Source organism: Crotalus tigris, unplaced genomic scaffold (genome assembly GCF_016545835.1).
Source record: "Crotalus tigris isolate CLP2741 ecotype Arizona unplaced genomic scaffold, ASM1654583v1 scf7180000017903.3850313, whole genome shotgun sequence".
NCBI classification, from domain to species: domain Eukaryota; kingdom Metazoa; phylum Chordata; class Lepidosauria; order Squamata; family Viperidae; genus Crotalus; species Crotalus tigris.
In genome coordinates this window covers 3,003,950-3,148,128 of record NW_024096713.1, presented here as the reverse complement: position 1 = coordinate 3,148,128, position 144,179 = coordinate 3,003,950, and the positions used below count along the sequence as shown (strand labels likewise).

Genomic DNA, 144,179 nt, shown 5'->3' with positions numbered 1-144,179 from the left:
ATTGGGATCTAAAAATGTGAAGAGATATCTTACACCTTGTCAGGTGACTGTAAACCTGAATTCTATGAGGGGATAGAATAAAATTCTATCTGTCTGCACTTGATCAAGTTGCCATGAACCTTTTCCTGTCAAATTTGTTATAACTTTTCAAAATTACTTTTTTAATATCATTTCCACATAAGCTTTCTTTAGGGTAATATAAATTAGTGATCTTATAATTTTGTTTAGAGTAGTCAACCCTATGTGCTGCTGGGTCATTTTTTGAAAGAAAAGTAGTATAAACTGATGTGATGAACATAAATTTTAGGCTGCCCACATTTATTTTACTCTAATGCTGGATGATCCGGTGATTATCTATAAAGAGTAAATAGCATAAATAGAAAAATGATAGTAATAACAAACTTTAATAATAAAGTCAATATTTATTTAAACAGATAAACAGAATAATCATAAAGCAGAGGAGGAAGAGCAACTTCTAACTTCCAGCAGGCTTTTCCATTTTACTTGTGGAAAGCTGGCAGGGAATGATGAAAATCATGATCACATGATCCTAGGGATACTGCAATGGACCCAAGTTTGCAAATAAAACTGGTCTGAACATCATAGAAATTTCAATCCTAGAGGAGTAATGGATCCTGGATTTTTTATACATTCTTTAAGTTAGTGGGTTTTAGGTACCTCAGTTCAAAAATTATCGTGATATAATGCATTGATGGTACAAAGAGAAAAACAAATGAACACAATGAGAATTTTAGTAGTATATAGATAATAAGATAAGCACAAAGCCTTATTTACTTATATGATTACACTCTTTAAAAAAAACTTTTTTTAAATTACATACTGAACCTCCACAGAAAATACTAGGAGACCATGGCTAAAATTTTAATCCCTGCTCACAAATCAGGTTTCATGAGGGTCTAGCCTGCAGAGTTGCTCATGACTCTATATTAGTGGTGGTGAACCTATGCCACGCGTGCCAGAGGTGCCACTCAGAGCCCTCTCTGTTGGCACGTGCACCACCAGCAGCAGGTCCATCAGTCTGCCACCGCCACCCAGAGCAGGAGCACAAAGGAGACGAAGCAAGCTCAAGTAGATGTGGTAGAGCAGAGGTCACCAACCATTGTTGATTGGTGGACTGGAAGAAAAGGGAGGGGGAAGCATTTTACATGCGTGCATGCACACATGGGGCTGCAAGCACACATGCACTGCAAATGGGGCGGGGCTAGTTCCTGCGTGATACTCACTAGCCCTGCCCCATTCTTCCATGGTACAGCGCCTTGTATCTGTACCCCGCAGCGTGGCAGCAGCTGTTTTTGCACCTTGCAACATGGTGGCCCATTTTTGCACCCCCGGTTTTTGCATCCCACAGGCAGCACTCAGAGGCACCTCCCTGCCCCCCCCCCAAGAGCACAACAATGCTGATGCGGCCCTGGTGATAAATAAGTTGGTTTTGGGTTGCGGTTTGGGCACTCGGTCTCTAAAAGGTTCGCCATCACTGCTCTATATAAAGAAAATAACTATGCTTCTAGCAATGGAGTTTGAATCATTCCATTTAATGCAGCAGGATCCAATCTGAGTCAGTCACTGGGACCAAAGGTTTTGTCTTCTGAGTTTTTAGACTCATGCTGGATTCTATTTCATCTTTGGCATCCACGATTTAAAAATTTATCTCCATGAAATATTTGTACGTGATACTGTGAAACACTAGTTTAATATTTAATCAATTTTCTATGTCTTTTATAACATGAAAATATATGTCTGTAGTCACTCTGTAAATAACCCTTGTTCAACTTCATTTTTCCTGGCCTAGTTTCTATTCATATATTGTACTTGACTATTTTTTCTTGTTGCATTATTAACAGCTAGTGTTAGCATTGACATGATGTTATCCTGTGTGTAACCTTCATTCCCTGAGCTTTGCCTTGTTAGTCAGTCATGATTTTGACCTCTTGCTCTGGTTCTCCAGAAAGAAAATGTCAATGGACAAACTTATAATCTGTTTCAGTGAACCTTAAAAATGTTGTTGATTATTTCTCCCCTCCTGATAATTTATAGCTACTGTCACTTGACAAAGTATGGAATGCACAAAGTTGGTATAATTATGCCTAGAGGCAGGTCCTCCAGTTATTGAGCAGAGTTGGAACTTTGGCTTAAACTAGAATTTCAAATAAGGAAAATCCAGTAGTACATGGAACATTTATAAAATGTGTGTAGGCATGTGTGCTTAGAAGATACTTATAAATAAAAGAGTACCATATGGACTTTTCTTTTCTTCAGGAAACAGTTCTGATTTGATAACTGCTAGGTATGTGCTTCATAACATTTTTGTTATTAATGTATTTTTAAAAGCCTGATTATTGTTAAGGATTTTTTTTAGAGATTTGTCAGTTTGCTTGGAAACAGCATCAGAATAATAACCTCAGAATTCTGATTGACTTGTTTTTCTCAGTGTTTCCCCTGAGTCTACTCTGAAATCTTTTGTGAGTTTTTCGTAGCTGGAAAAAATGAGATACATGCTTATATCTTAGTATAAGTAATCCTTCAACCAAATGTGACACTTTACTTACACATTTCCACATGTCAGGATCTGAAAATATCCTATCCTCAAGAAGTTCTGCTATCAACTCCCCTTTCCCCAAAGTCATAAATGTTGAATATTATGTTTCATAATGGATGAAAGGAAGTACAAATGAATCAGTGTTACTAATGGAGCTAGAATCCCGAAGCCCTTATTTTAAGAATAATTTTGAACATATTTAAGTTTGGATCACAGCTGTTTCCATGCATTAACCAGGTCACTATATTATAAAAGTCATTCCTACTGCACATGATTACCCTCATATGCTTTTAGATATAACACTTATATGCTACCTAGGCTTCCTTGTTGACAGGTATACAAAAGCATTACAGATCTTGGGTAAAATATAGCCACTCAACTCCATTGGAGTTGGGTGACTAATAAATCTAAACAAATAAATAATATTTACTCGATTTTTCAGTGGAAAATGGCTATGAAATAGCGGATATCATAGATTTCTCTATTGTTAAGAAGCCTGTCAAATTGCAGAGTGGCATATGGTTTGGAAATATGCAGTTTTAAATTATGACTGTAAAAAGAAACAGTTGGGAAGTGCTGGTAAGAATTGGGTAGAATTGGATTGAGAAGTAAATTATATTAATTGTAGGCAGAATATGGGGATTGGAGAACAACTAATGAACCTTTTAGACCTGTCAAATTGCTCTTTCTCCATTCAAGTGTTTCATGGAGGAGTAAAATTTAAATATAGATCTACATTTATCCACACTGCTTCATTACCAGAAGAAGCAAGCACCATTTCTAAAAGGCAGAAAGAAATGACTGTTGTTGCCCTCTATTAATCTTCTGCTCACTATGAAAGTGACTTCCAAGTGAGCTTTTCTGCTCCACTTTTGAAGTACAATTGAGTATTTCTCTGGTGAGATGGACTGCAGATTAACACCAACAACTCACTTAATATTTTGCAGAAAAAAGATCACTCTTCAAAGGAGTCATTGCTTAGTATGCACTTTAATCACTTCTGTATCTCCCTTTACCAGCAGTGCTGAAGAAACACAGTGGCTATGATCTTTTCATAGCATATTGAAAGCTCACATAGCATATTATTCAATACTGTCTGAAATATGGTTTTAATGGCTATTTTCTTTTCCTGAAGTAGCTAGTTTTCCCACTGAACTTTTATTTAAAAATATAGTTTATTAGCACTTTTTTTGCCAAGCAAGATAAGAGTGTAAGAGTGGATTTTTATTTTAGTGCAGTACTTGCACCTGTATATGTTTGTATTGTGATCAGTGGTGGGATTCAAATATGTGAACAACCAGTTCTCTGGGTGGATGCTGCTTCCGGAAGTCTGTTCTGGGCCTGAGCAACAAAAAATTACATACCGATTCTGCGGAACTGGTGCAAATCGGCTGAATCCCACCACTGATTGTGGTGATTTAATTTTTGTAGGAGCTGTGGTGGCACAGTGGTTAGAATGGTTAGTATAGTCAGGAGTTTGATCTTGACTGGCTCAAGGTTGACTCAGCCGTCCATCCTTTCAAGGTCATTAAAATGAGAACCCAGATTGTTGGGGGCAATATACTGACACTGTAAACTGCTCAGAAAGTACTGTAAACCACTATGGAGTGGTATATAATTCTAAGTGCCATTGCTATTGTATATATGTTTTATTTTTTATTGGCTTTACTGCTTTATAAGTAATTCATGGCAGAGAACATTTGAAATATTCCTGTCTTCTTCAGTTTTGCTCGCAACTATGATCCTGTGAGGTGATTTGAACTGAGAGAGAGTGACTGGTCCAAGATCAACCAATCAGCTTTTGTGCCTAAGGTGGGATTAGAACTCATAATGTTCTGATTTCTAGGCTAGCACCTTAATCATTACACCAAATTGGGTCTCTAATATCATTTTTATAAATGTTAATTAACATTTTATATTAAAGAATGAAGAAATTTGTTGATAATACCTTGGATCACAAAATAATAAATAATTCAATATTAGATAAAGTAAAACCAAACTATTCAATTAAAACAGTAATAATGAAGCTAAAATTTAAATATTTGGGTCATATAATATGAATGCAAACAACACTGTGTGATATCCAGATTTCTGAAAAAACCAAAGGTAATTGAAAAAGAGGCCAACTGAAATCAAAGTGCCTAGATAATTGTCACTGAAGACAGAAGCAGGGGCTTGTAAGAAATCAAAGAAGCAGATATTGATATTCCTAATATAAATGCCCTTCAGGTCACAAAAATAAAAAATAATTGAGTACATGAAAAATAGCAATTAAAATTGATCAGCTGGCATGAGTTTAATTTGAACAATAGAATGTTATGACTGCCTAATTTAAAGGTATGTTTTTAGAATGGAACTATATATTTCATATAATGGGAAACAATTAAAAATAACATTGCTTTTTCTAGATTTTTTTTCATGTTACATAGCAAATAGAAAAGGCCTTTTATGTTGTCATGCATTTTTCTATTCCCAGTACATATCAGTAGTTAACTTGTCTAGGCCCAATAGAAAGTTCACTGCTAATTCTGGAAGATTCTGATTAAGTTACTTCTCTTTGGTAAATCTACTTTTTGGGGATATGCACTGTCCAGCGCTCTCTAAATTCTGGGTTAACTACAATTATGGCTAATGGGACGTGTGCATGTGGGATTTGGCAGGTAGCTATTTATTTATTTGCCACTCATATTTCAAGGTTCCAGATAGTTTGTAAACTTAAACAAGGTTTCTAGATTACTATATTAAAAAAGTAAAAATGGTCATACCAAATTTTATTGGCAAAACAATTTGTTTGTTGGGATTTTAAGAAACACTTATCTATAAAACCAACATTTCCCAAACTTTACAGAGTACAAAAATAAAAACTGTTCTTTTCAGTTTGATTTTATTAATCAAATAGTAGTGAAGCTTTCAATTTTTCTACCCTAAAAAATACGTAGTTTTAAAAATATGTCAGTGGTGTGACTTTCATACTTTTTTTTCATGTTTTGGGCTTGCCAAGCTGAATTAATGTTAAAGCATACAAAATAGATCAGCAACCTCCCAAAGTTTGCTTAAGGAAAGCTTTAAAGTAGGTCAATAAAGCATGTTGGGGCAATTATATTATAATCTAAATCCTTAAATTCCTGGAAGCAAACCACCAACAGGCATTTACAACACACTCATAGTCTTTTAAGTTTTGTTGGTTAAAATTATGCCCTCACTCTGTGTTTGGTCATTCATTCTCCAGACACATGGTTATTTGCTGATGCCTGGAGTAGTAAGCTTATGTGAAAATGTTTCCCAGACATTTTCTTTCTAAAATTAGTTTGAAAACCTTAACATGATTTTCTCCTTGATTTATTTAGATTTCTAAGACGTTTCACCCAGTAAAATTTAAAACAAAATTCATTAATGATAAATAATAAAACCCTTCAAACATTAAGATTAGAGTCTTACTGATATTTACATTTACTTAATAATAATTAATACAGTAGGAAAAAGGTATCAAAACAGTTCTGCCACAGATTTTGTTGAAGTTAAATTTGAGGGGTCCAGTCCCAAATGAATAAGATGAATACTATGAGGAACTAAGAGCTCATCAACATGTGTGGTATGAAAATTGCCAATAACTGGGGGTTTTTTTTGGTCACATCTTTATTATGTTTTTTTGTTTTATCCAAAGATGATATTGTGGCAGCCTAAAATGTTTGTCATCAGTTCAAGTTTTAACACAATGTTTTCCATTTTCTTCCAAAAGTTTTTGCTGTACTTAAACTCTGTCAGGTCTCATTAAAGATATGGTTGCTGATATAGCCAGGATAAGATCTGCTCATCTCCTATTGGATAGTTGTCCTTCTCTTTGGTTAGTTGTATTGGATTGCCTCAAAGACCAGTTTGTGAGGCCTGTAATAGGCCTGATTTTTCTTTTAAAAAGATCAAATAACAAAACAGATCTAACACATGCTTCCTCTCAAGAATGAGAAAGATAATAGAGTTAAGAGTGGAAAATAGAGGGTAGAGAGACTGTGATGTGGAGGAGCAGAAACTGGGCTTTCACGAGCATTCAGTCCCAGGGCTTCAAAGGCTTTTAAAATAATATATAATTGTATTTATTTTCCAAAAAAACATTCCCAAAGCCCCAAATGGAATGATAATTATTTTATTTTAAAAATGGCCACTTTTGCCTCTGGATTACAGGAATAAACATTTTGGATGTTCCAGAGATGGAATTGAGGCTGATTTTTGACTTGTAGTGATCATACCACCTGTTAAATAATAGTTGGTAAAACTATTTGCTAGACTGGAATATGACCCAGCACCAGTTAAATAAATAAAGTGGATCTACCATGATTTACTGATTCCTATATGTATTAATTTTCTACTCTAATTGCTTCCTCAGACAATTTCAATTTCAATAGCTGACAGACGCTTCTGTCTCAATAAGGAGAATGGTGTCAGCGACATGGCATGAGTGTCTCATTTGGTTAAAACCAATCTATTAACACCTATGCAAATTAGGTAAAGTCTAATTTAGAATCCGACAGAGAATGAGATGGCTGGATGGAATCACTGAAGCAGTAGGTGTGAACTTAAATCGACTCCAGATAATGGTAGAGGACAGGAAAATCTGGAGGAACGTTGTCCATGGGGTCACGATGGGTCGGACATGACTTCACAATTAACAACAACAAATTTATAATCGTGTCATAAATTAGTTCAAATTTATGCCAAAAATTATAATATAAAGAAATATTTTATAAATAAATAGGGAATAACAAGGAGTGTGTGAGCCTGTTGATTCCGGAGACAGCAAAGCATTAGTGTCCCAAAAGCATAATTTCTGTAGAGCTGAGGTTTTTTTTAACTGGATATGAACTTAAATATACTATAGATGTAACTGGTCTTGTTCTTAATTTTAATATTTTGACATAAGAGATGAATTATGGATTTTTATATGTAGAATCTCCTCCATAAAACACATTACTGAAAGGTTTTAATTACTGATAAATTCAGAACTATAGTTAAAAATGTTATAACATAAAGAAATCAAATTACTCTGATATTAACACCAAGGAGTTAAAATAAGATAATGAGCTTCAGTCCTCACTACTTTTTCAAGCTTCAATACAATCTGAATTCAGAAACTGTGGCAGAATGACATATAATTTGCATATAATTGTTATCTAAGGTCAGATATTTGCTCTGATTCAGCTAATGTCCTTCAAGTAAATATTCAAAGCAACAAAGAATTATTGCTAAAATAAATTAAAATTGAAAAAGTCACTAGATCATTTTTTACTTCTTTTAGAATTTATTATGGCTTTATTGGAGGTTAGGTTTAATCTGAACTTCTATATGTTTGGTTAAAGTTTGATATGACTTCTTAAACAAAATAGTTTGGGCTGGAAAGGTTAAAAATAATTTTTCTTAGCTGTTTTCTGTTTCGATACCATATTGGAACTTTTTATTTTTATTTTGTTCAATTTTATGACCATAAAACAAACATGAAACTAGATACTCTTAAACTATTGATATAATTAGCTGAAATGTGTCTACTTGTACACTAGTTATAGATTTTGAATGCATTTTTGTATTCTAGGGCTTAGTTCATGGTTTTGCAAAACATGCATTGAATTTAGATAGGTAGGTATAATTATTTAGCTTTGATGAAAATGCTGCTGGGATCAGTTGTCTATGTTACATCTGCATTCCATATTCAGGCACAATGGAGCTTTTTAGAGCTATGAAATATACTTCTGAGATCAGAAGCTAGTAAGAAAAGGATGCCTGAAGAAAGCAAAGTGCTTTTTAGTCAAAAAGATGGCATGCCAACATTTGCTGCAGGAACTGTCTGCTCAAGAAAAAAATGATTGACTGGAGGATCACACTGGATTTCTCTGAATTGTTACTGAGAGGTAACTGTCACTGGTTTATTTTTCAATAAATGCCAATAGAATTGCAGGTGGAGTGTGGAATAATTATACATCTTTTCTTGTTTATTTTATGTCCTGATGGCAACTGATGTGAGAACAGTGATTTTCTGTTCACATTGATATACTTGCAATTCTTAAATTATATATGGATAATGAAAAATGGAACAATTCATATGATTGTGTGTATTTGGAGATCCAGTTAAAAGATCCTTAAAAATGGATATGGAGACTAAGAAAAGTACTATTCAGATTCCCAATAGTACTCATCCTGAGATAATGAGTCATTAATTAAAAAAAAAAAAACCATAGCCAAAACTAGTATACTGGAAGAATTCAACTATAAGGAATCTACTGAAAAAAAAAAGCTGCACATAACCATAAAACTACAACTTTTGTTTTTGGGAAACTGAAGTATGAGACAATTTGGTAGCTCTCCTGTGAAAGGATCTTAAAAAAATGTCTCAGTAAGTGAAAAGTCCCAACATAACACTCACCAATTCCAGGCTGGACCAAATAAATGGGAGTGGAAGGAGCTGCTTTTGATACAAACAATAGAACTAGTTGCCCCATGAAGAGCTCATTTTTGTGCTGCCTGCCTCTGCTCTCTAGTCCTACTATTTACCTGTCCGAACATGGTGTGTAATTTAATTGTGTGAGGTTGTGCTGAGTCCTTGTATCATCAGTTCTTGATACTACTATCCAGATTCTGGACAGTTGCTATTTTTAATCTCTGCTTTTCCATTTTGCTTCTACTCAGATAGGAATTTTCCTCTCAAGTAGAAAATTAGCCCTAAATTATAGATCTTTCTTACCTATACTCCCATATTTTAAGTCACTGCTTTATCATTTTGAAATATATAAATATTTGATTGTCAACTGAAAGTTTATTTTTACTTATTAAATTTATATGCCACCCATCTCTCCAATAAGGCAAATCTTTATTGAATAAGCTTGTTGCCTTTCACTGTCACTATATGCCACACCTAATAAATTAAAAACTGGAATTAAATATTACCTCAGCAGCCTTTTAAAAAACTTTTAAAATTTTTGCACAGACACACATTCAGCCTGTGTCACGCATATCCATAACATTGGTTTTCTCTCATATGGTAATGAGGGTTATAAGAGTTATTACATCGCCACAGACTTGTCTTCTTAGAGAGGCCACATCTCATTGCTATAATGGGATCTGCCAGAATTGCAATTTGGGCTGCATCTAGTGAGAATTAGAAGAAAGACCCTGGCTGTCCTGGTTCAAAAATTCAATTTATACATGTGATATATTTTTGCCCCATCACAATTTATAGTATATATTGAGGAAGGATCATGACAAATTACTTGTGTAGTTTATAACTGCTGCTTGTTCCCACTTAATTTTGTGTATATAGACTTTTATTGCCCCTATTTTTTCTCCTTTTTTATGGGTTCATAGATCCATGGGGATCTTTTCTTATAATCCACACTGGTTTTGAGAAACAAGCAAATTATGCTAGTGGAATTTGAATAAGAAGGCCCCTTTTAAAATCATTATTAAAGTGTGTGAACAATGTTGCTCATGTTATGTCCCCCTCGGGAAGAATTACTGCTTAGTATTGTCTTTGCTTCAAATTGGCCTCTTGTTTTAAACCTGCAATAGGACTTCATCTCTTTCCACCAGATTCCCAAGGCTCTTTAAATGGCTGACATACAGTGGTTTATATAAGGGCATGAAAATTTAAATTAACCTTATACAGTAGTGTTCATTCCCCCTGGGAAGCATTAATTTAATACCAGGAAATGCTAGGGAGAAGTATTGCCTTTACATAGCATCCATTTTCTAATACTTAGAACTATAAATTGGTAGATGTATTTTGAAGATCATATACTTAATATTTTGTATTAATTAATATTAATAGTATTAACTACAATAAACTTTGAAAAATCTTCCATTCTTTTAGCTGGATGCATTTCTTTTTTTCACTGATGAGCAAGGTCACTCCCTGTCCTATTTGACCTTCCAAACCTTTTGTTTCAATTTGGAAATAAAAAATTATTTAGGCAATGCCTTATTAACAATCCACAGTGGCATTATTATATCCTCTCTTTGTATAACTATAAAGGAAAAGCTCTTCTGGAAAACAAAACCTGAATTTCCTCTTTTGACGGACCTCAATATTGAATCAATTTATCAGATCCTTTAGATCAGTGGTTCTCAACCTGTGGGTCAGGACCCCATTTGGGGTCGAACGACCATTTCACGGGGGTCGCCAAACAATACAGTCCGCCATTTTTCCCCCTTTTCCTTAGCTGTGCTATTCCCTTTTATTCTATTGGCTTTTGAAAGCTGCCAAAAAAGCCAATACTGTCCTACACTGCGTTAACAGAGGGTTAGAATCAAGAGTTAGTATCACTTCATAATGCCTTGGTAAGACCATACCTGGAATATTGCACCCAGTTCCGGCACCTTCTGGGTAGGCAAGGCCGGTTGTATGACATGTGTGAGTTCCGGCACCTTTTTTATTTTTTACAAAAAAAGCACTCTATCTATCTATCTGTCTGTCTGTCTGTCTGCCTGCCTGCCTGCCTGCCTGCCTGCCTGCCTGCCTGCCTGCCTGCCTGCCTGCCTGCCTGCCTGCCTGCCTATCTATCTATCTATCTATCTATCTATCTATCTATCTATCTATCTATCTATCTATCTATCCATCATTATTACATTATTTGTTAATTTTAAATACATTCCTTTAAAATGAACTTGTGGATATTCCAGTATTTTATATGTACAATATATGCATAAGTTATTTTGGCAGGAGAGTGTAGGTACTGTTTGGATATGGTAGAAGATGCAAGAAACAAATAAAAAATCTGATTATTTCTCATTTTGGAGATAATGCTGTTTAAGAGAGGTTTTAAATATTAATATTTAAATGGAAAAATGCATTTTTCTAAGAGCTGTCCAACTGGTTTCTTTTGCATTTACTAAGCAATTACTTAGAATATTTTATAAAAAAAAGAAGTTGCAACAAGTCAGTTAATTAGACCTGGCAGAATCTATCCTGCCATTTGAACTGTGCTAGAAAGATTTGCTAAAAAATAATCAATAACTTACAATGGCCTTTTGACTCTCTATCTGCCTGTGACCTATGGTTGTGTGAATCTTGCTAAGTAAAGGAACTCCTTACTTTTTTCTTGTTAAAGTGTTTTAGAGCCCAGAAGGAATATGGAGAGAAACTCTTAAAAATTGTGAACAAAAAGATCAGAAGGCCACACAAGACAAGAAATAGTTGATGATAGATTTATTTATTATTATGTCAATATGTCTTAAATAAATTCCTATTATCAGATTTCTAAGGCAAACTTTTTGATTTTTTTTTCACTCACTAGCTTTGAATGTAAATATGAGAAAAGTATTGAGACTCAAGTACACAGGTGGTTATTTAAAAGTGTTATTACCTGTTCATTTTTTGTTCTGTTTACTTGTTTTTACAGTCTGCTTTCATGTGATTCTGATGTTGTTAGTCAACCAATAACTTCCTGATCCTAATATTCATATGTCTTAAAAATGCAAAAAAATCATTCATTTCTTTTGATTCAGTTATTTTATTTAGAGGCATATATTATGTATCCCTTAATATTAATACTGCCATTTTAAATCTTTGTGTTTTTATTTATTTTTTTACTATTCAAGACCAAATCACAAATTTTAAAAAATGTAGCAATATTATTACATGCATAAGTAACCACACATAATACATATATTAAAGAAATCCACAAAATTAACATTTCTAAAAGGGACTAAATGGTTTTTATAAATTAAGGCTACGAATAAAAAAAATCACTACTGCTTTTGAAACACCTGGGTACTGGCCATTTAATAAGAATGCCTCAAACTCCTTGATGAGTGGAATTTATCAAACTAAAGAGTGGGTATATTAGTTCTGATCACCTATGTGCATACAATGAGGAAGGATATGTGAAACAAACTCTATATTCAAACAGATACATTATCTTTATATGGAAATTTGGCTTAACAACGAGCTGTCACATTACTAGGGAAAGCATCTATACAGGCTAGGGTGTATAGGCAAGCAAAATGTGAGACAAGCAAAATCTTATAGAATATGGCATGTGCAGAGGGAGAGACAAATTACAATATATGACAAATGTGAAAGTTTTGATCTGTCAGCCTGATTATCTAAGTCCCATAATTTCTGCTTAAGTTCTACCATAATTTTTCGCAGGCCTAAAGCAAATCGTATTGATATTGATGATCCACACTCTCTCAGATTTTGGTTAAATTGTTTTTTTTTTCAGAGTAGATTGGTATATGTTATATAGAATGAGATGTATCAATGAAGTATCTCAAATGATACATTTTGTCAAGAATCTTCATAAGACAATCCTATTCATTTTAAGTAATTACAAGGAAACTTTCAAAGTTTTACTAATGTTACCCCAAATTATATCCAGCTTATAGCTCCATTGTCTATGATACAACCAATTAGGAATTCTGAACCATGATTTAATAAAGACTGTGCTTTGGTTAAAATTCAGTTAATACAGGCATACAAGTGGAGACAATTTAGCTAATGATCTCAATTCCTACAACTTTGTTTATGAATATAAAAGGAGATATAAGCAAGATGTGAACCTTATATGTCCTATAGAACTATAGTGTCATTCAGCTGAATGATATGTAAATACAACGTTCAAGATTGAAAGATAGTTTATCAAATAATTTACAGATGTTATACGCACAGTTTGTTATACTATGTCCTGTTATAGAATGTATTTTAAGTTTCTGTTTTTCTTTCTGTAACATAAGGTAATACTAATAGCACAGTTGAAGCCAGGGAAGTTGAATCATGTCTACTTTTGTTTTTAAAATGTACATTTAATAAAATTTGTAAAAAAAAAAAAGAACTATAGTGTCATTACATTTCTTAAATATATCTTAAATAAAGAAATACATCTACTTTTAGTGTAGTTATTTGCCTTCAACTCCTTCCCCCCCAAATAATCATGTAATTTAACCTGGGGAGAAGAAGAAATCACTAAACTTGTTCTACACTACAACTCTCTTGATTCGATTGACAACTTCATCTCACAGTTAATCCAATCTCTTGTTATTAGTAAAACAAGCTTCAGTTGTTAATATTGCAAGTTTATCAGTTGGATTTGATGATATGATTACCTAGTTCATGGGTGTGAAACTCGCCACGTCATGTGATGTGTCACGACGCATCGTGACTTTTTTTGCATTGCTGGAGCTGGGGTGGGAGTAGCCTCCATATGATGCAACTGGCCCATGGGCTGGCAGTTTGACACCCCTTACCTAGTTGGTACCCTTGGTGGTGCAATAATGTGGCTACTACCACATTGATGGCCCACTTAGATGTCTATGTTTTGTATAACTGGTAGTGTTGCCCAAGACAATTAAATAGTTTTATTATGATATAAGGCTTGATGGATCATTAAACATATGAATAGAATAAGCTTGAATGTAGAGAACCAGTTTTGTCTAATGTTAAGGACTTGTCTAGAAACTGGGAGACTGTGAGTTCTGGTCCTGCCTTAGACACAAAACCAATCACTCTCTTTCAGCCATAAGAAGCAGGAAATTAAAATTCTGAAAATCTTGCCAAGAAAATGGCAAGGACTAGTACAAGCAGTCACCAGAAGTCAAAAAGTGATTCAAAGGCTCATGCCACCCCACATCTCTTACCCAGAAAGAAAACCAACCAACTCTTGAATTAAGAAAAATTAATAGGAGAAATAGGTACCATATCAGGGTTGAAAAATAATGTGAATGGCAAGCCCAAAAAATTATGTATCTGGAATATTGAAGCTTGGATTTAAGTAACTCTAGAAAAGGGATGATGAGAATAGGTATGAATGCTTAGGGAGCAGGAAAATCTTATTTTTTTTTTAAATAAAGCAATAGTGTTGAAAAAGTTAATGTTGCCATCTTTTTGGGAACATAAAATATGTTTCTACTAAGTCACAAGAAACATGGGATCAGGAAAAAAAATACATGTTTTCTCAACACTAAAGTGCAAAACATATCAAAAATAAATGTCTAGCTTCCATTCTGTCAAATGAATGTATATTTCACTTAAATTAATAGGATTTATACCAGAGTACTTCTCTACAATATTAAATTTAAAATTTTTAAGTAAGAAAAGAGTAAATCCAAATTTATAGATTATGTAGTCATATTTTAACAAGTTCTTTCCATCTAACATTCACATATTTTCTCAGCATTATGGATGCTGATTTCTTATGATGCATTGCTAAGCTTGAATGGAATTTATATAAATAATGCAGCTATCAGGTTAGGACTATTCAGTTAACTTTATGTTGGGTCTTTGTCACAATCGAATTACAAGGGTGCAAATACTTAACCCTTTCAATATTTTTTATATGTATTTATTGATTAATATTTTCTATAGGTATTTGTAGCTAATATATTTTACCCACAGGGAAAAGATTCAGAGGTTTTTCTCAAATTTCCACACTATTTTTTTGTGACAATAACCTTATGTCTTTTTCATTTAAGCAAATTGAGAGAAAAAGAAGCCAACATTACAATATTTTATTTCTTGTTTTTGTCCTTCTGTTTTTTATTATATTATTTTTTAATTTATCTACCTATCTACAAATTTATATGGTCACCCATTTCACTGGAAGTAATGGGCAATTTCCTAAAACAACAGTTTCTTGTTGTTTTAAGAAGTTGCTTGAATTTATTTCTATTTTCCTTTATTTATCCAATTCTTACAATAGTTCTTAAGAAAACAGACAGAAACATGTGACAATGGCATATAATTCTTCTTGAATTCTTTTATCATGAATATGTTTTAATAAGCCCATAAAATTAGATATTTAAATTACTATACTATTATACTAAAATTTCTTACTTAAATTCCAAACACTTATAATGGCAATGATAGCAGCCTGATTTTCTACTTTATTATTTGCAATTAGTTATATGTAATTTAACAGTTACATTCCCATAGGCAAAACCTATTTTATTTATCAATATAGAATTAAGCAGCTAAAGACATCTATGAAGGAAATTATCACAAACTAATGTTTACAAATAAGTTGGATTTTAATGTTCAGAATTTCCAGCCATGTTAGCTGGATGTTACGGAAATTGAAATCCAAAGTCATAATAGAAGTATTACATTGGGAAAAGATAACTTATATAATACCTTTTGCCTACATATTTCCAAATATTTTCTGGATGTAATTGGTCAATACTATTCTTACATTCACCACTTAATGATTAATGCCCTAATATTTTAAAGACTATGGTTGTTATTTGAATTGCTATTATTAATCTCTGTGTAATTAATTGTGCCTATATTGAATTACGTTATATCTCATTTTAAGGAATTGACATTTCCAAAATCACATAATAGTAAGTCATTGGTTTATTTTTCTGTTCGTTAATTATAAGTATTTATAAAATCCAGTGCTACCATGTAGCCTGTTTTGAATTGTCCTGACATATAAATGTGCCTGTCAATGTTGCTATTTATATGTCACTGAGCTGGTTTGAAAAGTTCAGTATTATTGATTTGCTGATCTTGCATTTCCTTCATAGGCTGACAGATGCATTTTCTAGCAAAGGGTTTAATTTCCTTGGAAATTGGAATTCCATCTGGATTACTCATTAATTTTAGAAACATATGACTCAATGAATGACTGCAAGGGAATTAGTCAAGCTTTTGTCCTATAATTAAATTTGAATAGCTAGGCTAACAAGATTGTGTGTAGTTGAAAGCAAACAGTAGAGTAAAATTACATGATCCTTTGCGCTGGAGGCACTCATGACTAAATATTAGTTTTAGTTTAAACTAATATTTAAACTAGTTTAAATATTAAATTACTATTTTATTCTGAAAATATATTTTAGGAAAGTTATGTTTATTATTAATACTTTTACTAATCCTTACATTGTAGAGTTTAATAACAAAAGATCTTGCTTAATATTGCAAGGTGAATAAAAATATAGCTAAATAGGGCAAGGAGAAAAATAATAAAGTGGGCAAGGAGAGAAATAATAAATAAATAGCTAGATTATATTCTTAACATCAAAATCAATAGCTAGATAATATTCTTAACATCAAAAAGTATGCCTATTTTGCCATCTCTAGATTCCTCATACAGCAAAGTGCTACAAAAAAGCAGAAAATGTGGAAGAAGCAGATAATGTTTAAAATGAGGTTAGCTATTGTTGCAATGTTTAAAATGAGGTTAGCTATTGTTGCAACCTAAGGTCATCAAATTAGTGACAATCTCAAGATTATTGTTGATTGAATGTTTTAGGCACTGGTAATTTTTGCAAGCAACAGAAATCTGCATCTTTTTGAAAGAGAGCAAGGATGACTTTGTGACTGGCGTGCTACCTCGCAATTCTGAAAAATAAAAATTGACCAAGTCTCGTATCTGCTTTCTGCTATCATTATCAGGAAACTCTGTTTTTATGGTCAGGAAGATATACTTCTTGATAAGGAGTAACGTTGTGCTATATTGGGAAAACTTTGGATTCTTCAGTTAAGATCTGTTTTTTTCCCCAGTTCCATCCCATTGAAATGAAATACCCTGGAGCTTGAGCAATACACTTTGATGCTTCCAAAATATAGCAATTTGAATGAAGAGTTCATTTTGTGGGCTTTACAGTTGAATCAGAACTTTGGTGTTTTGTTAGTGATTAAACTAAACCTTGTGTGTTTGTTATTTGACAGGATAGAACAGGGGTGTCAAACTGCTGGCCTGAGGGCCAGATGCATCATGCCAAAACTGCACCCATCCCATTGCCATCAATGGAGAAAAAAATCACAGTACGTCACAACATGTCACATGATGTTGCGAGTTTGATACCCCTGGGATAGAAAATTTATAGATTCGTGGAGACATATAAAGTGATGCATAAAAATACATTTCTTTTTAAGAAAGACACATTTTACAATTTGGCTACTGCCAAAGATTTTTTTTTTTCATTGATCAATTCAATGTTAAAAGGAAAACCAGCTCTTCCAGATGAAGATTAAATGAAGCATAGATGCAGAAAAAAGCAGTGATGGAAGATTGTGGAAAAAAGTTAGAAGAAATTTTTGATAACAATCTTAATAAGGGTACCGATATAACAATGGCTTGGGATGCAACTATGCTGTGTGTTAAAAATAGATGGCAGTACTGGCAATATGCCCAGACTTTCTATCTTAAATGAACCATAATACAAACAAAAAAAAAATTCAGGAAAAATGCAAGCATAGAGGCTTTTAAAATAATGCTTTTACAGAGTAGCTGTAAGCAAACTCAAACTTTCCTGCAACAGATCCCATGGAATGAAACATAATCAGGCTTCTTTATCAGCAGATTTTAAATGTAAGATAAAGGTCTCTTCATTCAAAGGACAATTGAACTTGTGAAACTGGTAGTTGGGAAACACAGGAAGTTGTATTGATCTGGTAAGACTTCATGCTTTTGTAAACAGCTTTCACTCTTGGAAACTTCTTTAGTAAAAATCAGGAAAAATTGATATCTTACTTTGGCTAGAACGTCTCTCTCTCTCTCTCTCTCTCTCTCTCTCTCTCTCTCTCTCTCTTATCTTCTTGTGATAATAGGAAGGAATGTTCAATCTTGACAGGAAAATCTGTTCTAAAAAGAAGGAGTTTTCTGAAAAAGTGCTCCATGAATTCAGCTAGGCTTGATTGACTTGGAAGGTTTTTAATGCCCATTATATTTAGATTCCTATACAATTATGACTTTTCATATACAATTGTGTATAATTTGTTTATCAAAATATTACTATTAGATTGAATAACTGACCCAAGTCAAAATGGGCCATTTTTTCTTGAATCAGTTTTAAATCACAGATTGGTTTTAAATCAGTATTAAATCACAGATCAGCCAGATCTTGTTGGATTACTTTAATATTTGTACTCAAGCCAGGATCTATTTTAACAAATTAGTAGAAGAATCTTTCTCTGCTTTCCTTTCATGCAGCTAAAATTAAAGTAGTTATTGAATGCTTGGATATAGTCCAATATTTTAGAAGTTTGAAAGCACTTTATGAGAGAGAGAGAGAGAGAGAGAGAGAGAGAGAGAGAGAGAGAGAGAGAGAGAGAGAGAGAGAGGGGTGAAAGATGTGTATTCACAGTGCCATCCTAAACTGGAAACCATTTTTTATTTTTTTAAAATTAATTATCTTTAATAAATGTAATTGGTTTTGTTTGTATTTTGTTAAGCTCCTTGCTGGCTTTTTTCTTTTTGTTTTATTCACTCTTTCTCTTTTTGTTTTCTTATTCTTTTGTACTTCTTTAAGTAAAACTTAAAATAAATTCTAATAAAAGGGAGTAGCACAGCTAAGGAAAAGGGGAAAAAAATGGCGGCCTGCGTTGTTTGGCGACCCTGGTGAAATGGTCGTTTGACCCCAAATGGGGTCCCGACCCACAGGTTGAGAACCACTGCATTAGAAGAATATTGAGTATCTGAATAGACTTATATCCCTTGGTCTAAATGGGATAGAGGTATCACTAAAATGGCATAGATGTATTGTCCTACCAAGTTGCAAATCATATTTATGCATTGCTTTCATAAATACAACAAAGAAGAATCTGAGGGTGAAATGAGTGCATAGATTAGAAACAGATTTTCTGTTAGAAACAACTTTGTAAAATATAACGCAAGTTCAAAGCCCAACTAGACCATAATGCTCATTCACTGGTTCACTGAATGCTCCGTTACAATTTCTCAATGAAATTTGCTTCATGAGTTTGTTGTTAGAGTAAAATAGGGGTTCTCAAAATGACTATTTTTTATCCAATTGTTTGGAAAAAAAGCAAAATTTAAAGTTTTAGAGACCAGCAGTGCCCTATTTGTTTGCCACAAATTGTTTAGCCACTCTTCTGGCTAACATTTCTGGCTTACTATGCTACTGTTTAAACAATACTGTCATGAAAAGTATTGTTAAACAACTTTCCTTAAATCTTAATTCTCCCCTGAAAATAAAAAAAATATTTTCCCTAAAACCTACAGTTCAGCTTCTCTGCATTTTAATTTGTTTTAATTTGAGTTTCTTTGCATAATATAATATAAATCACTAAAATAACGATTATATTCTAACGCTGGCACACCAATTAATTATGAACTTTTAAATTACCACATTTATAAAATTTGTTTCATTGAACCAAGCCTACCTATTTACTGTATCTGATTCATACTATTCTGCCACTTATCAACCTAGGAAACCCCTTATAGTTTTTAATGAGATAGTTTCTCCAAGGGATTGGAAGTTAGCAAAGTCGCGTTCAGGGTGGAGCCAAGATGGTGGACAGGCAGCAAAGGCTGTAAAGAGCTCCTCCAAAAGCAAAAGCTTTATTATTATTATTATTATTATTATTATTATTATTATTATTATTATTATCTTTTTATTTTAACTTTTTAATCCCTTTTAACATTGCATTTTTAACCTACCTATTTTTATCCTATTTTAATCTATTTTTAACCCCTTTTAACCTATTTTAAACCCTTTTTAAACCTTGTTTGACTTTTTTATAATAGTCAAAGACTTTTTATAAAGTATATATACTAGAGAGGCCAGTATATATTGGAAACAGAAGCCACTGGAAGAGGACGGAGTCATGGGTAAAGGAAGGAAACGTCATGGCACCAGCCCGGGATCTCTCCTACCAGCGAAGAATGCAAAACAACCAAAAATTGAGGAGCACTTTGTTGGCAAGAGACTTGTAAGTAAAACTAGTTCCCTCCCCCTTCCGTTTCCAACAAGCCAGAGAGACTAGAACGGGACCTGCAAAGACATCTGACTAAACAGCAGTTACTGGACTTTCCCAATCTGGGGGGAGGGGAGCAAAATGACAGCCAGCTATTTTCACAAATAACGAGTCTAGATACAGCCGGCATGGAGACCAAAATAAAGACTAAGAAGGTTGACAACAACAATCTAATTCAGAGTGGGGAGTGCTTATTGTAGGAGAATATAACAGAGTTTATGGCGAAGCAATGTCTTCCTCACAGCACAAACAGTAGTTTCAATATTTGAACAGCTAATAACCATTCAACATGATATAGAGACACTGAAAAAAGATATAGCTGTTCTGCTCCAGGCGCAGCATTGGACTACAGGCACTTCCACTGAAGTCTTTGCAGCAGACATAGGTAGATCCAGTAATCAGGAGAATTAGGAAGAAAGAGGGGAGGAAAATGAGCACAGACTCTGGGGGACAGATAAAGAGCCTGCTAGAAGGTGGCAGCCCACTTGGAAAAACAGTCCTTCTCCAGCTAAGGCAACAAGAGGAGGAGGTATCAATAGAAAAATTTCATGGGAAGACAATAAAGAATCCCATTTACAATTACACCAATCACATCAACCACATTGTTCTTTACAAACATATCAGGTTGTGCTGAGAATCCACATGAACAGGGTTAATCATGGTCGCTGGAACTCCAAGAATGCTATACTAAATTCCCTAAGCCAGCTTCTGCACTGTCACTGGGGGCAGATTGATCTACATACTGCGGAGTGGCTCCCTGAGCCCCCAAATTGGAAGCAGATATTTTTCTCCTTTAAACAGCCCACCATACCACTGATGCTATTTAAGATGAAGGCTTATTTAGCCTCCTTTCAAATCTCTCCCATCAGAGTTTTCTGCAAGGAAAGAGTTAAACCCTTAATTGTTAACATGTGAGCTCCCAAGGTTGCTGTCTCTTCCATATCCTCAACCCAGAGAAAGGGAGAGGGAGAAAGTGGGAGTAAGCCAGCACTTACAGAAGATGTAGTTAATAGCACAGAAACTGGGCTCATTAATGCTTTTGGTGCCCTCCCAAGAAGTGAACAAGATAATATACTATTCAAATTAGAAATCTAAAGAAATCCTTATTGGTCACAATTGATACAGCTGAACCGCTTATTGATTTGGTTTCCCCTATAATTGAGCCTCTTACTCCCCCCCCCCCCACGGGGCAACAGTTTGCAAGAATATGAGTTCATGGAAAACAGAAGCCAAGATACACAGGGGCCAGTAGAGGCCTCCAAAGAGAAGGAGATGCTAGCATCCTTATGTGACTTTCCGATGATACCTTCTGCAACATATCAATCTCGAGAGAGAGGACCCGTCAGTACCATCATTGCAAAGCTGAATGGAGCCCGACCTAATAACCCCCTGCTCTACACCTAGTAAAGAGGTTCGGGAATGGCAAGCCTTGTTAGCCGGTGCTAAATCTTCATACCTCAAACAAATTTCCCTGGAGTCTACACAGAATTTTGATAGGGTTCCCCTCCATTTAGAGAAGGCCAGTTTCATGTAGGATCACACCTCAAGCCATTGCAACAACTCTACAACTTCCCTTTGTATAAAGCAAATCTCCTGACGAGCTGCAAAAGATGACCCCCTCTCCATTATAACCTGGAATATAGCAGGTCGGTCTGTGCCATCAAAAGACCAACATTTTTTGGACTATATATCACAATTTGACATTCTCTTTTTACAGGAAACCTGGGCCCCTACAGAGATACAGTTAGATGGTTACTGGGGTAACTATATCCCAGCATTCCAAGTAAGGTGGGTGGGAGAGCTAAAGGGGGCATTGTGACATTAGTGAATACATCTTTGCATTTTAAATGTATACCGTTGCCACTTCTTTAGCCATGGGTTGTGACTACCCTACTTTTATTTAAACAACTGGAGATCTTGCTTTTCAATATCTATATTCCCCCATTCAATAAAAATAATCTGATCAATAAGATCTGGGAGGGTATAGAAGGTTTTATCCTGGGCTGCTTAGATAAATATCCCACAGCAGCAATAATTATTGGGGGGGGGGACTTAAACGCCCAAACGATCAAGCATTATTTAATCAATTTAAGACCCATTATGATGAGAATGTACCAGGAGAACCCCTGCTTGCCAGACAATTTAAAGACACCAAGGCAAATCGGGCAGGTCTGTGTGTAAGACAGATGACTGTACGCTTGGACCTTTGTATCCTTAATGGCTCCACATGGGATGATTACCCAGCAGATTATACTTATCGGGGAGCAGGAAGAACATCCACAGTTGATTATTGGATAACATCATACGGCCTCCTGAAGTTCCTGCAGAAGATGAAGGTAGACTCGCGACTGGAAAGCGATCACGATCCACTAATCCTTACTTTTACATTATACCAGAAACTGCTAAGGGCTGGCTCAGGTTAAAGAACCAAAATTCTCTACCTAGGTTAGAAACCAAAATACCCAGATAAAAATTAAATGGTCAGAGAAAAATGCAAAGGAAGTTACTGAATGGATGTTAGCCCCAGAAACCATAGAATTATATACATCTCTAATAAGAAATAAGTTTGAAGGATCATACTTAGAGGGGTTTGAAACTTTAATTTTAAATTTGAAATCGGTTCTCATTAATAGAATATTAGTTCACCCCAAAAAGCCGGTTTTAAAGAATAAAAGATGGTTTGACAGGAATTGTGTGCAACTAAAAAAAATATATAACAAGGAATACAGAAAAAGTAAAAATGCCCCTTCTGAGGATCACACTCACTGCTTAAAGCAGTTGAAGGCACAATATAAGACTCTTCTAAAAGAAAAGAAAAGGGTGGCTCTGAAGGAGTCTTGGCATAGACTAATTGCATCAGTCAGGACAAAAAATACATCCCTTTTTTTGGCACATTACCAGAGGATTGGGGAAATCCCCCCTACTGCCAACTAATCAGGTACCGATTTATGCCTGGGAAGAATATTTTAGAGAGCTATATGCAGACCCTGACTATGTAACTAATGAGAGCCAAATTAATTTGGACCAAACCCCTTATTGGCCCCCTGTTACACCAGGTGAGATATCCCGATTGATTGGAGCCCTCAAGGCTAATAAGGCACCCGGTGCTGACAATGTCCTGCCAGAAATAATAAAAAATAATTCCAGTTGGTGGACTCCACTTTTAGCATTTCTGTTTACATTTATAGATAGAACGGGCCATATGCCAAGAGATTAAGGATTAGCAATTATCATACCAATCTATAAAAAAGGTAGTAGAAATGACCCAGGAAATTATAGATCCATTAGTCTTCTGAGTGTTATTAGTAAAATGTATGCCAAACATCTAAACTATAAATTTCAGGATTGGCTAATTTCGGGGGGGGGGGAATAATTAAAGATGAACAAGCCGGTTTTAGAGAAGGAAGATCAACAGTGGATCATATCTTGGTACTTCACCATCTAGTACAAAAATACACATAAAATCCTCTCTGTTTGTGGCCTTCCTTGATTTTAAACAGGCCTTTGACTCAATATCTAGGAACACCCTATGGGAGAAATTAGAAGGCACTACTAGTGATAAACGCCTCCTTTTCCTCATACAAAAATTGTATGCAAATTCCACCTTGAAAGTGAGATGTAATCCCCAAGGGACTTTAACCAGCTTAGTAAGGGTACAAAAAGGGGTACGGCAGGGTTGCATCCTGTCTCCTGCCCTTTTTAACTTCTATATCAACCCCCTGATCGATCTCTTACAGAACCCTGATCTGCGTCCGCCCAACCTAGCACATCGCAAAATCCCGATTCTTCTATATGCCAACGATGTAGTCATTATTTCGCAAACTCCGGTAGGACTGAAGAGAGCAATTAGGGCAACACTTGGCTGCTGCAGACAGAACAAATTGGTCTTTAACTTTGATAAATCAAAAATTTTAGTTTTTGCTAAAAGACCCAGCCAATACTCCTGGAAAATAGAAGGACATAGTTTGGAATAGGTTAGAACATTTAGAGACCTTGGGGTGGTTTTCCACTCGCAAGGAAAATGGAAGGCACACCTGGATCACAAATTGCAAACAGCCAATAGGTCCTTAAATGCAATCAAACATTACTTTTACACAGGCAGAGGTCAATTAGTACCTGCTACCTTGAAACTTTTTGAGGCCAAAACATTGGCGCAAATTCTATATGGGGCACAAGCAGGAATCCTTGCAAAGAAAAACTTGCTGGAAACCATACAAACCAAATTCCTGTGAGCCATCTTAGCTGCACCCAAAGGAACCCCAAATGCTCAATTAAGAATTGAGACAGGCATGCCCCAAATCCAGGTAAGAGCCTGGAAGATGATGATCATTCACTGGCTTAAAATGCATTTCTTTCCAGAGGGATTGTCCCGTTAGTGCTGACTGACAACTTTCCTTCCCCCTGGAAGCAGGTGATAGATCATAAACTGGGCTCTTATGGGCTCTCTTCGATATTCTTAATGTCCCTAGGCTTTGACCAAGCAAAGCAAGTAATATCCAATAGAATAAAGGACATGGAGTTCCAAGAATAACCAAATAGGTTGCTTTGCCACAGTAGGGATAGAATCAAACAGGGTGTGTGGGAATCGGCAAGATATTTGAATAATCTGACCTTCCCAAAACAAAGAATAGTTTTTTTCAGAGCCAGATTTAACATTCTTCCCTCAGCACTCCTACAGGGCAGGTATAAGAGAACACCAATAGCAGAACGGGTATGTATATGTGGTAAAGGAGAAGTCGAAGATATCTCACATGTTTTATTGTACTGTGAGTTATACCAAGTTTATAGGACAGCGTATATTCTTCCTTTATTAGAGAGATTGCCAGGGAGGGCAGACAATTTTTATGTAGGCTTTCTCCTCCAAGACTCAAATCCTTCTATCACGCATGCAATGGCAAAATACTGTGTTGCGGCAATGTCCACAAGAAAAAAATTGGTTACAGATTTATAGTCGTCAACTTGTGCCAATTTTTTGGAGATATCTCTAATAATGTTTGGAACATTATATTTACTCACACATTAATCAGCTATCCACTCATGTAAATTAGGAAGTGACCCTAACATTTTGAGAACATGTATTTTTTTTAACAGGGATGTTATTATTTACTATTAATGTTGTTATTATATTATTATTATTATTATTTAATATATTGTAAAAAGTGATGGCTATTGCTGGTGTATGACCATAATAAAGTTTATTATTATTATTATTATTATTTATGGATTATCGCACAGTCAGCCAGATGTTCAGACTGGATTTGGCATTTAGTCTACCTATCGAGTCCTTACCAAGGACCTGGGATAGGCAGATGTGGATGTTTGATGGTATTACAGATATCGTCGCAGGATGGAAGCAGTTCCTAGTAAGGCCGCCTTTTGCAATTGACTAATAGCGAATTTGTCAGTGCCAATGGTGTTATTATTATTAGTTTCTCCAATAGTTTCAAAGGCCAATATGAAATAAATCTGTTGATCCAAACATGTTAAAATTACACAGTCACATATTGTGTGCCAGTTAGATGGCTGATACTATATTTCAGGATACATTATTTTACAAGAAACTCTGCCTGTTTTCACTATCAGTTATCAGAAAGTTCTATCTCCAGTTTTGGACAATAATGAATATTCTCACAAATTCGTATTGAAAAATTAACATTCCCCTGCATAGTTTAGTAAAATGCTTTTAAACTAAAATATAAGGAAAATATATTAATTTTCTTAAATATGAATCTATAAGAATGTTTAATATTTGGCATTCATCAGGAGTTGAACCTTACTGGAATGATTTTTATAAGTAACATCATATTTGCATCATTTATTCTCAAGGGGTTTTTATGCTTCATTTATAAGTAGGTACATTAAACTCTATTTTCCTTTTTGTTTTTAATACAACTGTTTGAATTTTCATTGACTGTATTTAAATTGTGGTGGTTTTTCTGAGCTGCTTAAACTTTACTTTTTTATTTGTAAAAATAATTTTACACTTAAAGAAAAAAAAACTGACAAAGAAAAGGCAAAAAGTGAATATAATTCTGAATCCTTTAAAGAAATCCACTGGGTCTATGGATAGTGGGGCTTATTTGAAAAAATTCTGAAATATAGTTGATTTATACTTTTTCTATTGTGGTTTACTGCTTGTATTTTTTTTTCAAAGTTACTTCATAACAGGTATAACAACTTGAAATCATTTTTCCCATATCACTGCATTTGGATAAAGCTTTTACTTTCCATTGCTTTTTCTCATGCATGAAATACAGTTTTTTTTTTGCTTTCATTTATATCTCTTGATATTTCCTTTGTGGAAAAAAAAATCTATTACAAATTTTCTTAAACGAACCTACTCCTTATATTGGATTTACTGTTCTGCCAATTCCTATTTGACCTTGCTCAAATGAGTGGTACCTAGCCAAATTTTATAGTGGCAATCATTTTATTTTGCATGGAAATACATATGTAAGACAGCATGGACATAGTCATGATAGTTTTTCAGATAGTGATTTTGACATAGGTTAGCTAAATTAAGATTCTTACAAAGAAACCCTAGAACTACTTCTGGTAAGAACAGTTATGGAAGATAGGTGATGAAATCTGACTTCAGTTATATAAGTAGTATTTTGCCAATAACAATAATCACATAATCCCAGAATAAGCATCAAATCCAGGCACATCCGGTTGGCAAATTGCAGAAAAGTAAGTTTAACTTTTGATGCAAAAACATTTATCCACTAACTTTATCACAGTTCCCTCTGCATAAAATGCTCATTCTTTCCATCCAGTTTTTTCTCTCTCAGTGGTATAGTCTATCAAAGTAAAGATACATTTCTTTACAGCTGATTACTAAGGCTAATTAAACAATTTGCTTAATTAATAGTCATAATAATCATTTCAAGTCTGTCATTTTTTTTCCTAGTATTAAGATAGTTTCATAAAAGGAGAAGTACTAAGAAATAACTTTTGTCAACACTCAGTAGGAAAAGCATTTGCTTTTTCTTTAATGATTAATAGATAGTGTGCCACGTTGATCCTGACAGGCAAGTTAAGTACTGTACTTATGAGGAAGACTCAGTGCATGCTCCTAAACAGGATTAGCATGGGCAGCACCACCTCAAAGCACTGAATATCTGCAAAATCTGATTTCATTCCACAGGTGTCTGATTTAGGATTACATTGCAAAAGAAATTCTAATTCTTTTGCTCCTCAAAGAGACCCACCATACTCTTTTATGCTCTAGATGAATATATTATGGGAATGATTGTTTTCAATACAATATCTGTTAAAGGGTTCATTTACATAATGTTTATCTGTTTGTTTATTCTAGGCTAGAGATAGATTACTGGAAATTTGTGTGGTGGGAAAGGAAACTGGAATCTCTAAACTTGGAAGCTGTAAAAGAACATACCTAATAACACCAATGAAAACTTCAGTGCTAATTTAAAGCATTCATTTCATTGCTTCATATTGAACTGCGTTAACAGTCTTGCCCAGTTTGGTACTTTCCAATGTGTGGAAACAATTTCCAGACTCTTCCAACAGAATTCGTCTTACATTACCTGGGAATTTAGTGTTAGTCCAAACATTGCATTCTGTTGTTGAAGACTGCACTGCACTATTCAAAATTAAGTGGTGTGAAATCTATGGCATTTTTGATGTCAGTGAGTTGCAACTCTCAGTATGGTTGATGGTGGGAATTTATACACTATACACTAATTTATACACTATACTATGGCCTCTAGTTGATGAAAACTAGAGGCCATAGTATGCTACCTCTAAAATACTGAATTGGGTAACAGATTTTTTCATTTGACCAGAACTCAAACAAATTATACAGAATTCCGGATCATGTAGAAAAACTTGTAACACTTTTTTTTATAATATCTACTACAGTCATAGATATCAGATTCAGGATGATCCACCATGATCTTATCACCTTTCAATGTACTTAGGATTTATGAGGTGCATGAAAAACATACAAGGCAGGAAACAAAAGCAAATTTAAATTTAAAAGAAGATGACAACAACATGACAATGACCTTTGTTGAGCATTCTGTAATATGTATCTTTGGAAATCAAGGCTTTAGCTTCCAATAAATCTATTGCTCTGGTTGAATGTTTTCACTGTGGAGTAATCAAGTAAACAGCAACATTCAAACAGTATGGATTGTCTGAGTTGATAGGCAACCCAAGGAAGAAAAGAGGTGGATGTAGATTTTTTTTTCTATAAATGTATAAAATGTTTAAGGAAAACTCTCACAGTCTATATAAACCATATAAAAACCTAAAATCTTTTTTTATAATGTAGGAAAAGCTAGTTATAGTAGTAATAAGACATTACACCTTATATTTGATTTGCTTTTTCCTACTTGTTAGCTTCAGGATTTTGTTCTTTGAAACAGATGTGTTTCACATTAGGAGTCCATTTAAATATTTGGAAATATGCCAGCAATACAATCTTTTAACTAAGATTTGGTTGGCCCTGGAGATTGTGTGTTTGTATATGTGGGTATTTTCTGCAAGAGTTTGAGTTAGTTGTGCAACATCCTGCTACTCTGAAAAAAAAGCAGAAAAAGTGCTGAGTAATGCTGGAACTAGTTCATATGGCTGATGCAAACCTGTGGAATTTGCATCATCATTCAGGAAAGCTAACTTGGTATGACAAGGAAGCTTAAACACAATACCATACTGAAGTGGAGCTGGCTTCCAATGACAGAACAGCACCAAAGCTGAGGCAAAAGGCAGGTGTTTTTCAGTAGCATTTTGATATCACTGAAAAGTTAAAAGACGCCTGAGGAGCTTTGTACCTGTTGGCACAAGCAGTTTTAAAGGTTAGAGGCAGAAAGGGAGTGTGTGCAATAGCTATTAGCTAGGAAAAGACGAAGAGAAGAAAAAAGAAGAGAGAAGGTTTTTGTTTTAATCTTTGTTAATTGTGTGAGCTGCTCTAAAGCATGTTTAGGAAATCTCCAGTGTCATCATTTTCCAATGGAAGCTACCCTCAAGGACAACCTAACTTGCCTTCAACATATGACATCAAGGTAGAACCAAGAGACAAAGTGGTGCTGAAGAAGAAAATAACTTTCCTGAGAGGAGTATCCATTATCATTGGTACTATAATTGGAGCAGGAATCTTCATCTCTCCAAAAGGAATTCTGAAACACACTGGCACTGTGGGAATGTCCTTGATTGTCTGGACTGTCTGTGGCATTCTTTCACTCTTTGGTAAGTTTTGAAAGTTTTTAATTGATCCTTGGCGTGGTTAGCTATACTGGTGATGCTGTCTATCTGTCTCTCTGTCCATCTATCTACCCACACAGACATACACAAAGCCTGAAGATCAAAAGTTTGGTTAATGTGTCTTCTGTACTGAATGAATTTCAGTTTTTGTTTTTTTAAATAGATGAGGCTCCCCGAAATAGACAAAGAAAGGAGTTTCCTCAATCATAAAAATCTGTTATTTGTGATGTTTCTGTACACACTCTAAAAACAAGTTGCAGCAGGCTTGCAGTGTTCCAACTGGGAGAGGATCTTCTCAGTCTTAAAAACCTGCAAGAAATAAAATATACCTAGCTCAATGTTGTATGAAGATAATTATTAATGGAGTAAATTTTAACTGATGTATTTGCTGGTTTCCAATATATAGTAATACAGACTTAAATTACTTTTTTTTTAAAAAATGAGACAAAAGTCTTGTTTAATTGTAGATGGAATTGTAGATGCTGAACTGGAGTTACTTCTAATTGTTAGTGAAGATTATTTGGCAAAAGTAAAAAACCTAGTAAATGTTCAGAAGCATTACAGCAATTTAAGTCACAGCAGTTGGCAGCTGCTGTGACTTAAAGTTCTAGATATTTTAAATTTAAACTTTAGTAGCAATTCTATGCATTTTCATTATTGAGCAATATAAATTTCTTTTCAGCATTTCTATATCTGAATACAATTTTGAGGAGCAGCATTAATAATCTGCCTGACAGTTTTGCAATGTACAAAAAGACATTGCTTAAAGATTTTGAGTTTCTCTAAATGTTAATAATTATATTGGGAGTAAAATGTATCATTGATATTAGACTTATTTCTTGTTCTTAAACTGTCCAAACAATGAATTCATTGGTTGCCTTAATCAGCTAAGAAGGGGCATAATCCATATGACTAGAATAATTATTATAGTCCGTAGTACTTTTTTCTAGCATTAGAAACAGTGGATAAACTAGACTGAGTATCAAATATCCACTCAAGAAGTGGAATGAATGTTGTTCTCTGTCAATATATTCTGCATGTTAAAGAGCAGAGGTTAATCCACCTTGATAAACAACTTGTTTTACATAAACAAACTGAATCAGAAGTAGGATGTAGAATTGACACACCAAGAATAATTTATGGTTGCTTCCTTCAATATAGTGCTTCCTGGATATATGGATTTCAGATTTCCAGAATTCTTAGATACATTTATCAAACATTCTAGGAATTGAAAATATGGAAAACAGCTAAGATGAGGATGATGTTATTCCCCCTGCAGTTCTTATAAATTCCAGGTGTCTTATTTTATAATACTCAGGTAGTGTGACTGGTTCAGGAAGGAACAATACAAATGATCAAGATGATAAGTTGATCAAAGGCTTGGAGATTAAAACATACGTTTGGCTAAAGAAAAGAAGAAATAGGGGAGATATAATAGCAGTATTTCAGTATTTGAGGGGCTGCTACAAAGAAGAGGGGGTCACTTTATTCACCAAAGCACCAGACGGAAGGATGAGAAACAATGATTGGAAACTGATCAAAGACAGAAGCATCCTAGAATTGAGGAAAAACTTCCTGACAGTGAGGACAATTAACCAGTGGAACAACTTGCTCCAGAAATCATTGGCACTCCATCACTGGAGATTTTTAAAGAAGCTAGATAGTCACTTGTCTGAAATGGTATAGGTTCTCCTGATTAAGCGGGAGGCTGGACTAGAAGACCTCCAAGGTCCCTTCCAGCTCTATACTATTATAAATAGTACAGTCCATTATTTTTGCAGTGCCCATATTGGTTAACCAACACAGACAATGCAAGGATTATCCATAAAGTACATCTGAGCCAAGGTGGCGCAGCAGTTAGAGTGCAGTACTGCAGGCCACTTTAGCTAACTGTGTTCAGCAGGTCAGCGGTTCAAATCTCACCGGCTCAAGGTTGACTCAGCCTTCCATCCTTCCGGGGTAGGTAAAATGAGGACCCAGATTGTCGGGGGCATTGTAAATATATATATACATTGCTTACTGGTGTACACCGCTTAGAGAGTGCTTGCACTTAAAGCGGTATATAAGTCTCATAAATAAATAAATCTATATTCTGAACTTCTTACAATGATATTATTTCACTTATGCTGCTTATTTTTATTATGGAATAACTAAAGGAACAGAAATAATTTTTATTCTTCTGAAATTTGTAACGCACAAATGTTTTCTGATAAATTCACTGAGAATGAGTATAGCAGTAAGTCCTTCCTGTTACTATTCAATATAATTAACACTGCCTCCAAACTATTCCACTTTCCATTTTTGTTCCTTGGAATTTTAAGAATTGAAATTTTAAATTAAACCAAATTAATCCATTAATCCAATCAGGCCTGTTGAAAGGTAATACAAAGATACTTCTGAAAATGCTTATTTTAGAGAATTGAACATTTTCTTAGGAATCAGGCTAATGTTTATTTCAAATTATTGATATATTTCTCTAGGTTTATCTTGTAATTTCTATTGAGAATGGTTTAGAGAAGAGGCCAAGAGATGTAGTGAGTTGATTAAATGTAAAAAACCCCATGTAATTTAGATTTTACTCATTCATTTCTTACCTTTGTCGTTGAGCACAAGCTGAGGCAGATGCAGGATCCTCCCCTCTATTTCCATAACAAAACTTCTGAGAGAGAAAATTACTGTCCCAAAATGAACTATGATGGAATGATGTTTGAATAGAAAAATACAAGAGGGAGAAGGCTAAAACACTAAAATATGTCCATATAAATAGCCAGCGAATACTGCAAAGTTTTTAGAATGGTTGTTGGTTATTAATAACCTTCCAATGTAAAATGACAAATATTTATCAGAAAAGTGTTTTTACATTGTTCCTTCAATGGATATATTTTGTATTCTCTATTAAAAGTAATGAAGAACAATTAAATTGTTAAGATAATTTTAAAGTAGAGTTTGAAATGTGCAGAGTTTAATAGTTTAGGACATGCATAACTGGTTGTATGAACAATGTGACTCTTTGCCTCAGGTAGCAATGATGTTTTTACACTAAGGATCAATAGACAGGACTAATTTTATACAGTCTAGAGATAGGTTTCTAATACATCAAATGGGCATGTAAATGTTTGACTACAATTCTGCTGGAAAACTCACAACATTTTATGGTGGTATCGAAAAGTATATATCTTTGCATTGAGAAAATTGACATTTGTCAGTTGCAAAAATTACATAATATATGGCATGGATTGGCACATATTCTATGCAAATATATTATGACATCCTAGGTTCTTGGGAAGAACTTGATGTGTATGAAGGGCGGCACAGCTAAGGAACTAGTAGCTATGACTTCACATTGTGAATATATAACAATAATTTGTTATTTGCAATGATTGATATACATATTGAAAAAAGAAAAGTCTGGTTAATTGATATTGCTATACAGGTGATGCTAGGTTTGAAGAAAAGTAATACAAAATTGTGAAATACTGAGATTTGCAGACTGAAGTTCATGACTTATGGAAAAAGAACTCCACTGTTATACAGGTAGTCCTTGACTTATAATCTTTTGTTTAGTGACCATTCAAAGTTACAAAACCACTGAAAAAATGACCTATGACTAGTTTTCAAATTTACCACTGTTGTAGCATCTCTATGATCACATGATCAAAATTTGGCCACTTGGCAACTGGCATGCATTTATGGCAGTTGCACTGTCCTGGTGTCATGTGATGACCAACTGACAAAGGTTGGTAACCTGTGACTTAGAGGAGAGGGAAAATCATAAAATAGAAATAGAATGAAAATGGCAAAAAAAAAAAAAAAATCAAAGATAGTACCAATAGTAATAGGTCCTTTGAGTGAAATTCCAAGATATCTGCATTCTATTTGAATGCCATCAGCATTGACCAAATAATCATCAGTCAATTGCAAAAGACAGCTGTGCTTGGAACAGCTTACATTCCATGACAATATCTTTAGTATTATTAAAAAAAAGTCTCCCTATCCCAGTCCTTGGGAAGGACTTGATAGGTGGACAATGATGTGAAATCCAGTCTAAATATCTGGGTTACTCTGAAGCCAACCATAATAATTTTAAAAATCATAAATCTATCTTAAGGCTTTCCAACTCTGAAATTTTTGGAAAGGAAGTTCAGTTGCAACCCCATGTACTATTGTATATCTCATGTCTGTTCTTCTGTTGTAGAAAAGCAAAATCAGTGCTTTTTTTCTAAAAAAAAAAAAGTGCCAGAACTCACACATGTCATACAACCCGCCTTTTAGGTTCCATCCTAAAAAGGTGCCGGAACTCCTATCTGGGCATTCTATGAGAAAAAAAGCCCTGAGCAAAACAATAGCTCAACTTCATGCTGACTTGCATTTGTATCACTATGGAACAATCTGCTACAATCATATCCATAAATTGGCTCCCGATATGATAAGAGTCTATTTTAGTCCTTATTTTCCAGACTTTCATTTGTGACACTATGATTTTTCGCATTGGCAGAAGTTTAGTTTACTTTTTTAAAAAATATTTTCCTGTAGGCTCACCTGAACTGAACTTGGGTTAATGATTGATAATTTTCTGGGGGAGAAAGAAATGTAAATAAATGATATTTTAGTACATGAGTATTCCAGATACCAGTGAGATATAAATCTGCTTATTGATAACAAATGATAATTGTCTTCTGATTATGAAAATTTTTGATAAATCTTGCCAAAACAGTTAAGTTTGCTTTGTTATAGGTGCTCTCTGCTATGCAGAACTAGGCACAAGTATTAAGAAATCTGGTGGTCATTACACATATATTCTTGAAGCCTTCGGCCCACTACCTGCCTTTGTAAGAGTCTGGGTAGAACTACTCATCATACGGTAAGTAAACATACCTTTTTTGCTGTCATTTTACTCCTTGTGTGCTTTGAAAATCAAAGAACAATTATAAATATGATAATAATTGACACAGTCTATTGGTTTTTCTTTCTTAAGTTTTCCTTTGTTTGCTTTCTTTCCAAGATTTTATATATCTGAGTATCTGATGTACTTTTATAAACAGATATAAGTTATAGAAAATTTAATTTATTATGATCAGTTATCAGAATGTATACACACACATGTGATAAATATTCACATAAAATAAACTCCCACCCTAAACTCACAAACTTAGTATACTTAAAAGAAATTAGAAAAGCTGCTTTGTATCAAGAGACAGCAATATATTTCTCCTATGTGGGCTTATAAGCTATTATACAAAATTTGGTAATATGTAGATATAGATATAAATGATATAGATATAAATGATGTAGTTTTTCCTGTAACATGCAAAAAGAAAAAGGATTATATATTGATGACATTGTGAGTGGGGTAATAAAATATTTGCAATTATAAAATATACAATAATAGAATAGTATTGTAAAGATTCAGTCTGCCATTCTAAAACAGCACATGCAGTATGGACTTTCATTTACATTATATCCCAAACAGAACTTATGAAGACAAAGCAGAGCTAAAGTAAAAGCCTATCAATATTTTGGCACTGGTGTATTAAATAATATGCTGACTTCCAAGAACAGTCAGTTCTATTCACAACCAAATGATTTGGAACCAGTAACATATCCAATGAATGATCAGTTCATGTTCTTAATTTGTTGCTTAATTATTGGCTGTGCTATTCTCCAAACCAAAAGTCAACAGTATTCCAAGAACAATTCCATATGCTTAGAACTTAGTTTTCAAAAGGAGGCTCCAAAAAAACTGATATGAAGTTGGCAATACAATGGGCCCCAAGTTTAATGGTAGCAATCCAGAATGTTACCTTTACCTTCGGAAGACTTACTTAGACTCACAAAATAACATTGGTAACACAATTAGAAATATTAAAGATTGTCTTAGACATTTTGGATTGGATTAATTTCAAGTGCTGTACATTTGGATATGACTCAAGTTAAGCTACATATGTAATTTGTGGTTATTTATTTATTTAGCATATGGCCTCTACAGAGTTTTTTATTTTTATATATTTTACATTAATGTTCTGATTTTTCTGATAAAAATAAATTGGAAAGGTAAGCTATAGACTTCTGGAGATTAAATGCAGGTAGTCCTCAACCTAGAACCAGTCAAAATTATAGTGAAAAAAGGGACTTATGACTGGTTCTCACACTGTCACATGATCAAAATTCGAGTGCCTGGTAACTGGCATTTAGGAAGGTTTCAGCATTCTCGTGTGAAGTGTCCACCATTTGCAAGCAAAGTCAATGGGGAAAACTGAATTCACTTAACAATCATATGATTCACTTCACAATGGCAGTGATTCACTTAACAACCATGGCAAAAAAAATCAAGCAAGACTCACTCAACAACTGCCTTGCTTAACAACAGAATTTCCGCATCTAATTATGATAGTAAGTCGAGGGCTACCATACACCAAGTGATAGGATCTTGTAGCTGGTCAAATCATGCACCAGCATTGGATCTTATCATTCAGAAGAATTATATTGTGCAGAATGAACAGATCATTTTGAGCTGCAGATATGTAAAAACAACAACAACAACTTCTTGTTCTTTAGGAATTACCTATAGTAGGTTTTTCTTTTGTGTATTGGCACGCAATTTGTCATTCCTGCTGTCTTAGATGTGGTGGAGACACTAATTTACTACCATTGCGGAAGTAATAAAGTTTCATCTGACATTGAAGATGGCTTTGTTTATGGAATAGGAAAAGGAATTGTTATGTTTTTGAGGCATAAGCAGAAGATGACTTGACATGTTACCTGAAGAAGAGATGTTTGTCTGGATCCTTTCTGAACATATTAAAAAAAATTAGCCGTAAAGACTTTTTAATACCATAGTAAAATTCTCAATGTTTACTATGTTCTTTTTTTTTTTGAAATGAGCATACAAATGGTGCTAAATTGCTAATCAGTTTAGGAATAGAAAGTTCAGTCTTTTGATTCATTTACTTAGTGTACATGTGACAGGTTCATAGTCTGAAAGGATTTCATTTCTATGAAACAAAAATGCTTTCTTACTTCCTTTTTCAGGTCTCACTCTTTTCTATTTATCTTATTGCTACATATACCCAGAATATACATATTCAGAAAGCAACAAAGAATTTGATCAGTCACCATGAATGACATGTACTGCATATATTAGCACTTGCTGACCCAAATCTGGGACTTAAATAATGGAAAATCATTTTTAAATTATTACAGTTACTATGATTGAAGAAAAATGGTTGTTCAAACCAATAACTGTCACAAGAGAATTTTATCCCCTGCCAAAAGCACAGTACACATGAAACATATTTCTAACTTCTGTTGTAAATTAATTAGTACTGTTCATGTACATTAAGGCTAAAATTTAATAAAAAGTCTCAACTTTCTAAAGATCCAACTGAAATATCTGCTAATGAGTAGTAAGATCCAGAGATTGTAAAATCAAAAACATTATATACTAACTACTAACAGTAGTAATAATTCTCAATGATACCAGATCAGATCAGTGCGAGTTAACTTTTAATTGGTCTAACCAGACTTACTGTTTTGATATTTCACTTAAAAAAAAAAAACTAAAAAGAAGTACTGTACAAGATTTAATTCTTCTATTTTTAAGGCTGCAATTTTACTTGTGGTATTGGTTGAGCTATCAAGTTATCATTTAGGATCTATTATGGATCTAAATGCATACTGGAAATTTGATATCCATATAATTTATTTGATACATATATTTAATATAGAAACAAAATTAGTGGTATCGGCATTCCTTAGAAAAATAATCTCTTTCTTTATCTTCCAGCCCTGCTGCCACAGCAGTAATCTCTCTGGCATTTGGACGCTACATATTGGAACCATTTTTTATACAGTGTGAAATCCCTGAGCTTGCTGTTAAACTCATTACAGCTGTAGGAATCAGTAAGTACTGAATTTTGATAGAAAAGGGATTAGGCAGGTTGAATCAGGTTGAAAAATTGTTTTGATTTGGGGTAGCCAAATTAATTTGAAAAAAGTGTTTCTGTACCTGCTCAGAAACATTCAAATCATTTGATTGAAAAGTTTTCAGTATAATTATTTGTTCTGATTTTCCAACTTGATTCATAGAGTTAATTCAATCAAATCACTTTGGAATCAAATATCTGAAGTAAAGCTTTATTCAGCACTAGTTAATAGACTTAATGTTTCATATTGTGAAACTTACTATGATTGTATTTTATAAGAGGCAAATTAAAGTATAAACTAATAGAATATAATGATATCTGTAACTTCTATTGGATTTTTATAGATTATATTGAATGGGGGTTTGTTTTAAAAATAGAAGATAAGACATAACTATAAAAGGAAGGAATTCAAGTAGGATTATTAGATCAAGTTTATAGTAGAAATGTTGTTATTTTGGATAACCCTTAAGGGATTTTTGCTGATGGAGAAAATTTTTAAAAATTGCTTATAGAGGATGAAGTGAGATATGGGATGAAGAGATAGTTGTATTTAAAGATATAATACAACATTAAAATTGTTTATACTTGCTAGGACAAAGGAAAAAGTTCTCTTTTCTTTTTACCTGTACCTTTTCTTTTTACTGTTACTCATTATAGCTTCTATCAGTTTTATATCTACATGTAGTTTTCAATAAAAAGAATATTAATAATATCAGAATAAATCATTGGAAATTATTTGGAAGAACATTTCTAAAGTTAAGCAATATATGAGTAACTTTATGTGGGTTTAAAGGGAAAGAAGGCTAGACTCTGGGTTAAGGAAAAATGGGAAAGTCATTTTCTTTTTGCAGAACTTTAAATGCAATTTGCAGATGTAAGACACCACTACCCATTGGATTAAGTATTTCAGTGAGATATATAATTAGATAACATATTACAAATTAAAGAAGGCAAAACATAACAAATTGAAGTTATAATATAAGGAAAAAGCTGGAACCCAAAATAGACTTCTCAAAATTTTAAGATGTTGAAAGTTGCAAAGTTGCAAAATATGAAAGTTAAATTTTAGGTGTTAAGCACTGGAATGTAATTTTTAATCTTGTAGTGTTTTAGGACTTGGTTATTAGATAGACCATCTCTGCCATTCTGGATACTGAGGTATGTCTCCTTTAGAGGCTCATATATTGGGCATTTGGGAGACAGACTTTTCTTGCTTTGCTCCAGGCAATGGAATGTATTCCTTCAGAGGCTGTATTTCCACCTTAGAAGACAGATAACGTGCATCATTTTGGTAGACCATTAAATGTTAATGATTGAAAAGAGAAATATTAATGTTTCCAGGTCCTGTATAATTGGCATAATATGCCAATAATGAAACAATAGATGTTGCCAATGGAATTTTTGCTATTAAAATGCAAAAATATTTGTGGCTGGTATTAAAAAATTAATGTATCAAAAATTATGACATCATGCAAGATGATTCTAATTAGCCATGAAAATTAGTTCAGCTTGCATTTTATTATCCTTGAATTACAGCTTCCCCAAAATATGGTTAACTACTGGATGATAGCAAATGAATATAAAAGATACTAATTCTTTGTGGTCCTGTAGAGGTTTGTTTTATAGACCAGATATACTATAAAGGCTCTAGAGCAGATGCAAGTAAAGTTTTCATCTCAATTCACTTAGGAAATAGACATAAAAGCTACTGGTCTCTGTTCTATTGCAACTTCCACTTCTTTGTTCTAAGAACAATACAATGAGAGTTATTTGGAGACTTGCTCTGATTAAGACAAGAAGAAATAGTGGTTTGACTGTCATTAAATGATCTCAATGGAGAAGAGAAATGCAACTAAGAGCCTTTGCTATTGTGAAACATTTAGGTTGTTTTGGGGAAAGCATTACTGCCTCTATTAATTAATAAAGCATTTAGCACTCTCTTTTATAAGGGTCCTGCAAAATGTTATTAGGGAAAAGGTGGCCTTTTCACTTGCAGAAAGAGATGTAGTCATGAAGCTTTAATAATGGGGTATGCAACCCTAGGCATACATCATGTGGTTTGTGAGCACAGTTGAGATTAATTAAGCACTCTAGAACTGCTGCAAGGCAAACATGTGTAGGAAGATGCCATAATATATTAACGTGTCTGTATCTGTTTTGTAAATTTTACAACTTATTGAATAACAATAACAACAAAATCTCTGGCCATATACCATCTAAATGTTCTGATTATAACAATTCTAAGAAAGAAAAATATGCAAGATATGTTGTATATCTCAGATTAGTTTATTTGGGATATAATTTATATAGGATCCATATGAGCGTCCATTGGTCTCTGTCTGATTTTTTTACTCTTAGAGGGCTGAGTACTATGAGAATTATGAATATGATGCAGCAAGAAAACAACAAATGTGTTTTATTTATTTAATTTAATACTTAATTTTCTTTATATGCTAGCCAGTGAAACACTAGTAGGATTAAGAAAAGTTCCATGCCTTTCATGGTTCCTACTGGACTTGAATATAGAAACTGAAGATAAAAACTGTTTGCAGAAGACTATGAATGCTGATATTTGTCCATTTGTATTTTGTGCAAGCAAAAATGTATAAACTGCTGAAAATGATGTATCCAAACTCAGTTTATTTATTAGATGTGTATTCCACCTTTTGTTCAGGAATTTGAGTCAGTAAACATAGTGCTCTCTCAACCCACTATATTTTATCTATATTGTATATTAAAATTAATATATATACATTAAAATGTATATGCATTAAAATTAATATATATGCAGAGGATGCAACTGCTTAACATCCTCTGCTGCCTCTCTTCTTCAAGCAGGACTTTGTGAGTCATGGAAATTTCCAAATTATGAAATTTCCAATTTAGAGTAGGGAAGTGGAACACTGTTCAGAATGAAAGATGAAAAGAGTACAAAGAAGAGCAACAAAGATGATCAGGGCACTGGAGGCTAAAACATATAAGGAACGGTTGCTGGAATTGGTTATATCTAGTCTAATGAAGAGAAAGATGAGGGGTGACATGATAGCAGTGTTCCAATATCTCAGGGGCTGCCACAAAGAAGAGGGAGTCAAGCTATTTGCCAAAGTACCTGAAGGTAGGACAAGAAGCAACGGATGGAAACTAACCAAAGAGAGAAGCAACCTAGAACTAAGGAGAAATCTTCTGACAGTTAGAACAATTAATCAGTGGAACAACCTGCCTCCAGAAGCTATGAATGCTCCTACATTGGAAGTTTTTAAGAAGAGATTGAAATGGGATAGGGTTCCTACCTGAGCAGAGGTTGGACTAGATGACCTCCAATGTCCCTTCCAACTTTATTGTTGTTGTTGTTGTTGTTGTTATTATTATTATTATTCTCTGGAATCATTCCAACCACAAATCTAAAACCATTCTTCCTTGGAGGGATTCATTTGAAATTTATTCTTCATCATTACGTATTTGCTCCAAAAGGCAAGATGCATAATTGGGTATCATTATCATTAATGATAATAACCCTGTTGCCAGCAATGACCTCCTTCAGCAGCTTCATGACAATGTTAAACAGGAATAAATGGAGAAAAGATCACTGATGCATTCCATATATTATAGGTGAAGTAGCCTGCAGTACTGTATTCTAACCACTGCGCCATCAGGGCTTAGTGGTTGTAAAATGGGGCAAAACTCATTTAACAAATGTCTCACTTAACAACATAAATTTGGGGCTCAATTGTGGTCATAGGTTGAGGACTACCTCAACTTGTATAGACCATCTTGAATCCTTCTTCCAAAGACCCAATCTGTTTCTTCTAGAGTTCTTACAAAGTTGCCACTTTCTATGCAACCTTTCCAAAATAATTATCCAAGGCTGTTGGATCAAGGAAAACCTTCTTGAGCTGGACCATAGCTTTCTGAGGAAATACTCTGGACTCAAATCAGAGTCAATTTATTGCTTGGATCCATTTCCTTCCACACTTAATCAGGGAGGAGGAGCCGGGATCCATTTCAGAAGTGACAGCACATCACTTTTGCAGAGAGTTTTATCCACTTCTTCAAGACTCACAAATGATACTATTTAACAGCATAAGGCTTCAGTCACTGTATTGCCATTGTTCAGCTGAACTTCAGTTCATGGCACACTAATCACCACCGTGTAAACTTGAGCTTAGGCCCATTCCAGTATCTGGTCAGACTCAAGACAGTTTTGGTAATGAGCAATTAAATGAAACTCAGCATGGAAGATGTAGCATCCAAAGAATGTTTATGCTAACATTTTGATACTTGATACTAGACAATGAAGATAATCTTGTAACCAAATTGTTACTATTTAGAAATTTCCTTGCTTTTAAAACATGACCTAAGGCAGTGGTTCTCAACCTGTGGGTCGGGACCCCATTTGGGGTCGAACGACCATTTCACGGGGGTCGCCAAACAACGCAGTCCGCCATTTTTATCCGCTTTTCCTTAGCTGTGCTACTCCCTTTTATTCTATTGGCTTTTGAAAGCCAATAGAATAGATTCTCTTGAATAGAGTCTAATTCTATTGGCTTTCAAAAGCCAATAGGAATTGTCCAGGCTGTCTCTGCCCTGCTGACCCGCCAAAAGTCCCATTCTGCAAACGGTGCTGCACCAGTTGAGTAGTCCTCGACTTATGACCGGTTGAGTAGTCCTTGACTTACAACTGGTTGGGGGTTGCAGCATTAAAAAGGTTGAGAACCACTGACCTAAGGGGTGCTGAAAATCCTAACAAGACTAATGATCATAGGAAAGAGATGTTTCTATGTCTCCTCTGGTCTTATAAGAAATATATTCAATCCTTGTTATTCAGTTGTTAAGTTAATGTAGAGCAGACATGTCAAACTCGCGACGTCATGTGACGTTGCGCAATGTATCGGGACGGTTTTGCCATTGCCGGCAATGGGATGGGCACGGCTTCTGGATGACGTGTCCAGCCCGTGGGCCAGCAGTTTGAAATTCCTGATGTAGAGGGGAGACCTATAAGTGTTCCATAGCTGTGTTTATTTTGCTGCTGACTTAAAGTTTAGAGAAGTACCGTACTTTCCGGTGTATAAGACGACTTTTGAAAGCGTTGAAATCAGCGCCGAAGTCGGGGGTCATCTTATATGCCAAGTTGTCTTATACGCCAGAAATAACACTAGTTTCTGGCGTATAAGACGACTTTCTAGGTATGTGACTCGGCGCCGAAGACGACTTGGGTCGTCTTATACACCGGGTCACCTTATACGGTGGAATATATGGTAGATACCTAATATGTTCTCACTTGCATCAATAATATTAATGTTTCAGAGAGGTCAGTCAAATATTTCTCTCCCATGAGTTTGTTATTTTCTTCTGTTAAAAAAGTTTTAAAAACTTTGATATTATAATGTGCAGTTTTATATATAAATTGCAACATACATTACACACATATCTGTCACTTCAAAATTATATGATGTAATGATATTACTGTCATAATCATGTCAATAATGCCAGCATTTGCTGTCATAGTATGATCTTATAGAGTTATATTTTAAATATCTTGCTATTATGAGCTAGACTAAGATTCCACTTTTTTTTTTTTTCATTTTCAATCCAGTTAGTCACAAGTAGAAGAATGTAAGGCACAATAAGGTGAAATAAATGGGTTGAGACAGAGGAATAGAGGAGCGGACACAGAGAGTCCATAGCTTAGAAAAGCATTTTGCTTGTCATCAATAATTGATAAAGACACCAAGTAATGAAGTAGCAAATATAAGACCTATTTACTACTTATTAAGCTCCTTGAAATCTTTATAATGATAATAAAAGACAAACTGCAATCATTTTTTCATTTGGTGAATTAGGAATTATTTTGAGGAACTTTTTTCTCATTGATTTCAGCAAATTTGATAATATCATAACACCTTAAAGTTATTCAAAGAAATAGCTTTGTATAATACTCAATAAAGTTGTATTCTTCTAATTATATTTTAAGTGCCCATTGAATTCCACAACATGATATGGTAATTAAAAGTGAGCATTCCTCAAAAAAAAGGTTACTGCATAAAATGTGTGCACATGTCAATAAATAATATTTGATTATATGTTCAAGGACTAGGACATTGTCTATTGTTATTTATATTTATTACTGGTTTAATTTGTTTTTTTATTGAATACCAGTCTCTGAGGAATTTTTAATAAGGAATCTTGGTATACTCAGCATTCTTGTTGGTTTTGTTTTTGAGAAATTGGTGAAATTGGTATAAAACTTTGTAGCACTGATAGGCCTCTTTCATATGTTTGCTTACAGAGAGTCCAGACATGCTACTGTGTACTATTACAATAGTATAATCCAAATAACTGGTCTTTCTTAAAAGAATTAGGAGAATTCTTACATCTATCCACTTCTTCACAGAAAACTGCAGACAGTTTTTAGGAGTGTGCAGAGATGTAGCATAAATTTATAATTTTGTAGAGTCCACAACTATTGTATATACTAATCCTGAACATTAGTATTTTTAACTTTTGTGTAATTTTATTCTCTTGGTGTTCAACCATTTTATTGATTTTAATATATATATGTGTGTTTTCTGAGGTTTTCGCAGGTATTTGTATGTAGGTCTTTGGTTATTGGGTTTTCTCCCATGTAAAATTGGAAGTGTCTTGGCGACACGTTGAAACGTCACCAAGACACTTCCAATTTTACATGGGAGAAAACCTGAATAACCAAAGACCTACATATTAAACCAAATAGGAAATGAATGTGAGCAGAGAAGTAAAATTGGGGAGGGAGGGGTCCTTGGTGCTCTGTGAATTTGTTTGTTTTCTTGCAGAGATTTCATTATCCAAATTAGATAACATCATCATTGCTAGTCATTATCTAGTTTGGGTAATGAAATGTCTGCAAGAAAATAAGCAAACTCAGAGGGCACCTAGGATTCCTCATTTGAGCAACAAATACTCTCCTTTATAAGTAAAATTAAGTCTGGTTTAAAATTTGAGTTATAGCAGTCCATCTATTATCAAATCTAGTTCTACAGTGAGGGACAAGCTTAATTATGTTTACTGGAAGGCTAACAGAACGCTATGACTGCTACTTCGGAAGGTATAGGAGATTTTTATTTGATGATACTTTGTAAAAAGTTTTTTAATAATAAGCTGTAAGAAAACTTTTCAGTAAAGGTTAGTAAGGATAATGTGAGTTGTTTTGCTAATGCCTGGGATGCATGGTGGGAGAGGTTCTGCCTAACAGAGCTTTTATGGCGCTTTTGAATGAATGAGAAACACTTGTTTTTAACTTTTCTTTTTCCTTTTCTCCAGCAGTTGTAATGGTCCTGAATAGTATGAGTGTCAGCTGGAGTGCCCGCCTTCAGATTTTCCTAACCTTTTGCAAGCTTGTAGCAATTCTGATAATTATAGTCCCCGGAGTTATGCAGCTAATTAGAGGTATGAACTGAAAAGTAAATGCTATTTTATGTGCTTTCATCTCCCTCCTTCCCATTCTTGCCCCTACCAAAGAGTGCTTATGCCAGCAAAAATAGTAATAATTAGTCTCTGCTTGTTCAATTTAAGTTCCATATTGTCAGGTAAATAATTGGAAGTAAAACTTACATTGCATTATCTGGCTATCAGATCATATTGATGCTACATCTATAATTTTTAAATGTTGGACCAAAAATTGCTTCTTGCAGCAAAATCAAAAACAAGCAAACAGGATCTTAAAGATTCTTGTAATGATGGAAAACTCAAGTTTCTATACTGTATATTTTATATAGAACAGCATAGTGTATATGTAATACAACTTTATAGCCTTTCTCTTTATTGGAAACATTCCTGTATAAAGCACCACTCCCACTAATTGGTGCTCACTCTTAACATGTTTCTTAAGTAGAATCTTTAAAGTTATTTAAGTGGATAAGTGAGTTCTATTCCTTTAGACTGCCGTTGGCTACAGTAATATTGTGCTTGCACCAGATGCTAATCATAATCAAAGTCTCTAATGGGGTGGATTTACTACAAGAATAACATTTTATTAGCCATTATTCCAACACTGTTTCTTCATCCTGAAAACATTTTTTCATCAAGATCTAATTCAGCTATATGAGAATCTAGTAACCAAGATTTTGGTTCATGGCTTCCTTTTTCTCGTTCTGTATGTGTGAAGGGAAAAAAAAGTACAGTTTGGATTAAGTCACATTTTCTGTTAGATTCCAACATAAGAACTATGATTTGTCTAAGCCCTGGCCAATTAAAGAGACAGGATCTGAAATCACGTGATGACTAACTGTTCAAACCATATTTTCTCCTAGTCAGATATTTACTAATGAAAGCCAATTATGAATAAAATATTTGAATTTATTTGCTCCAGATTTAAAAAAAACCACAGAAAAGCAAAGAAATAAGTGCCAAAATATTGTAGCATAGTATGTACATTGTGTGTGTGTGTGTGTGTGTGTGCACATCTACACTTTATAATAGGCAATGACACTTTCATGTGGTGTCTGTTTGGGCTTTTATGTTCTTGAGTTTTAAAAAAATGTATTTTCAAGAGTAAAATAAGGGAACCCTAAGGGAATGCAATTAAAAGAAACTTTTTAACTAGTAAACCTGTCAGAAGTAAATAAGTTAATGTTTTATTCTTAGCAGCATTCTTGCATCATTCAAAAACCTTTTGTTGAAACAAAAATTGGGCTGCAATTCTTGAATGACACATTGCAGTAAGTTCTCCAGAATGTTAGAAAATGGCACGGAGAATTAAAAAATATTTAAAAATGTAGGCTATTGTTTCAGTTTTTTTCTGAAATTTAAATCAGTCTAAAAATGCAGATTGTGCTCTGAATGCATTCATAATGGAAGATTATATCAGTCATATTACACCTGGCATCCAGGAACAAAGAAACTATTTCTGATTTATCTAAAGAATTGGGGTTGATAAAACTGAAGTGGGACAAAATATTGTATAATGATTTATCTCTGGGTTGTTTATGTTGGTAATATTTTAACCTTAATAAAATTGAAATCAACCTTGGTATGTTTTTTTTTTCTTCCCAGGAAAAACGGAGCACTTTCAAAATGCATTTTTGGGAAATGTAGCCAGTGTCAAAGGATTGCCTCTAGCTTTTTATTCTGGAATGTACGCTTACTCTGGTTGGTAAGTTATGCTGCTGATTTACTGAATGGCTTTTGATTAAGAACCCTCTTGTGAAATAAATTCTAACCCACAGAGACATTGCCTGCAGTTTTCCTTTAGTGCCTCTTTGAGGCTAAACATGGGGTGGAAAGAGTTCCTATCCTAGTGAAAGTTTTGATATGTGAATTCCAACACTGGGAGTTTCAGAGACAGATTCCAGAGTTATCTGCAATTTCAGGGCACAAGGAAAGTTCTAGGAAAACTGTCACTATCTGTGACAGTGTTTAATTTCCTTGGTTGCATAGGAGGAATCAAGGGAAAAAGTGCTATCAGACTTTGAGTACAATAGATAAGATTATACTGATTTCATTTGAATTAGTTTTGCTCCTCTGGATTCCCAATTATACTGTAAGGTTGTAAGGTGTCTTCTTTGGTTTGCGTTTATAGAATGCTATGAAAATCTTGCCACTAATAAATGGCTTTGTTTATTTATAAATCATGTTCTTTTGATTTAGACAAGAAATCATAGCTAAATCTATATAGCTTAGTTTGAAGTATAAGTCCATCCAAACTTCAAAATGGCATGCAGTAGAACTCTTGTGATATAACAGATTAGAGTTTAGTAATTCCTGCTATCTCAAGATTAGTGGTAGCTAATCTTGAGATAGCAGTGAGCTTCCATGGTGAAGCCCCCAGTGAGCTTCCATGGTGAAAGTGGGATATAATCTAAATCATATCAGTGTCCATCCAAGACACGAACTGCTATATAGTTTAGTTCTTTCAAAGACAGGATTTTAGAAACTATGGATAGCACTGCTAATCACTTTTATTAACACTCATATTGTGCGATGATATTTTGATGTAATATAAAACAGGCTTCAGATTGGAGCCTTAATTCCAATTTTGTAGCTGGTTATATACCATAAACCTGACTAAGCCTCACATCCTATATCACATTTATTCCAAACACTTATTAAGAAAAACTATTCAAATAATATTTAGAAATGTTAAAATGATGGTGTTAATGGCAACTTTGTTTTTATAGGTTTTATCTCAACTTTGTTACTGAAGAAGTGGAAAACCCTGAAAGGCATGTACCCACCCTATTTCAACTCAATTCTTAAACTTTTTAAATTTATATTGCTGTTTAAAAAGTGGGAAAAGGCTTATATACAAATCCTTTAATTTATTTAAGATTACCTTGCATGATGTTCAGCTTGTTTTTGCTTTGCAGGTTCGAAACATGTTGTTGCTTCAGACTTTGCTATTTTTGATTTGACTTGTCCTGAGTTAATAAGCAAGTAGATCTGTAATCTTCTTTTCGGTAATATGAGATCATTTCAATGGCAAGGCCCTAAGGGAGAGTTAACATTCTTAATGAAGATTTTGTACCAGATGTTATATCTTGGATATAAGTCAGCCAAATTGTTTTGTGATTTCATCCTACTAAGACCCAATTTAAATAAGGAAGGACCCTGTAGACAACATTAATGTAAACCATTGATGCTTTAAATGGCAGGATACAATTAAACCATTTATGTGCAGACTTAGTATGTTAACAATCTGAATCCTATGATGATGTTTTGCTAGACTTTTAACATTGTTTATAAATTATCCAGTGGATAACAAGAATTTTTCAATAAGATGACTCCCATTTTATGACTCTATAATCCCTTAATTTGGGATAGAGTTGGGGCTATATGCAATGCTTATATGCCTCCCTCTACCATGGACATCTGACATTTAAATCCAATTTGGGAACCATCTAAGAATTTTGGAATTGTGATGGAACTTTACTACCAGTGCACTGTAGTAATGTTGTTATGTATTCTAGTATGGATATAAATTCAAGTTTGGCAACTTGCAATCCCAGAGCTACAGGCTGTCCTTTCCCTCTTTTGGCAACCCCTGAAGTTCTATCCAAAACTCATTGGTGTGATGGTTGAAAATTAGCAAAATGATTTCATATATCTTTGAGGTGGGCCAACACAAACAATTAGGATCACTAAAATGTATTTTACCTGGTTAAAAACTAAAGTAAAATCCTTCTCCATTACCACTGGAAAAGAAATAGAAAAAAACAATCCTACCCACATACCAATTTTAATTACTGGCTCATCCTTCAGAAATTTTAATTGTGTGCTGATTCCAGAAAGTTGAAGTTTTGTGATGTAGGTTTAAGTATTATATAGCTGCTTGAATATCGAAGTGCAGCAGGGGATACTTTTGTCAGGAAATTTTAAGATTTACAAAAGACTATAAAATAATACACAGTATAGCTTCCAAAACTAAGTGATAAAAAGTTCTAAAACTCTTCATTTTGCAAGATATTGAAAAAAGCCTAAAACAAGGAGAAAGATAGAAAATGTGACCAGTATGTTTAAGTGAGATCCATATAAACAAGCACACTGAAATGGACCGTGAAGGAAGTCTGTACACAGGCAAAAATGTCCTATCAGACACAGAAATTATAGCAGATTGCATCGAGCTTATTTTTTGGGGGAATGTTGTTGCCATCTGTTTTGCAGACATCTGTAATTTTCAAGTTCATTTCAATTGGTTCCAAAGAATGTTTCAAAATTTGGTTATTCAGGCCTAAACAGTAGGTTATTTGCATATTGTCCACTATCAATTCCAGATTTTATTTATTCTGTCATAGGTGCAGGGTGACTCAATACAGATATAGAAAGTAAGGAAGCCCCATCTTTCTCTGTAATCCTTTCATTTGGAAAAATGAGTACTTGCAAAAATCTGAGAAAAGAAGATTTAATGAAAACATATCATCAGTTTTAAGTTTTTACTTGCTACAGAAAGTGAGACCAAAATTAACATATAAAAGTTGCAGCTAATTTTATTTCATTTAAATACAAATAAAGATCTTACAGCAGTAGAATAGTTTACATACAGAATTTATGGTTGTTCCATCTCTAGAGGCTTTGAAACCAAACAATAGTTTTTGAGAGTGGTTGAACTGATTTTCTTATACAATACAGAGAATTGGACTGGATGATGCTTTGTCAGTCTATGTTTTACCAAAATGAATGCTTGCTCCAAAATTAGTCACAGTTATGTTTCCAGGTGAACTTCATGATGCAGAAGAAAGACAGTTCATATTCATTGGATCATGCCCAAACAGTTGTAATTACCTTTAATATTACAATGACTGTATGCTGGAAAATAATTATGTGGCCTGAAGAAATAAATCTCTGTAATGCAAGGCATAAATTGAATTAGAGTTAAGTCATTCAGCTAAGTTGAATCCTTTAACGATTGATTTATGTAACATCTTTTCAAACCTCCCATCCCATCCCAGACTACAATATTCTTTTTTCCCCTCCTTTGGTTTGGAGCAAACACTATTTCATTTTGTTACACTGACATTATTGTTCATATGGTAAAGGATAATTAAGCAACCATTTTATAAGAAGCAAGATGATGGAAAAGAATAATGTAGTATAAGAACAATTTAATTAAATAAATTGTAGAACAATAATTAATAGCCAGTTTAATCTAGCAGTTAAAGGCATCAGGCTAGAGACTTTGAGACTGTGGGTTCTAGTCCAGCCTTAGGAAAGAAGACAGCTGGGTGACTTTGAGTCAGTCATGCTCTCTTAACCCTCAGAAGAAAGAACTGGCAAGCCACTTCTGAAAACTGCATGGACTTTTCCAGGCATAACAACAACAACCTTAATCCAATAAGAATGAAGTACATTCTTGATTTACAATCATTTATTTAGTGACCATTCGAAGTTACAATGGCATTAAAAAAGTGACTTATGACAACTTTTGTCACTTATGACCATTGTAGCCTCCCCATGGTCATGAGATCATGTATTTATGACAGTTGGAATATCCTGGGATCTCACTTAACAACTGGCTTGTCTAGCAACGGAAATTTTGGACTCAATTGTGATCATAAGTAGAGGACTATGTTTATATAAACTATCAAGTTATATATTTAGGATATTAAATCCCAACCCAGTAAAAACATCCATCTTCTATATATTTTAAAGCATTTTTTTAAAGATCTAGATAAATTAAAATGTGATGTTAGGCTATAAATATGAACATCCTAACAAATTGGTCTAGAGTTTTGGTATCAGGAACTGCTTCTAAAGTTTTTGGCTTCACATGAAAAACATGTAAATAAATGAAAACAATAATATTTGAGGGCAACATTCCTTAACAGTCAGAATGGCCAGAAACATAGATATTGCTGTGCTAGGGGTTCTGTTAAAGAAATGTAGAGCAGAATTCTTTATTTACATATAAAATGGACCTTTCAAAAGTTTGCAAATGGTCTGTTTCTGCTTGTTAAATAAGTTTAAGGCTGTTCTATCAATTTATCATTGTTTAAAAAGTTACACTGTGAAAGTAATGTATTATTGAGATGTATAGTATTTGTAAGCCTAGTCTTGGGTTGATAAATCATGTCTAGTGCCTCTAGAAATCCAAAGAATGAATTGCTTTATTATAACCTTGAGGGGTCTTAGATTAGTCAGTTTGTCTATTAGACTTACTGCAGTGTACTTCTCACTTCATTTATTCCTTCTGTTCTTGAAAGCCAGGATGCTGCAAATTTGTTGCCAGGGTTTCATATCATTAGTCATTTTGGAAAAGCAAACTATCAGACTAGCCTCCATATTCTTTTGTGTTTTTTTAAAAATCAGGTTTAAATAATCTGACTGTTATATGTAATTAACATATTATCTGCTTCCTATTTATATTAATTAATGCCTGAAAGTCTCAGCACCCAGAGTCAATGAGAAATGAAAAGACAAAGCAAAATAGTGAATCTATTTCCACTTTTAAGAATATATTATTTAAGATATATTAATTTAATTTATAGATTAATTTAACACATAATAAATTCCAACTTTTGAAATTTTTGAATGCCATATTCTAATGTAACTCCTAGTTAAATCACTAGCTCTCTCATGATGCTTTAAAGAACAATCTGGATATACCTAATTTTATTAATTAATTAGTTGTCAAATTTATATGGCTGTGCATATCACACAAGGTGATTCTAGGCGGAATACAATAAATCAACAATTAAAACAATATAAAAAAACAGTTAAATCAGTTAAACAACACCAGTAAAAACAAGATTGCAAAAGGGTTAATTTAGGATATTAGGCTTGTCACAGTCTCAGTAGGACCTGGACCAAGCATGTAATTTGGACTGAATTTCAGCAACTTTTTTTAATAGATGCTCTGAAAATTCCTTTGTGCAGTCTTGTATATGAATCTTCAAGTCTTCCATGCCCAAAAATGCATGGGTCACTTGGAACAAGGTCATGGGGTGGTAATCCATGGTTGCAGTACAGATCAAAATGTATTGATGCTTTTGTCCTAATTTTGTTCATTGTATTTAATAGTCTTATTATATATTTGTACTTACAAAATAGAAAGTGTTGGGGTATTCAGTGCTTTATGTAACAACATTTACTTTGCAGTATAAATTATAACAATTGGCCTTGAGAAAGTTGGTTCACTTTTATGATTGATATTTTTTTTATTTATTTGTTTTGGAATATGAATTGTGGGATTGTAGCTTCTTTGGAAGATAATGCCTGCTGTGAAGAGATATTCCTTCACAGAGATAGAGTGTCAACCTTGCTTATGACAAGATAAAATGGTTTGCTTTTGGCAACATTATGAGCAGAAATAAGTGATGTTTTTAATAGTTCAATAAGGTTTTTGAAAAATCAGGGCTATGGGTTGATGGTAGTGAGTATGAAAATATTTCAGATTGCAAAATATATAGTATTAACAGTTTTGTAAATAAATCCTGCTTAAGAGTGCATAACTTTAATACATGATTAGTCAAGACAATGCTTAACACACACATTTGAGATACGAACTGATCTATGATATGTTTTTAGTAATGAAAGTTTTGAGGCTTGGTGTTAAATAAATGTACAAGAAACATTTTGCTTCTTTGTCATAGTCCAAGGACATTTATTAAAGCTAATTGCTTCTTCAACCTAAAGATTGTTAACCTATTTTTAAAAATTATAAAATCCAAAAAGAAGGGGGGAAAAACAGCAACAATACTAACATACAAGCACACAAAAGAAGCAGGAAAAAGAAACTCATTCAGCATAAATTTTAAACACGTCTTTCATTCTATGTCTTGATCACATAGAATTACTACTTAGGAAACAGGATTAGGTATTATTTTCAAACACGTAATTGTTTTACTAAAAGGACAAGTTTAATAAAAGGCCATTTCCTTCCTTGGTATCATATACATTAATGCTATCCATGAATTACTGGTATAGGCTTTCAAAGCCGGTATCTGATGAGCCAGTGTTAAGCTTCAGGGTGTGATGACTATGGTCTAGGAAACAGATTTTCTGTTTTTTTGCAATAACTGTGCCTGGCAGTTTTAGAGGCATTTTGAAAATGCAAGACTTAGTTGGTGAAACATCAGGAAATGTGCTATCCAAACCATAGCCACTAAACCCTGAAGCTCAACATTGCCCAGCTATCCGTGAATTGTCATAAAACTATATTTTTTGACATTTTACTCCTTAGCAAGATGGAAGTGTCCTACATTAAGAAACACTTTGACTACCTTGGATTTTCTTTTTGTATTATACAAAAAAAAAATGCATTAAGCCACTGTACAAAATAAGTGGTGCAGATATAATAGGCTTTTATTGTGATTTTTTATCTTGATGTAATTAACAGTGGCATATCTTAATCTTGGAAATGCTCTCTAAAGCTCTCATGTTCACATGAATTTAAAAGGTGCCTATTTACCTTATCATCACTTTGAAAGGCATGACTTTCACTTTTTCCTTTCACTTCTATTCCATATAAAGTATAATTTTGAAATAATGAGTTCAAGTTCCATATGACTAGATTTTTTTAATGAGAGAGAGGGGGGGGAGCATCACCACCAACCCTATTTTTGGCATTCATTTCTTAGTTTGACATTCCTGACAGTACATCCAGGCAATATTAAACATCTTGGTTTGTGTATTATAATCCAGTATAAATCACAGTAGCCTTATAGCAGACATGTCAAACTGCCGGCCCACAGGCTGGATGCATCACATCGAAACTGCACCCACCCCATTGCCAGAAATGAGGAAAAAGTCCCGATATGTCGCGAGTTTGACATGCCTGCCTTGTAGGAAGTAGATGGCATAGTATCATTTTCATGCTAGAATGGAAATTTAATTGAAAAGTTAGTATACTAAACACAATGGTTCTGGTGACATGAAATACAAAGGTTTGGCTCCAGTTTAAGCTGTCTTTTATTTCCAATAAAATAATTATGTTGCAATTTCAGTACAATATAAGTGTGACTAAACATCAGGGAAATGTTTGTGAAATTTCATCATTAGTTTCTTCATGTACCTATATTATTTTACAAAAATTTTCCTTGTTCCATTTAATAGCCAAAGCAGATTATAATAATCGATATTAATTACCTGCTTCAGTATTAGTTAGAAACCTTTATCTTTAGAATAGTATCATCTATTATACAATTTCATCTGCAGGTTAGCATCTTAGTTTTAATCTCTTAGAATCTGAGTTAATCATTTTTAAATTGATTATAGTATTATTTTAAGAACTATATTTTTCAGCATCATTTAACATAACATTTAGAATAGGCAATCCTATCTCAAACATAGATCTGTTTAGGATTAACTGATCATTTTTTTAGTTAAAGAAAACCCTTGTATAATTTTTGTTCATTCTTCGTTCATGTAATTAGTAATCAGCCATATATAATTTGTGGGATAGGCTTAAGTATGATCCAGACAGATTTATTTGAATCAAGGAATTGTTTTATAAAAGGCATAAGCTAGTAGTTCTAAGGATGAATCTGTCAATTGAAAAACTCTTGGGAATAAAACAAAGTTAGATGGTCAGGCAATCTATCTAGGCAGTATGGAGAAGACTTTGGGAATAAACAGGAAAGAAATTTCGCAGATATTATCTTTATTTTCTTTGGAGAAACTAAAGATAAGAGAAAGCAGGAAATGTCAGGCAAAATGTCAGAGTTGTATAGCTTTGGGGCAATAGGAGCTAATCATTAGTGCTGGCCTTACTATTAAACAAATTGAGGTGCTTATTTCAGGCAACAAATCTGAGACTGGCTGCTAAGTGCTGAAGGGCAAATTGAGAGCCATGGGTGCTCCTTATGTTAGTATACAGTTTCCTTAGTTGACACAACATTACTGTTGTACAATACATCGCTGTTGTAATTAATACCATATTACTGTTGAAGAAAGATTCAGATGCCACACCAGAAGGAAATATAACCTTGTTCTTCCCTGCAGGTATCAAAATATCTTGAGGCAGCCTTGTTAACCACAAGTCTCAGAGAGACTCTCTCTCAGAATATAGTTCTGTAAAAAGCACAAGATGTGTGAGACAGCACAGCAGTTGAATGTCGCAATGCTTTTATGCAACCGCTCTGGAAACTATCATTGCACTTGTTTAGGGTTCTGGTATGTTGTGATGTTGAAATTATATTGGACATTGCTAGTTATGGCTGTGTATGCCGCAGGTTTTCAGGATTACTGATTTTTGAGACAGAAATATAGACTACAAATGAGATTCTAAAGTTAATTTAATCATGCTGGTTAAGTTATAAAAGGATAAACATGTGATTTGGGAAAGAATTTTTTTCACAACTTTGACCATGGGACCCATTATTTAGGACTGTGATATGGTAATCTCATAGAGATGGTTGAGCAATGTCTTGCTTGTAAACTGTTACAGGTGTTCTAGTTAGGGATTTTCTAGGGTTAGGGTTAATTACTTGCAATAGCTTTTCCAAATGTATTTGTCTGATTCCATCCCTGCCTTAGCACAGTGCAAGCTGTGCAGTTATGCTTGTACATGATGGCAGTTTGCACTAGAGTGCAAATTGGTATGGAACAAATTGATGTTAATGGCAGAAAGTAGATAAGGTAGACAGAGCAATTAATAAGGGATTGACATTGACATGAGAAAACAGTGCACACTTGTATGTTTTTATTTTGTTCAATTAACTAGAAAATATACGTTGAAGTGTTCCCATTTGGAAAAAATTCTGGTTTGGGAAATAACTATCCATCCAAATCACATTGGACTCCTGCAGAATAAGTGACATTGTGTCATGCAGGTCATTTATTGAAGATTTAATAGCTTTCATAAATGTCCAGAGCTGGATATTGGATGTAATCTCATGGTAGTGTCTCCAGTGTCTCCTATAATGTCACCAGCTCATTCACAACTGGCATAAGGTTTGGAAGATGAGTGTATTCTAAAAGAAAAGTTACCTTAGAATTGTACTTTCACTGTTTCATTGTATCAAACCTGATTTGACTCCATAATTGCCTGTACCTGCTTTCATTCAGCTTTGCCAAACAGTAATGGGAGGTGGATGGTGAATTCCTAAGGGTGGGGAGGTTATGGAATGCAAGCAAGTGAAACGTTATCTACCAAGGCCAAGTCATGAAAAATGTTTGACTTGAGCAAAGCAAAACAGAAGAATTGAACACAAGTGGTGAACTATGAACTGTTGGTGGCCCAGAGGGGAGTTACCTATGTGGGCTTTTGTGGGAAAATCCCACAGTTGACTTTGCTTCTACTGTGCCTGGATGGATTTTACAATAAAGCTACAGTCTTGGTCAATCTAAAGAGCCAGGAGTTTCTTTTGTCTAAGGTTCCAAATGGGATGGTTGACACATTGTTCGTATTACAGTTCACCTACTAAGAAATGTTGCCAATATGGTTTAGCAACCATCTGCTAATAAAAAGGAAATATGCACAAAATACCTGACATAAAAATGCAATATAGGCTTTATGGGTATGCACTGGGCCTTGTGGCAATAATTGTCAGCCTGAATTGCAAAATATTTATGGCATTAATAAATGCCTGTTTGGGTTAGATTTTTTGTTCGTCTACGTGATCTCTGAATTTCTTTTTGGACTTGTTAGGCACCATGCCTTTGCTGACCATCATTGTTCTAATATCACCATGAAATTATGCATAGCCAAAGCTTTAAAATGTTTGTAATCTCAAGCACTAGAGGGATTTGCCAAAGAAGGCATGCTTTCTTTTCCAAATCATTTTTTAATCCAGTTAAAGCCCAGAGAATATTGCTTCACAAATGGCAACATATTGCTGGCTTCTAAGGGTTATCTGTACTCTTGCCATTACACAGCAAGAATTAACCAAATTATTCTGCCTTGGAATGACTGCAGAACTGCTGGCATGCTAGGGTTACAAGATGAAGGGTTGAGGAAGGTAAGGGAGCTTTGCTGCCAAGATGACTCAATTTCAATGTACATATTAATTATTTAAAGAATTTCCCTCTTCTTACATCTCTTCAAACTGAAAACAACAGTGTTTAAAAAACACTGGGCAAACTTTCACTATTTAAAAATATATTTAAAATGTAAGGCCATGTGGGTTGAGAAGGGAAAGGAATAGAAGGAAAGCAAAAAGAAAGAATTTTAAAAAATCATGGTGAAACCCTAAGTAGACATGCAAGATACTAATGAAATTTAACCAGCTTGAGGGCAGAGCAAGGAAACACTGATTGGCTGTCATTTCCCTGTGGTTATCTGTAAGACAAAAAGAACAATAGTGCTGGTGGATAATTTTCTGAGCCATAAATGTGTAGATAATATCTTGATGGCATAACATATCTGCAACTAATCCACACAGTGTAAACTAATCCTGGGTCAAAGCAAAGAGCTTGGTCATCTGGAACACCTCTATGCTTATGCTAAAATGATTCTGTTCAGACTGAAATATTCTAAGGCATTTAAATTCCATAATTTTGAAATGAAGAATCACATTTTTTTCCAACAATCCATAATCTGGTCATTACAGTGATTATATGAATACAACTGTGTTGAAATAAAGAACTTTTACTGGGTTTGCAAAGCATCAAGAGCACATGCAGCTGTTGGCAACTCTTTCAGTCTGCTTCTAAGTGACTATTTATTTACACAGCTACAGTATTTATATGCTGCTATAATTTGAACCCAAGTCAATTTATGATGGTAAAAATGCAATAATAATCAGTTAAACAGAGAAAATATTTCAGAAAGCTATTATACTGCTGTCTATATAATTGTGCTCTCTTCATCAAAGATTCTGTCGAAAGAGCACAGACCCTTCCTTAATATTAACTTGAGGACATAAGCTGTTCCAGACTGAGAGGCTTGCAACAAAAGAGGCCATCTTCTTAGTTATGGGTGTCAAACTCGATTGTGTCATGTGATGTTTTTTGCCTTTGCGGAGCCAGGGTGGGTGTAGCATGTGCGTGACTCATCTGGCATGTGGGCTGCCAGTTTGACACCCCTGTTCTAAGCCTATCTGTCAGGGAGTGGAAATCTGCATAGTTCCATCCTGTTTAGTATACAATGGATGGGTAGATTCTGTCTGGAATGGATTGTTTCAAATGTAGCAAAGACTCAAGATATAAATGCACTTTAAAGGTAATAACAAGCCTCTTTTCTGTCACCTTAGCTTCCTGGTCATCTTCAAGGCTAGTCCCATATGCAGTGTAATGCAACTAAAGATGACAAGAACATGAGCCACTATTTACATCAAAAATGTTATCTGCAAGATGTAGATCTCAAGGACTTTCAAAAATTACTGACAGGCTAGTTTGTCCTATGATACCAGAGTTTCTTATGCTGTGAGATTCGGTCTATATTTCCTGTTTCCTATATATATCTCCACAAGAATGATTGTAAGTTCTAATTTAGTTCTAATTATAAAAGACTTGCAGTATGATATTAAACTTCATGTTTTGATTTCTGCAGTTGCTAATAACATCAGAACATTGTTAATTCTTGCTACTAAATCAGATGCATTATAATTTAATCATTTAAATTCACATGGCAATTTAAACCCTTTTTAGTATTCTCTCCATTTTTTTTGACAGTCCCAGTTCAGGTTTATTTATCTTTAGGGCTTGGAATATGGTTGCTTGAAAACATATCTTGGAATATTCATTGTATAAAAACTAGAACTGATAATTACAGTTTGATTAATTTTATTATTTTTCATGTATCTTTAACAAATCTCCAAAGTTGCCATGTGATTCCCAAAATATGAATTTATTTTAGTTTCCTGTCATAATGCAGCCACCAAAGCCAAAATCGTGATTTTGTAAGTGTCTGCTATGTTCATTTTATTCTAATGTCATTTATTTTAATTTTCTTTTATCTTACTATCATTATGCAAAGTACTATAATTCAAATAAATTCAGGATACTGGACCATGTATTCATACTGTACATCATTAAACTAAGTGTCACCATATTTAAAGATCAGGAATTTGAGGATCATTTTAAATTGGTATTTGCTTCCAACTGATAGGATTAAAAAACAGTTCTGGCTGCATAACGCAGGCATAGCATTATAATTGGCCTTTGTTAAGCATATATTACCTTAAAAACTGATACCAAAATATTTGCTTTGATGGTGCATATTTTATATTGTAAAACTGAAACTGAAAGATGTGCTTTTGTTTTTGTCTGTGAATTATTCTTGCAGTGATCTTGATTTAAAATCAGAATATAATTATAGTCAATGAGAAATATTCATTGTAGAAACATTTTCTCATGAAAGTCGGCCCATGTGCTGCCTGCTCACTCACACATGTAACCATGATTTAGTGGGTTTATTATTATACCCCAGCAATTCCCTTCACCAAACACTCAGGACTGTCCCAATTAATGCAACCACAAGCAGATCAATGCTAGTCCACAGAGCAATGGCCAAGAGAGTTCACAAGGCATAGTCTAAGTCAAGGCACAGTGTCAATCCAAAGCAAGGCAGGAATCACACCAACCAGAAAACACACAGCTAGGAAATGAATCACAGCCCAGAATAATCTTAAAGATCCTAAATAACTTAAGAGCAGAGATGCCAAACTGCCGGCCCGCAGGCTGGATGCATCACCTACCCCAGCTCTGGCAATGGGAAAAAAGTCACAATATTAGTCTACTAATGCAGAATTGCATGATATTTATTGGAACATTGGCAATAGAATTAGTATTAGGTAAAAATATTTTGGATGAAATTTTATAATTTTATCCTGATTTGGCCATCTATTTTTATTTTTTTTCTCTTTTTGTTTTGTGGAGGTTCTTAGACTGAAGAATGGAGCCAAGAGGAAAATGACTGATTTCTCTAGAATGCAGAACTAATAATTAAAAGTTAATAACATTGGATTTCAGTCATTATGAATCTTAAGTCTTGTTTGGTAACTAGAAGAGATGGAATTAAACTTTTCCTTTTGGTTCCATATTTAATGAAGAAACGCCAATATTGCAATATTTTTGGCTGTCATCCTCCAATGTTAAAACAATCTTGTTAAACATTTTCAACAAAGAGCTCAAATAATATTGCAAAATTTAACCAGGAATCATTATTTCCAAAAGAAAGAAAAGGAATTAAGAGTATTTGGTGGTTAGAATGCAGTACTGCAGGCTACTTTTGCTGATTGCTGGCTTCCAGCAGTTGGGCAGTTCAAACCTTACCAGGCTCAAAGTTGACTCAGTCTTCCATCCTTCCAAGGTGTTGGGGGCAATATGCTCACTCTGTAAACCATTTAGAAAGGGCTGTAAAGCACTGTGGAACGGTATAAAAGTCTAAGTGCTATTGCTAAGTGCTATTATATTTTCCTACTTCACACTATTTTAAAGTATGCATGAGGTTTGTGAAAAGAGACTGTCTCTTGAAATGAATGAAATAATAGTGTGACAAGACCATAAACATCTATTGTAGTTAAAAAACCATTAATGTGAAAGATGAAAAATATTATTTCTTTTCAAAAAGCTGTTTTATAAAATATAATAATAACTCACTACTTAACATTTCTAAAATGAAAACTACAGGATTTTCTATTCTATTCATTAGAATTTCAAATATGCACAGAAAAGGACAGATGCTTCAGAAAAAGTGCACCATAAATGGAGCGTGGCAGCATGCATAGTTTCTATACAAAAGATGGGATATAAATCTAATAAATAGATACATGTTCATATTCCATTTAATTTTGTTTGGAAAAGGTGAAAGGAGAATGACACTAACGCTAAATATAATCTGTAATTATATGAATGGTTCCAGACTAAAATAATTTTTTGTAGGCAAAATAACAAGCGTTGACAAAGTTTTCCTTATACCTATATTCATTTCATAAATATATTCTTAACTACAGTGGTATAACAGCAGTTTAAGAGTTCCTTCTATCCCTCAAAAAGTACATTACACAATCATTTAACTGAATAATCAAGTGACAGCTATAATCTAAAAATTGCAGATAGCAGCTACTGAAGATGCATTCCTTGAATGTAAGTCCAAAAATGGAATGCCTCTTTTAATATTATGCTTATAATAGAGTATCTGCATATCAAAACTGAATCAGAGAGATTTTAATCAAATGCAAATTTAACTGATTGAATAATCAATCAGCTAAATTACTGTGGCCATCTGACTTGGCAGCTCTAATAAAAGTATAATTTGAAAGCAATTAGATAATATCCAAACAGGAACACACTGCTGTCTCTGAAACAAGCTTCACATTAGACAGATTTTATTTTATTTCTCTATTAAAGGAGATTATTTGAAATGAGGGGTCCACTGATGCTAACACTGATGATGATATCTAATTTGGGTAACAAAATGTCTATAAGAAGACAACCAAGCTCAGAGAGCACCAACAACCCCTCATACATATACTTAAGGGAAAATTCCTTTTCATACTTTGTGCAATAAAGATGGATTTTTAAAAATAATTTAGAGGTCCTGTTTAAATTATAACAAAAAAAGAGACATGCATTGCTTTGTCTTAGTTGTTTTTATGAAAATTATTGCTTGATTCTTTAAAAGGATTATAAAAGTTCTATGTAATTTCTTGGAACAAAATATAGAAATGCAACTTGAATTTCCTCTGGTACTAGTTTTTTTGCTATGTGGAAGCAAAGAACAATCAAAATGTGATTTGCCTTTTTGTCATTGTACTGTAATTGTATGATGAGAGCACTAGAAATTTACCAGCTGATAAAATTTGATCAGCTATGATATTAACTTCTGCCCATTTCTGGAAAATTTAAATGATGTTGTTTCAGTTTTTTTGGATTTGTTTTATTTAGAGTTGAGATATTGTTTTAATTATTTTTAATGGATAATCAGATCAAACTTGTTTAATTTAAAATTAGGAAATAAAAGCATTGCATTTAATTGTTAAAAAGCTAGTAGTTTTTTGTTAGCCTTCAGAGGCAAGAATATGTAGTAAGAACAGTTAAATACTGTGATAATTAGCAATATGTGTGGTTCTCAGTGGGTTGGCTATGGGTTGGTTTCCTCAAATTCTCATCCTATTTGTGGATAGAGAATTTGGAGGAGAGAAACACTGAATTTTGTCATTTGTTTCCCTGAAAGAACATCTTCCTGAATGTTGAATATTAGCTTTTGCTGTAGAAGCCAATAAAGGCACATTGGCAGCTCCGGCCATCTATTTGTATCCTATGCAATATCTGAGATTGCATATCATTCAGGGACTTTATACAGCAGCTGCTACACAGTAAGACAAACACATAACTGGAAGCTAATGAGATTTCACTTAATGAACGGCCACATTGAGGAATTGTTTGATCCTCTTTATTACGAAGTGTTCCAGAACATATTTAAAATATGTTAATCTCTTCTTAAAATAACATTAACATTTATTAGCATGTTCATTTTTCCTAAACAAACAAAAAAGATTTTCAACACCAATTGAAAGTTATCCTGCTTATCTATTAATAACCAAATGTGCCTTGCAACTTTCAAAGCTGGAAATGAAACTCTCTTATTAGTACACCTGGACTTTCACATTTGTCAAGACTCACCATGTTACACACTTGTTCTCCAAATGGGCCCAAAAGGAAGAATAATAGTAATAAGGAATCTAATTAAAAACGTTAAAATAAAAGTCTAGTGATATAGCTGAAAATTTGTAAACTGCAGTTATCATCATTGTAAAGTAATCTCAGTTTGGCCAAAGTTATTCTAGAGACTTTAGCCAACTATATAAATGTTCTCATTAACTTACCTATCTGTCTAAAGCATCTAACTGGAATTTACAATGGATTTCCTATGATAATATGGCATTAATCTTGGGGAAATGTTCATTTTGATAATTTTAATTGTGCCCCAAATATTTAATGGAAGGTATGGATATTGAATTATATCTACTAAAATGTCACCTATTTGTTTAAACATTTAATTCAACATACTTGGTATATTCTAGAAAGGGATAAACCTGGGTACTTTATAAAGTTTGTGCAATCCTAATATCTTAAAGTTACTATAGATATAATAGATCCCCAAAGTAATAGATTAGCTCATTAATATTAATATAAACCATCTAACCTAGATTTTAATAATGACATTGCATAATTATCAATATTAGACACAATATCATCAGCATATAAAATATTTATAGTCAATATTAAGTGCCTTTAATATCTTGACATACTCTAAGAAAGAAGCCAATGACAGAAAAAACAAAATGAAAATTAACAGAGACAAAGAGTACCTTTATTACCAGGCTTTTGAGTTAGATCCACACTGGGAAATTAAGATTATGAATCCTAGTATAATTTTTTTTATTATAAGGTTACAGTAACAAGTAATCTTGCAGGTTTGAATGTGCCTCCCTCTTCCTTCCTTTACCTTGAAGAAAACTAGAGAAGGTCAGGTATGAGATATTTTCTAACATTACATTTCTGCCTTGGATGCAAATGTTTTTTTTATGACCATTATCTTGGTTTCAGCTCTTCCTCTTCAAGATGATTCTTCTATTCCATTTTACTTACTGGTTATATTTTGATGGGCTGAGAGACAAATCCATTTCCTATAACTGTAGTTACTGATGAAGATACTATGTTAGTCTATGACCACAATAAATATTTAATTTGATTTGAGTAAAGATACCAAGTTGTAATCCAATGAAAAATACAGCGGAAACCTGCATTTTCTTTGAACAAACTTCCTAAATATAATTTGCATTAAAGATCTGTTCAGCATCCAACAAAATCAGAACAGCTGATTTATATTTATCTGCAGTGATATCCATCATACCATTTTCTAGCTAGATATTAACTGGGATTATGAATGTACAGTACATCTAAAATAAGTGTTACTGTGATTCAAGTTAATATTTGTTTTACATAGGTGTTGCATGGGATAATGGCTTGGAAATGGGCTATTCAGCAACTATATTTTTTTATTTTATTTTTACACTTACTTAGACTCCCTCAGATACGTTACATTTCAAATAGTCTACAGAACTACATCACATATAAACATAGGTATATGACATATAATAAAAATAGTAGTAAACAACCCTTAGAAACACAGTTTAACAAGTATAGATGGTCTTTATATTTTTAATAGATTGGAACTAAGATACGTGAAGGACCACTTGTTCATTTAAACCGGGCATGTCAAGCTTGCGACATCATGTGATGTCGCACAATGTATTGTGACTTTTTCCCCATTGCCAGCAATGGGGTGGGTGCAGTTTCAGTATGATGCATCTGGCCCGCAGGCCGGCAGTTTGACATGCCTGATTTAAACCTTAAGTGCTCATTTTACTGACATCTCATCTTACTAACATTTTCCAGTGTCAGTAGTTGGCACTACTGTCATGTAAACAATATGATTCTAGTTTATACAATGAAATAATGCTTTTTGCCTTGTGATACATGCCTTGTTATTTCTTGAATTAAAAATCCTATAATAATATCAGTATTTCTTTTTTCAACTTCTCTGCTGTAATACCAGTATTGGGTTATTATCTGCAACAACTTGTGATTGTTTATGGAGGCAACAGAACAGTTGTTGTTTTCCTTCAACTCTTTTTTTTAAAAACAAGTTTTATTGGTTTTTTGATTTTTAAAACAAAGTACTCAAGACACACCGTGGTGTTAGGGTGGTCAAAAATCCGCAAACAAAACATATATACATAATTCAATCAATACATCAAATATTCCCTCTCCTTTTTCCTTAAGTAACGTATTTTATTTAAAATAACCCAATTCTAGCTTAAATTTATTCAACCTAAACATGTTTTTAAAGCTTTATAAATTTGCACTACCATAATCAAAATAACTTTAAGTACAAACGTTATCAGTTTGGGTATCCCTTCCAAATATATTCTAATTCCTTAATTTTATCATAGATCTTATTTATTTCTTCTTCCACTAATATCCCTTATTTAAAATAAAATATTAATCTATCCTATACATATCTAATCCATGAATCAATCAATCTCTTTAAAGTGACAAAATAAAGTCCAACCTTAAATCATTTCCATCCATTTGACAGAATTCAAATTTCATCCAGTTAATTTTCATAACTAATCACACCCATGTTATCAAACAAACAGATCATCTTATTAGGTTAACTCAACATTACATAATAATTTTCTTACAAATAAACCTATTATTCTAAAAAATAAATAAATAAACCACATTCTTAATCAATTTGATATATATATTCCATTAATCATCCCCTTTTCTCTTACTTTTTAAGCTTAAAAGATAGTATCAAACCTTAAATCATTTCAATCCATTGGACATCAAACAAACAAATCATCTTATTAAAAATAATAATTTTCATATCGATAAACCCATCAATTCAAAAAGTACATTCTTAGTCAATTTAATACATATCTTCCATTAATCACCCATTTCTCTTCATCTCGCTCATAATCTTAGTCCTTAAATCAGTCCATAATTCTAAATTGCCTTTAATTCATTACATAAAATTTTAAATTTCACTTCTTTTCAGTCTTATTCTAGGCTTCTTCTTCTGCCAGGTAGGTTTCCATAACAGAGCTTCCCTTCCAACTGATAAGTCTCTCTTTATTGCTTGCAGTATCATTTGAATCCATGTAAACCATCTTGGCCTTTGCATTGGCCCTGTTTCTCTTAACCATAAAATTGCATTGCTTTGACATTTCAAATCTCAGTCTTTGCTTTTCCTAGTCCTCAAAACCATAGGTAAACTGCTTATCAGGCAAAGTCAATTTCTCTTTATTCTCAGTTAAGTCCTCTTCTTGTGTAGTCTGTTTTATAGAATAATCAGAAGTAGTTTGAGAGTCAATTTTGAAGTTTAAAGGAGAGATTATGGCTCTTAATTCTGTAGTAAACTCTTTCATTGTAGCACATATTTCTTCTTTAGCCTCATAAATCTTTTCAGAATAAGTTCACAATTTAAGTGTGAATGCAGCTCCATTTTAAAAGTTATTCAGCTGGATCAGGTTATCTATCTCTCAAAAAAGAATACAGTTTGAAAAAAACCTCTCATCTCCAAATAGTCAACAATTACAATATTAGTTTTTGGGCCAGTAGATGTCCTCAGTAAGCTAAAAAATCTTTTTCAAGAGTCATTTTTTCCCTTTCTTTCTATTTTTTTAAGGAAAAAGTGGAGAAAAGAAATACTCTTCCAATATAAGATAGTAATAGCGCTCAGCAAGAAAAAAAACAGCATAAACTGATAATACAGAAAAAAAAATTTTTTTACAGTACCCCAAAACATGTATAAAAAAAAATGTTAGTCTTTAAAATTTTGTTATATTTTTTTTGTTCATGCCTTCCTTCCCAAACAAGTAGAAGCTATTTTTCCAAGCCAGGGAAATAATTCCAACAGGACTCTTGCAGGCAAAAAAAAAACAAAAACAAAACAGAAAACAAAGTAGAATTTTTCCTTCAACTCTTAACTTGTTAACTTTAAGGTTTCTGCAATTAGCTGTTGTTTACATTATTGATGGAAGTACAAAAGTAGTACATATTATTTGTATATTTTGCCATATTTCCATTATCTTAAAATGTAGAATATTTTGCAAACACAGGTGAGAGGTGATTCTTGATGAGTTATTATCTCCTAATGACAAGTGGCAGATGTTTATGCTACATAAAAGACTTTGGGAAATTTATCATTAATGTATTGGTTGTCTCCTGATTTTACCTTGCAGTGCTTTGAAACAATACTAATGGTGTGTGTTTGGCTTTCTAAGTTATAGCTGACTCATCATATATGAATGACAATTCAGGGGAGTGATTCAACTTGCAACTAATGTCAAAAAACCCAGGATAATTCTTTCTTTAATACTTTATAGGAACTTTATAGGAATACACATGAACAACAGCTTTTGTATATATCTCTATAAGGCAAATACACCACACAAATACATTTCTAAACTGTGGAGTCCTTATCTGTTAATATTTGTTGATCTGTAGGGAATTTCTAGCAGATATTTAGCATGGATAATAGGGAACCATGCTATATATGACACAAAGATTGAGGCTAGAGGTTCTGTTCATGAAAAAGTATTGTATAAGGCTATGATGATTTTTCAATAAATTTCATATATATAATGCATATATGAACATAATTGTGGTATATACATTTGAATAATAAGTAAAAGTGAACAAATGGGGAAATCATTACAGAAAAGAGGCACACATTAAGGCTTTGGAAACTTCAATGTATTTAAGTAGAAAATAATTACAAACCTCATTGCAATTAGTGAACTAAATAACAATTATCTTTTCTTGGCTTGGATTTTCAGTTTGATAAGCCTAACTTTTCAGGCTTTCTACCTTGTATAAAGAGAATTTCATATAACATTCTTCAAGTCTAGAATTTTTTTTTTTACATCTCACCTTTCTTCTCATCACCTTTCTTTTTCTTTTTTACAGCTTAGAAAAGATCTCCATTTTTTAATATTAAGAAAATTCAGGTCTCTTTCTTACTATGTATTTTGGGGCATTTTCAAACATGACTTTATGAATAATTAATTTAAAGTCATTCAGTAGAAAAGGGTTTCTCAATTTCAATAGCCATATCAATACCTGAAGTTTATACGTGCCCAATTAATTTATAGCAAAATACTTGATTTATTGCCTCAGAGAAAGAAATTGTATTTCCGTGTTTTAAAGTGTTAGATGGCAATATAGCAAAAGGAATGAACTGTTGGCTTATGTGTGGCACAGTGACAGGAAAAAACTAACTTTTCAGTTAAAAATGGACATGGATCAGATAGCTTATTGCTGGGATCATTAAACCAGATATTTCATATGGGTTTTTTTCTCTCTATGTGAACTCTTGTCAATTGAAGCCATCAACTAACAAGTAACACTTGCTGATTTTACATGCTAATGGACTGCAGCTCCCTAAGGGGGCAATTTTACTAGGGGGAAGACAGAAAGACCACTTATTCTGCTGCAGGCTTCTAGGACCATGGAAAGTCCCAAGCTTTTAGCAAGGTAATGAATAGTATCTGCTAGTTTTTATTATTATTACTATTATAGTTCATCACATAGTCAGCCAGATGTTCAGACTGGAGTTAGCATTTTTATCCACGTATCAAGTCCTTCCAAAGGACCTGGAATAGGCAGATGTGGATATTCAATGATGTTAAAGGTATTGCCTCAGGTTGTTAGCTGTTTAGAGTAAAGCTGCCTTTTGCAATTGACTTATGTTGTTTTTGTCAATGCCAGTGGTGTTCAAGTGGTGCGCCAGTTGTTTGGGATTGCACCCAAGACGCTTATTGCCCTAACCCTTGCTTTCTTTTGCCACAGACTTTCTATTTCTATTTGCAGGTCTTTGTATTTTGTCCTCCAGCACTTTCTTTTCTATTCTGCTATCTCCAAGTACTGGCACATCTTCTATCCAGGCTTTTTTGTCTTTTTTATTGACAATTGCTAAATCTGAGGTGTTATGTGGCAGGTACCTGTCAGTTTGAATTTGAAAGTCCCAGAGCACTTTAGCTTATTTATTTTCTATATTTCCAGTCCTTGATAATATTTCTTGCAGATCTTCCAATGGATCATTGTTGCTACTTTTTTGTGCTGTTGTTTGTGGTCAGTCTGTGCAATCTTTTTGCAGCAACTAACCAGGTGGTCCGCTGTTTCTTCAGCATCTTTGCAGAGGTAGCACTTGCTGTCTGTTGCTGTCTTCTCAATTCTGGCTTTTTATGCATTTGTTCTTAAGGCTTGGTCTTGTGCAGGCAGAATTGGCACCTCTATCTCTTTCTACAGTTTTCCTGTTCTTAGCCATTGCAGGTCTTGTTATTTTCTGTTTCACCTGTTTTTTTTTAATTTAATGTACTGGTCAACTAATACTTTGTCTTCACTTTCTGTTGTCCCTTTGTCTCTTTTCTATTCTCCTTTTGGTCTTTCATGTAGGGCAGTTTGGTTTTTCCAGTACTCAGTAAGCCTTCCTGTTATATTAGCTTCAGTGCCTTGTCTTTGCTATCTTTCAGTGTTTCTTCCAAGACTTTTTTTTTCTTTTTCAACTATCTGATATACTTGCAACATTCTATGTCCACCTATTTTCCTTGGTAAGTAGAATATGTCAACATCACTACGTAGATGAAGGGCATGATTCATTGTCATTATTATCAAGCACTTTTAGTTCAGCTTTCTATTCTAGTAGTGTATCTAATGACTGAATTGCTCAAGTGTTAATTGACTTGATCATATTTCCTCCACTGAGTTTGAACTTTTAGATCCTCTTTATTCTCTTGATGATGCAATCATTTCTAACCTTTTTCTTGACTTCAGTGTGCTTGATGTTATCAGCTTAAAGGATACCTAGGTATTTGTAGTAATCTTGTTCATCCAGACTCTCAATGTTATTTCCAAAGGGCATTTTGATTCCTACAGTTTTCACTACTTTTCCTGTATGATAGTGACATAATTGTCCTATTCAAACTTCATTTATGATATCTTGGCTGTATACAGGGACAGTGTTGAGCAACAATTTATTATTACTAATATTATTCTTATTATCCTCAAAGGGACATGCAACTAAGCATAATATGGCATGTCAGATACATACAGGCTTAAGAATGCTTTTATTATGAAACTTTGAATATAACTTTCCCAGCACAATTGTAACAAGAGTGTCAAGTAAATTTTTAAGAGGTCAAGTTTTTCTTCATGGATACTAACAAGGTCGAGAATCTTTTGAGAAATAAAAGATATGATAGACATCTCTGAGAAAATTTTATTCTGCAAGGAAGTGCTCCAGGGCAACCTACAACATTTAGCAGAACAACTTTGGGATTCCTTTTCAATGGATATTAAGAAGACTGAAAATTTCTTGAAGAAAAGAGACTTGATAGACACTCCTGAGAGGAAAAAGATCTCATTCTATGAAGATAAGCTGGAGGAACTGACTTAAATTTAATGACTTAATTAGGATGGTTTTTATAAGTTTGATATATGTATTGAAAGAAAGCTTTAAGATAGTTTTGCATTTATAAAATGAGTTTGTAAATTTATGTTTTCTGGCCATTTATGTAATGTTGAATAATTCACTAAGTTTATAAAGTACTATTGATCAAATCTGAAAACAAGAGAAAGATTTATTCCATGAGGATAATTATATATAATATTTGAGTAATTTTTAAAATTTGTAAAATATCAAAATTAGAAAAAGTGTTTTCTTCCTTCAGGGTTAAAAAAATTGAAATAATATAGGGAATTATTTTAATAAAAATTAAGATAAAGATTAATGAGTAAACAGAAGCATATATTATTCCCCAAAGCAAGAAGAAGCAGACATGGCTAAATTGATTCTTTTATATCCAAAGAAGAGATTATATTTAACTTTGTTTCTATTTGGAAATTGCTTCTGGATTTTGAGCTTGCAATGAAAAAAAAATGAAACTTTGATTTTGTTTTTGCTAATTAAATAGGTTTATTGTTATAGAAATGACTAGTATATACTGCTGTGTAAAGATATAAAGTTGAGGTTATAATGTTGTTATCTTCTATTGTGCTAAAGAGAGTTGGAAGTGGATGCCTTTTTCTTTCCTTTTCCCTCCTTACACCAAGTTTTTCCCTCCCCCTTCTCCTCATTTTTATTGCTTTTTTGAATTTTTCTTTGTATTTTTATTTAAGAATGCTTTCTCTCTGGTTGGCTTACTGTATATATTCACATCTGGTTTTACAAAAGAGTACATTAATTTATACACAAGAGATGCCTTGGATTTTTTTTTTTAATACTAATAAGGCAGAGCACAGGACCTGTGATCATGAAGCCAAAAGGATAGCCTTTGTTTAAACTTTAGGTGACTATTGCTATCAAATGATCAGTAGACATGATCAGTATTGAAGTTAGACAAATTTGGTGATAGGATATGGATGGAAAAAGTAATTAGCTGCAAAAGTTAAAATTACCCTCAAATGTCTTTGGGCTGTATCTCAGTGTAGCATTTATCTGCAGTGTTTTGGAATTAGGATATATGTGACCAGCTTGATGCCTGTTAATATCTGTGTTGTGTTAGGCTTTTTAAAGTGGAAATGGTGCAACTCATTTCCAAAGCCTTAGTAAATTTACTGGATGAGAGTGATGATAAATAGCAATGTTATTAAGTACTCAACTGGAAAGGGGCAGCAATAACCCTTTCTCTTTGTTCTTGCTACTGCATGCCTAATATCCAGGAAAAAAATATGCCTCTTGAATCTGGACTCTCTTGAATAGGGGGATAATTTTATAGCCTTTTTCTCATGCTTTTCTTCAAAGGAAAGATATAATATTGTACTGGATTTGTTGTGATAAGTACAAAGAGTATTTTCCAGGCAAGCGAATATTTACTTCTCACTCAAAATGCCTACACTGAAAATGATTGAATATTATTATTATTATTGTTCTAATCTCTAATGAAACTGGGTTAGGGTTAGGCTATCCTATCTATCAGTCCTTCCACTCTCATTACCCTACCCCAGTGATGGCAAACCTTTTAGAGACTGAGTCCAAAATTGCAACCCAAAACCCACTTATGTATTGCTGGGTGCCAGGTGGTCACGGCCGACTGGGTGGGCGTGGCCAGGGTGGGCACGGCCACCTTGATGTTGCTGCTGGGGAGGGATGCCTGTGGGGACTGGGCAAGACTGGGGGTGATCCAGGGAGACTCTGGCAGGTGGGGTGGTGGGCAGGAGGCTTGTCCTGCAGGGTGAAGTGAGGCAAGGGAGGGGACAGGATGGGGGTTCTATTGCTGCTGGGCAAGGCAAGGCGAGGCAGGGGCAGAGGCCAGGGCAGGTGCTGGTTGCAGAGAAAGAGGGCCTCCGGTGAGGAGGAGGAGGAAGAGGGTTTAAGCAAACTTAGCAACCAGAGTGGGGATCCATCCCAAAACAAACATGCTTTGCGGGTAACCTCGCAGCCCAACAGAAGATACCAAAACCTGCTGCAATCACCCAGCAGATGGGAGTGGAATAAAAACCAAACAGCCCCCCCAATTCTCAACAGAAATGCTCATGACAATGAAAGCCTCGGGCAGGGGGAAGAGCAAGGACAGGTGGACATCTTGCTCAGCTGATGGCTTGGGGGGGAAGGGGGAAGCTACACCCCTCCCAAATGCTGCCCTCTCATGAAAGCATGATGAAAACTCCAAAAAGCGACAAGGAAAAAAAAAGTTAAAATAGAAGAGTGTATTAGCAGATACAACTGATATAAAATCTGGATGAAGAATGGTCAATAAAGCATTCTTGGTTCTCTATTTTATCTTTCCTAATAAGCCGTAACCAACTTCCTCTCTTCACTTTGCAAAACCTGTGGGTCCCACGCCATTCTACATACCTGCAAGAAAGCAGCTGCAATCGGAGTACTCTTACTGTAACTTTGAAATGTGGCACCACTGATTTAACTGCTGTCACACTGCAAGTACAGTTGGAGTTTACAGTACTGGTTTATCCAGTATGTGTTATTTATTTTATCTTTCTTCTCCTTATACAAAACTACACCTTCTATATGCAGAATGGAAAGTTGGTGTGGGTTTCTTGTCCAGTTTTAGTTTCCCTCTGCATCAGATTGGCCACTGGAGTAAAATAATGCCAAAATTTGCTTTTATCAAGTATTCCTATCCCAGTTTGGGGGGGGGGGGGAGAGACAGAAATGCTTTCTGCTATCTGAGGGTTTGTATTTAATACCATTTCCAAAGTTGAATTCCTCAACATATAGATTATTCCTTTAAGCTGGTTAAACCTCCCCCCTGTCTTTTCTCCCAATTTAGGGACTTCCATTCACAAAAGAATAAAAGAATAGCCTGCCCTTTTCCTACCCACACTCCAGATATTGCACATGTTTCCACGTGATTCTGGAACTGAAGTCGTTCGCTCACTTCTTAGCAATATCCACCAAACTTTCTGCACCACCTTCCCCCCCCTCTACCGCCCCCCCTAAAATCTTAAGAAGGGCTTTCAATCATCTTGCACTTTTTACTCACTGCCTAAATTCTGTGATTCTCGCCCCTGCAGAGTTTTGCTGTGGGAGGCAGGAGTTGTTCCATGCAGAAAGGAAGGAGCTCTTCTACTAAGCTGGAGGGCTAACTTTGGCTTCCCCTGACTCAGAGGTTCCCCTTCAAATGTGTGCTTAATTTGGCCCCCTGAGAGAAGCCGGGCTTCCCCTTCCCCCAGCTATCCATGCCAAAGCACCCCTTAGCTAAGGGGAGATGGGAAGGCAACACAAACCCGCACAAAGAGAACTCAGCACTTTGGTGAGTTTCATCCCGCTGCAGCACTAAAACCTGGGGAGTGCCGAAACTCACTTGCAAGTCCTGGGCACTGGAGTTTCCCGTGTAGCCATGCCAAGCTGTGCTGCCAGACTCCCCAGTGGCCAGCAGAAGGGAGATCGTGGCAATCTTTTGTGATCTTTTATTCCATTCCCTCCCCGGCCCTTGAGCTTGTCTTGACACCTCTTTCTCTGCACTGCTTCTGGCTTTTCCCCTCTCCCCACCCAGCTCTTGCAACTGCTTCCTGACTCCCAGTGCAGAGAGAGAAAGAGAGTGAGAGCGCTGGCACATGTGAAGAGGGGGAGGGGAGCAGCCCAACCCCATGTCCCTCTGGGGCAATGGCGTGCGTGCCCACAGAGATGGCTCTGCGTGTCACCTGTGGCATGCATGCCATAGGTTCGCCACCACAGCCCTACCCTATTTTATCTAGGGTACAAAGCTATTCTATCTATCAGTCTCTGCAGTTGCTTATCCTTATTCAGCTGCTGTTGGATTTAGCTAGAATTTTATTATAGCAAGTTGGATGAAAAAGCAAAAAATAACCAGTTAGGATAAATATGGTGATACAACATTTGCTTTTTCTGCTTTCTCAATCAGACTGTAATTTAACAATTCTAATATGTGTAATTATGCCATTATTCAAGACTAGCTCTTGTGGTGAAAATTGTAGTCATTAAGTTTTAATTACAGAATTTGGTAGGGTGACCCTCTCCAACCAGGTGTGTATGAAATATAAAACCCAAATTATTCTATGAGGCAAGAAAACACTGACTGAGAATTTGGTGAATTGCAAGATCAGACTGAAGAAAAGATCTAATGGTTGATTGATTTCACCCTGTTTTTAAAATGTCACTCTTGCTCTCCTGAGTCATTCAAATGGGGCATGTTGGGTTACGTCTAATGCTTCTTTAACATTTTTAGCCTTCTTTCAAAAATTTCATATATGAACTTAATTTAATAAATTTATTCATGTCTTCATTTCAAAAATAAGAAGCTAGGAATCAATTTGTTTGGAAACATTCCTAGTTACATTCTCTTTTGTATCTTAAAATAATAATATCTTGTTATATCTATCTGGATTTGTCAAATTGTAATTCCTTGTTTGAATAGTTTATATTCAGATTTGTGGTGACAATCTATCTTGGATTATCTAGATTTCTATCCATCACTGTTTTTCCAGATAATGAATTGCCTAGGAAAATCCAGGGGTCCACTTTGATCTCAAAATATAAGTTAAGTTACAATTTGATGATAATTGTCCAGAATTGGTCAGAATATAGTGTATCCCACTGGCTCAAACAATTTCTATGCAATTGTAAATTAAAAAGAGATGAGGATAAATGCAACTTTCAGCATCACTGTTTGAATAGTGAATGCCTTGGCTAATAAGACTTGCTTACAATGTTTGCCTAAAATAGTTCTTTTCCTTAAAGCATGGGTGTGAAATTCGATCATGTCACAATATGTATTGTGATGTATCGCAACATTTTTTGCTTTTGCGGAGCCTGGTGGGCGTGGCCTCTATATGACGCATCTGGCTCATGGGCTGCCTTAGAGTAAAGGTAGAGTAAGGAAAGAAAGCATCATGTTTCAGACTTTGCAAACAGAATGGGAAAAGAATTTGCTTACTGTTTGCAATTTACCCAGTTAGCAGTTATCTATAACACAGAAATAAGTTAATTTGACTTGCAGTATAATGTTGTAAGCAATCAGGTTTCACGTAACAAGATCAGTGAAAATGATACAGCATGAATCAAATATATTTCCTAACCAAATTGCTTTTATTTTATGTGCAGATGGATTATGCTCAATTTCTTTCTGTTTTTCAGAAATGTGCCACTTGCCATTTGCACATCAATGGTTATTGTCACAGTTGGCTATGTCTTAACTAATGTGGCCTATTTTACAACTCTCAGCCCTGAGGATATACTAATCTCCAAGGCAGTGGCAGTGGTAAGTTGTGATAAAAATACATATAGGAAATTAGAGAACATTATAATATATTGAAAATAAATTCTTTGATTATAAGAGAAGAACTACATTTCTAGGATCTATATTTTAATATTAAAGAATATATATATATATATATATATATATATATATATATATATATATATATGTATATGTAATTTTTTTCTGTTTTTTTTGTTAGACCTTTTCTGAACGTCTACTGGGAAATTTTTCCTTAGCTGTTCCTATTTTTGTTGCACTTTCTTGTTTTGGATCTATGAATGGTGGTATATTTGCAGTTTCAAGGTAAGTTATTCTTTTGCAAATAATAGGTAAAATAAAAGTGAATGGAATATAGAAATATATTGTATATCCATGCACACACATGCATACTTACTAGATTTATTTCTTCATAGTCGCTTAATAATTGAATACATAGAGAATATTATATTTTTCCTTCTGGTTTAGCTACCACTGAGCACGATATAATACTAAAATGAATGAAATCTGTAGAACAATGCATACTATTGTACAATTCCCATTTAAAATAGATTTATCATTGTTCCCATTGCCTGGTAATACTTCACTAATACTTGTATAAATTATCAGGAAAGATAAAATAAAGCAGTGCTCAACTGTTCCTATTTCTGAATGCAGACAAAGATGTAGATTCAAGATAGGTTTTAGAAGGTTTTTTTCCCAAGCTTCTGAATTTGCTTTCTCAAATTATTTAACTCAGCTTCTCATGCTTGTATTGCATAGAAACAAATAGTACTATTGAGGATAACGTTGAATGTATTCTGTATCTCTGGTGAACTGCTTCAATTAATCTTGGTAATGAGCATCTTTAAAAGCTGTCCAAATTCATTTTCCCATCAGGATGTTCTACGTTGCATCCCGTGAGGGTCACCTTCCAGAAATTCTTTCCATGATTCATGTTCACAAGCACACTCCTCTGCCAGCTGTCATTGTTTTGGTAAATCATATAAACAAATGGCTCTTTATCAAGACTGTATAACATGGTCCTGCTCGGAAGCGTTCAAATGTAACTTAAACACTACTTGAAATGTGGTTATTTATTTCCATTTCACTATGTTTGGAGCTATAGAAAATAAATAATGAGATGATGTATTCAAGAACTTTCTGCTAGTTGCCCTTAACTCTCAAAGGCTAGCACTTAAATCAGACTGCTGTATTTTATTTGAAGGTTGAATGAGATTGATTAGTTAAACTCTCAGTGGAATGATACTTCCTAGATAGGAAGCAGACTAATGAAAGTCTAAAGACTGGCTATATGCTAATGTGCTGTTTTGAAGATCTTAAGTTACATTCTACTGGTAGATATTTTGAAGAAAATGTAAACAGCAGTGATAGATAAAAAGCATTAGCCCTCCTTTCATGGTGCTAATTCTAGGTAATTTATATACATACAGTACAGTATATAACTACCTTTTTTATATCACCAATCTGCAATGCTGAAATAAGGTGTCATGTTGGATAAAGAATCACAGTTTTATTGATGACAATGAAAATGTACTACAGAACTTGCAATTGGATAAGTGGAGGAATACATACTGCTTTCTCACTGTCACAACTATCAAATCCAATAACAATGCAAAAGTCCTGTCAAGCTGGATAGCCCTAATCTTTTAGAAAAGTTTTGGTCAATTTAATAAGCACTTATATTTATAAGTTAATCCGGTTGCAGCACAAACATCTTCTTCCGTGACTGTATAAAGAGAAAGTAAATTGACTGAAGAGAATAGGGTCAGATGTTCTTATAGCCACTGTATGGTATCTCATTGTAGAAACAGTATAATATTAGAAAATTAATTATTCATTACCAGTCAGTGGAGAGAGATCAGAAATAAACTTGGCTACAAGCTCACATCCAAGTTTATATTGTGGTGATTAGGGCAGTAAACATTTCTGTCCTTTGCATCAGTAGTCTGTGTCTCAGCAGTCCTTTTAGGTGATTTACTCCCTATTAGAAGGTGACAAACAAGAGCAATGAATAGGCCACTGAAAAATTTGGCAACTTTCCACTAATAACATTGGTCAAATTTATTGAGGTTTGGACTTCATATAGGCAGGATAAGAGACATGACAAAGATAGAATCTTGCAATATTATCTGTCATCAATTTTATTTCATGGATTCTGAGGAATTGGATCAGGTCCTGGACAGTATGAGCTTCACCATGCATGGGCTGCATTCACACTCATCCAGTGTCCTTTGGGATGATTGGATCAAGTTCAGTGATATTGCTAATGCTCTTCTCTTGGGGAAGTCATCTTTAGATCCAGTCATTTTGGATATCAATTGTCTAGTGTATAATATTTTTCTGTGGCAAAGATTTTGGAGAAAATGTTAGAACTTCTATTAAAATAGTCTCAAAAAGTGGATTAACTGATTTTTTTAGTAAGGGAGGGGAGAAAATTCAACGTGGTTTATGGTGGATCCAATACATTGTAATAAGCAACAACTTGTGCACCAATGAAGCTTTTTTATTTTTAAATTATTTTTCAGTACCCTCTCACTATGATCATGCTCTTCACCAGTGATCTCCAAAGCCTCTTGAACTTCCTCAGTTTTGCAAGATGGCTTTTTATAGGATTGGCAGTTGCCGGGATGATCTATCTCAGATATAAACGTCCTGATATGCCTCGTCCTTTCAAGGTAACCATGGTTTTCCATAAACAGGTTTTGTTCAACCCAAGCCCTGTCTTTAAAAAGAGATCACCTAATGAAAATATCGTTATTTCTGGTTGCTCATACATATGAATTTATTCATATGAATTTATCAGTTCTCTGAAAATATCTTCTGAGGCCTTCCTTAGGAACAGCCCCAAACAAGATGGTATTATGCCACCAGTCCTACAGCAGGCTACTTTCTTGTCTTCAACAATGTCCAACACAACTATTGTAATAAGCAAGTTTGGGAGCCAAACAGGTTTAGTAGCAAATGTAGCCACATCCTTCAACATTAAACTTATGAAGAAGTGTTAAAAACTATTAACAGTATTTCAGTCATTGTGTCAAATGGCAGTTGCCTGAACTGATTCTCAGCTTGTGCTTTTAAGGACTAGGTATCACAGCTAGACCTTAAATGATTTAAGTGTTGGTTAAAGAACACAGTTTCTAGTCCTTCCAGTTAAAGAACATATTTTCTTCAATATTATTTGATACAGTAATATCTTGATCATTGTTTTATACTGTGTCATGATACAGAAATTATTTTCCCCTTAATTTTATTTTAGATTTATTTCAATACTTCATTGGGACTTTATTGTTAATGGTCTAGTGGTTATGGAGCCAGACTAGAAGCCAAGAGAGTATGAGTCTTGCCATGGTCACGAGAGCCAGCTGGGTGATTTTGGGTCAATCACACTCTATCAGTCCAACTCACCTTACAGGATTGTTGTTGTGAGGAAAATAAGAGGAGGAAGAAGTATTAGGTATATTTGCTGCCTTGAATTATTTATAAAAATAATAAAGGCAGGATAAAAAAATGTAAAATAAAATCTAAAAAAAAATGCTTTTGTTTTGCCAGTAATGAACACTACATCATTCATGAAAACTGAACTGTTTAATTAGGTTTTCCTTTATTTTAAAATATATTCCAGTTTTTTTTTAATTTTAAAATATTTTGTATTTCTTTGAATAAAGAAGTATGGAATATTGTAAGTACATCTTGCTATCAGAACTTGTTATTCATTTCTAAAATACCATTTAATTTGGCAGTCTTTTACCTGATGATATATTGATTTGGGAGAGCTGGGAAGTTAATCAATATATAGTGAAGAGTTTTAAATCATAGACCATACCCTGAAAATCTTGTTTCATTGTAAGACTGATTCAAATAGACAGTTTTAAAATATTACATTCTGATTGCCATTGCCTGTTTATTATCATTTAATAGTAGACTAGCAAAGCAAAAAAGTGCTAGGAAAAGAAAATTATACAAGCCTTTCAATATACATTCTGTACAGATTTGTGAGAACATATGATTAGCCTTAATGTATGACACTAAGTGTTGTGTCCTGAGCCTGCAAATGCAGGCTCGGGACATTGCAAGGTTCCCAGGCAATTGCAAAAGCTGCCCGGGACCAGACTGAGTGGCACTGACCGAGCACGCATGCGCAAGATACGAAAAGTGTATAGTGATGTTGCCATCTTGTCCGGGGAATTGGGACGTATAAAAGGAGGCCTGCATGCCTTTGCTCATTGTTGGAGTTTGAAATAAGCACAATAAAGAGCTGTTCAGAAACATGTATATTCTTCATTCGCCATCGCTCCCAGGACTTAATACTGGTGACGAAGGTGGGATTCTTAACAAGGAAAGCTAGACGGAAACTTTAAGACTTACCCAAAAGAAGTCCTGGAAGGAAAAATGGCGTTAAATTCAGCAGCTATCCTGCCAGTACAGCGTCGCTGGAGGGTGAGTTTGGCTGAGAGACCCTTTCCCTGCAGAAGCGAGTGGTGAAAAAAAAAATGAACTACAATGGTGAAAATCGGCCGCTTGTCAGAATTCGACATAGCACATCCGAAACGATGGGAATCCTACATTGCAAGAGTAGAGAACTATTTTAGGGTTAACCAAGTTTGTGAAGATGGGCTGAGGTCTACCATGTTATTGTGTGTATGTGGCCAAGAGACTTTTGAAATTGCTGAAAACCTCATGGCTCCTGCTTCGCTGGAAGGTGTAACGTATACAGACTTAAAGAAACTTCTAAAGGAACATTTTCAACCCAAGCTGTCCATCATTGCATGGAGGCACACGTTTGAACAAAGGGATCAGAGAGCAGGAGAATCTGCTAAGGACTTTATCGCAGCATTGAGGTGAACAGCTAGACTGTGTTAATTTAAAGATTTAGAGGAAAAACTGCGTGATCATTTTGTGTATGGACTGAGAAATAGAGACTTACAGCAAAAGATCTTCATGAAAGAAAACATTTCATTCCAAGATGCTCTATGGGAAGTTACAGCAGAGGAAGCTGCAGGCGGAGCAGTAAAAAACATGCGGCCCACCAGAAGCCCTCCAGAGACTGTTGCTGTCCACCAGGAGAACGTGCAAGAAGATTCGGAAGAGGTTCCTGAAGATGAGGTGAATAAGCTCTGCCAGGCAGCTGGAAGGAGACAGAGAGATCGCACAGAAAAGGCTTCAATAACTCCACAATGCTTCGGATGCAGAGGACGCCACAGAAGAGCAGACTGCCGATTCCGGTTCGCCACTTGTAGAGCCTGTGGAAGGCAAGGCCACATTGCAGCCGTATGTCTGAGTCGTCAGAAGTACAACCTAAAGAAGAATTGCATCTGGAAGGTACCAAGGTCCCTAGCCAAAATAGGGTGGGTTTCTGCGCAACATGCAGAAGTATTCTAAGGACAGGCACACATAAACCCCTAAAAAAGAAGTTGTCCCTTAAAGTAAAGTTGCAAGGGGTTCCCTTATCCATGGAATTGGACACTGGTTCTGCTCTCTCCATAATTTCCCTCAACACATTCAGGAAGATTTGCAGCAGCAGTGGCTTTCGAGTGAAACTCAGGCTATCCAGTGTGATACTTACAGACTTTCAGAATTCTAAGGTGTGTGTTAAGGGGGAGGCCACTCTTAAGGTACAGTACAAGGATTTTGAGGGTCCTTTAGATGTGTTGGTTGTTGGGGGTTGACGTGCGAGTCTTATTGGACTTGATTAATTTGAGGCTCTGGGAATCCAGGTCACGGGGCTGCACCATTTGCAAATGTCTAGCCTTGCAGAAGTCTGCAGGGAATTTGAAGATGTATTTAGCTCTGAGCTTGGAACCTACAAGGGGCCTCCAGTTTTACTACGATTAGATCCATCCATAGCACCCATTAGGGTCAAGCCTAGGAGAGTTCCATTTGCACTTAAAAACAAGATTGATGCTGAACTGGACAAATTGCTCCAGCAGGGCATTCTAGAGCCTGTAGATTCGAGTCCTTGGGAAACCCTCATAGTAACGCCTTTAAAGGCTAATGGGGACATTCGTATTTGTGCGGACTACAAGTGCACACTAAACAAGGCACTACAGCAACACGCTTATCCAGTACCTGTTGTAAGTCACATTCTGGCTTCCCTAAAGGGGGGCGGATTTTTGTGAAGCTTGAGCTGGCACAGTCCTATCAACAGTTGCCTGTTGCTGAGGCAGCTGCTGAGGCTCAGACAATTGTGACTCCTAGAGGAGCTTTTAAAGTGAAGAGATTGCAATTTGGGGTAAATGTAGCCCCTGGCATTTTCCAGAGTATTATGGAAAACACACTGAAGGGTATTCCAGGAGTCTGTCCATATTTTGATGATGTCCTCATTGCAGGAGAATCACCTCAAAACTTGGCTGAGAGATTAAGGGCTGTCTTGCTTCATTTTAGGGAAGCAGGTCTCAAGTTAAAAAAGGACAAGTGTAAGATAGGAGTCAATTCTACTGACTTTTTGGGATTCAGGATAGATGCTCAAAGTATACACCCTTCTGAAGCTAAATTAAAGGCCATTCAGCAGGCCCCAAGCCTTAAGTCTAAAGAGGAACTACAAGCCTTTTTGGGGCTACTAAACTTTTACCATGCCTTTCTGCCTAACAAAGCTGCTATAGCTGAGCCCTTGCACAGGCTGTTAGACAAACAAGCCTGTTGGCAGTGGACTAAGGTCCATGAAAAAAAGTTTCAATGAGGTTAAGGCCTTACTTCTAATGCTGTACTGGCTCACTTCAATGAGCAGTTACCTGTTTGCATTGCCTGCGATGCCTCTCCATATGGAGTGGGGCCAGTTCTTAGCCATCTGTTGGCTGATGGGACACAGGTCCCTGTGGCTTATTATTCCAGAACCTTGTCTTCTGCTGAGCGGAACTACATTCAGATTGACAGGGAAGCACTGGCCATTGTGGCTGGCATTAAGAAGTTTCATGATTTCATATATGGCCGCCATTTCATGGTATACAGTGACCATAAGCCACTGCTAGGGTTGTTCACCACAATCAAACAGACCCCACATATTCTTTCTCTGCGTATTGCTGCGTTGCTCCATTTTCCTGTTAGCATATGACTACTCTTTAATTCACAAGCCTGGAAAGGAAATGGGTCATGCTGATGTTCTGAGTAGATTACCCCTTCCAACACTGGAGCCTGATCCTGCTCCAGCCATTAATATTCTGTCCATTCAAGAACTGCCTGCGTCTCCCCTCAATGCAAGGGATGTGGCTGCAGAAACTGCCACTGACCACACGTTCACACGCGTTCTGTCATGGTGTTGTCAGGATGGCCTGACAGATTCCCTGATACTGAGTTTCAGAGTTTCTGGCAAAGAAGACATGAGTTGTCCACTTTCAAGGGTTGTCTGCCATGGGGAAGTAGGGTAGTAATCCCTACCTCATTGAGGACTAGAGTGCTGCATTCTTTATATGAAGGACACCCTGACATAGTCAGGATGAAGGCACTTGCACACAGCCATTTGTGGTGGCCTGGCCTCAATAAAGCCATTGAGGCTCAAGTGCATGGGTGCCATGGGTGCCAACAGTCCTGGCCTGAAATGCCTCAGGCCCCAGTTCTTAGATGGGAGAAAACTCAAAACCCATGGTCCAGGGTACATATAGATTATGCTGGGCGCTTTCAGGGGCAATTCTTCTTGGTTGTTGTTGATAGCCATTCTAAGTGGCTAGAGGTTGTTCCTGTGTCCTCCACTACTGCTGCCAAGACTATCCAGGTGCTGAGAAGTATTTTTGCAACTCATAGCCTTCCAGATGTTCTAGTTTCAGACAACAGTCCTCAATTTACCTCTTCTGAGTTCCAAGTTTCCCTTCAGGCCAACATGATACGCCATGCAACTTCTGTTCCTTTCCACCCATCCACCAACGGAATGGCTGAACGTATGGTGCGCACCACAAAGGATGCCCTTAAAAGACTGACTTACGGTGACTGGCATCACAGGTTAGCAGACTTTCTTCTTGCACATTGCACCACACCCTGTACAGCCACCGGGAAGAGCCCTGCTGAATTTCATTGGGGTCACCGGCTTATTACTAAGCTGGACAGGCTGCATCCAGATAGGGGGGCGTCCCAGGTGTTGCATCCGTGGGCACAGAGGAGTCTGCAAGTGGTGCTCTGGTCTGGACTCAGAACTATGGGCCTGGTCATCTCTGGGTACCAGCTGTGGTCTGCAAGGTCTCGGGGCCCTTGTCCTATGAAGTGTCCCTGGAACACGGCCGCGTTCTTCGGCGGCACATAGATCAGCTGCGTGAGAGGCTGGAGTCTCACCCTTCTGCTCCTGGCTCTGCTCTGGGGAGGGGGCAGGAAGGTTATAGAATACATTCTGAGGATCAATGTCAGTAGCCAGTGCCGGCAGTTGAAGAGATCGTTGATCCTCCATCCCGAGATTCCGCAAGTGCTCCAAACAAGAATTCATGGGACAGAGAACTACCCTACACAACAAGACGCACTCCAGCCAGGGAGTCACCCCGGGGGCATTCCACATTTTCCACATAGAAACAGTAACACTCCAGACAGGGAAGATAACCGGGGGTATCCACAGAACTCACAGAACACGCAAGAACTGGCAACCCAGCTAGGAAGCAGGTTCAATTCTGCAACTGTTTCCAAAAGGAGGTCCTATGTAAGGGGGGCAAGCAGAGAGGCCTCTCCTGACTCTGGCACCTCAGGCATGACCTTGGGGTCCGCCGAATACTGGGGTTACCTTACACACACCTGTTTCACAGGGCATGTCCGAAAACGGTCGCCTGCTCGAGGACATACCTGTAGGTTCTCAGGAACCATCCAGAGTAGTTCTGGAATCCTCAGCCAACTCAGAAGGTTGGGAGAGTGCAGCTGCTCTCACAGAGCCTGGGGGAAACTCTGGCATGTCTGCCGGTATCCCTATCAGGGGTCACCTGCAACACCTGTACATAAAAGTCCTAATCTAGCGAGCCCATCAGATGGCCGGTGGGCCAGGCACCCTTAAGGTCAAATCCTGGTCTGTCCAGTCGAGTAGGGGAGCTGTCAGCTTCCTCATCCTGCAAAGGTCCCAATGGGTTAAGGGCCCTCCTAAACACCTAGATGAGTATGTAAGGTTCTTGTCATCATAAGAACAGTACAAGTCTATGGTGAGGAGATGGAACCTATGTGGGTAGCAATAGAACCCGCGAAGCACACATTAGAGAGTGGCAAACAAGTTGTAGTAGAATGGAGTGTCTGTAGGATGGAAAGAAATTTATTATTATTTTATATTATTGTATGGATTGTAAGAGCAAGTACCGTGTGTGTTCTAGCTAAGGGGGGAGGGGTGTTGTGTCCTGAGCCTGCAAATGCAGGCTCGGGACATTGCAAGGTTCCTGGGCAATTGCAAAAGCTGCCTGGGACCAGACTGAGTGGCGCTGACCGAGTGCGCATGCGCAAGGTGTGAAAAGTGCATAGTGATGTTGCCATCTTGTCTGGGAAATTGGGACATATAAAAGGAGGCCTGGGTGCCTTTGCTCGTTGTTGGAGTTTGAAATAAGCCAATAAAGAGCTGTTCCAGAAACATGTGTATTCTTAATTCGCCATCGCTCCCAGGACTTAACACTAAGCATTTAGTTTTTCACAGTGCAGATGCCTTTGAGGTATATGTGAGCAAGACACAATTGCAACCTCTCTTCCACTGTTGTTTCTACTGTACCTTTGAATTTGTTGCTTCAGGTGTAGAGATAACACAGAGTTTCAAAACTAATAGCCAATGTCAGAACTGGTCTTCATGAATTGATACAACCCCTTTTATTTTTTATTTATTTAATCAATTTCTAAGACTGTCCACCCATAAATGACTGGGAGTGACTTACATTCATTCCAAAACAACATTATTAGAGAACTGCATTATAAAGGAAAAAACAAAGTATACAATACATAAAGTTACAATTATATAGCAATTAGTGGTGTCACACATTGCCTAGTCCAGTCTCTGTGTGAAGACCTTGGCCTGAAATGCCCTCTTGAAAGACAGCAAGCTCAAAGGCATGTGAATTTCAGGGGAGATGCTGTTCCAAAAGGCAGATGTAACTACAAAGAATTCTCCAATTCACATGAGATTACATTACGATACAGAACATGCCAACTCAGATAGGTCTTAAACAGACAATTGAAAAGAGATGATCTTGCAAATATCCAGATCCTATATCATGGAAGACTTTATAGATAACCACAATTACCTTGAATTGTATTCAGCAGTTGATAGCCAGCATAGCTTGGAAGGCATTAGTTTACATAGGCATTTCTTTCACCAGTTTAAAGGTATCCTCTGATTTTTAACCAGATCAAATACTTTATTCCACTGAGAAAACTGACAATGGTGTAGAACTTGTTACTAATTAAATCACCACCTTGATGCATGTTGAATAAAAATGCATTTAGTTTCCTTTTCTTTTAATAGCCACTTGCATTGGTCTTCCTGAATATCCAATTTTTTACAAAGTTAGAGTATTACTATATTTAATTGTCATGGAATATTAAATACTAATGACATTTAACAGCCAAGTTTAGGTTATAATAGTAATTTTTTGGAATGTTTTCCAGGTGCCACTGTTTATTCCTGCTCTGTTTTCCTTCACCTGTCTCTTCATGGTTGCACTGTCACTTTATGCTGATCCGGTTAATACTGGCATTGGTTTTGTAATTACAATGACAGGTATCCCTGCCTACTACCTCTTTATTATATGGGACAAGAAGCCAACATGGTTTAGGAGATTTTTAGGTGAGTAAATGTTGAGCAAAGTTGATATTTTTGTATTTATTTATAAAATTTATAGGCTGCCCATGTTACCTCAAGGTAATTCTTATTATTAATCGATTTTTATAAAAAATGAATAAATTTGGAGCATATAATTTATTTTTTCATATCTTTACTATTCTCATGTCACATAATTTATTATCTTTCTTAATCTGATGTATCGTTGTGTTAGTTTAATTCAAGATAAGTAACAGAACTCATCTCACACAATTTATAATTTGAAACACAAATGCATTCCCCTTTCTAATACCCTTTCCATAAAAAAAGTGGCTCTCTAGTTCTCCTATGGCTATAAAACCATCTTTATGTGTGTCTGTCAAATGACATATGAATTCTGGTTGGTAATTCCTTAAGTTTGTTGGGAGCGGAGGCAATTCATTTGGTAGGTATATGTTCCTGTAAGCATGCAATGGAATATTTTCTCCTGCACTTTCTCAAATATAATGTCTTTTTTCAACTATATTAAAGATTATAATATGACAACTGAACAATTGTATGGAAATTTCTTTGAGTGTACTGCAGTACATTATGTTTATATGAATTGTAGAGAAGAAACCAGTAGACATTTTCTCACATTTATCTCATCGAAGTCACAATCCCTTTTCTGCCTGTTAATACAATAACTGACTTTTGAATTAACATCAATGGTTTTATGTATTATGGGCCACCAGGAACTAATGGACAAATGATTTCAGCCTTACTGTGATTCATCAGGTACAGATAGTCATTACAGGTAGTAACAGATCTTATGGAATTCAATTGGAATTAGTCCAATGTAATTTTTATGCAGTGCACTGGATTTTATAAACAATAGTGACCTTGGTTGCCAAAGATTGGCAGGAAGGATATAGACAATCTATAAGTATATACTCATTTTTCTGGACTCTTAGTTCTATGATAATACCACCAGAGATAGGAGACTATTTTAGCATATATTCCTGTGGTTTATATATTACTGACCCCAGAAAGCAGCGTAGGACCACTTTGGTTGTAACTGAAACTTAGCAGATACATTTTAGTTATTTCAAAATTCTTTCTCTACTCTTAAGTCAACACCTCTTTGGTGCAAGATATGGCATTATGTTTAAGTTGTTGAGCACAGATACTGGTTGAATACTAGAAAGAAATTTTTAGCAGCAGAATGTCAGTACTATACCTTTACCTGTGTTCAGGCAGAAGCCAGGTAATTTTCTGTCAGGGATCCTTTAATTTGTACTCTTGCACAGGAGAGGATGTTGGGCTTGAAGGGCTAATGGCCCTATCTTTTCAATTGAAATTCCTGTGAAAATCTCAGCATTTCAATTAATTTTAGGAAACATTTTCAGCTGAGACCATTAGGAATCTTTTATACTACAAAACTAATTTTGGCCTGGGGAACAATGTCAGAGTTATAATGGGTATGAACATATAATCCATATCATTCCTTCCTCTATGTTGCAGTCCTAATGAAAACCCCAGTACCTGTGATTCTTCTAAAAAGAAATCCCTTAATGTAGCTGCAATTAATTTTAATTAGCTATGCTTTAACACACAAGTTGCTGCTGCTTTTGCAGAAAGAAAAATCTGTGTAATGGTGTTTTTGCACATATGTGTGTGTGTGTGTGTGTGTGGGTGGGTGTATGTTTGTGTGAGAGGAGTTGTACAGGCTAACGGGCTATTTTTCAAGAATGTGAAATGGAATATGGTGATTAAAAGATAGTTACCAATTAATATCAATGTATAAAATTACTATGTATAAATATATAATATCTAAAGTTTCATATTTTTAATATTTTCAATATCTACAATAAAATAAATTACTGTGCGATAGTCAAAATATCCTCATAGCTTTATTTATCTACTTATAAGTATTTACAAGTATTGTTTTCTTCAAAGAATTGTTATAAACATAACAAATATAAAACAAACTTGTGTGTTGGGAAACACTTTTATTTATCTAACCTTATGTCTATAGGATTCTGTAGTTAGCTCTCTCTGCCTCAGAAGAGTCTTTGTATTTTATTCTTTCATCAGATAGATACAATTTCATAATCTGTTGAGTGTGGTTTCATAAATCAGTATGGCCACAGGATGCCAGTGTTGAACCATTTCATTTAACTAAAAAACATTATACTTTTGAGATTTCTGCTCTTGGTAACAATGCAGTGATTTTTTTTGAGCACTGTGACTATTATTGTTTCCTGGTAGAAGAAAATATAAATACCATAAATGAAACATACAGACTCTGAAAATCCTTTTTAAATTCAATATACAAAATAGTTTGTAATTAGAACGCTATGCTTCCATCTCATGGATATCATCTTTGGTATTCTAATAGTAATTATTTTGTTAAGGAGACAGCAATATTTTTTTTTCATGGATATCAATAATACTATATGAAGGTAACTATAGATCTTTGTTCCTTCTTAAGGCAACAGTGGCTTCGATTTTAAGATGTGTTACTTAAATATGGATAGTCATCAATGCCTTCTGTATGCAAATATAATTTGATCAAAAAGATTTCCTGATTTTTCTAAAAATATTTTTCAGAAATAAATTAAATGATTTCAAGTAAGGAAGAGGGCATATGAACTAGTTTAATGGGACATTCGCAGATGCAAAATTGCAATATAAATAAATTTATTTCAACTTTAAAACCAATGCTTTTCATGGGTGTCAAATGAACATGGTGGAACCGAAATATATTGAAACATCTTAGCACTCTTAAATGGTTGTTCTCACTGGATTTTTAGTGTATGCATGTAAAAATCTGATTTTAGGGAACAGAAGGGAGCTATTAGACAGGCAGAGTAGGAAGTTCTACCCTAAATTCCAATAACAGTTTTTATTTTATTTATATTTATTTGTTTACCTTTACATCTTACTTTCCTTACTATTTGGAGAAAGGAACTCCAAATAGTATAGAGGGACAATAATATTTTTTATTATAAGAACAATCCTATGTGGTAGTTTAGAATGAGAGAAAGCAAATGGTCCAAAGACACTATATCAAATAAATCTAGCAGGAATAGGTAATTATAATTGCAATACATCTAATGTACTATTGAGAATAAACATTTGCCAGGTTAGGTTTTTAACTTATTTAATTTATTTTTATGTTTGTATTACTTTGTAAAGGCTATCTCCTTAAAAAGTTTAATAAGATTCAAATTCTTAAAAAAATGAATCACCAGAGTGTTTTTATATACATTTTGTGCAACACACACTTTGGATTTGAATCAAAATGTCAGTTGTTTCATTTAAATTCTATGTCTCTCTCATCTCTTTCTTTTTGTCTATAGTCCTATTCCAAATGTTCTGGAAAAAAAAACCTATTTGAACTTATATCTGAGTAAACATGAACAGATTCTCATATTTTGTTCTTTCACAGACAACATGACATCAGCATTGCAAATAATCTTAGAAGTTGTTCCAACAGAAGAGAATCCAAATTTGTGATCTTCAGCTAGAAGAATCTGAATTGTTAGACAAACATTAAAATCCTCATTGATTGAATGAACAATATATATATATATATATATATATTGCCAAAATGGCTTTTAAAAAAGTTTTACTGGAAAACTTGGAAACGTTATATTGGGGCATCAGATTTAGCCTGATACTTGATGGAAACTTTAAACAGAATTGTTATAGATGTATGTGTGTACATATACATAAAAATGTTATTTGATACTGTAGCCAATTGTTTGTAGGCAACTGTTTTAAAACTGTTGTAAAATAGTGCTTATCTTCTGCTTTGTAAATGGAGTTGATATGGTATTTCCAATATTTTAAATGTATAAGATGTTTTTCATAGTGATATTTACTATGAACATTTGTTTTAAAAATGTTCACGATAGCTAGAAATATTAGAATGGATTATATTCTCCCTACTGGACTTGATGTAAGACAACAGTAAAAGAATTGTATTAATAGAAAATTATTCCAATTTTTTAAAGCAACACTTTTATGGTTCATTGGAAACACTATTGCATTAAAAACAACTCTATTTTTCCCCCAGTCTGTTGTGGCTAGGACACCTAATTGTTATGACACCTAAAGAACATACATATAATAGGTAAAAGAGCATTCTTTGTCAATACTTCATAGCAAAAGTAACTTCCATCTGAGGTGATGTAGATATATTTGTTCCATTTTACTGTCTCTTTATTGCAAATCAACATAAATTCACTATTTATTTGAGGTTCTCCATTTACTGCCTTGTTATTGCAAATCAGCATGAATACACCATTCATTTGAGGAGCTTCCAGATCAGCATTTGATCAAGGAAAAGCCATATGGCTTGGGCTGGGTGTTTTGTATTAAAACTCACATTAACCACTCTGGCAAATGATAAGGGATTTTAAAGATTTTATTTTAAAAATTTGGACACTACATTATCTACTCCAGCTTTCATGATGCAGTTACTGTACCCTGTTTTACAGATATGGGCAGGCAGATACATTAGCTTAGGTACTTAGATACTGTAAAAAGTTTATGGCTTTTATGTTTTTCCTTTTCTATTATTTTTTCCACAAAAATATTTGAAACAGAAGAGTTCTATATTTTCTAACTGGTAGTCCTAAGTACTGTGTATCTACTATGGAAGCATTTTTTGATGGTACTTTTAAATCACCCAGAGCAGATATAGGCAGTCTCCCTTTTTCTGTTGAAGAAGGGAAGGGTTTATTTCCTTCAGAATACATTCATTGCTGTTATCTAGTGCTATTCAGTCCTAACTGTATATCAATGCTTCAGTTGTTGTTGTTGTTGTTATTATTATTATTATTATTTAGTGTATGGCATACAATGTCAGGGAAATCTACAAATGCTACAAACAATGCAGTCCTGACAGCCTAAATTGCAAATTCATTCTGTTCAGCACTTGTGTGCTTATTCTTGGTGCACTGCAGGGGGAAAACTAGTTTACACCGGGTGATTAGCAGCACTCGGGTTTTTGGCTCTTCTGGGTTCCTCTGCTGGTCTTATGTGTTGCCTCATGTCCAGGTCTAGCACTAGCTTCTGCTTTCTGCACACATGAACATAGCTATGATTTTCCCACCAAAGTGCTACCCATTTATCTACTTGCAATACTGCATGCTTTTGAATTGCAGGGTAGGTAGATGCTGGGGACCGAGCGATGGGAGCTCACCTCACCTCATGGAGCTGGGCTTGAACTGCTGGAATGCAGACTATCTCTGGCCAGCTTTTCCAGTGTCATTAAGCCACTGCGCCATCATGTCTGGAATTAAGCTTTAGATCTTTAACATTTGAAAAACCTGGAATTGTTTCCAGAACCCAAAATCTTAATTATGGGCATCTGAAGCAGTCTTAAATTACTGTGTTCCACAGTCAAACACTTTTTTTTAATAGGGAGAAGTTAAAAATAAGTTTGCCATGGCACAAGGTTATATTATCTTTAGTGACACAGAGACAACAATGCAGTGCTTTCAATACACTAAGCCATCCTAGTTTGTTTAAAATATTATGGAAATCTACTATTGTTGGTACATTAGCAATAGCAATCTCATTTAGGCTTATATACTGCACTCTAGTGCTTTACAACACTCTCTGGTTTACAATGTCAGCGTTTTTGGAACGATGGAAGACTGAGTCAACTTGAGCACCATCAGGATTGAACTCCAGGCTGTGGGCAGAATTTGCCTGCAATATCGCACTTTAACCATTGTGCCACTAGCGCTTCTTATAGCCTATAAATGTATACATTAGCTTATAGCTTAGTGTTTTTGTGAGCCCAATTTTGTTTACTTAACAAATCATGATTAAGCAAACAATGGCTTGACATCATCTGTAAACCTGGCCACTTTTCACTTAGTTTTGCTGCAATTTTTTTATTTATTCAGTTTCTAAAGCTGCACATGTCAATAATTCTGGCTGGCTCTTTTGTCTTTTCCTTTCTTTGCTTTAATATTTGAAACAGAAAGTTATTCAATGCAATTTAACTGATGTTGATACCATTCTATTCAATGTCTTTCTGGGTTTTTTTTTCCATTTAGCAACACTGCATTAAGAAAAATAGTTTCAGGCATCATTTTTTTTTGCAAGATTAGTGGCCCCAAAACAGGCTTTATGTCCTTAGAGAGAATGCCTTCTTCATTAATTGTGAAATTTTATATTCTGTGCACATTGAATTATTTGTAAAGTAATAGTGTGACTTTTAGAAAGACACACAGGAGGCTTATTATTCTAATTAATAATTCCATCACATGAAAATTTACAACCATTATAATAATACAAAACTATATTAATGAGGTACTCAAGGAGAATAGTTTGCAAAGATATGTATAGCTGAATGAAACCCAAGAGATAAACAACGTTTTCTGGTAAATAAATGGATAGCACCAACCACTGACTAAAGAGAAAAGGTCCAAATCTCTAACTTTTGCAACACAATACAGCATGGATTATTATGCTACTACCATGAAGAGCAAAAATGCAAAAGATATGATTTAAGAAGAAAGGTGAGGTATGGTATATAAAACACCTATAATGCCCTTCCTGGTTCTTTCCACCTGAGCAGTCTTGGTTAAGAGAAATGCATTCAATGGCACTGCTGTCTTTTCTAATATGCTGAGGCAGGAGGGGAATAACCAATTAATTGCACACACTCATCTGCTATCCCTCATTTTATGTCACAGGCCACATGTACTTAGGACTAAATAAATAGAGATATAATCCTCCTATGGCAAGAAGCTACAATTTGTATTGACACAGCCTTAAAGTCCAATCTGCTAGAAATTGTTTTCTGAATAAGGGTGGTAAGAACTGACAATACTGTCTACTACTGATTCTCTTTGATGTACTTTGTGTTACACAGTATGTGCTTCTGCATGTGCGTGCATGCGTACACCCACACACCCAAACATTGTTGGTCAAATCACCACTGGAATTATCTGTCCAGTGGTGGGATTCAAATATGTAAACAACCGGTTCTCTGTGTGGATGCTGCTTCCGGAAGTTCATTCTGGGCCTGGGCAACAAAAAATTAGCTACCAGTTCTGCCGAAGTGGTGCGAACTGGCTGAATCCCACCACCGTATCTGTCGCTATCAAAATGAAGTCTCAATGACTTCTTTGACTAATTCTCTGCAGGTATATATTTGCTTCTTTTCAAAAACTCTATATAAAGCATTGGTGCAAAACTAACACTGCTTGGGATAACATAATTATAAGTGTTAGATTATGAATATTAGCTACAGGTGTTAATGGATAAATGGCTATTATTAATACTGTAGGTTTTAAGTGAAACCTAGGACAAATATAAACCTGTCAACTTTTCTCCTATAGAAAATATGTACTTGGATTTTAATTAGGGGACAGTTATATTGTATAAGGTTTTACAGAATACAGGCTTTATATAGAATAGATAAACTATTAATCAAAAGAAATTTGCTGAAAAAAACTCCTCTTAATATAATGTCTCTGTCCCCTTTTGTATCCATGTACTATATATTCAGCATGAATTAATACACTGCAGGAGGAAGGGATGACTGAAGATTACGGACCAGTGTGGTTTGGTAGATAGGTTTTTTTTTTTTAACTTCCTGCCTAGGGCTAACAGTGACTGCCAGTTTCCATGAATAAGGGAAGATTAAATCTGTTTCTCCTTGTTCCTTACATCTGGTCCAGCACTTTAAACATTAAACCACATTAAACCAGTTCTCATATGCTGTACTTTGAAAATGATTTAGAAAATGTATAAGTAGCCACTTTGCTACTATTCTTTTTTTTTTCCAGGTTCTGAAATAGCAAGCATGGGTGATAGATATTTTCAGGTCTCAGTTAAAAATTAAATGGAATTATTGAAAGAACTGTGTATTTCTCAAGATACTTGCATTTCAACAAGCAGTTTTTGATTCTGTCAGTTTCAACTGAATTCCTTCTGAAGTAATGCATTGCCTTAGGGCAAAAACAAAAATGCTAACCAGATTAAATCATGAAATTTACATAGTTAATCCTTAAAACGGAATGGCGGAAGACCATACCCATAAGCAGATTATGTGCTGCATTATGCCTGTTATGTGGATGCTCAGAAAACATTAGCTTGGGTCAAAGAAAAGAATAGCAAAGACAATTATTGGGCTGTTAATAAATTTCTTTATCTATCTTACAAATAAGATAGATGAAGATGAAGAGATATTGACAGTTGTATTTATATGGTCCTAGAAACCAAATCCCTTACCCAATCATTTTAATTACTAAGGTTCGAGCAAAGTTTTCTCTATCAGTCTTTCTGATACACAACTGGATACCTTGATGGTTTACAGAGATATATGGGTTCTTCATTTAAGGTTGATTGTTCGCTTGATTTTATACACGTTTGAAAGAAAAAACCCCTAGAAAATACTGCTTTTTAGGAAGGTTGGAGATTTTGCCAAGCATTCCAATTTGATTTCCATGCTTCTTCCATCTTTCTGTAGCAGAAATACCAAAGAAGAAAGAGGTTCAATCTGCAGGGGAGGTGCTCCTGAACCTTTTGGAAGTTGTTTTACCATCCTATAATAGCCATGCTTCTGAACACTGGAGAATCTCCTCCTTCTTCTAGGGTAGAGAAGTGAATGGATTACAGTATATTATTTGTCTGCCTGCCTGCCTGTCTATCTGTCTGTCTTGAGGGGTCCTTGGTGCTCTCTGAGGTTGCTTGTTTTCTTGCAGACCTTTCATTACCCTGACTAGGTAACATCAACAGTGCTAGTAAGGAGTGCTGTTTGCTGTCAGTTTATATTCTGCTGCCTTGCCTGTTTATGTGGGTGGGGCGATCTTAGGGATTCTTTGGTTGGGCTGTTTACTATTGGCTTTTGGCAGTTTCTTGATTGGGGATTGCTTACTTAATTGTTGGTCTGAATTTGACTTGGAGTTAACCTATACTGATCTGAGTGCTGATTACTGGTGAAGAAGTGCTGGAGTGTCTCTCTCTCTCTTTCTCCCTCCCTCCCTCCCTCCCTCCCTCCCTCCCTCCCTCCCTCCCTCTCTCTCTCTCTCTCTTTCACACACACACACAAACACATTTTCTATTTATATATTATCTATTTATCATCTACCTTTGAATGGTAAGAATTCATTCTGTATTTTTGATACTTTTTCTCAAAGTTCAAAGCAAGGAAAAAGTGGTGATACCACTTTGCAATGTTATCTTTTGTGGGGGCTCATCTCTGTATTTAGCAGTGTATAATCCATTTTGAAACCATCACTCTTACTTATTCATTACCCAAGCTCCACCAATTTTTTTTGAGGGTTTTTTTCTTGCCGGAAAAATACATTAAAGACAAAATGATGAAATATCTGTAACATGCTATTTGAATAGTAGTTTTGGAGCCAGGCACTAGAAACACCTTCAGGGTTTTGTGGAACTTTTAAGGCTAACACATTTATTATAACATACATTTTCACAGGTTACATGTATTTAATTAGATACATAAATGTGATATTAGATAGGAATATATTTACACCACTTTTCAGAAGGCATAGTAAACAGTGACATCAGAACAAATAAATGCAAATAGAAGTGATAATTATTTTATTAAAAGTAGCTTCTGTACCATCTTAAGACTGACCATATCATAAAAATCAAACTATTTAGAAAACTATGCTTTACTTTACAACAGTGTGAAATTTATTTTCTGCCCATTGATATTAGAACATATTATTTTTAAACATTTAACCATATCTGAGAACAAGTTATTGAATCTGAATTTCAAAATCTACAATCAAGCAATATCTTTATTGGGACTAATCAGTATAAACAATGGTATGGCCAAATATTTAAGACTTTTAGCTTTCCTTATAATGCAAGGAAGTACAAAAAGCAATCAGAGGGAAAAAATGAAGAAGAAAAATAGTTGATGCTGCTGCAGCAATTAAGTGCTGCAGTCAAGAGCTAAAGAGCTTTCTAAACAACACATTTAGGAGATACATGGTTCGGGAAATATTGCACAAATATTAAAATCCATCTGATTTTCATGTCAATGCTGTAACAGTATGCACATTTTTAAAATTATAGAATAGATAATGAATCCTGAAGCTTCTCAAAGAAATATAAACTTCTATTGATGGAATAATCTCCTATTCATTATGACAATTGATTGCATTTGTTTATTTTCCACTAGTGAAAGTTGTTCAGAGCAATATGTACCGTAAGTACCCTCATCACTTTTAGAAACTTTTCATGACAATTACACTATACAAGCAATCATTCACCCCATTTCTTTTCTTTAAACCCTAAGTTAAATAAGAACTTGGTAAACATCTCATACCCAAGGATGAGAATTAGAATAAAGTAAATATATAAAATGTAATGAAATATTCAGGTAATTGTCTCTGGAATTTCTAATTTAATGAAAGTACAGCCTAATTCAGTGGTTTAACAGATGGATGAAACAATTCTGGTGAGATCAATTTTTCTGCCTGTAACTGTGCAATAAATATGCAATTAGGTTTTATTATATTGCTGTTTGATTGCTAGCACTGATGCCTTCTCCAAAAATTAAGCACTTAAAACATTGAGCAGCATTTTGCTCTCTATTGGAATGGCTAGGAGAAATTATAGTTTCAAATATTTTCTGTATCTTAATTTTTGATGATTTGTTCAATTATAGCAAGTGCTTCGTTCAGCACTGAAAGAAAGAAATGAATGCTTAAGCACAAAAGAAAAGCCAGTCCAGTATACAGTAAACAAACATAGGTTATGATTCTTTTTTAAAAAACACACACATACACATACACAAACACCAAACAGTCCTTATGCAGGGATTATCCATTAAATCAGATGTGTAATTGAAAGAAGGGATTATCATGGTGGTAAAATTCATTGATTAAAATGTAGTAGAAAAGACAAAGGCTTTTGTGATAATAACTTTGTGGAAAATTTCATCTATTTCCTAAAATGAAAGTACCTTTGCTATTGCTCTAAATCAGTGGTTCTCAACCTTTTTAATGCTGCGACCCCCAACCGGTCATAAGTCGAGGACTACTCAATCGGTCGTAAGTCGAGGACTACTCAACTGGTGCAGCACCGTTTGCAGAATGGGACTTTTGGCGGGCTCAGCAGGGCAGAGACAGCCTGGACAATTCCTATTGGCTTTTGAAAGCCAATAGAATTAGACTCTATTCAAGAGAGTCTATTCTATTGGCTTTCAAAAGCCAATAGAATAAAAGGGAGTAGCACAGCTAAGGAAAAGGGGGAAAAAATGGCAGACAACTTTGTTTGGCGACCCCCGTGAAATGGTCGTTCGACCCCAAATGGTGTCCTGACCCACAGGTTGAGAACCACTGTTCTAAATACATATTTACTATATATAAAATTATTTTAAAATGTTCACCCTTAATGTATACTGGCTATACCTCCTGACTGGTTGCACACAGGCAACAACATGTTGACTTACAAGGCAATCCATAGATCAGGGGGCCCCAACCTTTTGGGCACCAGGATCTGGTTCCATGGAGAGAGCTTTTTCTGTGGACCAGAGGGGGCATGGTTTTTCATCCTGTGGATTGGGCTTTGTTTGTTTGCATGGCAGTTTCTGGTGTGCTGTGGCCTAGTGCCAGTTCACAGACTGGGGGTTGGAGACCCCTGCCATAGAGTACTGTTGGTAACATAGTAGTGTGAGAAAGCTTGAGTAAAACTGGTTCTGGTTTGAATGCGAGGCTTATTTATTTATTTATTTATTTCCCACTTTTATTATTTTGACAAATAACTCAAGGAGGCAAACATATCCAACACATCTTCCTCCTATTTTCCCCACAATAATAACCCTGTGAGGTGAACTGGGCTGAGAGACAATCACCAGCCTAAAGTCACAGAGCCAGCTTTTGTGGCTAAGATGGGACTTGAACTCATGGTGTCCTGTTTTCTAGCCTGGTGCCTTAAACACTAGAATATCATGCAGGACTATCTTATTTCTTCAAAATATTCCTGCTATGGCTGGCAGGCTTATCTGAGTGTAAGGCAGGGAGATAGCCCTGATCTCATGTGATGTCCTAAATACTAATGTCCAGTTCATTGGTGACCTTGGTCTCTGGTTGTTGCGAGGTCTGTTTGTAATAACTAAGTATCTAAGTTGATGGTTGATGACCACAGAGATTTGGCTTATTTCAGTCAGTACTACCAAAACTTGTCTAAGCATGGTAAATGGTGTCTTTTGTAGATATGCTTTTTGTCAGGCTCTATCCTCTGGAACAGAATCTTCCCAGAGATTTGCTTGAGTTCCACCCTACCCAATTTTACTGACAATTGCTTGTGGGTACTAGGCCAATTATGGTGGTCTTCCTTAAGCATTTTATGGATTAGGTGGGATTTTGGTAACAACCTGGGGAATTTCTCAATGATCACCAGCCAGTTCTGTTGTTGGACTAATGTGCCATCATCAATAGGAAATAATCTGAGCTTTTGAAGTGATTGTTCCTTAATGACATTTCTGTTTACTGGTTTCACTTGACTCCTTGGTTTAGGAAATACAGAATAGAAGCTATGAATACAACAACAATGGAAGACAACTGTTATGTCCCGAGCCTTGCAAACGGCTCGGGCGTTTGCAGGCAGTCCCGGGCAGGTGCAAAGCTGCCCGGGACCAGACAGGCTGTCACCAGCGCCGTGCGCATGCGCGGGTGCTGGCGCGGGAAAAGTATCGCATTTACCCGGGAAATGTCTATATAAGAAGCTGGGAGGTTTTGGGAGCTGCTGAAGCCATCTACTTGTAAGCTGAACGCAGAATAAAGAAAACTGAGAACTTCAACTGCTTCTCGTGTCTGCTTTCCGCCAAGGACTCAACACTGGCGACGAGGATGGGATTGCCTTACACCGCCTGGAAAGGAAGAAGTGTAAGCTTACCCAAGTGAGTCCTGAGCGGCGGAACGGCGTCGACTTGGCAGCTACCCGCCAATCCAGTGCGCATTCGGGGGTAGGCTGGCTGATAGACCTGTCTCCTGAAGATGGTGAAAATCAGAAGGCTTTCGGAATTCGACGTCTCACATCCAGAGCGGTGGGAGTCATACGTAGCCAGGGTGGAGAACTACTTCAAGGCAAACCAAGTGAGGGAAGAGAGCTTGAAGGCTGCCACCCTGCTTTGTGTTTGCGGTCAAGACGCCTTCGACATTGCAGAAAACCTTGCAGCACCTGTTCCAGTAGAGTCTGTCAGCTACGCAGATCTGAAGAAGCTACTGAAGGAGCACTTCCACCCCAAGATGTCCGTCATCGCATGGCGCCACACCTTCGAGCAGAGGGATCAACGGCCCGGTGAGTCGGCCAAAGAATTCATCGCCGCATTACGGAAGGCCGCCAAGCACTGCGAGTTCAAAGACCTCGAAGAACGACTGAGGGACCGATTCGTGTGCGGGTTAAGGCATCGAGATCTACAACAGAGACTTTTCGCTAAAGAAGAGTTGTCCTACCAAGATGCCTTAAGGGAAGTCACCGCAGAAGAAGCAGCAGGCGGCGCTGTCAAGAACATGTGGCCGATCAGAAACAGTCCAGAGGTTGCATCCTTGCACCAGGAAGACGTCCAAAGAAACTCCAAGGAGGATCCGGACGAGGAAGTCGACCGTCTCCACCCCACAAAGGAAGAAAAACAGAAGGGAAGCTCTTCAGCTCCGCTCAAGTGCATCGGCTGTGGAGGTCGCCACAGGAGAACCGACTGCAAGTTCCGCTCCGCTACCTGCCGGGCATGCGGCAAACAAGGACACATTGCAGCTGTGTGTCTGGGCCGACGAAAGGTACAACCTCAGGAAGAACTGCGCCTGAAAGGTACCAGATTCCCCAGCCAGAATAGGGTAGGGTTTTGTGCTTCGCGAAGAAGCATCCTTAGGACAGGCACACACAAGCCAATTAAGAAAAAGCTGTCACTCAAGGTGAAGCTACAAGGGGTTCCATTATCTATGGAACTAGACACAGGGTCTGCCTTTTCAATTATCTCCTTGCATACATTTAGGAAGATTTGTTCCGGTAGTGGAACTCAGGCCAAGTTAAGGCCTTCTGACATTGTGTTAACAGATTTTCAAAATTCAAGAGTGTGTGTTAAGGGGGAGGCCACCCTTAACGTGCAATACAAGAGTTTTGAAGGTCCACTAGACTTATTAGTAGTAGGGGGTGAACGAACGAGTCTCATAGGACTCGATTGGTTTGAGGCCCTGGGGATACACGTCACAGGACTCAACAGCTTACAAACACTCGACCTACAGGAAGTCTGCAAAGAATTTGCAGATGTTTTCAGCCCCCAGCTGGGCACATTCAAAGGACCCCTGTGTCCTTAAAGCTAGACCCCACTGTCACTCCCATTAGAATTAAAGCAAGAAGGGTCCCTTTTGCTTTAAAGAGTAAAATTGACACTGAGTTAGACAAACTGATTCAACAGGGAATCCTAGAACCTGTTGATTCCAGTCCTTGGGAGACCCCCATTGTCACGCCTCTAAAGGCAAATGGGGACATTCGCATTTGTGCTGACTACAAATGCACTCTGAATAAGGCATTGCAGCAACATGCCTATCCTGTTCCTGTGGTCAGTCATATTCTGGCCTCCCTCAAGGGGGGGCGCGTTTTTGCAAAGCTTGACCTAGCTCAAGCGTATCAACAGCTGCCTGTTGATGATGATGCTGCTATAGCTCAGACTATTGTGACCCACAGGGGAGCCTTTAAGGTAAAAAGGCTGCAGTTTGGAGTGAATGTCGCTCCTGGGATTTTCCAAAGCGTAATGGAAAACACACTGCGGGGCATACCGGGGGTTTGCCCCTACTTTGATGATGTCTTAATTGCAGGAGACTCCACACACATTCTAGCTGAAAGGCTAAGGGCTGTTCTGTTAAGATTCAGGAAATCAGGCCTCAAGCTCAAAAAAGACAAATGCAAGATTGGGGTGCCTTCTACTGAATTTCTGGGGTTCAAAATTGATGCTGCTGGGATTCACCCTGCTGAATCCAAACTGACTGCTATTTTAGAAGCACCTAGGCCAAAGTCCAAGGCCGAACTTCAGGCCTTCCTGGGCCTCCTGAATTTCTACAATTCTTTTCTTCCACATAGCTGAGCCCCTTCACAGGCTACTAGACAAGCAAGCAGTGTGGTGGTGGTCACAGACGCATGAGGCCTGCTTTAACAAAGTCAAGGCCTTGCTCACTTCTAACAGTATACTTGCACATTTCAACGAGTCCCTTCCTGTGTGCATCGCTTGTGATGCGTCCCCTTACGGGGTTGGAGCTGTCCTGAGCCACCTCAGGTCTGATGGAACTCAGGTTCCTGTTGCATATTACTCCAGAACATTGTCTTCTGCTGAGCGCAACTACGCTCAGATAGACAGGGAGGCTCTGGCTGTTGTTGCTGGAATTAAAAAATTCCATGACTTTCTATATGGCAGGCACTTCACGGTCTTCACTGACCATAAGCCTCTGCTGGGACTGTTTACCACACGTAAGCAGACTCCCCAAATCATTTCCCCTAGAATGCTTAGGTGGTCTATTTTTTGTCTGCATATGATTTTTCTTTACTCCACAAGCCTGGAAAAGAAATGGGCCATGCTGATGGCCTCAGTAGATTGCCTCTGCCAGTAGTAGAAGCTGACCCTGCGCCAGCTGTCAACATTCTATCAATCCAAGCCTTGCCCGAGCTCCCTCTTAGTGCCAGGGATGTTGCCGCTGAAACAGGTACAGATCACACACTTTCACGTGTCCGTTCCTGGGTTTTGTCTGGTTGGCCTGAGCACTGCCCTAGTCCTGAGTTTCAGAGTTTCTGGTCCAAAAGGAACGAGCTGTCCCTTTCTCAGGGTTGTCTGCTTTGGGGAAACAGAGTTGTCATTCCCACCTCAATGAGGACTAGGGTCTTAGAATCCCTCCACGAGAGTCATCCTGGCATTGTTCGTATGAAGGCTCTTGCGCGCAGCCACTTGTGGTGGCCTGGTTTAGATAAAGATATTGAGGCTAAGGTGCATGCATGCCACCTGTGCCAACGATCTCGTCCAGAGATGCCCCAAGCTCCCGTGCATAGATGGGAGGAAACACAGTCCCCATGGTCTAGGGTGCACACTGACTACGCTGGACCCTTTCAGGGCCAGTTCTTCTTGGTCCTTGTTGACAGCCATTCGAAATGGCTTGAGGTTGTACCTGTCTCATCCACCACCACTGCAAAGACTATTCAGGTACTGAGGGGGATTTTTGCTGCACACGGGCTGCCAGATTTCATTGTGTCCGACAACGGCCCTCAATTCACTTCCTCCGAATTCCAAGCTTTCTTACAGGCAAACATGATTCGTCATGCCACGTCTGCACCCTTCCACCCGTCCACCAACGGTATGGCTGAATGTATGGTGCGCATCACAAAGGACGCATTGAAAAGACTCACCTACGGGGACTGGCATCACAGGTTGGCTGACTTTCTCCTTTCTTATCGCACCACACCGTCCACTTCTACAGGGAGAAGCCCAGCTGAACTTCGTTGGGGGCGTCAACTTACTACTAAACTTGACCGGTTGCATCCGGACAGACTGCCTTCATCTACCTCACATCCTAGGGCACCTAGATAACTACTTGTGGGTGCCCCGGTTTGGGCTCGTAATTACGGGCCTGGTCATACCTGGGTCCCCGCTTCTATTTCCAGGGTCACAGGTCCTCTCTCCTACGAGGTTGCCCTGGACAACGGTCGTGTCCTGCGTCGGCACATCGACCAACTCCGCCCTAGGCGGGACTTTTCAGATGAGACTCCTGGGTCTTTTCCAGGGAGGGAGGGGGACCCTTTGGAGCAAAGGGAAGGGCACGAGCTGCTGCCCATCTCCACTGATGGAGCTACAAACGGCCCATCCCAGGGTTCCGCGAGAGCTCCGAACAAGAATTCTATGAGCCTACCTAACTACCAGGCATCCACGCCTACTCCAGCCAGGGAGTCACCCGGGGGCATACTCACTTTCCACACACATCACACAGCACTCCAGTCACGGAGGATACCCGGGGGCATCCCAACAAATCATTCCCCGAAAGAGAGCTGGCACACAATCCCCAAGGTTGGCCTGACCTTACCCCAAATCCTACAGGGGGTCAAACATACAGGGAGGTGGTCGAGGAACCAAGTCCCGACTACAACACCGCTAGCCCAAATCAGGGAGTAACTGAGTTTTGAGAAAGTACAGAAACCCACACAAGCCCGGACACAGAACGGGGTTCAGGGAATGGACAGCCTCCTGACAGGTCTTGGACGGACCTAGGAGGTTCAACAGAGACGCCCAGCAGGGGCTATCACTTCAAGGGGCCCGAGGGTCTACAGCTAGGCAGGTCAACCAGGTCACAAAGTGACAGAAGCCCTGGCCTGACGAGCACGGTGGGCAAGCAAGCAGGCCAGGCATCGGGGCACAGTCCTTGGAAGGCACCAAGGCAAAATAAGGAGAACAGGCTCACATCTCCCTCCAGTCAGGGAACTCATGCTAGTAACCCAGAGCTGAGAAAGTCACAGAGAGCAAAGAAGTCTCCTAAATACTTAGAGGATTACATAACATTGCTGGCTAAACAACAGCCAGGTAACGATAGGAGCACTGAGAAGCAGAACACTGCATAAAATAAATGATTATATGTTGGTAGTAGTTTTAGCCCGGGGGAAAGGGGTGTTATGTCCCAAGCCTTGCAAACGGCTCGGGCGTTTGCAGTCAGTCCCGGGCAGGTGCAAAGCTGCCCGGGACCAGACAGGCTGTCGCCAGCGCCGTGCGCATGCGCGGGTGCTGGTGCGGGAAAAGTATCGCATTTACCCGGGAAATGTCTATATAAGAAGCTGGGAGGTTTTGGGAGCTGCTGAAGCCATCTACTTGTAAGCTGAACGCAGAATAAAGAAAACTGAGAACTTCAACTGCTTCTCGTGTCTGCTTTCTGCCAAGGACTCAACAACAACCAAAACTGAAATCTGATGGAACACAAAACAAGTTCAAGTCTGAGTCTATCCTATAGTAGAAAGACCCTGACTTTAATTATGTATTACACCATGTCATTCATTTATGAAGCAGCAATACTGAAGAAGCAAAGTAACATACTGTTGGATTCAGCTTTGACCTACATACAAAATGTGATTTATAACAAACAAATGTTACTCCCCATTACCATGGGTAAGTCCAGTTTCTAGCAAATACAACTTCCCTCATACGTTATTAAGAGTCTTGTAGCAGAATTTTTTTAATTAATATGTATAAAAATAAAATGCACTATTTTTCTGTGCTTTCCTATGTATGTATTTACTAATTTATAAGTAGTTAATATGAAAATAATTTGATTTATGTGTGACTATGAGTGGTTCTGAACAACATACTAGGATGAAAATTCAATTGGCTACCTTGTTTTGTGAATTCAATTGACTAATTTAAGGTAAAAATGATGTGTGAATTCAGGCAATTGAATTAATTCAGTGAACCATGGTTCAGCTTAAGCTTATGATGAAATAATCCTACATTTAATTTCTTATTACATAGAGTTTTGTGAATGTGAAAGCTTTGTCCCTGTGGCTTCACCCCATGAAGAGGGAGAAAACTTCATATCTATCATTCAAGTTTTGTGTGGTTATTTTGAAGCTTAGGTTTTTGTACATTCATTTATCTGTATGCATTGGGAACACATTTCTGCCATAGCTGTCTAGAGTGAAAGTGACTTCTGCTTATCATGCAGGGTCTCAGGAGTGCCTCGGAGCAACCACCCAAAATGTCCATGCATCTGCTTTCAAGCTTTATGATGTGGATCCAGAAAGGTGCTTCATTTTGCTGAAGAAGTTACTCAGGCTTACTATTAAATACTGCTTCTTCATCTGTGACATTTTGACAGTTCAGATATTTATTTTTAGATTTATATCCAGCCTTCCCTCCAGGAGCTCTGCTTCATCCTCTACCTCATTTTATCATCGGAACTCATAAACAAGGTATGCTAGGCTGAAAAATAATGATTGGCATTCATCATTATTTTTGCCTATATCTGAGCATTAATTATTGTATCCTTGGTTTTCTTTATTTCCATTCTGTACACAAAGCTATATTTAATATTAAATCTGTTTTGGTTCAAGCCTATATCATCATGAAGCATTTAAAAAAGCCATGAAGAATTGACTTGATAAAAGTATCTACTGACTTGTGTATCATAAAAATTGATATGAAAGTTTTTGTGAAAGAGAATAAGTTATAATTTGGAGTTCCCAGATAGATAATTTCCTGTTATCACTCCTGGCCATTCTACTTAAAAACTAAGTTATGCAGCCTTAAAAATATTGATATGTTTTGCCACTAAAGAAATAATTTTATTGGCAAAATGTTCTCATTAGAAAGATGATGAGGGGGAGTTGAGTACTTCACTATTGCCATTGTCCCAGTCAGAACAATCAAAATGCTCTTTCTCCTGCTATACAAATTTATATATCCCAGGCATTGGGATAGAGTGAATGAGACCAGGATAGGAAAGAAAGTGGGGACATTAAAAAAGAATGGCTATTGTGCAATGTTTTCCCTATTTCTAGCATTGTTGATTTTATATTGTTTTATTAGTTGTAGGTTGCCAAAAATTGGTTTTAAGATGGGCAGTTATATAAATTTTATAAGTAAATGAATAATTAAAATATTTATATATTTATATTTGCATCATACTGTTCATTCTGGAGTTGAAAGTGGAATAGGCAGCATTTCCTTCACTTGTTATATCTCACAACCACTCTGTGAGGTAGCTTGGGTTAAGAAAGAATAAGTGATCCAAGTCATTTGTAAGTTTCTATGGCTGAAAATGGACTTGGACCTGAGTCATCTCAGTGATAGTCAAGACTGTGAACACTAAACTAAGTGAAAGTGCTGTTGATTTGTTACCTACATCTTATCTAGTTTGACTATAAAGTTTGTAGTATAGGAATGTTTTGTTCTGGGATAATTAGTATCAGTACAAATCTTGGCTGTGGCTTCACTGAAGAATTTAGCTTGCATATTTAATAAATTCACACAATGGGTAAAGAATAGTCTCACTCTTCCTCTGGGCACATCCAACAAATGAAAGAATATTTCATACACATAACAACTCACATTTTCCTGACATTATTTATTCATTTTATTTATTAAACAAATTTATATGTCCACTCAACTCCCATAAGGTGACTCTGGACAGCTAATAAAACTAAAAATTACAGTAACCCATAGACTCTCCCACCCGTCCACAGTGGTAACATACACCATCCCACTAACCATTTGATCGGCTTCACATCAACCTGAGGTCCTCATGCTGGCTAACACAACCACATCTTCAGGGCCTTCTGCAAAAGTATCAAGGTGAGGATGATTCTTATCTTTGGGGTAGAATATTCCATAAGGAAGGAGCCACCACAAAGAAGAACCTTTTTCTTGGTCTCAGTAGATGTACTTCTGTAACAGATAGGAGCTGCAGAGGTTTGCTTTTCATAAAAGATTAATTAAAGTCCTTGAGGGACAACATGAGTCTGTTGCTTATCCTAACCCTGAATGCACCAAAGGGTTGCCTGAATGAGAATTATGTGTATACCACAATACACTTAAAATTGTTCAGGGGCTTTTATTTTCATAAGAAACAAACATTCATAATCTTGTCTATCTTCCTTTTATTTTTCCAGGGATGATTGAAGCTATTGAAGAAGATCATATTCATTGTCAAAACAGTATTTCGAGGATTTTGCCTCTTACCAGATTATAAAAGAAAAGATAGTGGAGGTGTATTTGGAGAATGGACAATATTGGCAATTATTACTTTGTCCTGCCTCCCCTAAATATGTTATGTACTTAAGTGAAGAACTTTAGTCTTCTCAGGTAGCTGTTTGGCCTCTTTTTATGAATACTAAGCTCCCTGAGATTCAGAATCAATAAAAACAATTTCTGCAGGGAAAGGAGAAATGTTATTTGGGAAGCTGAAATATACTTTTGCATTAAAATGTCTCTTTTTCTAGATTATATGGATATTTTAAAAGTAAGACTGCAACATTAAAAAATAAAATAGAACTCTCCAATGAGTTATAAAAAAATCATTCTCTAGCAGAATAGAATATGTAGACAGGAGAAAATATTCTCTGGTGAGGTAAATGTACAATGAATAACACTGCATATACTAATTCTAGGCTGAAAGCTATTCTCTAAAGGGAATGAATAATGTCATTCCACTAGAGAACTGCACCATCTAACTTTCAACAGAAAGCTCTATTATCAATGATTTTGCTTCTGAGATGCTTTTGTGGTTCTGATGTGGCACTGCTGAAGTCAGTTATTCTTTTTGGTGGGAAAATTAAAACATGACTTCTTGAACTCTTGGATGAAACTAGATCCACACTAAGCAAGATTATAAGAAGTTTGCAAGCTTCAGAGGTCATCAATATATTTTGTCAGGATTGAAAGTAAGCAAAAATGAAAAAGAGCAAAGAGTAAATGAAATGTTGGATAAGATGAAAAAATCAGAATATTATGTTTATTTTGAACTGGAATTGTTTTATTCAATGTAAAGTAAAACCCTATTACTTTTAGTTTATTTTTGCCTATACTGCTCTCTCAAATCTTCTATGTATATGTTCAAGCTGTATATATTAGATAGGAACTACTAGTAGTTTTTGACCAAAACAAAGGAAGGTTATATCATTTTCCATATTTAAATTCAGTAACAGCAGATATGATGGATCAGTCTTTTCCCAGAGTGTCAATTTTGCATATATTGATAAGTTTGTTTTCATTCGTGTCTTCTATAATGTGCAATAAAAATGTATAATTTTTCTATGCATCTTATGATGCTTACTTAAAAGTAATTCACATTAAGTTCACTGGGATTTACTACCAGGTATCTTTGCGTATAATCCAGTATTAATATCCTTTTTTTCTCACAGAACATGCATATGTAAACATAGTTTATCTAACTGCACATATTTATATTTGTGGAATCTTTTTTAGGTGAGAACTACTTCACAACATGTAGGTAAGTACACAGTTAAAATTAATATATTTGCATTGGCCCAAGTTGTTTGTTTAGAATATATGAATATACATATAATATTTCTATGGAAGGATCCTATTCTTGGAACATCTTCTAAAAATATCCTTTGTAGGCTTATTTTATATAGGTTTCCTTAGTTATTTCTTCACCAGTGATTTATACTGTTAGCATTATGCAATCATTGTTGTACTGATATGACAGTAATGAAAACTGGTTTTATGTTGCTTTAATAATTAGGAACTGATGTTATAAAGGTGCTGCAAATTCCTGGTGAGAAATTTTTGATTCAACTTTCATAATTAATGGCTATTTTTAAATTCTTTTATACTTTTAACTGCAAAATTTCTTTATATGTCCACATCAAACACACTTTTGCATGTAATATTTTCTTGCATATTTTTTTAATTTCATATGTCTGCTATGGGAGGAATATAGGAAAAAACATCACACAGAAAGAACAGCATGTTAACACGTTTTTGTTTTTATTTTTTAAAATATGTATAAACTTATTTAAACTTTTAATAAAAAATTCCACATAGAAATCACTAACTATATTTGTGAAAGACAAATGTATTATTCTGCAATAAAGTTCACAAATTTCACAAATTTAGCTCTCTTACAGATGAAAAAATGATAGCCTATGTATATTTATTTTTTATAAATTAGATAATAATATTTTGAATTAGTGTTTCAGCCAAATGAAATCTTTCGGGGTTTCTTTCATTCCTTTTATGATAATTTCTTTTACTTCAGCTTAGCTGGTTGTATGGAATCAGGTAAGAGAATTTGGTGTTATGTTTATGAGTCTGGCAAAATAGCCAAGAATCCTACTCTTTTCTATGGGATTTGGTGATCCATATCATGGGTGAATGGCAGACAAGACAGTCTGCCTGATTAGATTTTTTTTTAAAAAAATATATTTTATTAATTTTTTTTTAATTAATTTTTTTTTAAATTTTACAATAAAAGCCCCTTCCCCAATCCCTCCCAACCCACCCCAAAACCCTCCCCCATTCTTCCCAGAGCTGATTACAGGCTTAACTAGAACTTAAAAGAAAAAAAGTTTTAAACTCAAATAAACCTTAAGCAAATATAATTACACTCAATAAACAAATTGTAAAATACTTTAACTCCATTATATATAAAAAACAAAAAGAGGAAAAAAAAATAGAAGATAAAAAAATAATAATAATTACACTTCTAAATAATACCTTAAACTTTAAATATAAATTATTCAAAAGCTAAATAATATTTTCTTATATCATACTTATATTGTATAAAATTTATCCATTTTTTCCACACCAAGAGATACTTCTCTTGCAATTGATCTTTCAAGAAAGCCGAAATTTTTGCCATTTCCGCTAAGTAAGAAACTTTAAAAAACCATTCTTGCAAAGTAGGCAAAGATTCCTTCTTCCAATATTGCCCTATTAACAACCTAGCCGCAGTAATTAAATTTAACATTAAAATAATCTCTTTATCATCACAATCGAAAACAATACCCAATCAGAACAATTGTGGAGTAAATTTTATCCTTCTTTTAAAAATTCTTTGAATATTCCACCATATCTTAATCCAAAAAGCTTTTATACTTTTACATGACCAATTTTATTAATTTTTTACAATCTTTACAGCTTCGTGAATAGTGTGTTGTCTGGGTTCATATACTCAAAACAATCAATAACAATAAATTTCTCCAATTAATCAATATGTTAGTTGGTAATATATTTCTTGATCCTTTCTTCTTCCAATAATAATCTCCTTTTGTCTACATTAAGCAAATATAATTCTTAATATTTTCAGTACATACCAAGTTGAATATAAACATTTTTTTGTATTTAGGCATATGATAACATCAACATATAACATATTTTCTAATGCCTGATTAGAAACTTATATCTAGTCAGATTATATTGCTATGCTTCAGCTAATGAAGATTGTGGCAAATGTGTTCTAAAATCTTCCTTTATTAAATATATATAATACTGATTGTGATTAATGAGGAACATAATACTGAAGCAACAACTATAATCAGCTAGCAGATTTTCAGTAACAGATTTTGTTGTAAAAATAAGTTGCATTTCCCATTTTTCCTGCATAATAAATATATCTGCAGATTCTATTCCTGTAATAGTGGCTTGTGAAGTAAGTTTGTTATGGATTTTGAATTAACATTCTATATTATAGAAACGTCATTCTCTTCATTAACAGAACATAGCCTGATTTGCTGCTGTTTTGATTTATGAGACTGTTATTGTAGGCACTGATCACGGCAACTCTATTGCAGCTGATTTTGCTATAAATAACCAAGTGTCACATTAGTAGGCTTTCAAAAAGAATTCACGTTCATCTGATAGGGGTCAGAAAACTGGTAATATTTATTCCTGTTATTCCTTTGTTTTCCGCTTAACCATATTTACTGGCACAAATTCTTGAGAATAATTTCCACAATTTCTTTTCCCTGCAAAATCTCAATAATATTTTAATTTACCTGCTAAAGAGTTCTTGCAATTTTCTTCACAAGATTTCAGAGGGGATTTGTCATTGCCTTCTTCCCAGGAGTCAAGCTAGTTTTTGTGCCTAAAATGGGACTAGAACACATGGCCTCCTGGTCTCTAGCCCACTATATTGAACTAGCTCTTAACTATCATGTTCTCTACAACTGATTATTTTTTTAAAAAAGCAGACTTTTACTTCATGAAGGCAAAAACAGTTGTTTGGAATTTTTAGATTTTTAGATCCTTTGTATCTAAGCAATCCTTTCAGTAAACAAAACTTAACAGAATTTACTTTAAATAAGGTATAAGATGCGTATATGAAAAAAAGAAAATGGTGTGATCGTAGAGTTCTTCGGGTATTAAGGCAAAGCTCTTAGATGGGGTCCTCCAATGATAAAGGAAGAGAGGTGCTGAACTCTATCTACCAGCTTCAACAACTGAGAACAAGAAAGAGAAAGGAAAAAGGAGGGCTAAACACACCTAAAGTATGTTGTCCCTCACTATTTCACCCCATTTCCTTCAAAACTTAGCCACATGTGCAAACATCACTCACGCCGCACTTCTCTGAAGATTCCAGTTCAGAACTTGAAAACCAGATAACCAGTAGATAGTAATGTATACTTTTGTATCTCATTGCTGCCTAGTTTTTGCTGATCAGATAAGATAGTAATGGAGTAGATATGGACCAAAGACAGTCAGCAGATTTCTGATTCTGCTGTCTTTTTAAAATGGATGCTGTGTTTTAAAAGCATTACAGTTCTGCAGTTCTTACAACTTGCAACACATCACAATAGAGATGCTATTGGGGAAACATGCATTGATGCAAAATTGATTATATGCTATCATTTTAATTTTAAGAGCCTCCTAGAGCTTTAAGTGCAACAGAAGTATGAAAACTGGAAAATTTCTGGACATTTGCTTTTGTTACATTTTTAATAGCAATAACTTGACTACACACCAAATGACATTGAAGAATTGTTATCAATTTACCAATTTCATTTTGTGTAAAATGGAGGTAAGAGAACATTTTTGATAGCTTGAGGAGATGGCATTATTTGAATGAAAATGAACTCTTTTGATGATCAATAGGTCAGAGAAAGGCTGTTCTCTGCATTCTGAGATCAAGACGTCTGCAGGTAATGTTGTTGTTATTGATGTGTTGGCTTTAACTAGTTTTGTAAGCCTGGGAGAGGAAAATGCTACTGGAATGGAAATTATGCAAGTGCTATATTTGTCTAATTATATTTGTATGCAAATGCTATGTTTGTTTAATTAAATGTTACTTAAATTCATGTTTTTTTAAAAAAGGCTGCAGTACTCCAAAATGATCTGAAGTATAGACTAGGTTCTTTTGGATCTAGTACTATTACTGGAGCCTGAGGTAACCTCAGTGACTTGGAGGCTTCTATCCCCTTAGGGCAGGACACTGTTCTCAATGTAGCTTGTTATATGATTTTTATTCTTTTTAATTCTAACATCCCAGAAGAAGACTTCCATTCTGTTACCAAGAAAATGGCATGGCTCTATTCAAAATGAATCTATCTGGATAAATGAGACTTTATCTTACAATATATCTGACATTGACAAATATTGTTTCTTTACAGTCTTATTATTTTATGTATTTTAACTGATTATTTCATAGAATTTGTTTTTTACTAAATGATACAAACATACAGTGATCATCCTCACACAATCTTCTAACTTGTGCTAGCCTTATAACAGAAATGAATTGTCTTACAACTATAAAAAATATTCCTAGTAGTAGAGATTGTTCTACCTGCTAGTTCTAATATACCAGTGCTAGCATTCCCGACCAAATCATTAAATATCAAAAGCTTCCCATTCTGCAATTTCTAAAGTAAAACTAGGTTGAGTAGTCAATTGCCAGCTATTCCACAATTTGAATATATTTCATTCAAAGTTCAACATCTGCAGAATGGCCTCTTGTACAACACACAATTTAAAGATAGACACATCTACTTTTTTTAAAGGAGGTAAGACCTTTTCCTTTGCTTTGACTATAAATATCCTTACTTCTATGCCAGTGTGGAGCTTGATGATTTTCCCTTATATGTGATTAATGCTACTAATTGCTATTCATGCTTTTTATTAGTTACATAGAATTGAAAATATTTTTGCTAGTAAGGTTGCTTGTGGCTTGCTTGCTTTGGTTTTATGCATCTTAAAATTCATTTTGTATTATGCAAGCTTCTAGAAGAGTTTTCTCAATTTTATAGTGGGCCAGGATAAGACACTCTATAGACCAAGTCTTAATCTGGCTCTCATTATAGCTTCAAGTTAATTGAAGCTCCAAGCTAGATGAACAGATAGTATCCCTATTTGCAACCAGGCCGTGCAAGTGGTGGACTTGCACAAGTGGTAGGCTGGCACATGTGCACATGCATGCACAGTTCAACTTCTAAGTTGTTCATGTATGCACATGCATAGTGGCCCATCACTCACGCAAGATGATCTATGTGCATGGAATACCACTTGCATGGCCTATGCTCTTTCAAGAATATCCAAAGCAGTCTTCTACTCACAGGACAAGCACAGTGTGCTGATTCAGCATAGGGACTATTTTTCATTTCACTGCCACAAATTTTAAGAAGTAGACAAAGACAAACATAAGGTCAAGGTTAATATTGATTTTAAAACTCAACTTTTTGTTGTTATATCAAGTTTCTCTTTCAATGCCTGTTGCAGTGAAAATGTTTAATTGGTCATGTGTCATGCTACTGCAGTTCAAGATATTATCCAATAAATGGCTAAAATTGTTAAATTTCTAGCGAAACTTATCATTGTGCAAACTGCATGCTGAGCTATTGGAGTTAAAAGCTGTGATGGAGGTATATTGCTTTGATCCACAAAATACATTTATTTGAGAAATAACAAGAGGAGTGAAGCATGAAGGCTGCCTTGGCTGCAAATTGTATTTTTCCCACAGTGAATGGGCTGATGGAGATAGAAGCCTTAAATCTATAATTTCTTCCTACAATGGAAATATGTGGCTGATACATCTGTTTCAATTGATTTTTCCCTTTTTATTAGCCATTGCTGTAAGAGAACTTAGTTGCAGATGCAGGACTTACCTCTTTGTTTACTTTTACAATGGCCTGGTTACTGCAATGTGTCCTTCAGATCTGTATGTTTCAGATAGAACAGTTTTCAAAAGATTTAAATCCTGTGACACATATGTCAGTTTGAGTTGTTCTACTGGAATGTGTTTATTTAGTATATTGTACAGTAAAAAACAGAGTTCAGATGTTTATGTGTTGTTTAAATATGCTTAATATAGACCCAGTGGTTAATATGTTGGACTAGGTCTTAGAAGTCCAACACTTATTCCAAAGAAACTAATTGAAGCTCTTTGGCCTGATGGAATTTTTCTCAGTCCAATCATCAGTCTGTTCGTACAATAAAGTGAAAGTAGATGCCACCTGGATATACTGGAACAAAGGCAAGATAGAAATCTAACAGATCTTCATAATTATAATCATCACCATCATCATCTAATGAAGAATGGGTACTTTAATGGATGCCATTCATATCAAGCAAGCATGTAGTACCATTCAGAGTGGTAATCTGATTTCTCTAAAGTATCTCTTCCGTAATGAGGAAGCCTTCCTTATAGCATCTTCCTCATAGCATCTTCCTTGTTATAGTTCTTTTATTTTTTCATTTATCATGTTCAAATTATTTGAGTCTGGACCTTTTTTCAACCTCTTGTTGAAGACTCTTTTAAGCTTAGAGTTTTATTTCAGTTGCTGCTAATAATTGGTTGTGTTTGTAGCCTGAATTTTGCAGTTTTGATTTTTATAGCTGCTTTGGATAAATGAAACTGAATGCTGTAGCATGAGTTTGAGGAGAAAAATCTTAAAAGGGAGTGTAAAATATGTTTAAAACTGAAAATGTTTCCTAAGGTTAAATCTCTGCAAACTTTATAATTCTATCTTCAAAGCATCTGTTATGTCTTTCATTTTTTTTTAGAAAAAATCTGAATTTATCCTAGGACTAGTATTAAAAATATGTTGCTGAAGCCTATGTAATTTTTGCTTCCTTAATCTGTTTAGCCTTATAGGGCATTACATATATCTTGGAAACTGCAAGAATTTCCAGCTCTCATTTATAATGAGCTCATTAAGAATGAATCTCTTTGAATGATATAAAATGTATCATACCAAATTTCTTGCCATCTGGGCTGAGTGTTCATTTATAAGCTAAACAGCCAATGGACTGTTCTTCTATCTCTTCATTGCTTATGTCTAGTATCCTATTCACATCCTTCCTACAATCCTTCAAGTTCCAGAATACTGATCCTTTTGGATCTGACAGAAATATTTGATATACTTGATTGGCACATACTGCTATGTAGATTATAATTTTTGAGTATTCTTGATGTGCTGGTTATAGATTCAAGATTTTTTTTTGTTCCCATTATTTTGCAGAATGATATGGTGGATTAATCAATAACCTGCAAACTAGGAATGCTCAAAAGTTATAATCTACATGGCAGTATGTGGTGATCAAGTATATAAAATCCTGATATTCTGGGAATTTTCCACTATACTAAACAAAATTAATTCTGGGATCTATTTATTTACCTTTTTGTAATCTTTTTGGTGAATGATTAATTATTCATGAATCATGATTCATGATTAACTATTTTAATACCACTGCTATTCTAATATTAATATCTATTGGTTTCTTGTGATCTTTGATGACAATGTATAGTTAACTGTGTCAGCATGTTTTATTAGTGTTTCATCACAAATTCCTTATAATCTGAAGCTGAATATGGGGAAAATGAAGATTGTCTTTCCACCGTTTGTTGTGTTTTCATCCCTATTTTTCCTCCAAATTTCTAAATTGCCCTTCTACTTACAGTCTTGGGGTTTTACAATAAATGTTGTTTTATTTTTCATTTTATCAAAATTTGTAGGATTCAATATTTCTTTCTTTTCTTCATACTAGGGTCATCTCTAGGATCTGACCTTGCAACTTTGGAATATGTTTCCTCCTTGCCTTTATATCTGTGCAAGTTTGATTGCCTTTTAATAGTGTTTTACTAGTAATTTTATGGCTTGTTTATTTCACCTTATTCTGGTGATTTTCTAGTGTAATACTAGTTTTCTATAAATTAGGTACATACATACATTTTTACATATTGTCAGCTAAAGAGAAGTTCCCTGAAGATGGGTTCCAGCATGAGTTCAAAAGCTTGGAAGAATAAATCTCTGGTTCTGGTGACCGACCCAAATTAGATCCTGCAATGTTATCGTGTGACACAGTATATTTGTCTTGGCTTTTTTCCTCTAGGTATGTCCCAAGTCATTGGGCTTGGTTGTGTTTTAATTGTAAACATTGGTTTTATTGGTTTGGTGGTTAAATGTGAATTAATTTTCATGACATAGAACCTGGTGGTTATTTGAGAGAAAGCTTACAGTATCTCTAAACCAGTGGTTCTCAACCTGTGGGTCGGGACCCCATTTGGGGTCAAACAACCATTTCACGGGGGTTGCCAAACAATGCAGTCTGCCATTTTTCCCCCTTTTCCTTAGCTATGCTATTCCCTTTTATTCTATTGGCTTTTGAAAGCCAATAGAATAGACTCTCTTGAATAGAGTCTAATTCTATTGGCTTTCAAAAGCCAATAGGAATTGTCCAGGCTGTCTCTGCCCTGCTGAGCCTGCCAAAAGTCCCATTCTGCAAATGGTGCTGCACCAGTTGAGTAGTCCTCGACTTACGACCGGTTGAGTAGTCCTCAACTTATGACCGTTAGGGGGTCATGGCATTAAAAAGGTTGAGAACCACTGCTCTAAACATTTCTGCCTGACTGGAATGTTCTGGCAAAATGGATGCTCTGTAGGTCCCCTCAATTAACACTTGATATCTCATAGTACTAAGAGTGTTTGCCTTTTTTTTTTTGTACCTGTAGTCTCTGGAACAGTACCTTTCCATAGATACAGATGGTTCTTCTGTAAAGCCCTTAAGGCCTGATTCTATTCTCTGGCTTGGAGTTAGGATATCTGTGAAGTTCCTGTCATGTTTTTACTGTTATGGCTGTTTTTAGTCAGAGCTATTATATTTTGTTTCATGTATTTAACACTTTTAATTGTATATTTAGAAATTGTAAGCCAACCAGAGTCTGTTGGAGTGGATGGTCCTAATACATTTAATAAAATAATAAACAGTTTTATTCAATAGAATTGCATCATGCTTTGGTAACGGTGTGCTGTAAACAGATATAGACAACAATAATGACTAAACAAAAATCAACACTGAGGTTCTGATAAAACTATAAATCAACCATGTGATGCAGCTCCAACAACATCCTGGTACAGATCCTGGGAAAACACAGGTCTTCACTGCTTTCATGGAGGCCACCAAAATTGAGGCTATTCATGTTACTGGGAAAAGTAGTTCTATAAGGCAGGTGTCATGCAGAGAGATTCCTATCAGATAGTACTATTTCACTGAGAGAAACCAGAACATTATCCTTCCAGAGTGGGGATAGATTGTCCCACATTTAACTTCAACCCACACCACCCAAAGTTATAAATGTGACAAGTAGCATCTTAAATTGCACTCAGAAGACTACTGGGAGCCAGTGCAACTCATGAAGGAATGGTGTTACATGAGTATATCATGATAAACTTACTATTGGCCTTGTTACTTCATTCTGGACCAACTGTAACTTCCAAATGCTATTAAAGGCAGTCCCATATAGAGCAGGGCTTTTCAACCTTTTCACCCATTGTACCACTTTTAGGATATGGCAATATCCAAGTACCATCAGTCACCTAGCAAGGTGTCAAAAACTTGATGACCCCCCCCAAAAAAGGAAAAAAGTGATAAAGTATAGGTAGTCCTCGACTTACAACAGTTCACTTAGTGACTGTTCGAAGTTACAATGGCACTGAAAAAAAGTTACCCCAAGGCACAGCCGAGCAAGATGCCTGCCTGTCCGAGGTTTTCATTGTTGTGAGCATTTTTGTTGAGGATTGGCAGCGGGGGTGGGGTGGGGGGATGTTTGGTTTTTATTCTCCCCCGTCGGCTGGGTGGTTGTAGCAGATTTTGGTCACTTCACATGACCCTGGGACACTGTGACCATCACAAATATGAATCAGTTGCCAAGCATCTGAATGTAAATCACAAGACCCTGGGGATGCTGCAACATTCCAGCTGATCGGCGCTTCTTCTGGGCTAAGCGGAAGTGCCAGGATCAGCGCCAAGCTCCAGCTGGAGCCTGGTGCTGATCTGGCACTTCTACTGAGCCCTGACAGTCCCGAAGAAGCGCTGATCTTGGTGCTTCCACTGAGCCCTGACAGCCCTGCAGTTCCAGCCATCTCTCACTCAGGCTTGTGCGGTGCTGCCACCGGTTCAACTCATTCCCCTCCCCCACTACCACTTTTCTAGGATGGTCACGTACCACCTGCCAGTTGCCAATGTACCACAGGTGGTACCCGTACCACTGGTTGAAAAGCCCTGATATAGAGCATATTGCAATAGTCCAATTGAAAATTGACTAAGGCATGGATTGACCATGAATAATGCCTCCTCATGTAGAAAAAGGCATATTTGCTTTTAGTATACAGTTATTAAACAGTCACACTGCATCTGGCAGAAACCTGAAATAAAATCAGAATAGATGCTAGAATTTTGTAACTCCAAAAATGGGGGTTTCTCCTTATCGCTACAGGGGAAGATAAGTCAAATAATGACTCCAGTTTGAACAAATGTTATAGCAACCTATAGCAACCAATAATGGAATGTATTTTTGGCCAGCCCTTGCACTTAAGTGTATCATTGGATCTCCTAGAAATGAGGATGAATTAGTATTGATAATTCACCTAAGGAATCCTACGTATGCATATATATCTGCATATGTGAATGTTTAGGCTAACAGCAGGGAGAGAATTCATTTATTCATTATATCATGGATCAACTGACTTTAGTTCAAGGTAGAGAATTAGTTATTTCAAATCTTGTTTCATTCTATTGGAGACGTCTTTAACTAGATATTTAACTAGATACCATATAAATAGAAAGACATATCTCTTCCAAATAACCACTCATTTATTTAGAGGATCATCTCACCATCTCTGGTATAAACAGAAATTTTGGAAGTAAAAAAATGGGCAGCAAATAAAAATGATTGCAGACATCACTGGCTAAAAATTGGAAGCCTTTCAGGATTAATTTGAAGGTTAGCCAATGCATGGAGGGCATTGCCAAACTAATTTTATTCTTTTTGAAATGTCAAAGCAAGGTGTCTCAATTTTTTTCTTTCCTTCTCTGTGAAGTTGATTGTATATGTCTTACTTTTTCCTTTCAAATTTTATTCTTCCCTTTCTTTTACCTTCCCAACTATTCCTTTCTTTTAGCTTATCTTACCTTCTTTCCAACCATTGAACCTTTTTCTGATGGAGAAATGGAACGTGCCTCTCTGAATGTATTTGCATGGTTATCAGTGTAAGAAACAGAATAGTTGACAAAGTTCATAATTTATTGATTTGATAAATCAATATTTATTTTATCCATAATTAATTTGAATCAGTAATAATTAATTTAGTGTTTGTTCTCTTTTTGGAATATGACTTCTGATAGGTGTATCTGTATTTGTATATAAAAAGTATGTAGACATAAAATGGACCTAAAAGCACATACTATTGTGGAAAATGAAATTTTCAGGACTGGTAGGACTTGTGAAGATAGGGAAGCTAAATATTGTATTTTCCCATATTTATAATCTTCTTTGATCTCTTTCTCTTTTTTGGGAGGATAGAGGCAAGGGGATTCCTATTAACTTCAGATCTTCAGATAAATGTGTTACTTAGAGCATGAATAGAACCATTGAGCCAAACATTTAATGGGCAGTAGCCATGATTTTTGAATAAAGCAAATTATAATACTCATATGCAAATACTGGCTAGTGGGCTTCAAAAATAAAGACAATATGAGATGACAACAATATTTAGAGCTCTCTCTATTTCTTTGCTATCATCTATTGATAGTGATTCCTTGGGTGCATTCTGGATATAGTAGGGCTAGTTTTGTCTTCCGCAAGCTAGTGTCCTCTGGTATCCATAGTTGTGCTTACCTGGTGGAACAGCCTCCCCTCTGAGATGTGGAGGGTATCTACCTTCCTGACCTTCCTGTTAAGATGTGTTTTCGCTCAGGATATGAGTATTTTTGATTTTATGCTGAGACTGTTCTAGCGCTTGGTGAGGTGAAAGGACTTTTAAACTTTTGTCTTTTGAGGTCTAATTGTTGTTAGCGGCTCAGAGTTATTAATGTGGACGGCCATATAAAACTTTAAAATAAATGAACAAGACTACTTGTTCCTCAAGCTTCCAACCATCTACAGGACATGTAGCCAAGGCAAGCTAGATTAGCAGCAGTGTCAGCATCATGACCGCATAATGCTGACTGCATCTTTCAAATATGCTAAAGACAACACATTGTACAGAGATCTTAGTTTCATTTTCCTAAATTTGGCATATTTTTTAAAAAAATCTCCCAAATATGTTAGTCATCTTTTAATCTCTGAATATAACACTGTAATATAATAGAAAATAATACAAAATACAACAAGCAACAGAATGATGTCCATTGTTACTGCCATGGGATACATAGCATTTGGTTAGCTATGGGGAGATATATCATCAGGGACACTTCTGCATTATGGCATTACTGGCTCAGATTTCATCCCTACTAATCCTTTCTTAAATTACAATTCTCCCCATATTAATGTAGGAAGAAATTCTGAGAGTAGGTTCATATGCAGAATAATGGTGAATTATAATAAACTATCATGGTGCCTTCATTTTGTTATCTTCATTATCAAAAATAACTGAAATAAGAACTACAGTAAATATTGGAATTTAAGTTTGACACAAATTTATTATGATATCATAATGCAAATTAATCATGGTAATTTCTAAGTGAATAGATTGAAATATTTAAAGAGTGATGTATGTTATACACCAGGGCTTTTCAACTGGTGGTACGCGTACCACTTGTGGTACATTAATGAGTGGCAGGTGGTACGCAGCCCTGCCTAGCCAAGTGTAGTGGGGGAGGGAAACAGCCAGCACAGGAAAGGACTTACAGTGAGAGAGTCCTCTGGAGCTGCAAAGGCCCCAGGCTCACTTCTGGCTCACTCTCCCCCATGAGAAATGACGAGGGGGGTGGATACAGAAGAGCCTATAAAAGGAGGCAGTTTGGGCAGGAGAAGGTGAGAGAAAAAAAGCAGCAGCCTTGGGAGGAGGTAGAGTCAGCTGCACTGAAGGGGAAGAAGGAGGAGGGGGAGGGGGAGGGTGGGGGCAGAGGAGATCAAGCAGGCTGGCCATGAGCCGATCTACAACTGCTGTGGCAGCCACCTGTGCTGGCAGCAGCAAATAGGCAAGAAATGCAGCGGAGGAGGGGTCGCCCTCCAAGAGGAACGAAAAAAGGCAGCAATGGCTGGAGGTGAGGTATGAGGGAGGGAGATGGAGAATGGAAGGATTCTTATGTGCTTTTGTGACTTTGAAGTTCTGGGATTTGTGCAATGTGGGCTTTGTGTTCTTAAGGAGTGTTTGGCAATTTCTATTTGGCTAATGTCTCGTGTTAGCTTCTATTGCTCTGCTGTTGTTAGCTGTAAGTTTTGCTGCAAGGGATTTTGAAGTATTTTTCTCCTGAATGGATTTTGTCTGTAGCATTCCTTTACATTATTATTATTATTACTATTATTACTATTATTATTATTATTATTATTATTATTACTTAGGAATGGAGCCATTTGGGGAGGCTGTCTTAGTCGACAGCCAGTACTTACATTTTTTTCCCTTAAGTGCCGGCTGCGCTCCTTACTTTCCTTTCTAGCCAGTAGCTAATTCTTAAAGGGGAATGTGCCTTTTTAAGCTAGTTCACTCAGCTGCTTGTCTTTTCTATCTCTGGAGGCCTTTCCTTGTTTGATCAATATATGGAAGAGGGAAAATATGGGGGAGGGTTCAAATTCTTCCTTCAGAGGGAGATGGGAATGAGAAAAAGGGAGGCAGGAAAGGGAGGGAGGAAAAAAACTCCCGCCTTAGCACTTGGCCAGCAGCAGCTCTGCCATTGACTTTGCTTGTCAAAAGGTTGCAGAAGCGAATCACATGACCCTGGAACACTGTGACCATTATAAATATGAATCAGTTGCCAAGCATCCAAATATAAATCACATAACCCTGGGCATGCTGCTATGGTCATAAGTGTGAAAAATGGTCATAAGTCATTTCAGTGCAATTGTAACTTTGACAGGGTTTTTTTTTTGGTCATGTTTTTGACACCTTGCTAGGTGGTATATTGCCATATCCTAAAAGTGGTACAATCGGTAAAAAGGTTGAAAAGCCCTGTTATACACAAACGTGTTTTGTTTATTGTAAAGGTTTATAAACATAAAATGCATAATTTTTCATTTGGAAAAAAATACTGCTTATATCTATAGGGAAGCAAATAATCTGTCATAGTATTTAGCTAATTTGTTTTAAAGACTAGGAATGAACATCTCTTCTCCCACCTTCTCAAATAATCTTTTTTTAATTCTCTATAAGAATGATGTTTTAATCTTGAAGTCTCTGTAGGAAAAAAAAGAAAGGGAACAAAATATTTCTATGGATTATTTTAAACATAATTAATAATTATGTTGATACTTTTATTTTTGACTATATATTGTGGCAGAATGTGAATGAAAATGTGCACTCGGAATAATTAAGAGTTGCATTTGAATTAGTGATACTAAAGTCTTACTTTTTTATTATATACTCATTATAAGCAAGCTTTTATATTTCAAATCTCCTGTAGACCAGTATTCTCAGAAACTAGACATGAGGAAAGAAACTTCAATAATCTTTTATTTTGCACTCTTATATAATAGCTAAAAATTTGCTCTGAATGTTTTATATTTATATATTATTTCTTTATGAAACAGACATTTTCCTCTGCTAAATGCTTTAAGGTACTGTTAACCACAAGGTGGCATCATTGGTACAGCTGTAACTTCTAAGTTTTAGAAAAACAAATTTAAAGAGTAATACTTTGCATATTCTCTTCTGGTTAAATAGTTGTTGTAGGTGATAATAATTGAAAATTGATGCTTCATACAGTATCCAATGTTCAATGACTATTTTGAACTCTTTTTGGTTTCTTCTTTTGATAACTGGAATTTTGTATGATTTTGACACTGATGGATAAAGATTTTCTAGTTGCCTCAAAAATACAGAGATGATAACATTTAAATAGAAGTAACATTTAGAACACTTCTGGTATATAGAAGAAGCATTGGCTGAGGAACAATAAATATCTCCCTTATAACATTCTTAACCAGTTTACTCTAAGAATATTAGACAATATTTTATTGTTTCTAGAATCTGTATATGCTTGTGCGCTGGCATGTGAATCTTTATCAAAGAAAGAATGGGAAGCTGAGGTGCCATAATCATTTAGCCCAGACCCAAATCCTAATCTGTGTATTTTTTTTCAGATTGACTGTCTCCACTTTTTAGGGAGTAGGTAGTGCACATGTGGATGAGATTTCATTCCCAAATAAAAAAATGTTCTTTCCTAAAAAAATGTCACATCCTCACTCCAACCCTAGTCCTAACCATCTCATCATTTTATTGTTTTGGACTTTAGTCTACTTCAACATTTCTGAAGTACAACCACTCTTGCTTAGTAACTATCAGTGACTATTTGCAAATATGATGATAGTAAATAGAATAAATATATACATATGCGCATATTTATAATCAAATTTCATAGGGTTGACAACAAAAATATGAAACTGATTTAAGGTCTTGTCAGTTTCAAGCAGCAACACAAGCTGGCTGGAGGGTTGTTATCAACAAGTTAAGGTTACAGAGCTAACCTTGTTAACTTACAGTTAGCACTTAACTTAAAGCTTTGCACTGCAGAGAAAAGTAATTCAGTAAGAGACAGCTTGTTTAAGCAATTTCTTTACCCTGCGAAGGGGCAAAAAGGGGGAAGAAGGGTCAGGCACAAGACATGGTAAGAGAGAACTTTATTTGAATGAGATAGCAGCAACCAAAGAGCGCAGCATCTCTTTAATTTCTCAGTCATTTAATGACCACTTTGCTTAACAGCCAAGACATTGAAATAGAATGCGGTTGTTAAACAAAGAGTGGGTGTAGATCAAAAAGTAATCTTGTCCAGCATTACATTCTCACTGTACTCAACACAGTTACTATGGAGCACACTTTTGTATTTCTCCAGCAATTAGTAATGAGATATTCTTACTATTTTTACAGTACAAATGTTGCACAAAATCAAACATTATGAGTCATGTGCTTATGAACACTAGATAACAACATAAGCAGATCAAGGATTCTAATACTATGTCCCATTCATATCTATAATGCCATTATTACTAATTATTCATATTAAACATTATGCTGTTATTTCCTTGCTTTACCTCCAGAGTTCATATTTTTAATTTTTTTTTTTTCATTTTTCAAATTTGGCTTCTTGCATTTTATGAAACTTGGATTTGGAAACCAAAATCTAAAATAAATGTCACTTTATTTTTCTGGTAGATGTCATTTCTAACTTACCTTGTAAAAGTATATCTCTTCTGTGAATAATGCTTAATAAGGTTATCTTACTGATAATTTCTTATATTATGATGAAGACTACGTGGAGATAACCCACCCATGTTAACAGGGATCAGTGTTTGAAAAGAAGTCTGGCATTGATATATAGTAATCTGGTTTGACTCAATCATCATTCTTGAGTATAATATGGAGTAATAGAGCTTTCCTTTTCCTTTGGATAACTGTTATATTTTGTTACGTACTGTGGAACTCAATCACACACCTCACTAATTCTGCTATGAAGATTTCCTGAAAACAGTTTTTTTTCCCCCCAAAGGACATGCCATGACAACACAGTATCCATTTTATCCCAGGTCTCTATCTTCAGCCTCCATCTTATACCCAGTTCATTGTGAAGATGGCTCAGACTTGTCTTTAACCGTTCTAGTTTTAAAAATTATTTTTCCTCTCTTTCCACCAACTATGCTATATGAATATTCCATCACATAGCAAGGTAAATTCTGGTGATAACATGACTAAGTATTGGAATACCTACTTCCTTTGGCCATAATGAACAAAGTACCTTTCAAGCACTATATCAACTCCTTACAAAGATTGTTTTAGTGTTGTTTGGGAATACCACTAAAGGTTTTTTAAACTTTTCTTTTTTAAACTTCCCCCAAAGTGGTAACCTGTATTTTTTTTTTTTTAAAAAAAAAAACAAGTTGTGTAGTCTTCGTATTAGATTATTTAACATAGGATAGAGAGTTGGGCTTTACTAGTTGGTATTGCTAATTTTGTTACAAGACCAAACAGTTTTCCACTCTTCTGTCAATTATATATTTTATTTTGTGTGACTATGCTTTCTTTTGATATTATTAATCTGGGGGTGATTAATAATAATGTTATACTATGTTATATTCTTTAGGCTATTTTTGAGCATCGCCTGCTATGACCTTTTTGATTTTTGATCACAGCATTTCCACAATTCCTTAAAACTTCCAGCAATAGACCATAACTCTAGTTTACCATGCCTACCTTGCCCACCATGGCCTCTCTTGGATGGGTTTCTGAAACTCCAGTTTCCTTTTAGATGAATGTTATAATAATCAATTAAGGACTCATTCTTTCTATTCAGATCCAATGCAAGGAGTCTTTTAGAAGTGATTAATATTGTTTCTATCCATGACCAGGTACTGTATGAACACTAACTTACACTCTCCTCTATTATTCATACATGCCTCTGATGTACCACGTTACCAAATCATTAATCCACCGCTTTACTTATCATTCATCTTCTCAAAACACAGAATAGCTTCTTCTTGTCTAATCATCCTGACGTAGCTGCAAAAGTCTCCCTGACAGGCAATAGCAGCAACAAAAAATTTTTATCAGCTGAAAGACTATAGCTGCTAGGCTGGGTGTCCTATACCCTCCCTCCTAGCCTGGCATAATAGTGATAAAACTTTAAATTAAAAAGTTGTTCCTTGGGGGAAGTGTTGTAAAACATACACACACTTTAAATTGAGGCTAGAGTTTTGCAGATGTTAGAATCACATGTCCTGCAGAATAATTAAAAACACAAGTAAAACCTTGTGTTGAATTATCTACAGTGCTATAGATTTGGCATTAACTCAGATAAAAACAGTTTTGTAAATTTTTATTTTTTTCATATCTTTATTTTTTATTTCTTTATTTCTTGGCTTCCACAGTGAACTATGGTTCAAATTAATCAGTTCTGATAATATAGGTTATAGCTTCACAATATCATTCACCCATATATATATTTAATATTATGTATTGTCTTGGGCAAATAGAACATTTCCCAATAAGGATATGCATGGATGTAATTCTGGCATCACAACAGCACTAAAGAAATCTTCAGAGGATCAGCTTAACCTAATTAAAACTAGTATGAAGAAACTTATTTACACTCCAAAACAGAGCTCCCTGACTCAGGTAGCAAATCAGAAGACTGATAAAAATCTCTTTCAAATCAGTGCATATATAGCTGGTTGACAGCAATTGCTTTGGGGATTATATAGTTCTACCTTTTCCATTTCCAGCCTTGATAACTAAAAGCTAAAATATGCCTAGCAACAGACACTGCAGTTCTGGGATTCATTAATGAATCCAAATCATGTTATGGTTTCAGCAGAGCTTTTGGGTATTTTAATTTAATTAATTCATTCAATATATTGATCACTTGTCTTTAAAAATCAGTTTTCTCAGGTGACTTATAATCAGATAGTGGGTGTGGGCAGTGTTTGCCAGATATGGCACTTACTAGTTCCATCAGGGAAATTAGGACTTGTAAAGGATGATGGAGTTAGTGGTTCAAGGTAGGCTTTCAGATTTCACTTCCATCAGCTTTATCCACCTACCAAGCCTCTAATGCTTGTCTGTGATTTGCTTCACCACTACTGTGCTACTACCTCCAATATTATTGAGGAAGCAATTTTCAGACATTTCCTGTTTTCCCCAGTAACAAATTTTCTCTTTTTTATCTGCACATAAAGTCATGGTGAAGAGCCTGTTGTTGACTTTTCATTATTTTCGTAGTTTCAGAGGTTCTCTAATACTTCTCTTGGAAGTATTATAGACTTCCAAATGATTGAATAAATACAATGAAGAAAAGATTGGACAGCTTTGTCAGCATGAGTAGCAACAATATTGCCAAAAAACGCATGAATACACATGTAAACAAAGACTTGTTCAATGGCCATTACCCATGAAGGTATCTCCAAGCAAGTCTGTAAGCAAAGGTTTTTTTTCCACTTGAGATGGAAATTTGCCTAATCAGGTTCCAATTTATTTAGAAAACTCATGAAGAGTAGTTAGCACATCTTGGCTTTCTCCTGTACAAAAATATACTTTTTCCTGGGCTGGGCAAAGCTGGACCTTTAACCTTTTTTATCCATCTATTTAATATGGAAAAACCTAAGACTGGCAATAGAAATATAATCTAGTTGCACATTATTCTCATAAAAAAGCATCTTTTATTTCTGTTTCAGTAGCAGGTGAGAAATGACTTATTTAATAAGAGACATTCTTACAGCCTGACAGTATGTGATTAGTTACAATTTAAAAACTGACTGGTTACTAAATTATCTAAAACTTTGTACTTAAAAACTTTCATTGCAGATGTCTTGACTACATTGCTCCACTAGGAGGTAGCACGATACAAAAATATACATAAAATGGCTTCAGTGAGATTTTCCCTTAGCAAAACCTTGATTTTGCAGGGAGTCTTTTCATTTGCCTCCTATATCTAAGTAACACCATGTTTTGTGTCTCTTTTGTCGGACGTCAACTTTTGTTTCTGTAGCTTCCTGCAGTATAAATAAAAAACATATCAACATGATGGAACCTGGCATAGTGACTTATCTTACTGGCACATTGGCATACATGGATGATTGTAACTATTTTGATTTGGTACACAGCTCACCATGTAGTATCATGATGTTTATTTATTTATTTGTGTTGGAAATGCAGATGATTCAATTAAACAGGTTAATACGTCCATAGCCATTTGCCCCCTGCTATCTCCCACAATTATAGTAAATCTGCCACCTGTTTATTTCCATAAAAATTCAATTACTGCACTACTAGTTTATTCTTTTTATGTGAGCAATTAACAGCAGGATGTTCTTAGCTCAGAAAGATATCCTAATCTAGGTTTTTTTTAATTGCTTATATTTTACAGATGTTGTAGCTCAACCATTCCAAAATGAAAGGATAGGTTATAGAATTTCTGGATCAAAGGGTAGGTACACTTCAATCTCCTTATTTTGAAATAACCCTTGGAATTTTATTGTTCATTACTAGGACCTGAATTTAACAGAACATATACATGTGGATAGAATAAAACTCATAAAGGCTATCTAAAGACAGGTTGAAAGAGATAAGTAAATGTTTATTAAGCAAGTTGCATGTTCCAATAGAAAATGTTTCATTCCCTTCACTATGCATTTTTTTCATTCATAGTGCAGGGAATAAAATGAATGATAGAAGAATTTCCTGTAGGAAGCCAGTTAAGGAAAACAATCTAAGAATATAGTCTTCTGATTATGGAAAACAGAACAAAGACAAAGAAAAGAACAAAGCTATCTCAGCTCCTAATGTACAACATAATTAATAAGATAATAAATTTACAGAATCAATCTTTTGGAGTAATATTTCCAAAAAGGATAACCAATTCAGTATTCCAATTATGACTGGTCTTTTTGAAACAATCTGAGTCACAGTGAGATATTCAAGATAGCAGCCTTCCCCAACTAGGGTATTTTCCTGTTGGGAAAGAGTAGTCAACTCTAAGATTGATAAGCAAAGACTGTGGAAAGGTTAGGATCTGCACCAAATGTAGGTTTGGGGAATTGAACATAGGTTTATGAGATATTCTTGAAGTATTTTGTCATCCTTCAAGTGATTTCACAATGGCATTAAGGTAAGTTGTTGTTACGGCAGTTCTGAAACTTTAGGCCAGCAATAGAGAATAAGATTTTAGACACAGTAACAACGATGTTTTATTCAGATTTCTTTTTTTTAAAAAAAATATATTTTATTGGTTTTTTACAAATAGCAATCTTTAGTGCTTAGTAAACAGCATGTTGTCTTGGTTCAAAAATTTAAAAACAGTCAATAATAATTAATTTCTATAATTCCATAATCAATATATTAGTAATAGATTAGTTAATTATATATTTCCTTGATCTTCTCTTCTTCCAGTAGTATTCTCCTTTGTCAACATTAACCAAATATAATACTTAATACTTTCTATACATACAAGGTTGAATATAAACATTTTTCTTGTGTTTGTACAAATAACAATAACATCAACATATAACATCTTTTCTGATTGACTTATGTTTCAATTGTATTTGTAAAAGTCATCTTTAACTCACTATATGTCCTATTTTCAAGATTCTTATTTAAGTTTGTTTTCCCCTCAATATTCAAACCATTCTTATCAATCATAATTTTTTCAAAATTAATTACCTTTAAATATCCAAACTTTACATTCACGTACACCATCCCAATATTTTTACATTACATATATTATAAAAAGTACTATACTACTTATATATCTTATCCCTCTTGCTGTAGGGATATAGCCAAAATTTATCTATTCTTTTAACCATATTTAAATAAGTGTTTAATCATATAGTACTTCATCTGGTAAGCTGAATCAAATCTCTTGACTATAACTCTAGCCTTCTTCTTTTGCCAGGTAGCTTTCCAAGTCAGAATGCTTGCCTGGGAGTTCTTCCTGTATTTTTGTGAGTGTTGTTGGGAATGAAAAAGACAAGTTAAATAGGATGTACGTTTTTTGTCTCCCAAACTCTAATGATTCTCCTGGCAGTTCTGTAATCCATTTTGTTAGATCTTCTTTCTTATCCTCAAGTTTGTTTTGAAGTCCTGAAAGATAAAATATCTTTTTCATTTTCATTGTTGTGGCAAAATCTTGCTAATTTTCTTTTGTTTGTATTAAGCTGTAGTTCTCTTCATTTGTAGCTTCTGTATTTGGGTCATTTTCCTCTGATTTATGTTCTGTATCTGATTTGTTTGTTCATTCTTTGTCATAGTTTTCCGAGAATGTTTTAATTGTAAGTTTAAGTTGAAGATGTGCTCATTTATGTCATCAAAGTTGTTTTTAATTTCATCTTGGTTTGAAACAATTGTCATTTGACTCTGTTGCAGCATTGCATACATTTCCTCCTGGAAAGTATTTGCCTTGTCTTGGAGTGTTGCTCCTGCAGATCTCTGATGTTCCAGGCTGAGGCCTTCAGGAGGGAATATTAGGTGTGGTTTCCTGTCACTTTTAAATAGGTATGTAACATCCATTTTGTGTTCCCCTCCCTGCAGATAGTCTTTCACCAGTACCATAGTCCCTATGATTAGCTTTATCAAACCAGCCAATCTTAAAATCCAAACAACCAAATCTTATATAGTTCTTATCTTTATGTATGGTTTTTGTAATCCAATGTGTTTCCAATTTGTCAATGCACTATTGAAACCAGTATTTTATAACAGTTCTTCTGTTCAGGGGTCCAATTAATAACCAGCCAAAATTGCAGTCCAGAATGTTTAGCCACCTAAGCGTTTTCCAGTAAAACTTCCCCCCTAGAAGATTAGCCAAAAGCCAAGGTTTTTCTTTCTCTGCAAACAATTCTTGAGCTTAGAAATCACAGCTCAGTAAATATTTATAATCTCAGAAGGTCAGCAGTTTTTAAAACAAATGTGGTTCTCACTCTGTAGTAGATAGCCCAATATATTATCTTTTCTCTGTCAGCTGTTCTTTATTTGGCTAAAGTCTCTAGGTTCAAAGGAACTGTCAGACCTTCAAACACTCTGAATACAGCCATGTTTCTTCATTTTTTGGCTACCACAGCAATGGGAGGGGGAAGATACATTCTTATAGTTTTATAGTTTAGTCAAAAAAATAAATTTTGTGTGGGAGCCAAGATCAAGCAGCATAAGTGTTTGGCGGGCTGGAGCTACCGTTAGGAAGCCTGCCAAAGGTGTTAATTGGGGATAGTGATTTATGACACACTAATGGGTAGGGAGTTTAACTTTTACTTTGTAACCTTTTTTTGAGGGGGGGGTAACTTTCTGTCTTGGTTTCACATTTGTTCACCTTGGTTTCACCTTTGATATTATGTAACCATTAAAAGTGTTCCTTGAGGAAAGCAATTGCCTCAGAGTTCTTATTTCTACTGGTCTCATTTATCTGAACCATGACAGGAACATGTTTTTCTCTATTTCTGAGTGTCTTGCCAATTCCTGAGTCAATGCGGCTGTAGTATTATACTCTAATCCTCCACTAGATGTCAGTAGCTATTCATTTTCCAACTTTTAAGCAAAGAATTATTTTCTTATATTTTCTTATAACTTCATCAATACTCTTTTAGATATGGACTCTTAGCAGTTTTCATAATTTTCAGATTTATCCAAACTGTAGTATTATTAACTTCAATATATTTCTGTCTCCCATAAACATTAATTCGCTGCTTCCTTCTATGGAAGGGTAGGAGTAGTCCCCTCCCTTCTCACTTTCGGAGGATTTTTTGCTTTTTGGAGATCTTTTCCAGGAAATCAGTTACAAAATAGGAGAAAGAAGACTGATATTCTCACCCAGTTCCAAGCACATTGTTCACATTTGTTCTGGTTAGTGCTTTTGGACTTTGGCTGCAGGTAGCTTGGGCTAGTCAGCTAGGTGTGGCTAGCCTTTCTCCTGTTGGGTTGGAGAGCTTCCCCTGGACAAAAGCATTGACTACCATCATTCTGTGATCAGCAGAGGGCCTCTTCTTCTTCGTCACCTCTCCGGGGTGATTTTTGACCCATTTAGGGTCCCCTGGCAGGGTGAAACCAGCTGTGGGGTATAGAGCCCCACAATCCTTTGGCCGCGTCACTATAATGCAAGACAGGAAATCCCTGTTTTGTCAGATTTCTATTATGCTATAAAGCCATGTCATTTATGTATAAACAAAAAGATAGTTGGGCATGCTGATATTGATTGACTCTAGTGTCTCGATGCTCAAATATTTACAATAAGAGTTGGAATGACACTGAAATTTTGATCTCTTAACTTTTGAATGCCAAGTGCATACCTATCTGTACAGTTTTTTCCACTTTCACCTACCAGTTCCTATGTGTGGAGAATAATGGAAATATGCAGGAAGTAAATAAAAAGAACTGGAACATTATTTAAGCCCATTAAGAACATTTGGAAGTGATTGAGGCAACACATAATTAATTCATTGAAAGTTTGAGAAGGAGGAGGTACAGTAGTATAAGATTTATAAAATTCTGTCACTGTAAAACCAATGGTTTTAGCCTTCTTGTGGAATTGATTTTCTGGTCTGGTCTGCCTAATGGGGTTGATATTTTGTGACCTGAATGTCTTCCTGGATGATAAAAGCTAGTCTTTATTGTTCTCTTGCTTTTTCTGAACTTGATCCCATTTCTCTGAATTTTTTTTGAACTCCTCATAGTATGTAATACTTAAGGTGGGTATCATCAAAGTAGAATAAAGTGAAATTGTTTCTTATGTGGAAATTATAATTCTATACATGTATCTTAAAATAATATTTTTTTTTCTTGCAAACAGATCAAACTACTGGCTTGTACTTAGTTTGCTAAATTCTACTGTTTAGTTGCATTTAATTTTACTAAATTACTATTCCCAGGTCTTTTTCATAAATACTACTACCAGGCTAGTATTCATATCTTGCATTTGAGTTTTCTTTCCTACTTGAAGAATGAAAGTTTCAAACCTGTCACTTTCAGTATGTCTGCCTAGCAGTGCTATATGATTTAGGATATTAACCTAAATATTCAAAATTTTTGTTTGAAAAATTTGTTAAACATTTAATCTGTTATGTTCAAGTAATTAATGAAAATGAGTGTGAGAGTTGGATACTAAGAATGGCTGATTGAAGAAAAATTGATGCCTTTGAACTATGATGCTGGTGTAAATTATTGCATATACTATGGACAGCCAGAGTAACTAACAGAGAAGTGTTAAATTGTATAAAACCAGACACATCACTAGAATCATAAGACTACATCTGATTTACTTTGGCCATGTTATGTGTGCAAATTCATTGCAAAAGGCAATGATGCTAGGAATGGTTAGTGGAACAAGAAGAAGGGGCACACAAAGAATACAATGGCTTAATAACATCATATCTGATACAAAGTTGAACATCTAACAATTGAGAGAAACTGAACTTGACAGGATAGCATGGAGAGTCCTTGCCTATAAAGTTGCCAAGAATTGGACATGGTCAATAGTTAAAACAACAACAATTAATGAAAATATGATATAGTAGAGGATAAAGCATGATTCTTATGCATCCCATCTGAAAATTTTCTCAGGGCAGTATATATATATATATCAATACCAAAGAAAGGAGTCTTTATAAGTGTGCAAACTATTGTATAACATCAATTTCAGATACTGACACAATAATTCTTTGGATCATTCAGTGCAGATCAAATGCTTACATGGAAAGGGAGATGTTCAAGCTGGCTTTAGAAAAAGATGAGGAACAAGACACATTATTATTGATGCATGTTGACTACCGTAAATGCCGGTGTATTAGGCGACCCGGCGTATAAGACGACCCCCGTCTTTATAGCCGGGCCGCATTCCTAGAACGTGGTCTTATACACCGGAAACTACCAGTATTTCCGGCGTATAAGACGACTCGGTGTATAAGACAACCCCCGTCTTTGGCGCCGATTTCAGGGCTCGTGGAAGTCGTCTTATACGCCGGCATTTACGGTAACTGAGAAAAAAAGAAAAATAAGCAAAAAATGTAAATATATCTTTAAATTAATTATAGGAAAGTGTTTAATTGTGTTGATCATGTCAACCTATTGAATTTATTCAGAAAAAATGAATACCTTGGAACATCTTATTGTTCTCATACAAAACCTATACCAGTGATGGTGAACCTATGGCATGTATGCCACAGGCAGCACTCAGAGCCCTCTCTGTGGGCACGTGCACCATGCCCTGGAGATGGCAACTGCCCCTCTTCAATCAGCTGCCCACTAACTTGCTGAGGTCCCATGTGGCCAGATGCATCCCGGCATTGCTGGTTTCCCTCCCCCCCATCCTGTCCCTCCTGGCCTCGCATGCTCTCCTTTTCCTGGGCACGACCCAATGCATCGCCTTTTCAGCTGTCGACCGGCCATCCAGCTCAATGGTGGCTTCTTTGAACTGCTGGCGGAAGGCTGCGGAGCTGCTGATGGACATTTGGCCCCCATGAGCTTGCTGGCATCTGTGTGCGGGGGCCGATGGTGTCAGGCAGCAGCCGCCCCAGCCCTTGCCTTGCCCCATGGCAATGGCACCCCCCTGCCTTGCCTCACCCCTGCCTCCTGCCCCACCTGCCAGAGATCCCCTGGATCTCCCCCACCCCTGCCCACCCCACACAGGCATTCCTCCCCACGAGCAACATTGAGGTGACCATGCCCACCTTGGCCACACTCACCCAATCTGCCATGACCACCACAACCACGCCCACCTGGCACCCAGTGATAAATAAGTGGGTTTTGGGTTACAGTTTTGGCACTCAGTCTCTAAAAGGTTCGCCCTCACTGACCTATACCTAAATCAAGAAGCCATGCAGGACAGAATTTTCCATCCCAAAGCTACATCTATATCTAAGTTATAGTTCCACATGCTTGATGTCTTTTTTCCCTTGGAAAAATATCTGTTCTTCTCCCATAGTTTTTCACAAAACAATGTACAGCAATGGGTAGATACATGGGGTTCTCTTGTATGTTTTATAACTGCCTCATTCAGCAGTCTCTTCTTCAACCACTGAACCAGTGAGATCCTGAAATTAAAAATTAATCTCTGCCTTTGGCAATGATCCATTCACATTCCTTTGATCCTCCTTGGAATCCTCAGATCTAAAAACTCTGTTTGATCACTGTTCAACTCAACTGGGAAGGACTACACAATTTTCATAAACAAAAGTTATAGCTGAAGATTTATATGAAAGGTAACTGCATGAAAGGGCACAAGGTAAGGAATGGAGCATTTGGGTTGAAAAGGCTTAGCTGGTAGTATCCACAGTGACAGCTTCAAGTGTCACTGAAGAGGTGGATGTACTTTTTGTACAAAATACTTTATTTGCTCAGTCTCTTCTTCTTTGACATGTGAATGGCAAGTTATTTCAGTCAGGTTCATGGGGAGGAATGGAAGGGACATCCTGAAACAGGATCTTTTTAAAAAGGCATGTCCTACCTTAGCTGCTTTATCTCAAGACCAAATTGCATTATTGTATTTGTTAAAAGACTGAACAGCTTCCTGATTTATTTTCTTCTTTTAAAATTTGATTTTAGTATGCCTTCCGATGCAATAATTTGCCAATTTTTCATGTGGATGCTATTTCACTACAACAGCTCCCAAGATGAAAGTGAAGAGGTAAAGACATTTTATAGTTGTAAAAATGAAGTGAAGGGACTCGTAGGTCCTATAAATTTGTTGATGTGTTAGCCATGGGTGGTAGGGTTGATTAAATTAGAGAGTTAATAGTATATCCAACAGTAGAACATGGCTAGAAAGTGCAACAAAACTCCCTAGTTGCACAAATACTGTGATTTACTGAGTTGGAAAATGTAAGATATTTGTTCCATATGGTGTTTCAAACGAAGAGTCAGATCTACCTGTAGAATGAACTGCTCTGCACCCCCACTTTAGGACAGTAGTACCAGATTGTGGAAAGGGTTTTTGCAAATAGGAAAGTCTAACATGCAAGCAATAAGTATCACTGCAAATTAAATGTGTTTTGTTTCTGGCGAGCAGACACCAAGGCCAAGTGGCATCTGGCCTCTAAACCTTACACAGGTGGACATCTCTTTGGTAAGGCGCTAGAGCCATACCTAACCGAAGGTAAGGACAAATGTAAAACCTTGGTTAACACATCAAAGAAAGGAGATAGACGCTGGGGGAACTTGTCGCAGAGTAACTACAGAAGGCAGTCCTTTCAGCCAGCTCCATCCTGGGACTGGGCCCAGGCCTCTCACCCCTGCTTTCAGAGACAGGAACGACAGCAAGATCGTTCAGCATACAGAGGCAGATCACAGTTCCAGACCAAGCGGTCCTTTCGAGGCGCTTTAAGCGAGGCAAGTGATCCTGCAGCCTCACCTCCCATAGGAGGCCGGCTGGCCCTCTATTCCAGCATTTGGGCGGCCACCACTACAGATGCATGGGTGTTAGATACCGTCACTCAAGGTCTGAGACTAGAATTTTGTTCCCATCCACCTGACAGATTTCGCTCTTGTCCTATTTCAAAGAACAGGACCAGAGCTGAACTTATGTCAGAGGCAATAGCTCATTTATTGCAAATACAAGCAATTGAACCAGTACCACAGGACCAAGAAGGACGAGGGTTTTACTCAAACCTTTTCGTCATTTCCAAGACTTCAGGGGGCTGGAGGGCGATCTTGGACTTAAAAGGTCTAAACCTTTACTTGAGGTATAAGAAATTTAAGACGCAATCACTTCAATCAATCCTGGCTAGCATCAGGCAAGGTGACTATCTTACCTCGATAGACCTGACTGAGGCATATTTGCACATCCCCATTTTTCCAGGACACCGCAAATTCCTCAGATTCAGTTACGCCCGACGCCACTACCAGTATAGAGCCCTTCCATTTGGCCTCTCATCTGCACCGAGAGTATTTACAAAGGTACTGGCAGTGATCGCAGCCCACCTTAGACAAATTCCCATCAGAGTCCAATGCTATTTAGATGACATTCTAATTCAGTCATCATCATTACAAAGCGCTCAAGCAGACCTCGCCCTAGCCATCAAGGTTTTTCAGGAGCACGGTTTTTTGGTTAATTTCCAGAAAAGTCATACCGTACCAACAACTCGGCTCCTCCATCTGGGCGCAGTTATAGACACAGGCAACTGTACGGTCTACCTATCTCAGGACCGACGGAACTCTATTCAGACTCTTGTACGTCGGATCCGAAAGGACAGATTAGCCACATTGGCCTCCCTTTCACAGCTACTAGGGAAGATGGTGTCCTGCGTGCAGATTGTGCCATGGGCATGCCTCCATGCCAGAGAATTACAGTGGTTTCTCCTTCCATTTCAGAAACTTCATACCAGCACATCCCACCAGAAGGTCCGAGTTCCACGGTCGGTGTTGAACTCCCTTCGTTGGTGGGACTCTCCGGCACTGTCACGGGGAGCAGAATTCAAAGAACCAGACAGGACCACCATCACCACAGACGCAAGCCTATTTGGGTGGGGGGCACACCTCCACACACACTGGGCCCAGGGTCAGTGGTCCAGGCAGGATCTAAAGAACAATATAAACTGGCTGGAACTAAGAGCCATACATATGGCCTTAAAGAGATTCAGTAGCTTAGTACAGGGCCAGCATGTCCTGGTCTTAACCGACAACATCACAGCCAAGGCCCATGTCAACAGACAGGGGGGAACAAGGTCCAAGCCTCTCATGCAGGAGGCCAGATTGCTGGGGTCTTGGGCGGAACTGAATCTTGCCTCCATCAGGGCGGAGCACATATCTGGAATGGCCAACCAGCAGGCGGACTCACTGAGCAGAGCCACCGTGGACCATTCTGAATGGCAGCTGGATCCGAAGATCTTCAGAGAGATCGTGGACAGGTTTGGTTCCCCAACCTTAGACCTTTTTGCCTCCCCAGCCAACTCACAGCTTCCCAGATTCCTTTCCAGGTTCCCGTCTCCATCAGTGGAGGGAACAGATGCACTCCACAGTCCCTGGCCCAGGGAACTACTCTATGCCTTTCCTCCCCTACCCCTTCTTCCTGCCACGATCAGGAAGATTCTTCACGAACAAGCAGAGGTCCTCCTGGTCACCCCGCATTGGCCGAGACGATCTTGGTTCACCGACCTGATGGAGCTCTCCACATCCCCTCCATGGAGGATTCCAGCCAATCGGATCTCCCTCATGCAAGGGAAGCTATGTCATCCGGACCCTCAATGGCTCCAGTTAACCATCTGGCACTTGAGAGGCAGGCCTTAGGTCTAGACTCATATTTGTCAAGGGTCATAGCCATGATCCAGCAATCCAGGCGACCCTCGACGAATAGAATATACGATGCCATGTGGAAAAGCTTCTGTAATTGGGGTTTAGCTCACAAGATTGACCCTTTCAGGCTTCAGTGCCAGTCATCTTGGAGTTCCTGATGGATGGTCTGGACAGAGGGCTTTCCACAATCACCATCCGTAGGCAGGTAGCAGCTCTCGCCACAGTTATTTCCTGTGGCAAGGAATCCTTAACACAGCATTCTATGATACGCTCCTTCCTAAAAGGAGCTAACAATGCCAGACCACCAACTATACATAGATACCCCTCCTGGGACCTTCATCAGGTTCTACAGGCTCTTGTCTCACCACCCTTTGAGCCTATTGACACTTGTTTGCTCAAACAATTATCAATGAAGGTGGCATTTCTGGTGGCTGTAACTTCAGCCAGAAGGATCTCTGAGCTGGCTGCCCTGTCAGTGAGGAAGGACCTGTGTATTTTCCATAGGGACAGGGTTACTCTCAGGTTAGATCCCTCCTTCGTGCCCAAGGTCAACCCCTTGTATCATAGATCCCAGGACATAGTTTTGCCGGACCTCTGTCCGAACCCATCTAATGACATAGAGGTTCAGTGGAATAGATTGGATGTGCGCAGGGCCTTATATTGCTATATACAGAGAACCTCATCCTTCCGCAAGACTGAGGCTCTGTTCATGTCATTTCACCCTTCGTCATTAGGACAAAAGGTTTCCTCACCCACTATAGGCAGGTGGATTAGAGCTTGTATTTCTCTGGCATACCAGACTCAGTCACTACAAGCTCCCAGGCATATCATGGCCCATTCCACCCGGGGCGCAGCTACTACAGCAGCCTGGTCTACCCAGGCCTCCATAGAAGAAGTTTGTAGAGCAGCAACATGGGCATCGCCCTCCTCCTTTGTCCTTCACTACAAGATGGATATATATGCATCTTCTACGGCTTCATTTGGCCGCAGGGTCCTAGAACACGCATTAACATTGGATGGGACCCAGGCCCAATCTAATTCCCTACCCTAGGGACACTGGGCTTTGGTATGTCCCATCCGTGGGTTCTCCATCCAATCATGCTGGAGAAAGGGGCATTGTCTTGCCTGAGCGCCTTTTCTCAGCATGATGATGGAGAATCCACTCCCTCCCATTAGGTCAGTAGGCCTGGTTCCCATTTGTTCAGACGCGTCGGACTAAAGTCTGGGTATCGCCTTAGCCTAAAACTGGGGTGCACTTGGCACAGAGGGGGCGTTGCCAATTTCAGACTTAGTCTAATTGGAGCAGATAGATTAAGACAACCCATCCGTGGATTCTCCATCATCATGCTGAGAAAAGGCATTCAGGCAAGACAACGCCCCTTTCTCTACTATGACAAAGCAGTGTAGCAGGATTTGAAGGGGCATAATGCTAGCTTACCTATATTTGAAGAATTATTTACTCATAAGATAAATCTGGTCTGGCTTTCCCATTTCTTTTTCTATATGTATGTTTATTTCTCAAAATAAAGTTTTCTCATCTAAAGTTCATGAAATTTTTGCAGTATTTCATTTCATTTTAATAATACTGTTCAAAGAATTTCCTGTAGAACTAGATTAGGAAACCTATAGTCCCCTAAATGTTGTATTTCTCATGATTGACCATGCTGACTAGAGATGACATGATAGCAGTGTTCCAATATCTAAAGGGTTGCCATAAAGAAGGGGAGGTCAATTTGTTCTCCAAAGCACCTGAAGGCAGGTCAAGAAACAATGGATGAAAACTAATGAAGGAGAGAAGCAATGTAGAACTAAGTAGAAATTTCCTGACAGTTAGAACAATCTATCAGTGGAACGACTTGCCTTTAGAGTTGTGGGTGCTCCAACACTGGAGGTTTTAAAGACGAGATTGGACAACCAATTGTCTGAAATGCTATAGGGCTTCCTGCCTGGGCAGCGGGTTGGACTAGATGACCTCCAAGATCCCTTCCAATTCTGTTATTTTGACTGGGGCTTCTGGAACTTGTGGTGAAAAAAAAATAGCTGGAAGGCTAGTGCTTTCCTATCTTTGCAATAGAAAAATTATCAATTAGCATAAGTATCTTATTTATGTCCTTTTCAAAAACAATATTATCCTTCTGTATTTTGTATATTTTTACAACATGACATGTGTTTTAGAATTTGAAAGTGGTGTTGTGTTAAAAATAGGAAAACTGGAAAGATTATTTTCAGTATCTGCCACTTTAGAAGATATGCACTACTCTGTACTGCATATTTAATAACAGAGAACATTCCAGTAACATTATATGACAACTTTCCCCCCTGGGATCTTCACAAAACCTCCTGTAGTTGTTTACGTCTTGTGATGTTATCCCATTGGAAAAACTCTTTAAAATAAACCCAGTGTGGCTTAGGTAGTTATATGTGAGATTCTGCCAGTGGCAATGTTGATGTAAACGCCTCTGTGTCTAAACAATGATGACTTAAGAATTCTGAAGTTTACATCTCCATAAGAAAATGTCAGACACAATCATGCTTACTTTTTTAGTTAATATCATATATGTTGAAAATCCTATTGCAGGCCTTTTGATTTGCAGCTTAATAAAGATGTTGAAAACACTGACAGCTCCATTAATATGTTTGCTGTTAAAAGGTGAATTACAAATAACAACTCAGAAATTTTCTTTGTAGGTGTGGTTTTTGTTTATGTGTGAGAGAAAAAGAAAGAGACAAAGAGGGAAGGGTGGAGAAAGAGGAGAGAGGAAGAGGGAGAGGGAGAGAGAGAGAGAAGATATTGAACTGATTTAAAGGAAATTTTCCAATCCTTGAAAGGGATGAGTGAAACTTATTTTTTCTAGGATTGTTTATATAGGATAATTTTTCAATAAAAATTACCTTTCAGCCCTTTAGGATAAACCAGATCAGGAATAGACTAGAACTACAGTTTTGGAGATAAGCATAAATAAATAAATAAATAAATAAATAAGATAAATAGAATCTTGTGACTCTGATTGTGCTTTACTTCACTTTTCTCTTATATTTCAATGGGCCTACCTGAGTCTCTTCCAAATATTAGGGACCTTGGAGGTCTTCTAGTCCAAACCCCTGGCTCAAGCAGAATAAAATGTATAAAATTAAATAAAAAGATAACCTTTCACCACTATTTTTTAATCCTTTAAAAAACCCTATAAACAGTCAATTCAGTTATGCTTTGAGATTGTCATTTATTCTAATATATACACACACACACACATACTGTATATATAATGTTTTATATGCATGAATTAATGGTTTATGTTTAAATCTTGTATTTGAACCAAGCAGACTTCATAACTTTGTATACATTCATGAATTCTGCAAGTTCACTCTGATCTATCGCACATTTTCCTTTTTGTTAGATCACAGACATACAATATAGCTTAGTTGTTATATTTCTTTGACTTTTGTCCCACAGGTTTGCAGAAGCTATTTATCTTTGCACTGCACTTAGCTAGTTCTTATAGTGAAATCATCAATGAATGCTGTGACAGGGATTTTGTTTATCAAGTGGCTTGTCTGAAAGTGAGAGGGAGGAACTGACTCAAGCAAGGATGAAAACCTGGATCTCCTGCTCTTAAGGACCTCCTTAACTACTATACCTTAATGACTCTTTTTTTAAAAAAATATGTTTTATTATTTTTTTAACATAATCACCTTAATATTCGGTAATATTGTCTGGGTTTACATTTAAGAAATATTCACTAACAGATGATTTCTATAATCTATAACCCACATAATAACTTTACTTGATTTCCTCTTTTTCCCATAATGTTCTCTTTTATCAACCTTAAGTTAATACAATTCTTGTTGTTTTAATGAATGATTGAGTATAAAAATTTTCTAATATTTCTACAGATAATAATCACATCAATATAATATTCCTTTTCTATCTAGTCATTCTGGTTGTCTCATCATAGATCCTGTTTACAGTTCTTTTTTACATTTGTTTTCCCAAAATGTTCAAAACATTCTTACTGATTAAGATTTTCTCAAAATTAATTACATTTAAATATTTATGTCTATTTTTTCTCATGTAAGCCAACCTAATACTTTTACCTTTCTTAAGGAATAAATAAGACTAAAAAAAGAAAAAAGAAGAATAAGAATAAAAAAAATAATAAGATAGTATGCTACTTAAAATCCCTATTTCCTATAAGCTAATACATATTTATTTCCAAAGAAATTTTGTTCTTTTTTACCATAATTATAATTCTATTTAATAAATCTAGTCCTCTAGTCTTTTAACTCTTATTCAAAACATTTTTAATCCATTGTATTTTTTAAAAAGTCAATCACCTTTAGATATCTAAAACATTTCCTTTACATAAGCCATTCCAACTCTTTTATAATACTCATATCAAGAACTAAAAAAGAAGAAAATGAAAGTATTATGTTACTTGAGGGGCTCTTCCCTCTTAAAGTCAAATTCACTTCTAAAATTTTTCTATTTCTTTAACCATATTCAAACAGGTGTTTCTTTTTAAAATATTCTCTATGATAGGCCCAATCATCTATTTTCTTAATTTTCACTTTAGCCTTTTTCTTTTGCCCAGTATCTTTCTTAATCAATATGTTATGCTAAGTCAAATAATCTTTCCATATTCTTATAGGTGTTACTGTAGATATAAAAGGTAAGACAAGTACAATATCTTTGTGAGAGGCATTTGCCCATTCATTTTTGTTGATAATCTTTTTCTTTCTTTTTCTTTCTGCTTCTCTTATCATTTTTTGTCTCTCCAATTCTAGTGTTTTTCCTGGCATCTCTGCAGTTCATTTTGTCTAATCTTTTTTCTTATTCTCAAATTTGTTTTGTGGTGTTAAAATATAAGTTGTCTTTTCCAAATCCAATATTTCTTGTATTTTTTTCCCCACTTGGGTTAAATCATACTTCTTTGTTTTGTTAGGTTCTATCTTTAAATCTCTATCCTCAAATTTGTATTCAAATGTCTGTTTTATCTGTTCTTTCTCTATTGTTGTTTCCTGGGATTTTTTTTGTTGTAAAGTTAAATTGGAGATGAATTGGTTTATATTTTCAAAGTTACTTTGGATTTCTTTCTGGTTTAAAATCATTGTTATTTGAATTAGTTGCAACATATCATATGTCTCCTCTTGAAAAGTATTTATTTTTTCTTGATAGGTTCTTTCTATAAAATCTCTGATTTTCCATGATAACCAAGAATCCAAACTTTCTTTTCTCTGCAAATAGCTTTGAGGTCAGAGTTAAATAGATACTTGTAATCCAGAAAGTTCAAAAAAAAATTTTTTTGTTCCCTGAAGTTTGCAATCTGCAGCCCAGATTGTTTTCTTTTTTGTCACAGCTGTTGTCTATTGTTAGAGCTTTGAAGGTCACAAGCAGAGATTAGTTTTTTTCCAGATTTTGTCAAGTCCTACATAAAAACCATAGCTGTTGTAGTTTTCATCCACCACTAGATATCAAATTTTCAAATTTTCAAAATGAACAAATTGCCTTTAAAATGAGAATCTTAACCATTCAGTAACTTCAAACTTATCCAAATTTAGTCATTTCATTTCATTTCAATACATTTTGGTCTTCCATAAAAGGCTTAATTCACCGCTTCTGTTAGTAAAAGGGTAAGGCAAAAATCCCTGTCCTTCACTTTCGGAGGTTTTTTGCTTCTTGGGATTTTTTTTCCTTCAGGAAAGTTGATAAGTAGGATAGAGAAAATTGATGTTCTTATCCAGATTCAAACATGCTGTTTACAGCTTAAAATAGTGCTTTTGACTTCGGTTGCTTGGGCTAGACTCTGAAGTTAGGTTAGCCTTTCTCCTTTTGGTTTCTGGAAGGCTTCTCCTGGACCGATTAGGTTGACCGCCATTTCTCCGATGTCCCCAGGACTTCATTCCTTCTTTGCTGCCTCTTCAGGCAGCTTCTGGTCCACTTAGGGTCCCCTAACAGGAAGAAACTCAGCCAAAGGGCAAAGAGTCCCGAACCCCTCGACTGCTGCGCTACTGCGCAGGACCGGAAGTCACCTTAATGACTCTTACATACATAATTTCCTTCTCCTCTTCCTGTTATTCGTTATATCACACTCTTTACCATTTACTCTTATACTATACATGTAACAATCTTTTAAATGCCATGGCTGTCATCAAATCAGCCATAGATTTTAATCACTGCAACACATAATTTATATTCAGTGAAGGTTTCCACATAATGCTTTTTAGCAAGATCAAGAAAATATAGTCATGTTACCAACCTTAGGCATACTTAGGTCACATGAATAATTCTCTGTTAATGATAAGGATAGGACTGATCAGTTTTGACACATTATTCCCCATATGCACAACCAAACTCAGTGTTCCCCAAGCATGCTTATGCTATTCTATTCAAGCTAGGATTTCTAATATTGAGATTATCTTGCAGTTGACTATATTATTGTCTTCACAATTATATAGATTCAAGATCCACTTTCTCAGGCTCAGGATAAATGTGCTATAGGAGTAAAGAACAAATTAATTCTAGAGAAGAAGGCAGTGATAAATATAGATAAAATAAAAAAGTATGGGGATATTTCTATGACAATGCAGACCAGAATAGTTAAGCCTATGATGTTCCCAATGCAATGTTTAAAAGTGGACAAAGTGGAAAAAGAGAGAAACATTCATATTAAGGAAGAGAGACTTCAAGATGAATTGTTTCTCAACCAGAAAAAGACTGACTACTTCTTTGAAGTGAGAATCATCAAGCAAAGCCTTATATTTTTTGATATGTTATGTAGGTGGATGGTGAACTAGTAAAACTACTATGCTTGGCAAATATGTAAGCAGTAGAAGGAAAAGGTAACAAATAAGATGCATGGATAGAATCAAGAAGGTCTTGAAAATTCTG

At 35.9% G+C, this 144,179-nt stretch overlaps 1 protein-coding gene and 1 long non-coding RNA gene across 5 annotated transcripts; both read left to right on the top strand.

Moving 5' to 3' along the window:
* Positions 1 to 28,863: 28,863 nt before the first annotated feature.
* SLC7A11 (solute carrier family 7 member 11) lies at positions 28,864 to 108,636 on the top strand. 3 transcript variants are annotated; one of them, XM_039344383.1, is made up of 13 exons: positions 28,868 to 29,468; positions 34,218 to 34,344; positions 37,267 to 37,382; positions 44,702 to 44,827; positions 46,433 to 46,532; positions 47,557 to 47,601; positions 74,889 to 75,012; positions 75,212 to 75,315; positions 75,889 to 75,985; positions 77,538 to 77,687; positions 85,552 to 85,729; positions 104,377 to 104,455; positions 104,549 to 108,636. In XM_039344383.1, the coding sequence occupies exons 1-13, from the start codon at positions 29,198 to 29,200 to the stop codon at positions 104,616 to 104,618; spliced, it is 1,587 nt and encodes a 528-aa protein (XP_039200317.1). In that variant the 5' UTR covers positions 28,868 to 29,197; the 3' UTR covers positions 104,619 to 108,636. The 3 variants fall into 3 exon arrangements, with proteins under 3 accessions (XP_039200316.1, XP_039200317.1, XP_039200318.1); XM_039344382.1 differs by having other exon boundaries at positions 28,864 to 29,468; positions 104,377 to 108,636; XM_039344384.1 differs by lacking the exons at positions 104,377 to 104,455; positions 104,549 to 108,636 and adding an exon at positions 89,136 to 89,956 and having other exon boundaries at positions 28,871 to 29,468.
* An 825-nt stretch (positions 108,637 to 109,461) lies between these two features.
* On the top strand, positions 109,462 to 135,165 carry LOC120308382. 2 transcript variants are annotated; one of them, XR_005556837.1, is made up of 4 exons: positions 109,462 to 111,313; positions 127,455 to 127,514; positions 129,449 to 129,577; positions 134,609 to 135,165. It is a non-coding gene; the product is annotated as an uncharacterized LOC120308382 (long non-coding RNA). The 2 variants fall into 2 exon arrangements; XR_005556836.1 differs by lacking the exon at positions 134,609 to 135,165 and having other exon boundaries at positions 129,449 to 132,944.
* Positions 135,166 to 144,179: the final 9,014 nt, after the last annotated feature.

Bases quoted from the DNA above. Each gene is read 5' to 3' on its own strand.
- SLC7A11 (XM_039344382.1), top strand. From the start codon at position 29,198: ATGTTTAGGAAATCTCCAGTGTCATCATTTTCCAATGGAAGCTACCCT. The intron at 44,828-46,432 runs GTATGAACTGAA...TTTTCTTCCCAG, and splicing joins AGTTATGCAGCTAATTAGAG to GAAAAACGGAGCACTTTCAA. The intron at 47,602-74,888 runs GCATGTACCCAC...TCTGTTTTTCAG, and splicing joins GAAGTGGAAAACCCTGAAAG to AAATGTGCCACTTGCCATTT.